This window comes from Tasmannia lanceolata, unplaced genomic scaffold (genome assembly GCF_043159265.1).
Source record: "Tasmannia lanceolata isolate RefF3 unplaced genomic scaffold, GAP_Taslan_0.1 ptg000008l, whole genome shotgun sequence".
NCBI lineage: Eukaryota > Viridiplantae > Streptophyta > Magnoliopsida > Canellales > Winteraceae > Tasmannia > Tasmannia lanceolata.
Genome location: NW_027518685.1, coordinates 56422467 through 56531574, shown reverse-complemented (window position 1 = coordinate 56531574; position 109108 = coordinate 56422467). Strand labels below are relative to the sequence as shown.

At 39.7% G+C, this 109108-nt stretch overlaps 5 protein-coding genes, 1 long non-coding RNA gene and 1 pseudogene across 8 annotated transcripts; 6 read left to right on the top strand and 1 right to left on the bottom strand.

Annotated features, from left to right (window-relative positions):
• Positions 1 to 9431: 9431 nt before the first annotated feature.
• On the top strand, positions 9432 to 22289 carry LOC143883658 (RNA-binding protein 2-like). Its single transcript, XM_077386990.1, has 7 exons — positions 9432 to 9711; positions 19078 to 19199; positions 19303 to 19543; positions 20515 to 20576; positions 20677 to 20758; positions 21739 to 21862; positions 21977 to 22289. Exons 1-6 carry the CDS (start codon positions 9627 to 9629, stop codon positions 21840 to 21842), a joined length of 696 nt encoding a protein of 231 aa, XP_077243105.1. The 5' UTR covers positions 9432 to 9626; the 3' UTR covers positions 21843 to 21862; positions 21977 to 22289.
• Positions 22290 to 24604: 2315 nt separating this feature from the next.
• On the top strand, positions 24605 to 28043 carry LOC143883656 (Pentatricopeptide repeat (PPR) superfamily protein). Its single transcript, XM_077386989.1, has 2 exons — positions 24605 to 25818; positions 26598 to 28043. Exons 1-2 carry the CDS (start codon positions 24895 to 24897, stop codon positions 27198 to 27200), a joined length of 1527 nt encoding a protein of 508 aa, XP_077243104.1. The 5' UTR covers positions 24605 to 24894; the 3' UTR covers positions 27201 to 28043.
• A 25127-nt stretch (positions 28044 to 53170) lies between these two features.
• On the top strand, positions 53171 to 54367 carry LOC143883655 (uncharacterized). Its single transcript, XM_077386988.1, has 5 exons — positions 53171 to 53263; positions 53342 to 53425; positions 53510 to 53752; positions 53837 to 53931; positions 54030 to 54367. The coding sequence occupies exons 1-5, from the start codon at positions 53186 to 53188 to the stop codon at positions 54151 to 54153; spliced, it is 624 nt and encodes a 207-aa protein (XP_077243103.1). The 5' UTR covers positions 53171 to 53185; the 3' UTR covers positions 54154 to 54367.
• Positions 54368 to 60798: 6431 nt separating this feature from the next.
• On the top strand, positions 60799 to 64180 carry LOC143883654 (uncharacterized). Its single transcript, XR_013252467.1, has 3 exons — positions 60799 to 61066; positions 63449 to 63893; positions 64001 to 64180. It is a non-coding gene; the product is annotated as an uncharacterized LOC143883654 (long non-coding RNA).
• A 2278-nt stretch (positions 64181 to 66458) lies between these two features.
• On the top strand, positions 66459 to 68956 carry LOC143883071 (secreted RxLR effector protein 161 pseudogene; annotated as a pseudogene).
• On the bottom strand, positions 68800 to 97425 carry LOC143885379 (U-box domain-containing protein 44-like). Of its 3 annotated transcripts, none has more exons than XM_077389525.1 (5): positions 97222 to 97425; positions 94608 to 96282; positions 93582 to 93885; positions 84565 to 85055; positions 68800 to 70579 (listed from the first exon to the last, which is right to left on the bottom strand). In XM_077389525.1, the coding sequence occupies exons 2-5, from the start codon at positions 95838 to 95840 to the stop codon at positions 69584 to 69586; spliced, it is 3024 nt and encodes a 1007-aa protein (XP_077245640.1). In that variant the 5' UTR covers positions 95841 to 96282; positions 97222 to 97425; the 3' UTR covers positions 68800 to 69583. The 3 variants fall into 3 exon arrangements, with proteins under 3 accessions (XP_077245640.1, XP_077245642.1, XP_077245641.1); XM_077389527.1 differs by having other exon boundaries at positions 84565 to 85049; XM_077389526.1 differs by having other exon boundaries at positions 94608 to 96274.
• Positions 97426 to 105400: 7975 nt separating this feature from the next.
• Positions 105401 to 105988, top strand: LOC143883070 (uncharacterized). Its single transcript, XM_077386435.1, has one exon. It carries the CDS (start codon positions 105401 to 105403, stop codon positions 105986 to 105988), a length of 588 nt encoding a protein of 195 aa, XP_077242550.1.
• The last annotated feature ends 3120 nt before the right edge of the window (positions 105989 to 109108 follow it).

Genomic DNA, 109108 nt, shown 5'->3' with positions numbered 1-109108 from the left:
ATATCCCACTCAAGGTTACTCGAAAGGTCATGCTATCCGGATTGTGTTCCTGGTATGAAACAATTTTATTTTTCACAAATCAAATGATCTTGTTTTTGCGCAAAATTTTGTACGCTGATTTGTTAGACCATATAAAAAGGTTTTATGAGGTTTCTAATTAAAATCAGAATAATTGTGTGTTAATCAAAATTAAATTAAGCTGGTTTTGTGCGAATTGATCGGTGGACAAAAAGGAGCTTGGACCTCAATTCGTGCATGAGATGCATGACCTTTTTATGGATATTATGATCTGATGTGATGATTTATTTCATGGTTTGTAATATTAAAGTCTGCAATGTAATTTAATTATTTCAGTTTTTAATTACTCCCTCTGGGCAGTTGGGCGGACGACTGGTTTTCCATGGAGATTGATTTTGATGTATAGATTACCTAGGCTAGGGTAGGACACTATGGTAGTTTATATTTGTTTGTCCAAGACCAATTGAAGATGAGATCATTCTCTTGGTTCTCAATCGATGGATGGTGGATATTGCGGCATGGTGATGCTCCAGATTGACTGGCAGATGGAGGCAGATTCGATCCAACCAAACAGGGACGAACTTGTTGATGTTGTTGATGTTATTTTGTTTCATATAGTGAGGCAAATCAGATCAAGGAAGCAGGATTCTTCCCTGGGAGCCTTCGATTCCCGCTTTCGATTACCGCTCTCGCAACCTTGAATCAGATTAACTCCTTTGGGAATTCGCTTTGAGGCCAACGAAGTTTCCCTCGTGCCGTTGCACAAAGTTGCCTATAATTCACCCTCAATTTGGCAAGATGTTGTTGTCGGGATCCCCTTATTCAAATAAGGTTAGTGGGAGAATCCCTATGATCCAAGATGCCAAATTGAGTTTCATGGATGGTGTGTTTTTTCCATAGTTTGATGGTTTGCTTTTCATGTGATGGATGGCATGGTTTGTTTGTTTGCTTTTCATGTGATGGATGGTATGGTTTGGTTTGAGATGTATGTTTTTCTTTTATGCAATGGATGCCTAATCAAACATACACAATGTTGATTGAAACTCTGACATTAAATAACCCTCTTAAAAATATTAAGTTGATAAACGGGGTTAAGTCAAAAGGACAAGACCTCGTGGCCTTCCATAGCCATCTAACCGTTGGCTAGTCTAGGAAATAGGATGGTCAGAAGTCGATCTTGTTTCTTGACTAGAGTAAACCGTTAGATTCCTCTAAGGATAAGGAGAATATGCATGATATATTGGTCACATGCCAAAGCAGAAGCCATTGTAGATTGCATAGTTTTTCCAGGCGGTGGGTATAACTTAACCAAGCAAAGGGTATTGACACCCAAAGGATATACATACTGCAATGCTTGGAGGCCGAACATAAATCGGATCTCATAGGATTAGATGAATTCACTTATTCAAAGTTGTTGAATAAGTTTTCGATGCTCATAGGAGAAATTATACATTTCTCTTGATTCACGAGGTTGAAGGGCCCGTGAATGAGACGTGCAATAGGCGGTTCCATCGTAGATCAAAAATCTCAGATCCGATGGATATGTCATGAAATTAACTAAAAAGGTAGTTTGGTTAATTATGCCTCTTTCCTTTGCGCGTAGATACCATGGCTTCATTTAACCCATAAGCTAAGATCCTAGACGAAAATAAGAAAAGTGCCTTCCTAGCAGAGGGTAATGGACCCTAAGCACCTAAGCCGAAAGGTACAGGAAAGGGAAGAGTAAAAGTCCAAGGCTCTAAGAAGAACATACTAGTAGTAAAGAACAAGAAGAACTTTAAAAAGAAGAAGTCAACCAAGGGCAACGACGGATGCTTCCATTGTGGAAAACCTGGACCACAATAGGACAAGCCTAGTTACCTTGGATGTAGGTTCACCTGCATTAGTCTAACGGATGTTTTGCACTTAGATAGGACCACATAACATCTTAGATGGAGTCCTAGGATAATAAAATCCACTCAACTTGAATTAAATAATCTCTTGAAAGCTGTTGGAATAATCCTTCCAGTCTAGATTGATGTCATAGATGTCTTAGGCATGTAGCTTAGTTCGGGCACCGAACTACGATCGACTCTTATTCCAGTGAGGCTTGGATAGGTAGGCAACTTTGGATGCTTTGAATGGCATACCAAGCACGAGTCGGCCCACCACAAATGGTGAGATTTTGTATATTAGTTTTTTTATAAATTCTTAACTAAATATATAGGATTTTCCTCAAATTAGAATTTTAGGAGAACATTCACTTAGATTGAATCCAAAAAATTAAGAAAATCAAGATACACATTAGGGAATACATTGAAATTAGATTTTAGGATGCATGTCATATAGTTCGCACATTAACATAGAGTTAAATGAGTCATTTAAAAGAAATTCAAGAGAGTTAACTTTTGAAATTGAAGACCGGATTATCGGGCAAGAATGGTGCATGTGGTGATAACTCCCCATACCTTCCATTCTCGTAATCGGGTAATGAATCTAGATTTCTGGTCACGTATGGGTCCTAGATCTCTCATCTAGGTGGCGACACTGACATTCTTTTTTGCGTGAATTCGGATTGCTTTAGTGATCCCAAGTTCACGAAAAAGATGAATTAAATCAAATAATAAAGGGCACATGCCAATCGCGTGGGTTCGAGGGACCAAGAGAGACGGAGGCGGGTCGCGCCGCCCCTCTCGCGGGATCGGGTCCCACATCGACCGACCCATGGCGGTCGTCCGCCAAGACCTTCCTGGATGGTTTCTGACTTTTCAGAAACTCCATCCGCGGTCGACCGGTCATATAAATTTTGAGATGTCCTGGAATTCCAGTTACCATCCTGCGGTCGCCCGGCCTAGCCCGGTAGACCGGCCCTGCTTTAAAAACTTAGTTTTAAATATTTTGTGCAAATGATCTTTGAGCTTTAAATATGTGTTTTCAAATACTTTTTGTGAGTTATAAAGATAGATCTAAATGAGTTTTGAAAATACTAACTCATGCAAACACTAAATGCCAAGAGGACTCCAATGCATTCTAAAAACTAAAGAACCTTGAGTCATCTCTTGCTTCGGTCTTCTTGATTGCTTGCATGGCTTTCTTCTTGTCTTGAGATAGTCTTCAAAATTGATCTTGCACTTGTGGTTCCCTTGAATCTTCGATAGACAATACCGCTAGAAGGATGACCACCAAGACTCGACTCTCTCCAAGACTAGCCCTTGTTCTTCTTGCTCCAAGTGTTGATATGAATGTAACCTGTCTAAATCACAACACTAGCAAGAACATTAGCATCATATAATCAATTTGAGTTTGTAGATCATCAAAACATAGGTAGGGTTGAACCCTTGGGCTTACAACATCCTTCCATTTGCGCCGTTGTTCTGTCGAATTTCGCAGAACTAGGAGCTACTTTTCAATAGTATCGTCATTGTTCTGCAGAAATTTTGACAACTTCGAAGCCTTCTCAACCGCATAACACTATTACGATTTCGGAGCCCCTGCTTTCAAATAGCGTCATTACGCCGCCGACTTCTCCGCAGATTCTGGTAGAATTAATTTTATTTTCCAGCTTTTTGTATTACCTTTTCCATTTGATTTCATTTTCAGCTTTCTGTCTGCAAAGCTAAAGATAGGAAGTGGTGTTATCTTGATTGTGGTCAGCTCACAGTTCTCTCAGAGACTCGTTTACAACATATGATAAGAATTAAGATCGCAATCGCCTCTTGTAATCTTTCTTTTCATTTTCTGTTATTCTTCAAAGTACTTTCCTTTAAAAAGTAAGGTACGAGGTAGTGACATCATAAGATCTCTGGCTCTATTTGCCCCCAGAACTTATGATATAAATCCCTCTACCTTTCTTTTAATTTTTACAATTTCCTTTACAAAGTAAGGTACGAGGTGGTGACATCATAAGATCTCCGGCTCTATTTTTCCCCAGAACTTATGATGTAAATCCTTCTACCTTTCTTTTACTTTCCGCATTGTCTTTTCCGTTAGATTTGTTAACCTGATTGGGATCAGTTGCAAGATCTTTCGGGACTCATTCTACAACATACAATCTCAATCAGGATAACTATCGCTTATTTTCGGTCTTTTTGTAAATTCACTTTATTTACATCCTGGAATTAAGTATAATCTAAATAAAGGATAAAAAGATAAGCTATCCTGTTTAAATTCTTCGAAAAATGCCAAATCAAGTCAAGAGACCGGATTAATCCGGACAAGAGGGGTGCATAATACCTCTCTGATTGTAACCATAACCCTTACCCAGATATCTGTAAAGACCATGCCATAAAGCAAACAGAGCAAAATATAAGATTCTAGGCCCAGACCAAAAGAACCCCTTTGGTTACTGTTCCTCCAATGAACTCAGGTAACACTCCCATTTTCATCGGAAGAACACGCACGTGTCCTAGGCCCTAACCTAGGCGGCGACTCTGAGTTTCTCCTTCTTGCGAAGTTAGGACCCCGGTCCCGAGTCCGCAAGAAATGCAGATCAAATAAACACTCCCTGAAAACCCGATATGGTGATCCCCTGCTGTCCTGCGCGCGAGGGAAAAAATTGGCTCCCACAAAGGTTTAATCTTCACCATAAGAAGATTGGGTTTATTAAAGCCATCAGCAAGAAAAACTTGGTGGAGTGGAGTCGGCCTCTTGGTGGAGGACCGAAGCTCTATAAATCTCGGTGTACGCTTTCCTCTCTCGTCTCTATCTTTATTTGCAATTGAGTCTATCTTATTTAAGCTTATTATTTAATTTTTCCATTGTTTTAAATTTTCAATTAACAAACGCAAAAGTTTTTATGAACCCAATTCACCCCCTCCTTGGGTTGCCTATTGGGATTTCAACATGGCAAAAAAGACAACCAAACACCCTTAAATGTCACAATTGGGTAGTTTTTTTTATGAGAATCTCATAGGGTGTCTTCCCAAGGAGGACTAGTTATGTCATTCAATTTAAGAGGTAGCAAGAAATTTCCACGCACTCACCCCAAAATTTGATGGGTAAGTTTGCTTAAAATCACAATGCTTCTGCATCATCTAAGAAGTGCCGGTGCTTGTGCTCAGCAGTGCCATTTTGTTAGGGTGTATGGATGCAATTTCATTGATGAACGACTCCATGGTCTGTGAACAAACTTTGAATAGCATTGGATAGAAATTCAGCACCATTATTGATTTGAATTCGACGAACTTCAGAATGAAATTGAGTTTTTACCATGTTGAAGAAATGAAACGAGAATTCGTAGGTTTCTGATTTGTAATTTATTAAATAAGTCCAAGTACACCGAGAACAATCATCAACAATGGTAAGAAAATAGTGTGCCCCTGAATGGAAAGCAATGTGATACGGGCCCTAAATGTCACAATGGATTAGATCAAAGGCAACATCACATTTATTTGGATTAGGATAAAAAGGGAAAACGCGACTGTTTGGCAACATTACAAACATCACAAAAAGGAACTAAACATGCAAGAGATTCAACATTATTCAACTAAAAATTGGATAATTTATTTCTGGAAAGGTGACCGATACTTTTATGCCAACGTGCAGCAATAGAAGATTTGGTCACAGTAGCAGTGGCAGGTTGATGTGCGAAGTGGTCAGTCCAGCACACATTTCCCACACTCCAATCAATCTCTCCGTGGTTAAGTCTTGAAAGACACACAGTGTTGGAAAAAATGATGGAACAATTGAAAGAGATAGTAAGTTTGCTCACATATAGTAAATTGAAAGAAAAACATGGCACGCGTAGGACATCTTCTAATATAATAGGAGGGGAGAGAGCACTTTTACCAACATGACTAACTTTTGTATTACTGCCATCAAGTAAACAAACTGGTTTGTTTTTTATGATTAGCAACAGGTGACATCAGAGGGGATACACGAGGTGTAAATGTGATGAGATGGACCTGAATCTATAACCCATGAAGTAGATGATGGGTGAGAAACTGGGAGATAAGATTGTTTAGCTACTAAGTTGGCATTGGAGGGCTGAGATTCAATTGTCAGCAATGGGAGAAGTTGCTGATATTGGTCCGTGGTGAGAGCTAGAAGGAAGGGTGTTCTTCCAGACGATGAAGCATTTTGAGATTCATTAGCATCAGAGTGGGAGGTCACATTATGTGCATGACTATTTCTTCATTGTGGCGATTAAAATTGATGTTGCAAGAGTGTTATGGATGTTCGTTGGGGTACCCATGAATGTCGTAGCAAGTCTATCTAGTGTGCCCATGCTTTTTGTAATGAAATTTTTAATCTCATATATCCTTGGTCTATTTACTTGAGAAAACCAATCCTCAATATCCAACCAAATGTCTTATGCACTCACTGCATAGACGACATTGTCCGCAAGGTCTTGTGTAAGACTATTATACAGCCATGACATGACCATGAGATTACATCTCTCCCATGCTCTAACTATAAATTGGAGCAGATGGTTTTGGAAGAGTTCCATCGACAAAACATAACTTATTTTTAGCTCCAAAAGCCGCCTTCACGTCAAGTTTCCAGGTGCCATAATTATTAGCAACAAGAGCTTGTGAGAGGAGGACATTACCTAGGTGTAAGTAATAATGGGATGATGTGTATGTGATGAAAGAGTTGTTGACATTTTTATTGTTGTTCTGCTCCTCGTGTGATCTAGACATGATGAGTGATCAGCAATATATATGGACGAACAATGACTTAGAAGGAAACAACAATGTACAGACAAGTTGAGGAATAGAGATGTGAATGGCAAGAGATAAAAAATTGACAGAGGATACCCTCAGAAACATGAAAAATGATACCATGTGAATAAACCAAGACTGGAGAACATAAATTCTATGAAAGCTTATCATGTTCCATTAAGATGATGTGTTAATAAATACAGATAGATAGTTTCAAAAAAACAGAGATCCATGATAAGAAGGGATCCTTATCCTTAACCTACACACTGTTATACAGTTACAACAAAAAGGAGTCTTTTAAATTTAATTCTTAAGATATGTTAGCTGGCCGGATAAAGTGAGATTGGAATTACTAAAAAAAAGGTGAAATTGGATTGAATATCCATACTAATGTTATAAGAGGATGGTACTTAGGCGACAAGTCAATGATGCTGAAAGCAATCAATGAAGTGTCGATAGATGGCTAAAAACTATAGTAATTGGTCGATGACCGGGTATGAAAGATAAACAAATTAAATTAGGCGTCCAAAATTAATTGCATGAAATGAAAGTGTGATTGAAAAGTAAATAGCAACAGTTGGAATGTCAATGATAAGTGGATTGTAAATTGTAGAAACACCCCTACTAATACTGATTTGTTTATAAAAAAAATATTAGTATTTTTGTCGCTTGAAATAAATAAATGGGATACTTTTTGGGAAATGATAAATTCACCCATTTTCTTTACATGGGACAGCCTTCTGTAGTGTACTTTTTGGGAAATGATAAATTCACCCATTTTCTTTACATAGGATAGCCTTCTGTAGTGTACGTGGCAATTAGGCCAGTTGAATCCTTCCCACCCGAAGTACATCAGCACCTCTGCAGTCATAAATACCGTTTTGCTTACGGGTGTTCATTATTCAGTTTTAACCGAATAACCGAACTGAATTGATTTGGTCGGTTCGGTTTGGTTTTTTGTTAATTCGATTCGGTTTCGGTTTTATTTTTGCTTAATTCGGTTATCTCGGGAAAAAAATTCGGTTAACCGAAAAACTGAAATTAACTAAAAATAAACATTATTTTTTCAAAAAATGGTGTATGGGCACTCCGTAGGATGATCCAAACCATCCATTTGATTGATCACAATTTCAATAGGTTGTGCCTAAAAAACCGTTTCGATAGATTGATCATAGCCCTCCGATCAAACCGTCCAAATAGATTTTTTTTGTTTTTTTCTATCACTATTCGGTTCGGTTTCGAAAAATTAGTTTCGGTTTCGGTTTCCGAAATTTGATAACCAAAGTTATTTCGGTTATCAAATTTCGGTTATTTCGGTTCGGTTATAACGGATCGAACACCCCTAGTTTTGCTGGCTGTCCCAAGTAAAAAAAGGGGCCTTCCTTATTTTTCTCACTAAAAGTTAGAGGATTGATAGAATGAAGGGCGCCCTTGCAAAAATAAGGGCCATCCCATTGGTCCTTTTCAACAAACGGCAGTTATGGTTCATTTAATTTTATATTTCTCATTGCCATTGCCATGATTTTTTGTGCCATTATAAATGCACTTTCTTGACATGGACCAATGAGGGACACAGCTTGTGTTCTAGTTTTTGCAAGGGCACCATTCAATCTATCATTCCTCTAAATTTTATGATAAATGCATACATGAGTAAGTGAAATTATAGGGAGGGCCTATTAGGATGCTCCCTCACACTGGCGCGTCTTCCTAGCAGCTCTCTCAAAAAAGAAGAAGAAGGGATATTTGCTGATTAGTCCCTACATGGCAAAATAATTGCTTAATAATCCCTAAGAAAAGCATATTATCCAAACAGTCCTACTTTTAGAGAATAATTTCTAAAAGGTCCCTAAAACTAACATACGTCAATTTTCTCCATTAAAATTTTTAAAATGGCCAATTTACCCCCCAACCCAGTTAATCGATTTTAGTCAATGTTGATTTCCTTTACAATATTTTTGGAAATAAATATGACATAGGCGAACAAAGGAAGAAGGATCTCCTCTAATATTTTCGACAAAAAACTTGTAAAATCCTAAAAGTTGTTAACATTTTAGCCAATTTTTTTTTAATAAAAAGGATCTCTTCCAATATTTTTGACTTTTTCCCTTTAATTAATCAGAATAATTCCCCCTTAAGTCATTAATGAAAAAAAAATCCTAAGAAATAATTTTCCATCAGAAATATTTTTCTTACAATCCAACCAAGATAGGAATTATCTGGAAAATTTTGAAAGGAAAAAACATTCTTAAAATTTCTTACTTTATTTACACATGAAGAAAAGATAACTCCAACCTACCCTATTTAATTTTTTTTTTGAGAGGGGTTTTCAATTTATTACAAAATTCATCTAAATTAACCTAAATCATATAATTTACTTTGCAATGAAAAACGTTAACAACTTGTCGAATGATTTTTTGTTGAAGGATTTTTATCGAAAATATTGGAAGAAATACTATTTTTTGCTTATTTCCTAATTTATTTCCGAAAATATTGGAAAGGAAATCAAAATAGGCTAAAACCGATTAAAGTTGTTGGGGGTAAAATTGCCATTTTAAAATTTTAAACGGAGAAAATTGACGCATGTTAGTTTTAAGGAGCTTTTAGCAATTATTTTGTAAAAGTAGGACTGATTGGATGCTATGGGATTTTTATTTTATCGGGATTTTTTTTTCCCACTATAGTCCGGTCAAGTAAACATGGGATTTTTATTTTACCGGAAAACTTCCAGGAATCTCCCAGGAAGTGTTTTGTTCCACAGGAGTCCCAAGAACCAAAATAATTCTGGCATCCAAACGGAGCTGGGACTTTTAAGAAATTATTCTGCCCTGTAGGGACTGATCAGCAAAAAAATCCCAAAAATAAATAAAAAGGAGCCTAGGGTTTTGTTCGATACACAAGTAGTGTGCGAGCCGAGACAGAAACGCTTTTCTTCTCTCTCACTCAATTCTCCATTCACTACTGTCCACAATGGCCGATGGTTACTGGCGGTACGGCGATGGTCGACAACAACTAATGGCTCCTCCGGGAGGAAAGCGCACTCGCTCCGACTACGGTACGCGCCCCTTGCGCACGTTATCATCCATCACCCCCTTTCGAATCCTTTCCCTTTTCTCCCTTTTTAATATTTTTTTGTTGAAATTCCCTATAGTTCCTCATTTATGCTTCTGCATTTCATTCACAATCAAATTAGGGTTTACAGTACAAAATTTTGAGAAGATAACCCATAAAATCTACTTCTTCTTTTTCAAGATTTTTTGCTAGGACTTGAGTGCAGGTTTCTAGGGTTTGTAAGTACGTTTATTTGTTTCTTATTTTCAGTTTGTTTGTCATTTCAGTTAATAACTAGGTTTGGAAGTTTTAACTTTTTTTTACTGATTTGGTTTGTTTCTTTTTTCCAATTAGGCCAAATGTCGATTTGTTTCTTCGTCAAGATTTTATTTGGGTCAGTTTGGTTGTGCATAGTTACCTCGTAGGTAGCGTTGAGTTAGAACTTAAGTAGTCAATATGTGCAATGGCAGTGATGAATTACAACTTAAGTAGTCAACATGTGTAATAGCAGTGAGGTAGTCTCCTCATTGAGTAGTGGTAAGTAGGTGTTTGGTTATCAACTAAACTAGTTTCCTGATGATGCAGAGTGTCATTACCAAAATAAGGAGCTGTCTTTCTTGTGCTAAGTTTACTGTGTTCTCCTGCCAGAGAGCGTTCCTTGGAAATAATTGCCCACACGTAATCGTCGACATCAAATACCACCTCTCGCATATAAAAATTAGCTGCTCTTTTATATTTTGCATTGCTCCTCTTGATTTGAAGTCATACTTGCTTGTGTATTGATTTGATATGACCAGCCATCTCCTTTGCTTTAGCATGTGTCTTTCCATATTAGGGATAGGAGCAAGATCGAGCACAATAGTTGGATTGACGTCATGCACTACGTCGAATGGGCTACAGTGTGTTGTGCGATTAGGCGAGTTATTTTACGCAAGCTTTGCCTGAGAAAGTACTTAATCCCAATGTTTTGGCTTGTCTCTCACTAAGTAATGTAACAATTTAGCTAGGCTTTGTTTGACTACCTCAGTTTGACCATCCGTTTGAGGATGATATGCACTACTGAAACACAAATTGGTTCCCATAAGTTTCAATAGTCCTCCAAAAGTGGCCAATAAACATGGAATCTCAATTTGAAGTGAGTGACTTGGGTACTCTATGGAGACAAATGACCTCTTTGAAATAAAAATTCGCCACGTTGGATGAATCCATGGTCTTGCGACACACAAGGAAATGTGCCATCTTTGAGAATCTATTGACCACGACCATGACCAACTCCCTTTTGTGTACGAGGGAGACCGAGAATGAAATCCATGCACGTCTAACCACGGAGCAGTAGGCACTGGGAGAGGAGTATACATGGCTGCATTGGTGGTTCCGCCTTTTGAATTCTGGTAAACATAACACCTTCCAACTTATTTGGTGACTTCATGTAGAAGCTTCGACTAAAAGACATGTGAGGCAAGCCATAGAGAGATTTTGTAAGCGACAAACTAAGGATGACCTCTCCCCCTAAGCAACATACCCAGGAGGTTGCTCCATTTATACCTCCTCAATGAGCTCACCATGAAGAAAGGCATTCTTCACATCGAGCTGATAGAGGGGCCAACCATGATTAACGGCCAAGGAAAACAACACGCTAACGGATGGAATTTTGGCGATAGGAGAGAAAGTCTCAGTATAGTCGACGCCAAAGGTCTGCATATACCCCTTTGCAACTCAGCGCACCTTGAGGTGCTCAACTGTCTCATCTGGCAAGTACTTGATCGAGAAAACCCCTCGACTAGGAAGCACGGGTACTCTCTCGGGGCTCCCGTAGTCGTACCTGACACGTATGGGGTGCAGGTACGCCCCGGGTACGTCCTGGGTACACCCCCATTTTTTTTTTTTTAAAAAACCCCAATTTTGGTTGCGGGGTGTGTGTCGGGTGTGTTTAGGGTGCGCACCCACGCGTACCCGACACCTCATGCTTCACTTATCTGGTGTAAATCCCTCCTATGCCTTTTGTCTTTCCTCTCCTGTACTTAGTATTTACATGTAAACCATTTAAGTAAATGTCTTTTCATTTACTTAAATAGTTTACATGTAAATAACGGAATACCCCCATTTGGATTTATTAAAAATAGTTTCAAGACCCAAATCTAAAAGGAAAAAAAAGTCAACTCTCCTGTTCTAGTAAAAAATCTGAAGAAAAAGGCTCGGGTCAAAATTTTAACTTTCAACTTCCAAACGGTGAGCTATTTTTAAAATTTTAAAAATTCATAAAATCTATCATGTCCAAACATTATTAAATCCCAAAAGTCCGGTATAAAAAATCTCATAATTTGGTCTCTAAAAATTAGTCATCTTGTCAGGCACTGGTTAACACACCAGTCAACACACTGGCGACAGACTTTTTTTCTAATGAATGATGTATTGATGCCTCATGTTATGAAAAATATGGAACTTAATCACTTAATGAAGAGTAATATTAGAATTTTCCATTTTTGTGATGTTATTGTTATTTGATTGCTCTCTAATTATTTTTTTTTAAATTTTTTTAAATATATAATAAAATATTAAAATATATTATTATATTCGGCGTACCCGCACCTGGTTTTTTTGGAAATCACGTAGCCACGTACCCATGTCGTGTCGTACCCGCACCTCGTACCTGTGCTTCATAGCCCATCGACACCCACAGGCTGAGCAACTGAAGGAAGAGAAACCAAATCCCAAGTCTGATTGGTTGTAATGGCATCCATCTTAGGTCCATAATGGCGCGCTAGCCAAGATGAGCAAGGACCTGTCACAGACTGGGGCAAAGAAACAGAAGACAAAGAAGGGGCATAGCTAGGAAAAACAGGAGTGAGATTCTCATAGGACAGAAAATGAGAAATAGGATGGGTAGTAGAACGAGAACGATTACGGGACAATAGGAGAGTCTAAAGGAACATCAAAAGAGGGAAGATGAGGTAACTGAGATGGAGGATCTGATTTCTCTAGCTAAAAAGACGTTGCCTCGGGTGTAGGGTGATGGACAACTAGCTGCAGACGCCGCTGATAGACTTTCACAGGAGCAGGAGGAGGAGCCGAAGTCACCTACAATGGAAAGGAGGTGGACTCAACAGGGTCAGGGAGAACATGAAGAGGAAGAGGAAGAGGAAGAGGAACCTGAGGGGCGGAAACACAGGGATTGCTTACAACAGGAGCAGTAAAGAAAGAGACGAACTCAAAGAAGGTAACATCGGATGCAACAAAGAGTCAGCAAAGCTGAGGACCATAACACCTATAATCTTTCTAGGTACAAGAGTAGCCAGAAAGACACAGTAATAGTGGAGGCTGACTGAAGGGGCTTAAACGAACTAAGGGAAGCAGAGTTACTCGTCATATGGTTAGAGGCCCCGGCAGAGGTAGTAAGAAGCAGAGTAGGTGAACCACTGAGCTGTGCAAAAGGTGTAGTAGGTGCTCGGCGATGCTCACGTAGGCAAAAAAAAACTCATCATAGTTCGCCCTGAAGATAAAGAAACAACCATCATGTGCTACTGGTCCAGCAGAGGAGAATATAGAGGCACCATGAAGGCTCACAGATGTGATGTGAGTAGAGCACTAGGAACAAAGTCCTGGATGTAAGGCATATCAAGTAGCCACGGCATGCCTTGCTACCTGACTGCAGTAAGCCTCCCATGCCCACCAGTGCCTTGCTACCTGACTGCAGTAAGCCTCCCATGCCCACCAGTGACACGGCCGCCTGTCGATTCACGGCCACAAACACGGCCTTGACCGCTCTGACCTCTGGCAAAGCGACCACTGCCACGACCACAATGGTCACCCACTAACATACGCACCAAGAATAGAAGTATAAATGGAAGGGACACTACACCTATGAGGCCGCATATAGCGTTGTGCTCGAGGAAGGACCCCTGTGAGGGATGGAATGGAACTCTTAAGTGGAACGAAAGACATCCGTGGGAAAGAAGCCTCCACAGATGGGGAATAACTAGTGAAGGTAGCCGAAGGTGGAGGAGTCGATCTGATAGTCTGATTCGAACTAACATGAGGATCCATAATGATAGAAATAGAGAGATACTCTCAACCACAACGACCTCAGAGGATAAATAATAGGGAGGTGAAGAATCACACGACGAGCCCGACCATTATAATACTGTGGCTCGGGTGAAGAGACATTATAGAACAAGACATAGGATCACTAGCCCGGAGGAGATTAGAGGCTAGTAGATGAAGATTAGCACCGATAAAGAGCTATAACAAAGGAGGTAGTAGAATTCTAGAGCAAATTGTATGCTTCTGATGAGTTCCTTCGCCCTGTCCCTGAAGGGGTGGATTTCAAAACTTTGGGGGATCTAGAGAGGAACATTCTTGAGATGCCTTTTACTGAAGAAGAGATAGAGAGGGGTGTCTTTTCTTTGGAAAGGGATAAGGCCCCTGGCCCGGATGGTTTCTACTTAGCCTTCTTTCAAAGTTGCTGGGAATATGTGAAGAAAGACTTGCTTCGTTTCTTCAGGGAATTCTATGAAGGAATGGAGTTGGACAGTGGAACAGGGGCAACTTTCATTGCTTTAATCCCCAAAATTAAAGGAGCCTCTTCTGTCACGGTATTCAGGCCTATAAGTTTGGTAGGGTGCTTATATAAAGTATTAGCTAAAGTACCTGCAGAAGATTATAGAAGGTCCTCCCATCCATCATATCTGATAGTCAGAGTGCCTTTGTAAGTGAGAGACAAATCCTTGATTGTTCTTTGGTAGCAAATGAAGTTGTGGATTATTGCCATACAGTGGGTCGAAGTGGGATAGTTTGTAAGTTGGATATGGAGAAAGCCTATGACAAGGTTGATTGGAATTGTTTGGACTACCAAATGGGTAGAATGGGTTTTGGTCTTAAATGGAGGTTGTGGATAGAGAGATGCGTATCATTGGCATGGTTCTCTATTCTATTCAATGGTGTTCCTAAATGGTTCTTCAAATCTTCTCGTGGTCTAAGACAAGGTGGCCCTTTATCCCCACTTCTCTTTGTTATAGTGGCAGAGACTTTGAGCAGGTTGATTGAAAAGGGCAAACTGTATGGTCTGGTGGAAGAATTAGGGGGGTGAAAGTCTCTCATCTACAGTTTGCCGATGACACCCTGATCTTTAGTTCACTGGAAGTTATGAAAGCTTTAAACTTGAAAGCTATTCTTCGATGCTACAAGGCAATTACGGGACAACGGCCAAATTTTTCTAAATCCAAAGTTTATGGTATCAATGTTGAGGAGGATTCTCTCCATGACCTAGCAACTGTCTTGGGTTGTGAGGTGGATGCTTTTCCTACTCCCTATCTTGGGTTGCCTCTGGCGGTTGGGAAAGTAAAAAAAGCATTGTTGGAATCACATAGTCGAAAGAGTGGGCGGACGACTTGATACCTGGAAGAGGAATCTTGTATCGAGGGGTTGTAGGCTTACTCTCATAAAAGCAGTGCTTGCAAACATCCCAATTTATCAGATGGCGATTTTCAAAAGTCCCATAAGTGTGGCCAATAGTAATGAACTTCAAAGATGGTTTTTGTGTGTATGTTGGAGGGGAGAGAGTTTGGGAGGGAGGAAAACCACCTATGGGTGAAAGTACTTGAAGCTTAGTACGGTGTATCCCTAGGTCACTGGGTGTTTGAGGACAGATTCAGAAGGCTAGGCAATACTTTATGGAGGGACATTTTAGCTTTGCAGCAGCGGTTTGAGGAGGGCATAAGATTCAGGGTGTACGAGGGGGCAAGATTCGGTTTTGGTTAGACAAGTGGTGCGGAGATCAACCCCTTAAAGACATGTTTCCGGAGTTGGTCTCTATGGCTCTGAAAACTGGCGGGGTTTTGAAAGATATTATGGAAAACAAGGAAGGCAGGGTGGTGTGGAAACACCTCTCTTTAGAAGGAATTTGTTTAATTGGGAAATCACATCTATGACTCGATTGTTCGAAGCCCTGGAAGAAGGTTATGTAAAGCAAGACAGGAAAGACAAGAGGGTTTGGATCTGGAACACATCGAGAGAGTTTATGGTAAAAACATTCTATTTCCATCTTATTGTATGCCCTGTGTCTGCAAAGGTTCCTAAATTATGGACAATCCAAGTCCCTCCTAGAGTGGGGGTCTTTGGATGGGCAGCGTGCCAAGGGCGGATTCAAACAATAGACTTCTTGAGAAAAAGGAGGATGATTATTGTTGATCATTGTGCATTATGTGTTGAGACTGAGGAATTAGCTAGTCATATGCTCCTACATTGTAGTGTGGCGAGGGTGGTATGAGGCAAGCTTCTGAGCCGATTCGGAATTCATTGGGTTTTCCTTGAATCAATTATGGATCTTTTACAATGTTGGTTCTTTGTTCTGTGGAAGAGGAAAAATTCTATGGAATGCTTCCCTTTTGGCTACTTTTTGGGTTTTATGGAAAGAAAAAAACGCAAGCGTATTCAATGGTCATGTGAGAAGTCTTGATCTTCTATTTGTTAAAGTAATTGCTCTCACGATTTCTTGGGTGAAATCTCTAATAGATTTCGCATTTTTATCGACGTATGACTTGTGGGAAGGATGGAAGGATGTGTTACATGTGTATGACCATGGAGAAGTCGCGAGTCCTATTGGGATAGCGGATGCTTCTGAGGCATACGTTCAAGCTGCCACCAAGGTATTAAATTATTAGCGGCAAATGGGTTGGATAATGTGGTTGTAGAAGGTAACTCCCTTAATGTCATCAAGTGGCTTCGAGGAGATCACAAAAACTCGTGGCGATTTGATAGATATTTTGATGAGGTGCAAGATTGCTCAAGGACCATGAATCTTTCTTTCATGCATGTTTGTAGAACGACAAATGAAGTGACTGATTGATTGGCAAGATTGGGGGTGTCAAAAGAGGATCTAGCCCTTTTCGATTCTCTCCCTCCATAATTTCTCTTTATATGCACTTCTACCTCTATGTATTTTGACCATCTCGGTCCTCTTTTTTTTTTCAATAAAATTTAGCAATCATTTATAAAAAAAAGAGGCTAGGAGATGAAATCGGAGGCACAACACCTCACTCGGACATTTTAGCAAACTCGTGGCGTGCACTGCGGCTCCTTAGAAGAGACATAGTGGAGGTAGACATATTACGATGAGGAGCCCGAGGGCCCTTGTTAGATTAGGGTTTGAGTTGAATTGAGGGTGGTCGGTTGGAGGAGAAGTGGCTTAGGTTTGGGGGAATATGGGGCGTGGAGATGGTGGAGAGTGGAGGTCGGGTTAGGGTTTACGGCAATGGTCGTGAAGATGGTGGAGAGTGGAGGTCGAGTTAGGGTTACTACAATGGTTGTGAAGATGGTGGAGAGTGGAGGTCGGGTTAGGGTTTACGGCAATGGAGGTGTGGAGGCGTAGAGGTGGAGAGAGAGAGAGAGGAGATGGTGGTGTTGGGTGCCGTGAAGATGGTGGATGTGTAGAGGTGAGTTGAGAGGTGTGGAGGTGAAACCTAGGGGCGTGGAAGCGTGGAGGTGGAGCCAGTAGAGATGGTGGAGGTGTGGAGGCATGGAGGAGGAGAAGGAAGCAAGGGATGAAGGATACGAAGAAGAGTGGGTCTCTTCCAATGGTGGTCCCTAGGGCTCTGATACCATTTTTCAAGAGAAGCTGAGGAGAGAGAATGAAAGGAATTAGTGTGTTGGAGAGAACTCCCCCTCACTTATGTATTTATATAAAGAGAGAAAAGTGCAAAGACCAAATTGCCCTTGGGCATATTACTCACTTCTAACAGGGAGAAAGGGCGAGGAGTAACGAAGTAGGAGAAGATGGGACGAGAAAATGAGAGGAAAGAAAACAAATGATTTTTTTTTTTGTTTTTGGCGGGGGTGTTGTTTTTGTACTGCTGTAAGGAGAGGGAAATCACACGTCGAATACTTCTTTAGGGCTTTTCCTTGGACTCTTTTATATGGGGGCTAAGGGGTCTTTTGCCAAGGTGGTTTTGTGCTAGCATCACACCTTTTGGTGGTTTTTTGCTTTTAGTTTGCCGGTAATGCCACGTCACTAGACGAGGAGACTGAGACAATCTAGGGTATTTTGCTGAAGTGGCAGCCAAAAACCACACAAAAACCTCTACAAAACCCATGATATTGTGCAACCAAACAGACCCTAAGGGTTAACAGTAGTTACAGTAAAGTGGCAGCCAAAAACCATACAAAAACCTCTACAAAACCCGCAATATTGTGCAACCAAACAGACCCTAAGGGTTAGCAGTAGTTACAGTACACACAAAAATTCACCTACATATGCCTGGCAAAATGACCATTTTTGTGGATATTTTCTAAAATCCATAAAGAAGGGAATGTGGGTTTATCTAGGGGGAATGTTTTGTTAGGTTTCGTGAAGAAACACATCCTTTGTTAGGTTTTGGTGATATCCCCACTCCCTTGCCTTAATAATGTCACTCATCTCCTCATTTTACCTTTATTTATTTAGCTGTTAAAAACTCTTTAATCCTAAAATAATTACTAACTGCCAATCCACAAAATGTTCATTAATGTGAGGGGTGCCATTATATATCCTTTCCCTATATACATACATGCATAGAGAATTGGTACCATACTACCATGTACCAGCACCCTTAAATTTAGGCATTTTGCATCATGTCAGCTGTCTTTTTTTTTTCTTTTGAATTGTACCAGCTTTTTCTTATTTGATTTGCTTTGCATTTTTTAACCTATATGACAAATAGTCATGGGTGCCATTCCTAATTTTAAAGTTGCCCATAGCTGCCCATATATATTTTTATATAATGGCAGAATACAATTCCTGTTTCAGTGTGATGCTACATGATTTGGGTGGTGTGATGTTATTATACTTGTATGATTTTCTTAGCCTTGGTGTGATTCTCAGATTAATGGTTAATGTGGTTAAAATTTGAGTGATAGCTTATTGATTGGAAGATATGACTGTTTTTTCTTTGGTTTTTGCTTCTAGTTTGGGTTTTATTTCTGGTTTGGATTTCCTCATTCAGTTAACTTGTACTTTATTTTGTTGTTGACCATATAATTCTATATTAGCCTGTTTTTATTTTTTTCTCTGACTATATTTTTTTTATCCTGAACTGTAGAGCAGCACAGGACAACTTTTGTTGTTTTAACTGATTTGTGCCTTAGGAAATAAATATCTTGAAGTCAGTCTATTTCCTTGTCTTTAAGATGGGAGTGCACTGATATATGTTTATTTGTTTGTTTTGTTGGTTTCTACTTATTCTTCTGAAGTCTATTTTCTAAACTTTTTAGATATGCCTGGTGGTCATGAGTTGGCTGGTTATTACCCTCGTGACAATGAAAGGGGTGGGCAAATGTTTATTGTTTGTTCTATCGGTTTCTACTTATTTTTCTGAACTCTATTTTCTAAACATTTTAGATATCCCTGGTGGTCATGAGTTGGCTGGTTATTACCCTCGTGACGATGAAAGGGGTGGGCAACGTATTGTTAGAGACACTGAGTCCATTGGAGCATCATATGATCGTTACCTTCACAATGGGGTATTGGCGTATTGCTTGCTAACTAATATTGGTCTTTGCTTTCCATTTCCTTTCATTTTGCATCTTGATATGATAGCTAAGATGTTTCTCCAATTTCATCCAGCAAATTTCTTCTTATAGTGCTGGAGATTCTGGTAGGCCTCTGGGTGGAGTAATGACTGGTAATCCTGTTGATGATTCACGTATGATGGGTCTTGGCGGCTTGGATCCGGGCATGGCCGGAAAGGGCCGAAACATGGGATTTGGAGGTGGAAGACCTGACCTGCCTCCTCTTCCTCCAGATGCATCAAACACGCTCTTTGTGGAGGGCCTTCCTGCAGATTGTACCCGCAGGGAAGCATCTCGTATCCTTCTGTCTGCAATCTAGTATTAAATCTCACTAGAGTTCTGGATTTTGAAGACTTTACAATTTCTTTTGAACTTCTCCATAATAGGTTTTTTTTTTTTGATAGAGGTGACTTTATTGATTTGAAGCAGACATACAGGTAGATGAAGGGGACAAGGTCTCCCCATCTGTAGATGAGATACACATATAAAATCTAAAGCAAATAACAAGACCCTCTTATGGATGCCTAAATGGCCTGAGATACAGTTGAGCTGCTCTACCACACAACTGCTGTGAACTCCAGCCTTCGCTAGTTCGTTGGCTTTTTTGTTAGCAGACCTATAGATATGAGAGAAACTCGGGCCAATGACCTTACAATTGTTCCGAATTTTCAAAATCATATTAGAGTTTCCAAGGGCCCGAGGCATCACCTCTCGCCCAATTGATGACGTTGGATGAATCTCCCTCCACTATTAAAGGGTCATGCAATTGAGATCTTGCTTCTGCCTCATTGGATTCGCATATTCCATCCGAGCCAGAGTATGAAAATATGGTATTGCCTCTGCTTCACAAATGAGTCCTCCAATTCCTGCGGGGCCCGGTTTACCTTTAGCACTTCCATCAAAATTAAGTTTAAGCCACTCAAACACGGGCGGCTGAATATGATGCCAAAAGACCGGTTGATTTTGTCCAAAATATAATGTCCAACTTAATCTCTGATATGAACCTGGAGATGTTTTCTTTTTCTACAGGATTCTCCTGTTTCCAACCAAATATGCCATATCATAGCATAGGGTGCCATACTCCAAAGGGATTGACCCGCCTCACTGAATGGGTTTGTGGGCCAAAATAGCAAGGGTTTTTCATAATAGTTAATTACTTTTTTTTAATCATTGAGTCAATTTCCAGATCTAGATCCAATTCTCTACCATTGTTTCTTAACTTGGCTTTTCTTTTTTTGAAATAGTATTCCTTAACTCGGTGTTGCAGATATCTTTCGTCCTTTTGTAGGTTTTAGAGAAGTGAGGCTTGTGAAAAAGGAATCTAGACATGTAAGTTTATCCATTTGCACTGAAAATAATGTAATTGTTTAGTGATTTGATCAATAAGTTACTTCTCATCTATGATTTCATCTTTGCTTAATTCCTGCAGTCCGGTGGAGAGCCACTTGTTCTCTGTTTTGTTGATTTCTCAACTCCTAACCATGCCGCTGTTGCAATGGATGCATTACAAGGTGAATCCAATGCACTCATTCCTCTATGTTCTGTATATGCATATCTCATTTGCTGCTTGACCTGCCCCTTTTTTTTAGGGGTTGGGATTTTATCCTTTTAGGGGGTGAAAATCGGGTCGGGTTCAGGTTCAGGTTGAGGAAATGGCTCCTCGGGTTGGCTCCTCTGAGAGCAATTATTTTGCCATGTAGGGACGACTAATCAGCAAAAATCCCTTATTAAATTCTATTAAGAGGGTTGCTTTCAAAATTTTAGTTCTGTCCCATGCCAATGGTTATAATAGGTAAGAAAATATGCTAGAAGCCATATAAACATTTAATTTTAGAAACAAACAGATACGATATATAATAATATATGGGCAAATGTAAAGCGATATTAAAACCAAACAGGTGAGTTTCACCGGTCGATATATCGGCCGATATAAAGCGATAATAAAACAAGAGAAATGGTTGTGTAACTTCCAGCTTTACGTTCACACGGTATAAGGACACGTGTGTCATTATAAAAAAGGTAAGAGGACGTACAGGTCATTCGAATCCTTTTCAGTCGTGTACGACCATCACTGCCGTGTCTGCTGTAAAGAAGGAGTCGTCTCGATTCTGACGAAATTACCCTGTTATTTTGGGGTTTTAAAATGTAGATGAATAAGCCGCCATTTATTGTCTCGGCAAGGGATAAAAATTAATGAATAAAAAAAGGTCTGGACAGAAAGATAGAGACTCGTTTTTAGGATCTCGGAAACAAGTCAGGAGATACTCGGAAACGAGTAAGTAACCCTCTCTCTCTCTCTCTCTCTCTCTCCTACGCCGACTTAAAAAAAACAAGTGTATTTGAATGCTTTATGCAAGTTTTGATATGGACCATTAAAAAAAAAAAACTGCAAGTTTGATATGGACTTTATTCGAGTTATATGATAATTTAGCGTCTCATCTTAACCATGGTCACTTAACGCAATGTAAAACCATCCGATTCGATTTTGCAGGTTATAAATTTGATGAGCATGATCGAGACTCAGCCTTTCTAAGGCTGCAATTTGCTCGTTTTCCTGGTCTGAAGTCAGGTGGGGGGCCTCGTGGCAGGCGTTGAATTCCGTGTTTTTTAACCAGGTGAGGAACATGACTCCATGCAAATTATGTGTTTTTTTTTCTTGGCCGTAAAATCTACTGTAGGCCAACACGAGTTACGCTGAAAGTATTATTTTGGTGGCACTGGTTTTGTAGGCTCAGTTGAATCCTTCTTTCAGATAGTGAGGGATCATTTGCTACGAACTTGGAAGGGAGTGGCGAATATAGCTTTTAATTTGTTCTGCCTGCGGTATCTGTTATGCATTTTGTTAGATTGATGCTCTATCTAATCCTGATTCTAGAACAACAAAGCATGGGAGGTTTCTGTTTTGAACTGAAACTTTAGATGAGTATTTATAGGTCTAGTCACAAAGAAGATATGTAATTTGGAACTCTGACGATCGCTTTTATCTGGCACAATGTTAGAAATTTTATTTTATCTGTGGCATGATTTTAGAAATTTTGTTTATTTTTTCTGCTGTGATTTTAGAATTTTTTTACTGAGGTTGTGTGTAGTCCCAGCATCATTAAAGTTTGTGGCGTGGCACATCTGGTGGGCCTGTTGTGGATGATCGATGGTCCAAATATCTTGTTGATGGTATGATCCTATGCACTAATAGTGGCGTATGATAGTTGGATTGCTTAACCAGTGATAAGTTTGGGCACTGGTTCATCCCATTGTAGGTCCCACAATATCTCTAATTCGATTTAGTCACTTCTCTTCAAGTAGGAACGTGTGCACACCCATTTTTTGAAGCTGGATGGAGGAATATCATCTGTGAAAGTTGGTCAAATAATCACTATGGATTTTGAATCTCATTTTTTTTTAAATGATAGCCACTAAAATTGAGAAAAGGGACCGAGATGGTCAAAATACAACAGAGAAATTCAACAACAGAAAACGAGAGAGCAACAAGAAGAGAAGCGCTCATTTATTTATTCATTTGCAACGTGGATTTTAATCTTATTTATATATGGGAAATGATAAATGCGCCCCTTTTAATTCACTCGGGACACCCAGCTGCATTGTACGTGGCAATCAGGTCACTTCATTCATTCAAATGTGAAGTACATCAGCCCCTTTTCAGTCATAGATACACTGTAGCCGGGTGTCCGAAGTGAGATAAGGTGCGCATTTATCATATACCTTATTTATTCATTTGCTTATTTAATGCATTATTAATTGAAGTCCTTCATTATCGTAGGAGCCTCCAATTGATCGAGTAGTTGAATCCAAGGTTTTAAATTTCGACCAAAATCCGAAATTTCGGGTGTCGGTCGATAGCGAAACTGAAACGGTAGGTCGAAATTTTATCCACCCAAAAATCTGGACTTTTGATAATTTTCTAATATTATCCTGAGATTTCAGCTGAAATTACCGAAATTTTGGCCGAAATAAATTAGGAGAAAAATTTGCCGTGGAATAGATTTTGAATGAAATTTCAAAATTTCGGTTTCGGTGAGGACTGAAACGCATTCCAAAACTGAAATTTGAAACCCTTGGTTGAATCTAGTAAGATAGCAATTATGCGGATACATACTCAAATTCATACCCGGTCCGGATGAAGTATCTGAGTTGGTGGAGGCACAACACCTCAATAAGGGGTGCAACTCGGGTCAATTTTTGGGAATTCGGATTGACCTTTTAGCTTAAAATCAGGTTGGGGTCGGGTTATTCCTATTCATTTTTTTTAGCAAAAGCTCAACCCGACCTTACCCAAGTTGCACCCCTCCTCAACTTCTCAATGCAGAGTGAGTAGCATGGTGAGCAGAGATGGGAGGCTAAATCGCATAAATAGATGGAGCTTATGTTTCTTGTGATCGTGGTTGCCTTTATCGATTGTTATTGACGATTAGGACTTTATAGATTGTTAATGACTTTATAGATCGTGGTTTCCTACATAGACAGCGCCATCCATTAAAGATTATCAACAATTGATACAGATTGAGTATAACTTATCGTCTCAAGTCCCATCTGCTGGAACGATTGAGAAATAGAAGGTGAAGCTGTGGATCATGCGTCTGTGTGCTTTGGGAGGCCTTAGAAGTGGTTGTGATCATAGTTAGCAAAACCCCGTTTTAAACGGTGTTTTTTCTTTTTTTGAAAAAAAAAAAACGCATTTTATTGGTGTGCGTTTTAAACTACGTTTTTTTTTTTAAGGCAAATGTTTTAAACACATTTTTTTTTGGCCAACTTTCCAATTTTACTCTCATCATATTTTGTAAATGAAAAAGTTCTAAACTCACTTTCTTGTATTTCGGTTTTTTTACTATGTTTTTTTGAACCAATGCCGTATTAAACCCGAATTTTTGCCGTCCCCTTTTTTTGCCGAATCACATTTTGCTAACTATGGTTCTGAATTTGCCGGCCTCAGGTCAATTAGCTCGTATTTCCAAAGTACAAAAAGAACAGAAAAAGCAAAGAAGAATAGGTATTTCCCCAAATTGAACTTGATTGCATTCAAAAGGAGCAGATTACTTGTATTTTTACCGACACTCTTCCCTTCGATGCAAAAAGGGTGTAAAACAAATTTTACGCCCATTTTTAAGTGGAAAATGGGTTTAAATTTGTTTTGCGCCCATTTAACGGGAAACAGAGCCAGATTATGTTCTAATTAAGTAGTGAAATGAAAATTAAACATCCCACAAGTCATCTTGTCTTTCCCTCAAGCAAATAAATCGGTTCTAATTTCCATTATATATTCTTAGGTGGAAAAATTACATAATTTTTACTTGCATGCATCCAAACTTGATGTAGTAGAGAAAATGACTCTCCCCAAACGAAGCTCTACTTTCATCTTTGTTGCACATGTGACACATGTATAGCCATCAAAAATTGTGCCCAATTGAAGACATGATTCATGTGTGACCATCGATTGATTATTTTCAGAAAAAGTTATTAAATTTCAATTAATCAACGGTTCACATTCAATTGGAATTGGGCCCCGCTTCATGGCCCCTTCCTGACACTGTAGTAAGAATTAAGAGAGAGAGAGAGAGAGCAGATACCAACTAACTGATCATCATAATTTGCTAGCGACAGCCAAAACAAAGATGTTGCTGTTGTTGTTGTTATGAACCAGGTGAAGCAAATCCACGCCCACACCCTTAGAAATGGCATAGACCAGACCAAATTCCTCATAGTAAAACTTCTCCAAATCCCAAACATCCCCTACGCTCGCTCTCTCTTCGACCTCCTCCCAAACCCCACCACATTCCTCTACAACAAACTCCTCCATGCCTACTCCTCACACAACCCTTCACAATGCCTCTCTCTCTACTCCCAAATGCGCCTCCAAAACTGCCCACCCAACCATTACTCCTTCACCTTCCTCTTCGCTGCCTGCGCTTCCCTCGCCGCATCCCACAATGGCCAAATGCTTCACACCCAATTCCTCAAACTGGGTTTTCACTTTGATCCCTTTGTCTTCACCTCTTTGTTAGATATGTATGCGAAATGCGGCCTAATCGTGTTTGCACGCCAACTGTTTGATGAAATGCCCCAAAGAGACATACCGGTTTGGAATTCGATAATTGCTGGTTACGCGAGGGGAGGGGAATTGGAGGAGGCTAGGGAATTGTTTGAGTTAATGCCTGAGAGGAATGTGGTTTCTTGGACTAGTTTGATATCTGGGTACTCGCAGAATGGGCTGTTTGAGGAGGCTCTAGAGATGTTTTTGAGGATGGGGGAGGAGGTGGGAGTGAGGCCGAATGAGGTGACGGTGGCGAGTGTTCTTCCGGCTTGTGCGAAGCTTGGGGCGTTGGAGTTGGGGGAGAGGATTGATGCGTATGCGAGGGAGAATGGGTTTATGAGGAATGTGTTTGTGTGCAATTCTTTGGTTGAGATGTATGCTAAATGCGGGCGGATAGACCGTGCGAGGAGGGTGTTCGAAGAGATTGGGAGGGAGAGGAATTTGTGTTCTTGGAATTCAATGATCATGGGCTTGGCTGTTCATGGGAGATGGGAGGAGGGCCTAGAGTTTTTCCATGAGATGCTGGTGAGTTCTTTGGCTGGGCTTTTTTTTTGGGTCTGCTGATATTTTGTTTATGTTGAATGACGCACCTCTTTCCATTCAAAAGAAAAAAAAGCCCTGCTTTGTTGCTGTTTCAATAAGTAATTCTATTAGGGCCCGTTTGGATACCTCATATATTGTATTTGGATTTGGAATTGCGTTTTGAATACAAAATGAATAAATCCGGCAGCTCATGTTGAGGAAGAGAGGGAGGGAAGGGGATACTTCCTAGTGGAGGGGAGAGGTTGAGGAGCAAAGAGGGTGAAGGAAACTGCCACATCTGTGGATTTCGAATTTCTTATTTGCACAGCATATATGGAAATCTGATTTTTTTTCACTGTCAATTGCTGAATTGGAAATCCAAGAATTTGATACGGATCCAAATTACAATGCAAAAAGGGGTGCAAATGTGAGAAATCCAAATCAAAATCTTCTCTGCATCCAAATGGACCCTTATATAAAAGTAGAATTACATGTGAGTTCTAGTATTCTATTATATAAAAAGTAGAGTTATATGTGAGTTCTAGTTAACTTTTTTTGTTTAGTTGGTGTTTTCTATTTCCCTAGAAAGCTTCCAATAGCCAAAGGTAAGCTTATTAGTTTCTGAAATTCAAATTCATCTAAAACCTATTAGCACCAAAATACAATTGGAGCAGATTCTATCCATTGTTTGATTCATTTACGTTGTTCATGTTAACTTGCTAATGTTTCTTTTTTACACGCTTTGTCACTCCTAAAACATTTGCATTTTATATAAACTCCAGGTGGGAGGAATTGCACCGGATGATATCACATTTGTTGGTGTTCTTATGGCGTGCACTCATGGAGGCCTGGTAGATGAAGGGTGGAATTTTTTTCAATCGATGGAGAAAAGTTTCTCCATTACTCCTAAGCTGGAACATTACGGCTGCATGGTTGATCTTTTGGGCCGTGCTGGACAGTTGGAGGAAGCTTACAGTCTCATAATAAACATGCCCATGAAGCCGGACTCGGTAGTATGGGGGGCTTTGCTCGGAGCTTGCAGTTTCTATGGCCATGTTGAACTGGCCGAAAGAGCCGCTGAGTTTCTCTTTCATCTCGAGCCATGGAATCCGGGGAATTATGTTATTCTTTCGAATGTTTATGCATTTTCTGGCCGGTGGGATGGCGTTGCAAAGGTGAGGATGTTGATGAAAGGCAATAGAGTTAAGAAAGGAGCGGGATATAGTTTTATCGAATTGCATGGCTTTGTTCATAAGTTTCTTGTTGAGGATAGATTGCATCCAAGATGTGATGAGATCTATGCACTGTTGGATGAAATTACAGGAAAGATGAAGCCTCTTGGATATGTTCCCAACATAGACTGTGAACTTCAGAATCATGAATAACAATAATTTGGTGTGGTTGCTTTTTAATCTAAGGTAAGCGCGAAGTGGAGGAAAGAAGTGAGCTTATATATCTTCCAAAAGTAACATGGAAAGCCTGCCAATGAAACTGAAACCATTGGGCATTGTTGGACTTAAAATGTAGTTTATTCAACACAAGATCCATGTGCTAGGGTTATAGAATGATGTTCTGGTTGAAGAAGACTTGGTCATTGGATGTGGGTGGGAGTTATGCACATCTGTTTTCGCATATTGCAGTTACACAATAAGGTTTTCACAATAGGTATTATTAACAAACAGATAGGGGAGGTCGGTTGGATTTCTTCAAATTATATGCTCACTTGGTTTGGATTTGCTGGTTTGGTATCATTCAACAATCTTATCATAGAAAAGTTTTAAGTTATAGTAAATTTATTTATGATTCATTGACAGATTTATTACTAATGAATGGATGTCTGGTCTAGTACCCAAATCTCTTGGTCAAAATGTGATTAGCCTCCCCATCTGCAAGTCTTTGTCACTAACTGATATTGGAAATGGAGGCTTTTTATTCTCTATGCAAGTATCTGAATCTTCACATGATCCATTGCAAAGCTCGTATGTTGTTATGAACTATAACTGGTGGAAGCTCATTTGGAAATCAGACTCTTTATTATATCATCCTCTGTGTCTTGGCATCCTTCATACGGCAAGGTAGGCTTGCTTTTCTTTTGCTATTACATTTTTTTAGTTTTGCTTACCTTGTCAAATGGTGTATTATTTGGACAATTCAATCCGATGTATTTTTTCTCAGGCCCTGTTGGGATTGTAAGAAAAACATTTTTGAGCGAAAAAACTTTCTCAAGATTTCTTTTCTCTTGCCAAATTAGAGGAAATAATATGATTATGATTAAATTAGAGGGATGTCATCATAAATTGAAGGTCCCTCTAAATAAAAATTGAATAGGGTTGGTTCATGTTATCATTTTTCCCGTGTAAAAAAAACTAGGAAATTTTAAAAATATTTTTCATTTCCATACGTTTGCAGAAAATTATTGGAATCTAAACATGGCCTTAGTGAAATCCTAACTACAAAGCTCAGTGTGAAGCCCCCTATGCCTTGTGGGTTTGGTTTTACCGATCTTTAGCCATTTAAAATCAAAATGACAAGTAATTCAAAAGAAAATCCGACTTTAGCAATAGCTTTTTGAGTTTTTCGGTGAGATTTACTGGCTTCTTCTTTGCTTCTTGCTTCGGTTCTTGAGCTCTGAGTGTGCTCAATATTGCCCTTGGTCTTCTCTTCCCTTGCTCCCTTGCACTGGCCTCGGATGATGGAATGACCACACTTGGACATGGAGACAACTCTCTTAATGGGATGTGTGCTTAAGGTGTGGGAAGAGGGACCTTGGCATGGTTTTTCGAAATGGAATGAGTTTTCATCAAGCCTATGCTTTCTTGAGAATAGCTGTTGCTATTAATCTCTCAAGTCTTAAACTTAGCTAATTACTAAGTGTAAAATCAGCAATTTTCCAACACCAAAAATGGCAATTTGCAAAGGGTCTAATTGGATCAGACACACATTGCTATTTCATGAGATCTGTAGGCTATGTAAGGCCACCAAGAAGTGAAACATTCTACCATGGTAGTGGCAGTGGCCCTTCGACTTCGAGACCACCGCCTGCCCCCAACCCCGCCCCTGAGCCGGAGCCTACGCCTACGCAACCCGCCCCTGTCTGCCTTGTTAGCATCACACAATTCTACTGAGACTCGAAAAGGATAATACTTCCATTAATATCACAGAAATGCCCCTGGCTTTCGAATCTGGCACAGGGGGTAAACTGGGATTGAACTCCTACGTCAAGGTTGAAGAACAACGCCTTAACCAATTGAGCCTAGGGCTCAACAACTTTGATTATGGATATTGATCCGACGAGCTAGGGATGGATGAAGCCCCATATCATTTAGATAGGGTACTAGGAAAATATTGAAAAGAAAAATGTTCTTCGACATAGAGAAGAGGGATGTGGGAAAAAAAAAAGAAAAACCCCAAGGAAAGGAAGTAGGGAGCTTAACGCTCTCAGGAAGTAAGGGTTAATTTCTGGAGGCTCCGTTCGGTCACAACTTTATTATGTTGTATAGTCTTTTCTGAGTTAGGATTGCTCACAATCTTCGGTTTGTTATTGACACTGGTGTTGTTCATGAAAAGTATTGTGGGTTTCAACTTTAACCCGGTGGCAGGCTTTCTGGAAGATCTTAGATGAAGATCGCATAAGGTGGAGGGAGGAGTAGTTGCTACTAATATCCTCCATGAAGATTTAAAAGACTGAAATCTAACAGGGGTGCTATACCTGACTTTTGTGGAGATCGGTATTTTGTACGCTTAGTATTTTGGAAAGGAAAATGTAATGGGATATGTAAGGGAGAAGTGAAAATTTATCTTCTAGGGCCCTGGAGTTCTCTCCTAGGCCACGATGCGATGGACCCCATGGGGGACTCATGGTCCCTTCTCATGTAACCTTCGTATGAATTATCAATACATCTTAGTCAATTTTCAAAAAATAAAATAAAAATAAAAATAAAAATCTTAACCATGTGATTAATGGTTTACGACTGTGAGGGTCGAAAAAACAGTGGGTAACAATAATCATCAGTCTGTATATCAGGGTGGGATGGAGTGCTTGGATCATAAGATGGGGTAAAAGAAAATATCAGTGAAAAGGGAAAGATTAAGGTTTATCAAAGTACTAAAACCATCTTCTTTTGCTTGTTTAGATCTGTTGGCTGTTAGGTTTCATTGGCAACTTTGGTGGACTGAACATTTTTTGGGGTTTGTCAAATTTTACAATCTAAGTTTTAGAAAGCAAGAGGAGGGTTGTGACATTTGTTTGGGCGCTTATTGTGAGCTTAATTAGGAAAAAAAGAGAGTCCCCCTTGATCGGCCAAATGCGGTTGGGAACACCTTGATTGGATGATCCTAAGTTCTTGATCCATCAAACCTCTTTTAGGGTTCCACCAACGAATCTAAATCATTGAGTTTTGTATACGAATGAGATCTCCGTTCTTGCTTGGGAGCAAGACCTTGTTGGTTGCCTCATGATCTTGATTGCACATACATGTTCTCATGTGGGTATGCGACCATTGATCCTTGGAGCCTCATTTAAGGTTTTGCCTAGAAAATATGCATGGTATGTGATGCAGTCCAAGAATCTGGACGCTCTTCGTGGCGCAGCAGTGGATGCAAAATTGATAAAATAAATGAAAAAGTGGCCCTTCGAATACCGTCGTGGGGAATATAATACTTCGATTATCGTCGAAGTCGAGCTTTTCAACGCGAAACTAGAAAATACTCCTACATGTGCTAATCCAAGCAACCAAAAGTTCTCAAAAGCCTAAAGGCAAATTTCATTCAATAAACAAAGTCCATTACATTACTTTCATAACCAAGGTTTAAATTTCGGTTTCGGTACCGGTTTCGGACCGTGAAATTTTGAAATTTCGACCGAAATTTTGAAATTTCGGTCGAAATCTCGTACTTCACCCGAAACTAATATTTTATTCAATATTAAATTTCGGTCGAAATTTTGGTGAAATATTAAATTAATATTAAAAAAACATATTTTTTGGGTCAAATTTCAGAAAAACCGAAATTTCGACTGAAATAAATGACCATTTCGGGTTTAATCGATTTTGGTGTCAGTGATTTCGGTCTGAAATTTCAGATTTCGGTCGAAATTTAAAACCATGTTCATAACATCTATTTATAATAAAAGAAACCCTAAAATCTAACTGTAAGCCCAAGGGTCCTCATGGGTTCCCTCAATCACCTTGTTTTGATGATTAACAAACACAAATTAATTAGTCCTTTATGGGCTAATTGTTTGCCTTGAGTGTTGTGCTATAGACAGGAAATTCAGAGGTCAATCCAGCAAGCACATACATCATTCCATGGCCTATGCTTGAAGATGAACCACATACAATGTCAAGGAGCTTGAACCAACTTGAAGGAGTGATCCATGCAAGAGACCAAGACTTGAAGATGAGCTTTAAAGTTGAAGATGTGAGTAATGAGTCTTGTGTTAGATTGTATAATTTAATCCCACTTAGGTATCCCATGTTGAGGCATAATCAAGTCACTAATAAGGTCCCAAATAATATTAGAATATAAGGAAAAGAGCCGTGGACCAAAGCCTTAGTGCCATAGATAGCTTAGAATTGCAAAAGATTCAAATCGGCACACTTTGCACTTGAATTTTGAGATCAGGGCATAAATCCTATCATAACTGATTCTAAATATTTTTAAATATTTTTAACAGAAAGATCTCATCGTTTTCGTTCAAATCGAGTATAAGAACGTTGAAATCTGATGAGAAACGAGTGAGATATGAATTTTACAAAACCGGGTCTGAAATCTGGAAAATGCCAAAAATGCCCTGAAATAGATCCGTTGGGAAGTTGCCCTGAATTACATAAATGCCCTTGTAACGGCTAGTTTTGAGTTTTCTCTATATATTTGGGTTTCCTAAGCATGTGAACTCATCTCTCTCATTCCTAAGCTTGTTGTAAACATATTAGAGAGTGGAAAACACCATTGTGCCTCAATTTAGAAATATCTAAAGGGATTAGACCTAGGCTTATCTTTGTAATTATCTTTGAAAGACTCTTGTGAGATTTACATTGTATCAAGCCTTCAAGAGGCTAAAGAGTGTGCTTCTATCTTCTTCTTCATTGTAAACTTGGCTACAAAGGGCGCCGTATTTAAGACCCTTGGAGCTTGGACGCTCAGATTATATAAGGCGAAAGGAACGCCATATTTAAGTTCCTTGGAAGATAGTGGATTCCTCAAGAAGACAAAACTTGAGAAGAGTGAAGTAGATCTTGGGGTTAAGACCGAACCACTATAAATCTTAGTGTCTCTTGTGTGGTATTTATCTCTCTCACCCTCACTCTTATTTGTGCTTGCATTTATACACTTAGAATTGAGTGAGTAGTTAACATTGGTAATTAACTTGCTTATCTAGTACCTTGCTAATTAGCCCATTTAATCTTGTTAATTAAGTTTGGATGAACCTTCCACCAAGTGTTTGATAAAAGGCCTAAAAGAAACCATTTATCTAATTCTTTTATCTTGTTGTGGAATTTACAATCTTTAATCAACCACCAAGTATTTCATAGAAAGATTAAAAATGAATTAATCAACTAGGATTTTCAAAAGCCATCTAACAAGTGTTTGACAAAAGGTCTAAGAGATGATATTCATTTAAGATTTTGAAACTAATCTTAAAAAGTTTTTAAAGAGGATAAATTTTTTTAAAGACACCCAATTCACCCCCTTCTTGGGTTGCCTAATGTGATTTCACTTGGTATCAGAGCTAAAGGCTCTTATATAGATTTTTGAACTTTCAAATTTCTTTAAAAGAAAAGATCTATATTGGCAACCTAATGGCTTCTAGACTTTCTTGTTTTGATGGAATCGACTATGGATCTTGGTCGGTCCGTATGAGGTCTTATCTTAAGAGTCTAGATAGTGAATTATTAAAAGTAATTGAAAATGATTTTGCACTAAACTCTAAATCTAGAAAAATTAGTGAATATGATAAAAGACTATATTGCTTGAACTCAAAAGCTATGAATGCCATATGTTGTGCCCTACCTTCTAATATGTTTGATAAAATAGCTAATTATAAAAATGCCAAAGAAATATGGACCTTACTTGAAAATATTTTATGGCATTAGAAAACAACAATAAAGAAGATAATGATAATTATGAGTCTCTTACAATTGATGAACTTCTTGATTGATGTGAGAAACTAAATGATGCCTTAAATCTTGAAGTCTCTAAGAATCAAAAACTTAAAAACTCTCTCAACTCAATTTCTAAGGAATTTAAAAACCTTGAAAATGACTATCAAAATTTGCTTAAAGAAGAAAGGAAGTTAATTGAAAACAACAAAAAATTAGAAAAGAAAATAGAGGAATTAAAAATAAAAGAAGAGAAACTATGGGTAAGACATCTCATGAACTAAATATTCTAAAATAAGAAATTGAAGTAATAAAATTAGAAAAAGAAAGACTAGAATTGGAAAACAAATCCCTACAAGAAATGAATGCTAAACATGTTCGTGTACCTATGCATTCTTGTAGTTGTTCATCTAGATCATCATCTACCTATTCTTATTATTCATGTGATTATTGTGGTAGATTAGGTTATCACAAATTTATGTGTTGACTTAGGTTTGTGAAATCTTGCAAGTATGAGTGGATTATAAAAGATGAGTTATTTCGTAGAACAAACTTGCATGGACCCTAGATGGTTTGGGTTTCAAAAACCCATATTTGATCTATTTATGACTTAGTAGATGTAGGGATGTGCTTCAATATTTATATTATATGCAAATGGTTGTTTTGATACAAAAATGTCTATCTTGCATGAATGCCATGTATCCATATTTTGTGCTTAAATGATTATCTTTTTGAAAATCCAAAGTCTATATGCTTAAAACTTGATTTGTATTAGACTTTGACACGTTGCACTAAATTGTTATATCTATTCGAAAAGGTTCCCTAGATATCTCACTTGATGTCTAGTTTATGTTTAAGCTAAAATTGTCAAATCCCACGGAATGTATACTTCTAGATACAATATGCTTGATTCCCATGTATCTAGTTAATCTTGAGCTTAAATGTCATATTCCTTGAGTTTATTTGGGTGCTAGATGTCACATTATTATTTTCTTGCATCTAACCTCACATGTGTTTTAAAGATCACATTTTTTTTTAAAGAAACAACTTATAGATACAATAGACTTATATTGTTTGATTCTTATGTATCTAATATACTACTCTAAGTGCACTCACTAAGACTTAGATCCTTTTGCACTTAGTAGTCATCTACAAGTAAAACCACAATAGAGCACTTAATGTGAAAATCATGATTGATCTTACATGAATATCAACCTCTTCATTGCCATGAGTTCAAGTTAAACCCATAAGAGTATATCTTTCATATTTGAACTCTAATTTGGATAAAAATGGCATTTGCTAGATTAGTAAATACTTGAATTGATTTATGTATTTCTTCTAGCAAAATTATGTGCTTAAATGTCATGTCTAGGAAAATTGTTTCAAATCCTTTCTTAGACAACTTTTTATGCCCTAGGTGAGAAAATGTATTTGAAAATCTCTGTGCACCTAGTTATCCTTTACACTATCACTAGACTTTCCTATTATACCTAAATGGTTATCATTATATGTAAAGTCTTTGATGAGTTGTAAGTATATGTATTTCCAAAGGTTTTAATTGGATATTTTTTCATGACTAATGTGAATCTTGCTCTTTACAAGTAATATAAATTATTCATATAGTCTTGAAAATCTTTTTTGGAATGGATGTGTCCAAGGTAGTTTGTTCACTTGATGTTTATCCTTAAAATCATTGGATCCATCCCTAGATTCTTATAGAATATATTTGTAGGAAAAATTGAAAATTGTCTAGATTCAATGTATTTAAGTAAAATTGAAAACATCTTGTTAATCTAGTATCTTATTTGGGCATATTTCACCTTGGTGGTTGATACCCTATACTTTGTGATGGGAACATGTATCTCCCACACATTTTGGTTTTCCTATAGGATATGCACTTTGTGCTTAATGCTTTGTCATTACATGGGTGGTTGTGGATGTAGGATGTAGATGTTTGGATCTTGCACATCATTTGTCATGATTATCTTGTCCAAACATTGTGGACTATCCATGGATGCTTTGATATGCATCATATCTCTCTCATAAGGTTTACTCTCACCTTCATGAGTCATGAATGTCTCTCTTAGACATTAGAACTTAGAGTCATGAATGTTTCTCTTAGACATTAGAACTTATAGTCCATCCTGTATGTCTAAGTTCTATAGAATTGAGTCTTATATATATATATATATATATATATATATATATATATATATTCTATAGTTATCACCCTTTTTTGTGTGGCACCCGCATGTATGAGATGTCAAACCTTAACCTTAAAAGCTACTCAATTGGTACCCTTAGCCTTCTTAGTTCTTAAGATGGAGACGGTACCTTCATCTAATTAAAACACTTAATCATATGGCCTTGTGCCATCATCTCAAACATGGATAGGTATATGTTGTTGTGTAATCTTCCTATCTAGTATATATGATATATACTTTAGGGAAGCAAAAAAATGAACTTATAGAAATAATATCACACTTAGGGGGAGCATGAGTGCTGTACTTGTTTATCATGATGAGCTAGACTATGACTATAATTTTATTCATGATAAACCCACACTTAGAGAGTAGAGTGTCTTTGTAGCCCAAGGATTTAGTTTAACTTGGTATCCTTTGGAAAATATATCCAAAATCTCTTGGAGTCTATATGTAAGGACAACCCTTTGGATTCATGCATTGCATGATTCTTTATCAAAGGGGGAGCTTTAAAGTTAATCTTGTCCTTTATGGCTTATCATATGAATTCTAATGTGTATATCATCTCTCATATGATAAGTTCACTCATTTGGAGCATGGTTGCTCCATATGGCATTGTCTTGTGCTTATATGTGTATTTTGAGTTTAAGACAAGTAAGCCCATAGCCTAGATTTTTAGGTCATATCCTATTATGCTTCATACTTACATTGGATCATCTATTTGATTTCATTTAGTATCATTTTGGTATCAATATGTGGTAATTGTCATTCCAAGGATAAGTTTTCATTCTAGTAGTCTACCTTGTGTATTCCCTAAAATCTCTTTCACAGGATCTTTCTTAGAGTTATTTATCTTATTTCTTATTATTAGATATCATTATCACGTGTTTCTAAAGTTTTTTAGTATATATAATCATGATAAGGTTCGTTGTTGGCCATGTATTCACTTTCATACCTTTGGCCTATTGTGTCATGTCATACCTTGCTTTATAGGTTTCAGTTAAAGCCAATGACAAAGACAAAAGGGGGGAGCTTACTAGTGTTATATTTAGAATCATATGGACCATAATGACTTGTATGCATTGTCTATTTTGATATTCCCAACATATTTGTGCTTTAACATGCATATTTTTAATAAAAAATGGGGGGGGTTTCATGATCAACTAATTTTATGCTAAAACCTTAATATCATTGTTGATCCTCATTCATAGAAGTATTTTACACTTGCCCATCCTAATTTCTTTGAAGTTGAGTAGTTATCATGTGTGTTTTTACTTTTTCACTCATATATATCCATGATATACCTCACTGTCATGTCATGAAATGTGCTAAAAGTTAACCATATGCATGACAATTAAAAATGGTGAGTTCTTAACTTTCATTATATCTATTCTTGCTTATCAAGATAGGTCTTACACTATATTAATTCATCACCTTATGATAAGATTCTATAAGGAATTCAAAAAAGGGAGGCTTATCATGCTAAACTTTAAACTTGCTTTATTTCGTTCATGATAAATATAATATGAGCTTTAAATTCTCATATTATTAATGTTTTATAGGTCATAAAGTTGATTTACATTAGGTTTATTCATATACACCTAAAATTGAATGACTCTTTGCTTTTTCTCCAACATAGACTTGATTTACATTTGGTATCTTGTTTCTATGTTGTTATGCTCTTATCATGCCATCTATACTTTGTTTATCTTGTATTCATGATAAAAAGTTAGGGGGAGCATCTATATTCATTGAATATCTATCATGCTTTGTATTGTGCTTAACTGTTAATCCTTCCTTTTTGCATATGACAAAAGGGGGAGAATTATGAAATTGATTAGATGTCCATGATTCATATGTGTTCTATAATATAATTTGGTAAATCTAACTCATGCATATATTGAGGGGGAGTAGTTATGCTAATATTGTTTATCTAATTCTCATAAGAGGTTCTTCCTACCTCTGTAATCAATTTGGTTTGTCATCATAAAAAAGGGGGAGATTGTAAGCCCAAGGGTCCTCATGGGTTCTCTCAATCACCTTGTTTTGATGATTAACAAACACAAATTAATTAGTCTTTTATTGGCTAATTGTTTGCCTTGAGTGTTATAGACAGGAAATTCAAAGGTCAATCCAGCAAGCACATACATCATTCCATGGCCTATACTTGAAGATGAACCACATACAATGTCAAGGAGCTTGAACCAACTTGAAGGAGTGATCCATGCAAGAGACCAAGACTTGAAGATGGGCTTTAAAGTTGAAGATGTGAGTAATGAGTCTTGTGTTAGATTGTATAATTTAATCCCACTTAGGTATCCCATGTTGAGGCATAATCAAGTCACTAATAAAGTCCCAAATAATATTAGAATATAAGGAAAAGAGCCGTGGACCAAAGCCCTAGTGCCATAAATAGGTTAGAATTGTAAAAGATTCAAATCGGCACACTTTGCACTTGAATTTTGAGATCATGGCATAAATCATATCATAACTGATCCTAAACATTTTTAAATATTTTTAAAAATATTTTTAACAGAAAGATCTCATCTTTTCGCTCAAATCGAGAATAAGAATGTCGAAATCTGACGAGATACGAGTGAGATATGAATTTTACAAAACCGGGTCTGAAATCTAAAAAATGCCAAAAATGCTCTGAAATGATCCGGTGGGAAGTTGCCCAGAATTACAGAAATACCCTTGGAACAGCTAGTTTTGGGTTTTCTCTATATATTTGGGTTCCCTAAGCATGTGAACTCATCTCTCTCATTCCTAAACTTGTTGTAAACATATTAGAGAGTGGAAAACACTCTTGTGCCTCAATTTCGAAATATCTAAAGGGATTAGACCTAGGCTTATCTTTGTAATTATCTTTGAGAGACTCTTGTGAGCTTTACATTGTATCAAGCCTTCAAGAGGCTAAAGAGTGTGCTTCCATCTTCTTCTTCATTGTAAACTTGGCAACAAATGGCGCCGTATTTAAGACCCTTGGAGCTTGGACGCTCGGATTATACAAGGCGAAAGGAACGCCATATTTAAGTTCCTTGGAAGATAGTGGATTCCTCAAGGAGACAAAACTTGAGAAGAGTAGAGTAGGTCTTGGGCTTAAGACCGAACCACTATAAATCTTAGTGTCTCTTGTGTGGTATTTATCTCTCTCACCCTCACTCTTATTTGTGCTTGCATATATACACTTAGAATTGAGTGAGTAGTTAGCATTGGTAATTAACTTGCTTATCTCGTACCTTGTTAATTAGCCCATTTAATCTTGTTAATTAAGTTTGGATGAACCTTCCACCAAGTGTTTGATAAAAGGCCTAAAAGAAACCATTCATCCAATTCCTTTATCTTATTATGGGATTTACAATCTTTAATCAACCACCAAGTATTTTCATAGAAAGATTAAAAAGGGAATAATCAACTAGGATTTTCAAAAGCCATCTAACAAGTGTTTGACAAAAGGTCTAAGAGAGGATAATCATTTAAGATTTTGAAATTAATCTTACAAAAGTTTTTAAAGAGGATAATTTTTTTTAAAGACACCCAATTCACCTCTCTCTTGGGCTGCCTAGTGGGATTTCACTAACTTAAGGCTTAAGCAACTAATCGTAGCCGTTCATCTAAAATAGACCCGGCAAAATGGGACCCGTACCCCCGGGTACACCCGGCCCGCAGGGGTACGGGTACCAATTTCAATTGCCGCAAAAAAAATACCCACACCCAACCCGTACCCGTGACCCGCGGGTGGGTCTGGGTCGGGCTTTGGTGCCCGCGGGTTACCCGCCATTCATTTTTCAACTTTTTATTCTTAAGGCCTAAACACTAAACACTAAAAAATAAACTATGTTGGTGGGCCAACAAAACAAGTCAAAGCAATCAAACCATGTAACCGGTATCTTTGGTTGTACCAAAACAAACATTTGTTAAAGTAGATGAAAAATTGTATGATGAATAGGCGTATAAACATGTATTCATCATCATATCCTTGATATTTGATCCAACAGCAGCTGACTTGTTAAGAAGCTGCTGTTGGATTAAATATCAAGGCTTGTACATCCATCGTACCACCTTTATGTGTTCATACACCCATTCATCATATAATTTCTTTTCGTAAATATATATATATATATATATATATATATATATAATTTCTTCTTTAAATTCGCCAAGTTACCCGCGGGTATACCCATACCCGCCCGGGTGGGTTCCGGGTTCATGAAAGGCTACCCGCACCCATGCCGGTATTTCTTACCCATACACGCCGGTACCCGTACCCGCACAGGTTGTACCCGTACCTGCCCGGGTTACCCGTTTGCCAGGTCTAATCTAAAATAACATAAATAAAATCTAAAACTTGACTAAAACTTACATAAAATAGTAATCCCGTAATAAACACTTATCATATCCTAAAACTGCCTATAACTTAGCCAAATCAAGTCCAAATTGCGTAAACTTGGGCTCTTTATATAGGTAATCAAAAAATCTTTCTAAAAATACCAAAATCATGCCAAAAGAACAAGATTTGTTGCCCTAAAAAATTACTACAAATAAAATGACAAAAATACAAATTAAAAGATAAGAAAATTGTTCCACGCCAACGAACCGAACTATTCTTGGTGATTTTCATCTGCGTCAGTATGTCCAATTCTGCATGGGATCAAGACCATGCGAGTTGCCTCATGGTGATCTACAAGATCAATGGTTTCGATTGTACATATGTCTACTGGTGGGACCCAAAAATTGATCCTTAGCATTAATTGTGCCCAGTCGTCCTCATCATAATGCATCGACGGCTTTTTTTTGAAAAAAAAATGTTTTATTGGTTTGCCAAATTGTGTTTTGCTAACTATGCTTGTGACTATTGTTTTAGTGGCATGGAGTTGGGAAAAAGGGTGTTGCGGCACTGATTAAGAGACACTGATTAAGAGAAAGGAAGGGGGTGTGGCACTGGTTAGGGTGGTGTAGCACTAGTTGGGGTTAGCACAGAGAGAGGGGGGGTTGGGGGGGCAGCAATGACTTTTAGGGTTAGGGTTTCTAGAGTTAGGGTCATAGGTTTAGGTTGTCTAGGGTTAGGGTTTTGAAGTATAATTCCTTTTTATGATGGAGAACTTGATCTTCAACATATCGCTGTGATACCATGTTGATCGAGTTGAGTTCTACGTTGGCTCTCTCTCTCTCTCTCTCTCTCACACACACACACACACGAAAATATATATTTATATCTGTGCGCGAGTGTGGATACATAGAAAGACATAGATACCCCTCTAAATGTGTATAACACAACCATTCTCAAGAAGTTGCTTGAAATGAGCCTTTTACTAAAAAATAATATTTTTAATCTCAGCCCTTCACGAAAGGGTGAATTTTTGGGGAACACAGTCACAACATAGGTGAAAGTCATTAACCACTATTCTCTGAGGTAATTCCAGGCAAATACAATGCTTGTTTCCTCCTTGTTGACTTGTTATTCCATGACTCAAAGAGACCCTTAAGGCACTGTTTCACCTTGGGGACAACAAAGTGCGTCACCTGAAATTAGCTTTTTATTTTGGAAAAATTGTCAACTGGTGACAGAAAAATAGGAAAATAGTGAATGGGTGACACCCTTTTGAAAGTTTGTGAACGGAGGTCGAAATACGTTTTCTGACATGCCATTTTACGTAAATACCCTTAAGAACGAAAAACCCATTGTACAAAGGGTTTTTTTTTTAACTGTAGAGAGGCTTTTTGTCTCTTCGTTTTTAACTGTAGAGAGGGTTTTTTTTTTTCACTTTTACTCCATTTTAACCACCTGAAACCCATCTTCTCCGGCGTGAGGTGTGACCGGCGTGAAGACTCTCATTTTTCTCTGGAGTGGTGCGGTTTCCTGCATTATTCCGAACCTCTCTCCTCTGTTATCAAGTTTATTCCAGCGAGGGGTTCATTTTTCTCCGACGAGGGGTTCATTTTTCCGGCGAGGGCTTCATTTTTCTGACGAGGGATTCATTTTTTTCGGCGTGGGCTTTATTTTTCCCCCATCCCCATCGTGCAGGTATATTAGGGTGTCGTATTTCATATTTTTTTACATTTTTTTTTTCGTTCTATTAAGCTACCTTTGTGCTTTGTGGTGTAACATTATCAGTATTTGGAAGTCTTTACATGTCTAGGGTTTAAATTTTTTTTTTGTTCCCTATTTTCTTTGATTTTGACTGTGCAGAACCCCCTTTTGATAATCTCTCATTCTCGGTGTTGAGAATCTCCTTTTGAGATTCATAATATCCCTTTTTCAGTGTTGAGAACCCATTTCCAGTGTTGGTACCCCCCTTTTCCAGTGTTGGGATGCTTTATATCCAGTGTTGGGACCCCCTTTTGAGGTTCATAATCCCTCAATTTAAGTGTTGAGGACCCCCTCCAGGTAGATTGATAATCCCCTCATTTCCAGTGTTAGTAACCCTCTCTAGGATGTTGATAATCCCCCATTGCCAGTGTTGAGAACCCCCTCTAGGTAGTTCATAATGTCCCATTTGCAGTGTTGGGAACCCCTTTTCAGGCTGATAATCCCCCACTTTCAGTGTTGAGAATCCTTTCTAGGTACATTGATAATCCCCATTCTCCACTGTTAAAAACCCCCTATTGAGGTTGATAATCCCCCATCTCCAGTGTTGAAAACCCCTGAAGGGAGGTTGATAATCCCTATTGCCAGTGTTGGGAACCCCCTGTTGAGGTTGATAATCCCCATTCTCGTGTGTTGAGAACCCCCTGTGGTTGATAATCCCCCTTCTCTTCTGTTGAGAACCCCCTGTTGAGGTTGATAATCCTCATTGTCCAGTGTTGATAACCCCCTCCTGAGGTTGATAATCCCCCTTCTCCAGTGTTGAAAACCCCCTCAAGGGAGGTTGATAATCCCCATTTCCTGTGTTGAGAACCCCCTGTTGAGGTTGATAATCCCCTACTCCAGTGTTAAAACTCCCTATTGAGGTTGATAATCCCCCTTCTCTAGTGTTGAAAACCCCCTCAGGGAGTTTATAATACCCATTTCCAGTGTTGTGAATCCCGGTTGAGGTTGATAATTAATATTTGTAGTGTTGAGAACTCCCTTTTGAGGTTAATAATCCCCCTTCTCCAGTGTTGAAAACCCCCTCAAGGGAGGTTGATAATCCCCATTTTCAGATTGTTGCCAATCCTCTTTTAGATCATTGTTCATATAGTAATTTTTGGTATGGTTTGTACACTTGAGAATCACATATTTGAGTTGTGAAATACTCAAGAGGGGGGGTGAATTGAATTTAACTCAATATTAGGCCTTTTGAAAATTATCTATAAACCCTAATTGGAATTTTTCTTCACTTAAATAAATATTTGGTTAGTGCAAATATAATTGAAAGAACAAAGTGAAATGCCAAACCAAAACAATAATGGAAATGCAAGAGTGAGAAATTGACACACCGATATATAGTGGTTCGGCCAACGGCCTACTCCACTCTACTCAAGGTCGCACTTGAGGGATTCCACTATAGGAGACCTCCACGATGCCCGGCTCCGAGGCGGTTACAAATCCAAGGGATATTAAACAAGGATGCCCTTACACCTTTACAAAGACTCTCCTTCTCCGCCGAGTTCTAAGCGGTTGCTCTCTAGGGAATTAAAAAGGGAATGCCCTAGCCACCTACACTAGATTTGAAAGAGAATAGCTTGGCTTCTTCTTGAAAGCTTGATGCTCTTTGTAGACCCTTGATTGCTCTTCAAAGATGGTGATTTGCAAGTGAAAGCACTACTATATCCAAACTCAAAAGATTCACAAGTGAAAGGCAAGTTTGGGATGAAAAACAAAAACTCAAGCTAAAATGGATTGCAAATGTTTTTGATGCTTAAGGATGTTTTTCAAAGATCAAGAGAGAGTGAAAAACTTCTCTACATGTTGTATATATAACCACACCAAAGAATATGACCGTTTGGGGGTGGTAATATCAAAAACCAAAGATTAATTTGAATCCCAACGGCTATTTTTTAGTCTGTCGCGAGGTTCTCGGAGTTCCGAGAACCATTCTCGGAGTTCCGAGAATTCTCGGAGTTCCGAGAAATATTCTCGGAGTTCCGAGACAACGGCCAGAAGAAATAAAATTTCTACTGGACCATTTCTCGGAGTTCCGAGAAATTGTCTCGGAGTTCCGAGAAAGTGTCCAGATGCTACTGGACCTTTTCTCGGAGTTCCGAGGGAACTCTCGGAGTTCCGAGCTCGGAGCTCCGAGAAAAGTTCTCGGAGTTCCGAGAAGCCTAAAAATCCGCACTTTTTGATTTTTATTGCAAATTTGATTTTTAGCTTTTGGAACTCAACTCCTATGGTTATTTTGGAATGTTTATGAGGGTCCCAACATGTTGGTCCACCACATAACCATTCACTAATCCATTTTAAGTTCTTAAGTGTTCTTTGAAAACCAAGTTGAAAGCACTTTGAAAATGTTTTGCCTTGACTTGAAAATCTAAAGAGAATGGATGTACAATGATACCTATGCAATCTTCAACTTCTCTTTAGTCTTGGTCTTCAATTGATCTTCCATCTTGTGTATGCTTTGCTTGAGAGATGAGGTGAGCTTCACTTAGCTCCTTTGACTCTTGTATGGGATATCTCCAAGCATGACCATGTTGTGTGTTGGTTTCTTCAATGATCAATCCTATCTTAAACACAACACTTCAAAGCAAATTGATTAGTATTCAAAAACACAATCAATTATGTTTAGAATCATCAAAACAAGATAGGAGAGTAGACCCTTGGGCTTACAATCTCCCCCTTTTTTATGATGACAAACAAAATTGATTATGAGGTGTGTGTGGAGTGACATAGTAGGCAAGTGAATACTAGAACTCCCCCTCAATATATGCACACATATAAATGATACAAGTTATAAGCAAGTGGTGCATATAGTCAATTGAATAGATAATCAATTTCAAACTTCTCCCCCTTTTGTCATCGACAGAAAGGGTGTAAAAAAAAATAGGAGTGGATAACTCCCCCTGAATCAATGCTTATGGTATAAAATTATATAACCAAGTAATGCACATATACCTGTTCATGATCGAGATGTTGACATATGTCAAGATGTTAGGTATTTTAATTAAAGTGAAGATACCTCTCCAACTTAGAAAAACTAAGAAGGCTAAGAATATCAATTGAGTGATTTTTAAGATTAAAAATTTGACATCTCATTCATGCAGATACTACCAAACAAAGATTATATATATAAATACTATATAGATAAGCTGGTTAAAGGCACAAAGTATTTATTTGGCAATTTCTTTGATTTGATCCGCACTCCATATGTTTAAGGCACTTCGGATATAGCAAATTCTATCATCACTAAGGGGTTTTGTAAAGATATCCGCTAATTGTTCTTCAGTGTTGATATATTTTAAGCAAATATCCCCTTTTTGTGAGTGATCTCTGATGAAGTGGTGCCTAATCTCAATGTGTTTTGTTCTTGAGTGTTGTATGGGGTTCTTTGTTAAGCTTATAGCACTAGTATTGTCACATTGGATGAGAATATTTTCCATTTTGATTGCATAGTCCATCAATGTGCTTTTCATCCATAGGACTTGAGCACAGCAAGCTCCAGCTGCCACATATTCTGCTTCTGTTGTGGACAGAGCTACTGAATTTTGCTTCTTGCTAAACCATGAAACAAGTGATTTACCCAAGAATTGGCAAGTCCCACTAGTGCTTTTCCTATCTACTCTACATCCAGCAAAGTCTGCATCTGAATATCCGATGAGAGTGAAGGAAGATGATCTTTCATACCACAGTCCTAGACTTTGGGTTCCTTTTAAGTACTTGAATATCTTCTTAACTGCCGATAGGTGAGATTCTTTTGGATCCGATTGAAATCGAGCACAGAGACAGACAGTAAACATAATGTCTGGTCTGCTGGCTGTCAAATAGAGCAAACTACCTATCATACCCCTATACAATTTCTGATCCACAGATTTGCCAAATTCATCTTTTTCTAGCTTAGCAGTAGTACTCATGGGAATTCTTGATGTCTTACTGCTATCCATGCCATACTTTTTTAATAACTCCTTTGTATATTTTTCTTGATTTAAAAATATTCCATTTTTGTATTGTTTAATTTGGAGTCCTAAGAAGTAGGTTAACTCTCCCATCATGCTCATTTCAAATTCATTTTTCATTAAGGTTGCAAATTCATCACACAATTTTTGATTAGTTGAGCCACAGATGGTATCATCCACATAGATTTGGACAAGGAGGATATCATGATTTTCTCTTTTGATAAATAAGGTTTTATCCACCTTTCCCATCTCAAATCCCTTTTCAACTAAGAAAGTGCAAAGCCTCTCATACCAAGCTCTAGGAGCTTGCTTTAATCCATATAAAGCTTTATCAAGCCTGAAGACATGATTTGGATGTTTGAAGTCTTCAAAACCTGGAGGTTGCTCAACATACACTTCCTCTTGGATATAGCCATTTAGGAAGGCACTTTTGACATCCATTTGATATAGTTTAAATCCTTTATGAGATGCATATGCCAAAAGTATCCTAATAGCCTCCATACGGGCAACAGGAGCAAATGTCTCATCATAATCTATCCCTTCCTCCTGATTGTACCCTTGAGCTACAAGCCTAGCTTTATTCCTAGTGATAATTCCATTTTCATCCAATTTATTTCTATACACCCATCTCGTGCCAATGACTGGATGATCACTAGGTCTAGGTACTAGCCTCCATACCTTGTTCCTTTCGAATTGACTCAACTCTTCTTGCATGGCCATCAACCAATATTCATCCTTTTCTGCTTCCTTGATGGATTTTGGTTCTAATTCGGATAGGAATGCCAAATTATTGCTCACACTACGATAGTATGATCTAGTTCTTACTGGCAATGTGGCATCACCTAAGATTTGGGATTCAGGATGATCAACCAATGTTCTCCTATCCCTAGGTAATGAGGCATCATCTTCATTTTCTACTTCCTCACTAGGTGGTGTATGACTAGTAGATGCATGAGGAGGAGCACTCAATTTTGGAAAAAGATGTTCAACGGGTTCATCCTCATCATGTGGCATTTCTTGAGGTGTTGGCTCTCTTTCATCAAATGTCACATGCATGGATTCTTCTACTACTAGGGTTCTCCTATTAAATACTCTATATGCTTTGCTATGAGAAGAATACCCTAAGAATATTCCATCATCCGACTTCTTATCAAATTTATGTAAATTATCTCTAATGTTCAAAATGAAGCATTTACATCCAAACACTCTAAAATAGCTTATATTTGGTTTCAAGTTTTTCCAAAGCTCATAAGGTGTTTTCTTAGAGATTGGCCTTAAGTATACCCTGTTTATGATATAGCAAGCGGTGCTAACCGCTTCCGCCCAAAAATATCTAGGGAGATCATTTTCATGCAACATTGTTCTAGCCATTTCTTGGAGAGTTCGATTCTTTCTTTCTACTACTCCATTTTGTTGAGGTGTTCTAGGTGCGGAAAAATTATGTTTAATGCCATGTTCATTACAGTAAGTGTCAAAGTGTACATTTTCAAATTCCGTTCCATGATCACTTCTAATGTGGGAGATGGCAACACCTTTTTCATTTTGAATTTGATTGCATAATGTTAGGAAGTTTTCATAAGTTTCATCTTTATGTCCTAGAAATATGACCCATGTGAATCGTGAGTAGTCATCAACAACTACAAACACGTACCTCTTTCCACCTAGGCTACTAGTCTTCATTGGTCCAAAAAGATCCATATGAAGTAGCTCCAAAGGGTAGGAAGTTGAAATCATATTTTTAGGTGCAAAAGAGCTTTTCAATTGTTTTCCTAATTGACAAGTTCTACAAATGTGATCCTTGATGAATTTGAACTTAGGCAATCCTCTAACACTTTCTTTTGAGGAGAGGGTCGAAATGAGATCCATTCCGGCATGACCCAACCTCCTATGCCATAGCCAAGAATCCTCACTAATGGCATTTAGACAAGTCACTTTTTGGAGTCTAAGATCATCTAGTCCAATTGTATAAATGTTATTGTCTCTAGACCCTATGAATTTTACTTCTCCATTTATCTTATTTTTAACAATGCATTTGTCGGGATTGAAGACAACTTCAAAACCATTATCACATAATTGACTAATGCTAATAAGATTATGGGACAAGCCATCAACAAAGAGTACATCATGTATGGGAGAGGTAGAGTTACCTATGGTGCCTTCACCTTTGACTTTTCCTTTCTTGTCATCTCCAAAGGTAACTTCTCCACCATCCTTGAGTGATAGGGATGCGAATTGAGTGAGATCTCCGGTCATGTGTCTAGAGCATCCACTATCAAGGTACCATGTGTTCCTCTTGTTGTGGCTTTTAAGGCATACCTACATAGGAATAGGCAAGTGAGATCCCTTAGGTACCCAAATCTTCCTAATCTTGCTATGTTCATTTGTTTTCACTTTAGAGTTCAATTTGATCTTATCTTGTTTAGCATGCAAGCAAGCAACTTTATAATGACCTAACAATCCACAATAAAAGCAAATTTTGGTACTACTAGAGGAGGTCTTTTCAAGTTTGCTTTTATAGTTAGATATTGTGGTATTCCATCTATGTCCAAGTCCACTTTTGTCACTTGACATTCTTTGAAGATTTACAAGTTTATCCAATTTTAATGAACTATTTTCAAATTTTTCAAAGAGTTTCTTTAGTTCATCATATTCAAAAGATAGTTTACCGTTTTCATGCTTTAGTTTGTTATTTTCAATAGAAAGATTTTGTCGATTTTCATTCAAAGTCTTAATGGTAGCATTTAGCTCATGAATCTCTACTTTGCATTTTTCATTTTCATTATCTAAGAATTCATGATCCTTTTTTAACCAACCAAATTCTTTTGTCATGTTAGCAAGAGAATTTTCAAGTGATGCAATTTTATCAAATTGAATTTCAAGTTCATCATTTGCACTTTGTAAGGAATCTAAAACTTCTTGTAAGATAATGACATCATTTAAAGTGTTTACCTCATTGTTGTCATTTGTTGAGGCCATGAAGCACACATTTCTTGCTAATAGGCAATCTTCCCCATCATTTTGTTCGCCTTCGCTTTCAATCTCCTCATCCCATGTGGCGGACATTCCTTTCTTGCCTTCTCTTCTCTTGAAGCGGTTGTTTGAAGTAGGTTCATTGTTGAGTGGACAATCCGGGCGAATGTGTCCAAGCTTCTTGCAACCGTAACATCGGGGTTGAGAAGATCCATCACCAACTTCTTCTTTCTTCTTGAATGGAGGATTGGTCCTTCTATTTCTCATGCCTCCCATGTTTCTTTGCAAGAACTTGATCCTTCTTGTTAGGAGAGCTACTTCATCCTCGATGTCTTCCTTTGCATCTTCACTTTCACCTACATTACAAGCAAAAGCAATTCCTTTTCCTTTTTCGATTTTAGTTTCGATTTCGGGTGCTTTTGTTTTGAAAATCATTTCATGTGTGATCAAGGACCCTATAAGTTCATCTAGGTTCAAAGTGTTCATGTCCTTGGCTTCGGTGATTGCGGAGGTTTTGGATTCCCAAGACAAAGGTAGGGACCTAAGAATTTTAGTTACTAAATCTCTATTGGAAAATTGTTTTCCAAGTCCCCTTAATCCATTTACAAGATTGGTGAATCTAGTGTACATGTCGGCAATTGTTTCATCGGGTGTCATTTGAAAAAGTTCGTATTGCCGAAAAAGATGGTTCATTTTAGATTCTTTAACTTGATTGGTTCCTTCATGGGTGACTTCTAGAGTGTCCCAAATTTCCTTAGCCGAATTCAAATTTGATACTCTATTGAATTCTCCGGGAGATAGAGCACAAATGAGAGAATTCATGGCTTTGGCATTATAATTCGAAGCTTGTTGTTCGGCTTCGGTCCAATCATTTAAATTTCTTGTGGGTAGGATATATTCATTATTAATTGCTCTCCACATTTGATAGTCTTGAGTCAAAAAGATTTTCATTTTAGTTTTCCAAAAACCATAATTTGTACCATCAAAATAGGGTGGCCTAGTGTTTGAATAACCTTCATGATGTTGAGGGTAGTTTGCCATTTTTGAATCTTTACTCTAAACCGGTTAGGGTTTTCAAAAAAATAGAGACGAGGCTCTGATACCAATTGAAATACTCAAGAGGGGGGGTGAATTGAATTTAACTCAATATTAGGCCTTTTGAAAATTATCTATAAACCCTAATTGGAATTTTTCTTCACTTAAATAAATATTTGGTTAGTGCAAATATAATTGAAAGAACAAAGTGAAATGCCAAACCAAAACAATAATGGAAATGCAAGAGTGAGAAATTGACACACCGATATATAGTGGTTCGGCCAACGGCCTACTCCACTCTACTCAAGGTCGCACTTGAGGGATTCCACTATAGGAGACCTCCACGATGCCCGGCTCCGAGGCGGTTACAAATCCAAGGGATATTAAACAAGGATGCCCTTACACCTTTACAAAGACTCTCCTTCTCCGCCGAGTTCTAAGCGGTTGCTCTCTAGGGAATTAAAAAGGGAATGCCCTAGCCACCTACACTAGATTTGAAAGAGAATAGCTTGGCTTCTTCTTGAAAGCTTGATGCTCTTTGTAGACCCTTGATTGCTCTTCAAAGATGGTGATTTGCAAGTGAAAGCACTACTATATCCAAACTCAAAAGATTCACAAGTGAAAGGCAAGTTTGGGATGAAAAACAAAAACTCAAGCTAAAATGGATTGCAAATGTTTTTGATGCTTAAGGATGTTTTTCAAAGATCAAGAGAGAGTGAAAAACTTCTCTACATGTTGTATATATAACCATACCAAAGAATATGACCGTTTGGGGGTGGTAATATCAAAAACCAAAGATTAATTTGAATCCCAACGGCTATTTTTTAGTCTGTCGCGAGGTTCTCGGAGTTCCGAGAACCATTCTCGGAGTTCCGAGAATTCTCGGAGTTCCGAGAAATATTCTCGGAGTTCCGAGACAACGGCCAGAAGAAATAAAATTTCTACTGGACCATTTCTCGGAGTTCCGAGAAATTGTCTCGGAGTTCCGAGAAAGTGTCCAGATGCTACTGGACCTTTTCTCGGAGTTCCGAGGGAACTCTCGGAGTTCCGAGCTCGGAGCTCCGAGAAAAATTCTCGGAGTTCCGAGAAGCCTAAAAATCCGCACTTTTTGATTTTTATTGCAAATTTGATTTTTAGCTTTTGGAACTCAACTCCTATGGTTATTTTGGAATGTTTATGAGGGTCCCAACATGTTGGTCCACCACATAACCATTCACTAATCCATTTTAAGTTCTTAAGTGTTCTTTGAAAACCAAGTTGAAAGCACTTTGAAAACGTTTTGCCTTGACTTGAAAATCTAAAGAGAAAGGATGTACAATGATACCTATGCAATCTTCAACTTCTCTTTAGTCTTGGTCTTCAATTGATCTTCCATCTTGTGTATGCTTTGCTTGAGAGATGAGGTGAGCTTCACTTAGCTCCTTTGACTCTTGTATGGGATATCTCCAAGCATGACCATGTTGTGTGTTGGTTTCTTCAATGATCAATCCTATCTTAAACACAACACTTCAAAGCAAATTGATTAGTATTCAAAAACACAATCAATTATGTTTAGAATCATCAAAACAAGATAGGAGAGTAGACCCTTGGGCTTACAAGTTGCGAACCCCATTTTAAGAAACAGGAACTTACATTACAATTGATTATGTTCTTTTTTTGTGACAGTTATATAGTTGGATTGGGAGAACGCAAAGTCTACAATGAAGACGCGTGTAAGTGTAGTCCTTTTTGTTCTCGTTTTAGATTGTTACTCAATAGAATGCTCTTTTATTCTCTAATTGTGTTAATAGGCAAATGAGAGCCGGAGTCGAAAGTGTAATAGGAAGCCCGGAATGGGTTTAAAGAATGAGGAGATTAAAATGAAAGGTGGTAAGGGGAAAATAAAATTGAAAGTTGGGAAGGCAAAAATGAAAAATAGAGGCCAGAAGAAGAAAGTTGAAGTGAAAGGTCAGAAGATGAAAACAAAAGTGAAAGGTCAGAAGATGAAAAGCAACGTGAAAGGTCAGAAGAGTGAAGTGAAGGCGAAACATGTAAGTGTATTTGATTTTTACAGTTTTAATCTAAGTTACTTGATAAAAGTTGAAGCTCTGATTATGTATGTTGTTTTACAGGATCCATATGTCCCTGCACGATGTTCTCCATCGTGCTTTATTAAGGAGATGCGGAGTACACAGTTCAGGCAGTCCCACTATGATGCTATAGGCAAGACCCCTTTCAAGGACTTCATCCGCCTAGAACAGAATCCACTAGAAGAGGCTGTCATGCATAAGCCTCTAATTAGAGCACTACACAGTAAGTGGGATCCGGCGACGAAGACATTCATGCTAGGAGGTATCGCAGTTCCATTTAGGGCTAGCGATGTTGCATTGGCTTTAGGCCTTCCCCTTAGAGGGAAAAAAATTAATTTGGCGAGGGTTCCGTGGACGGACAAGAGTAAACCCACTCCTTTACTGCCTGGGTGGCCATTTCGTAGAGGATCTGTTCTGGCATCTGACCTTTCTGTGCAAATCAAGGCCTTAGTTGGTCTAGAGGACCAACCCTCCATAGAGACTTGTGTGAAATATGCCGTGCTACACCTATTCGCTACTGTGTTATTCACTCAGGCTGCACATCGAGCCGACCAGCTGTTTTGGCCCTATATCGATGATTTAGAGAAGATGTGCGACTACAACTGGGGGGAAGCAGTATACAATTGGTTACTCGAGTATTTAAACGCATCCGTCGCAGGGGGAAAATATCTTGGAGGTTGCTCCCTGACATTGCAGGTATCATGGCCTCTGCAATAGTTTGCCTTTTTATTTATCTTCCTATTAATAAAATATTAACAAAGTCTGTCTTGTGTGTGCAGGTGTGGCTTTTCGAGCACACAAAGTTGTGGATACCAAAAAATCCAGATGCTTGTCCACGTATTCTGAAGTGGAAGTCGAAAGGAAATGAAGCGAATAAGTACTATATGATTGAGCAGGGGAAGATAGAGAAATTTGAGGTGAGACCCTATCTACTAGATACCATTTTAGATAGTCTGTAATATTTTCTGATCTAACAACTTTCTCAAATCGTTAGGTAGTGGTGACATTGACGCCACGAGAGGACGAACTGCAGTACATTCCTGAGCAGGTATCGCAATGGACCTCTTTTTATATTATGTTTTATTTAACCTGGTAATGTTTACAAATTTTGTGTGTTGTATCCCTTATTTGTATATTAGGAAGCCGAGGAAGAAGGAATCATTGGGCAGGGAGAACCGTTAGGGCAGTCACCTACTTTCCCAACATTGATCGCCACACCTGCGTTTGAAGGAAGGGATACTGTAGTTGAGGAGGGTGGTCAGGAGGGTGCTGAGGAGGCCAGTGAGGATAGGAGGATAAAAAGAGAGTGGGAGAAGATATGAGAGGCATGGGACAATATAAAAAAAGAGAGGGGACAGAATGAAGAGGAGAAGGAGAGGTTAAGAAGAGTCAGGGTGGAGATGGAGGCAGAGAAAGAGAATTTACGAATACAGATTGCAGCTGAGAGGAAAATTATACAGAAGGAGTGGGAAGCGATGAGAAGACAGGAGGGAGACAAAGCTGAAATGGAGAAGGAAGAATTGAGGAAAGATGGGGAAAAAAGAAGAGAGGAGGAAGATATGGAGGTCATAAATGTGATGAGTCAGGCTGAAGATGTTGGCTTCGTAAATGAAGCAGTTGTAACAGGAGCGTCAGATGTTGTTACCATTCTCGATAGCCCTGAGGGTAAAGCGAAGAGGAAGGGGACGGAAAAATTAGGGAGCATTGAGAGGAGAGTGAAAAATCAGAGAAGGGATAGGAAACCAAGCTACGCCAAGAGTAGCCCCTATACAGTACCCCCAGTGACAAAGAAAAAAAGTGAGAGGGCAATGAAGAAAGTAACACGGAGGCGAACTGATCTCATTGAGAAGTTGAAAAAACAAGAGCAAAGGCAAGTACACTTGTTTTCAATTAACCATTATTCAAAGTTAGATACTTGGTTCCTCTAACCTTTGTATATTTTTGCAGTCGTATTGTCATGACCGTTGACGGGGTAAAAGTCTTGGCCGAGGATCTCGAAACGTTGTGGAACCTTAAAGGAGTCCTCAGTGGCCAAGTAAGTGTCATTTTTTAAATTAAGTGTTGTCTTCAGTACCCATTGTTGAGGTAATTAAGAAATTTTTTTGAGTTGTAGGTGTTGGATGTATATGGGAAGTATTTGTGCGCCTCCAGCAATGCCTTGACTGGACGGATTGTATATATTCCTTCGTCAGTACATGTAAGAGGCTTTTTTGTAGCTATACATGTTACTTTACAACTTATCCATGATTTAGTTTTCCACAAAATTCATTTCATTGTACAGGGATATAAGACTTCATGGCGTGATTTAATGGATGACAAACATAAGTTGGAGTCCGATCGGTTGGCGAACGAGCTATTGCATCGTACAGTTGACCATATCCCGTCAGAAGATATTGGGATGATTTTAATCCCATGCTGTCAAGACTTTCATTGGGCTCTTGTGCTTGTTGATATGGTGAATAAAAAGATGGTCGAGTTCAACTCAATGGAAGGGGACTCATTTCAGGAGCGAGCATCTCCCACTGTAAGTAAATTAACATCTTCCGTAACATTTAAAGTTACTTCCATATGTACGACACTCAATATTCCTTCGTTGTCTTAAATTCAGGTAGCATTAATGAAGGAATATTTGAAGGGCCGGGGTTGCAACATTGATGACTTTCCATATTCACAGATGGATGGCTTCCGAAAGCAGAACAATGGGTGGGTTCAAACTTAAAACTTTTGAATTTTTGTTAGTATTCCTATCTCATTCGTAGTTAGCTTAAAAGTAACTCTATTCAATGGATGCTTTTATACAGGGTTGATTGCGGCGCTTTTGTCCTAAAAGCGATTGAGCATCTCTACCATGGTCAACCACTGAACTTTGGGCCGACAGACATTCCTGAATTTCGGCTACAACTCTGTGAGAGATTTTTACGATGAGAGTTTGGGGACTGCACACTTATATAGGAACACCTTCTAATGTTGATGGATGTTTATTTTTTCTGATGATCAAACTTTATTTTTTAATGGAGATTGGCAGGGGATTTGTTAAATGGCAAGGGAAGTTGGCAGGGGGTCTGTGTTTTTCTTTGTGAATGGGTGGAGAGGTTGTAAATTGAAATAGGTTTAATGGAAGTGTGTTTGTGTTTGTGAATGGGTGGAGAACTTGGTTGGTGAAACAGGGAATTGTGAACTTGTTTATAAATGTGGAGAAGTTGTAAATGTAAGCAGGTTTTATGGAAGTGTATTTGTGTTTGTGTTTCAATTTGAATGTTGGAACTTGTAAATTTAAACAGGTTTTAGACATGTGTGTTTCTGTTTCTGAATGAGTAGGGAAGTTATAAATTAAAGCATAATATGATGTGTGTTTGTGTTTGTGAACAAAATATTAAGTGTGTTTGTGTTTGTGTTTATACAGGTTTTAGACATTTTCAATTCCAGCAGCTTTACTTGGCTGGAAAAAAGGTTGCTGACCCATTTTCTGGGTTGGTAACCCACATTCCAAGGTTAATAACCCAAATTTTTCTGGGTTGGTAACCTTCAGTTCCAAGTCCAGCAGCTTCACTCGCTCGAAAAAAGGTTGGTGACCCATTTTCTGGGTTGATAACCCACATTCCAAGGTTGATAACCCAAAAAAAGGGACGTTGGTAACCTTAAGTTCCAATTCCAGCAGCTTTACTCGGCTGGAGAAATGGTTGGTGACCCTCTTTCTGGGTTGATAACCCACATTCGAAGGTTAATAACCCACAAAAGGGAGGTTGGTAACCTTAAGTTCCAATTCCAGCAGCTTTACTCGGCTGGAGAAATGGTTTGTGACCCTCTTTCTGGGTTGATAACCCACACTCGAAGGTTAATAACCCAAAAAAGGGAGGTTGGTAACCTTAAGTTCCAATTCCAGCAACTTTACTCGGCTGGAAAAATGGTTACCAACCTCCCTTTCTTGGGTTATTAACCTTCGAGTGTGGGTTATCAACCTAGAAAGAGGGTCACCAACCATTTCTCCAGCCGAGTAAAGCTGCTGGAATTGGAACTTAAGGTTACCAACCTCCCTTTTTTGGGTTATTAACCTTCGAATGTGGGTTATCAACCCAGAAAAAGGGTCACCGACCATTTTCCAGCCGAGTAAAGTGGTTGGTGACCCTCTTTCTGGGTTGATAACCCACATTCCAAGGTCAATGACCCAACAAATGGGAGGTTGGTAACCTTAATATTCAAGTCCAGCAGCTTCACTCGGACGGAAAAATGGTTGGTGACCCTTTTTCTAGGTTGGTAACCCACATTCCAAGGTCAATGACCCAAAAAATGGGAGGTTGGTAACCTTTATTTTCAAGTCCAGCAGCTTCACTCGGACGGAAAAATGGTTGGTGACCCTTTTTCTGGGTTGGTAACCCACATTCCAAGGTCAATGACCCAAAAAATGGGAGCTTGGTAACCTTAATTTTTCGGTCGATCACCCACTTTCGAATGTTGGTAACCTCGTTTTGAGGAAGTCGATAACCTGGATTTTGAATTCCAGTAGCTTTATCAACCAAGGGAATGGGTTGATGATCCAATTTTGAGTGTTGATAACCTCACTTCTGATTGGTTGATGACCTATTTTGGGGGACTCGATAACCTAGATTTTGGTTTATAACCTAGGGAATTGGTTGATAATCCTATTGATTGTGCCGGTAATCCAAATCTGACTGTTGATAAGTCCCTTTTCATGGTTTAGATGTAGGAGAGCAACAACTAAATAGAGAACAAATAGCATATCTATATCCAAAAAAATTGTTTATGTATTGATGTTCTAATTACAACCATTCTTTACAAAATAACAAAAAAGAAGTCATCACAATATCTGAGAACATTCAAAAAATTCAATTACACCCTTACACAAAGAAGGGAGCTTGACAAGGTACGCCCGACCTACTGAGTATGGGTGCAGAAGGCCCAATAGCAGTTTGGTCAACTTGTTGTCTTACCACGGGTGGTTCTTTGCAACTTCTTCTATTGTGGCCAAGTTGTCGACATCGGGTGCATTTGTAATGTAATCCACCTTTCAATTCGCGATCGGTTCTTCTCGTACGCGGCCTTCCCGGTGGTCGCTTTGCAATCGGCGGTAATATTGTCATCAAGGATTCGGGATTTAATTCCCATTGGGTCCTGTCTAGTGTCGGGTGCAAAACTTCAGCGTACGTATCCCGATATCTCTCTACATGAAACCATTTCTCGCAGTAATCGTATGCATCAAAATCTGTGATGCCAATGGCTGCCATGGCATGTCCACACGGGAGTCCAAATGTTTGGAATGCACGACAACTGCACGTGCGAAGTTCCAAGTTTACGCCATCTGTATGTTCAAGGAACCGTACTTCATATTCATGAACCCCAACTCGATAAGCTGTATACTGGCGGCTCTCTTCCCTCGCTAATGTTATACGTTCTTCTGCGTAATGAGTCAACTTTGTTTGCCAACTATGACCCAATTTCTGACGCTTTTGAATGAAGTCTGTAGTCTGATGTCTACTGTGCTCTACCAATGATGCAATCGGCAATCTTCTCGCATCCTTCAGGACAACATTGAAACACTCCGATCTATTTGTAGTCAATACATCATACATATTCCCCTTAAAATAAAAACTAGCCCAGTGTTCGTTCGCAATGTCACTTATCCACTTGTGTGCACGTTCATTCCTCACCTTAATCTTCTCCATTGTTTCTCTGAACACACTCTCTCTCAAAGTCCGTGCGGCTTTCCAAAACAATCTCTCAAGTAGAACATCTTTGAACTCGGATCGCAAATTGGCGACGAGGTGACGCATGCAATAACTATGATGAGAATTGGGAAATATATTAGGCACTGCCTGCAACAACCCCTTCTGTCTATCAGAGCATATGGTGAATATGTTCATCTCCGCTGCCAATACGTACTGCCTCAGCAACATAAAAAACCACCTCCAACTATCTTCGTTCTCCGTCTCAACAACCCCAAATGCTAATGGATATAAACCGTTGTTACCATCGACCCCGATTGCAATCAATAAGATTCCTAAATACTTCCCTCGCAGATGTGTCCCATCAACCAAAATTATAGGCCTGAGTGTTCGATGAAAAGACCGTATGCTAGGACCAAATGTCCAAAATAAGCGAACAAATCTATCATCTCCCCTAGGTCGTAAATCTCTGGCTCTGAAAACACGCATATAGCTGCCGGGATTTCTTCTCATCATCTGAACTGTAAGTGCAGGCAATATTCGATAAGAGTCCTCCACATTCCCACACTTAATCTCAAGTATGATGTTCATCGCGTTGTATGACTTCCAATAGCTTATAGTTATACCCCAATGCATCTTGATATATTCTCGTATGAACCTCGTCCTCACATCATCTGGGCAAGCAAATAAGCGTAAACATGTCTGAGCAACCCAAGCTGCTGTGACAAGAGGGTGATCATTGCCCCTTAATTTAGTTCTACACGTATGGTCGGGGACAAACGACTTCACTAACACATAGGTCATATGATTAGTACCCGTTATACGCCATTTGCAACCCTCTACCTTGCATCGAACGGCATACTTCTTCGGTGTTGACTTTGACCTCACGAACATAAACCTCTGCCAAATAGCGTACTCTTTGACAACCTTTTTGAAGTATTGCATATTAGAAAATATTGCCCCAACCGTTAACTGCTCAAACTGAAGATTATTAGTATCTACATCATGGGCTCCAACAAACATCCCATCTGCTTTCATTGGCCGACTACTGTTAGTCGGAACCGGTTGAGATCCCTCTTTGATAGGAGAACCTCCTTTGATAGGAGAATCTGCACTGAAAGGCTGAGCGCATGGACTAACACCGATATTTTCATAATCGTCATCATCATCATCCTCCTCCTCCTCCTCCACCTCATTATCATCATCATCACTACCATCGTCATTATCATCATCATTTCTTTCTTCTTCTAAATCTAAACCCCTCACACAGAAACCGTCTTCAATAACATTACTGAAGTCATCAATGCCTCCACTAACATGGTTGCCATACAAATCACTTGCCAATGTTTCATTTAAGTCAATTTTAGACCTGCATAGTTCGGCAATATATAATCAAGTTGGATCCATATGAATTATAAATTAAAATATGGAAGTATTCAAACATTGCCAAAGAACTACAATACCTTATGACAGGTTCTGCTGGAGCACCTCTAATATCTTCACTTACATATCTCCCATCAAATTCACTTTCGTAGTCTTTTTGCAAGTACACTTCAAAACGAAGACGTTTTTGGGACGGAATCGAAGTAGAAGGAATGCTACGATTAAGAGAGGGTCTCCTAGTGCAGAGTTTGTTTGGGGGAAGCATTGACGAATTTAAGGAATTAATACATTTGTCATTTATGCTCTTAGTTATGTATATCATCACAGAATTGAACATGTATCTGTCAAACATCCTTAACATTGTTTGGAGGACATCATCATCATCGACGTCGATTAAAGTGACTATATATGGATCCACAACATATCGACATTTTATCGATAGTAAAACATGTCTTTCTATAACACCAATCCTTCTTCGGATTGCAGCTTGAAATTCGTCGAAATTGATTCCGTGGTTGACAGATAACAATGTCTTCTTCCCTCCGACGTATTTCCAAGAAACATCATCCGTCAAATCTCCATCATAGTGTAAAAGAAGAGAAACCATTGTTTCGGACATTTTTATAAAATCCTAAATAGGGGTTCTAAACAGAGTTGTTGCTAAAATGAGATCTTCATATCTTCTTGAGGGGTATTCAAGTGTACACAATGGGTTACCAAGTTCATAAGTGGGGTTATGGACTCTAAAGGGGGTTTTGCTATCTCAATGAGGGTTTGAAAGTCAGTCCACAAGGTGTTCTAAGAGATTATCAGCTACCTAATGAGGGATTCAAGTCCGTACGGAGGCTTCTGTAAAGGGTAATCAAGTTGCAAATTAGGGGTTTTCAACTCTCTACACAAGGGGGTTTTCAAGTTTCTAAAGGGATTACCAAGTACATAAAAGGGGAGTTACCAACAATGTACAAGGGCTTTTCAACATTCTCCAAGGGGGTTACTAAGCCTCTCCGGGGGTGTACCAAGTGTTTATCTGGTAAATAAATGGGTTATAAAGCAGGGTTACAGAGATACTTGAAGCAGAAGCCCTAACTAACCATTTTGAAAGGGTTATAAGACAGGGTTATCAAGCAAAATAAATACAAGGTTATTACCCACAATAATGACATGGTTCAAACACATTAATACAACCACAAATCCTAAGAGAGTAGATAAGCTACTCACCTTTATTACCCTTCCTCAGTTTCAGACGTTAATGGAGAAACCTGGAAGAGGTTGACGGTCATTTTTGATAGGTGAAAAGTAAGAGAGAGAAATTTCTACTGTAAGTTGTTTTTTTTTGCCTTGAGGGTATTTATGTAAAAGGCCATGTCAGAAAAGGTAAAATGGCCTCTGTTCACAAAATATCAAAAGGGTGTCACCCATTCACTATTTTGGCATTTTTGTGTCACCAGTTGACAATTCTTCATTTTATTTTTTCGTGAAGTGCCGAGATTAATATTAGGGTGAATTGCAGTATACGCATGCGCCCCCTTACAACGTGATTTTGACATAAAATACGTTAAAGTTGCCGTTCACGTCATCCCCCGGCAGTACGCATGCTCCCCCTTATAACGTGGTTTGACATTAAAAAAAAAAGGTTAAAGTTGCCCACTGTTCGCTTCATTATAAGGGGCGCATACGTACTGCAGGGGAGAGGGGGAGAATATCATCTCCCTAATCGTATTAGGGCTCTTAGAACTTAGAAGTATAATAATGGCGCAGACAAAATATAAACGGAAAGGACCAATAAATGGACTTTGCTGAGATTGGTCAATGGGGACGCCTTTGGAGATGGGTTTTCGCACGGGCACCCTTCAGTTTATCATTCCTCAAGGTAAAAGCAATGTTTTTTTTTTGGAAAGCACTTTCAAAATGGATCTCGCTTGGAAAATAAGACAAAAGTGGAACTGAGTGCATCACTCAAAATCAGCCTTTTACTTCTTGTTTTTTTCTTTTGTGAAGTGCTTTGATTAAAAAATTGTTATTGAGTGTAGGGCGATTAATTTATTTTTTTAGGCTGATTTATGGGGGACACACTTAGTTTTAACCACGCGAAACAATCTCTTACATTAAAGCCTCTCTGTTTCTCCCGGCCACCATGCTCCTTCAGAACACTCTTCCATCTTCTTCCACTTGTAACTGGTGGCGGCGCCATAACTACATGCTTTTCGGTCTGGCCTTAAAGGTAGTGTTGCTGTATCTTTACCTGGGTTAATATTTGCCTCAGCATATGGGGAAATGACTTGGATGGGTGCCCCTTGGCTTCTTGTCCTTCTCCAAAAGGTATCGTAGTTCATGACTAACCATTTTTTCTGAAGCCCTAATAGTTGGAAATGTATTTCCATTTAGGTGGCCCATAATTGATACACCTAAGATTTAGGAATCTTAGACTTTTGTAAAGTGGGTTTTTGACTACTAAAGATAACTCTCATTAAGAATCCTAAATAAGAAAAAGTGTTAGTGTAATTGGGAAACCAAATCATTCCCTCAAGCATATATACGTGTGTTGCTTAATGGGAGCAACTATTCTATTCATTTAGAAACTTGGGTTATGGGTTTTCTCTGTCTGGTCTTGGATCTACCAAGGAACGGCCCATGATTCCATTGATCTGAGCATAAGGCTTGGATAGATTTGAAGACTAAGTCAGAACCGAATCTGTAGCGTTCGTCGTGGAGCGTCTTCAACTGTTAGATCTTGCGCATCATTAATCGCTTCTATCTGATCATCATGGCCGGAGGTAATGATCATTTTCTGCATAAAAGTTAATTAAATTTCTAACAGTTGGTATCAGAGCATATGCATCAATCGAAGCATGATGCTTTGGTTGGCATAGTTAATGTGTTGATTTCAGTTTTTTTGGATTTAATGTATTCTTGAAGTTGGATCATGATCATCGAGTAACAACAGCATATTCGATGCATCATGAACCAAACATCGATTCCAAATCATGGATTAACCATTAAAGTTTCTGATTTGGGGTTGGTTTAAGAATGCCTTGAATCTAGAAATCCTAAAGAAAAAAAATAAAGACGAGACAAATGGGTTTTTATTTGCCCCTTTGGGTCACTGCCGTTATTTGGCTTTTCCCGGCATGAGCGCGGCTTGGTGGCGACTCTGATTTCCCCTTTTTCGTGTCATCAATGTCGCCCCTTGAGATCTGTCGCCATCGCATTTCTTTTGGACGATTGGATCCTTGTCAAGCGTCGATTAGCCGTGATGAAGAGATCTCTGGCCGGCACCATGGCCGTGAAACCCCACCACATCTAATCCCGAATTTACAGAACGTAACGTTTCTGTTCTTGCTTACTTTGGGGAAGAGGGATATAAAAGTAAATATTCTAAGTTCTATGGGTGTAGAAGTAAAGTTACCCCTCTTGTGGCCTTTTGCATTAAATGCAATCAATGCATACGAGATTCCTTTTAAAGCAACGGGCTATTGATTTCAAGATTAATTTTAAAGTATATGATTTGATTTGTGATTTAAAGAATACATAGAGGCCAAATTGGTAATCTCACCCTCCACAACCCGGTTTAGCATTTAATGCCATCAAAGTACGGTTGCTAGGTAATTTGGTGAAACAGTAAGGGTAAAGTTGTAAGCTTGGCAATGGTTTAATTACAATTCTGCCATGTTTCCTAAGACCTTTATTGAAATGGATATTTATGACTGTTTGGGCTTGAATTTTGAGATTTGGGCCTACTATCCGGTCTCTAAGCCCAGTACCCTGTTTTAGATTCAGGGACCCGCTCAAGTAGACCATTAACTTGGGTCCTTAGATTTAGGCCATATAAAGTACTCCATTCGTCAACCAAGAGTTCAAGCTCAATGGTTAAGGTTTTATCATTATGGGCTTTGGTGTATAAAGTTGTTTCGGGACCTTAAGGTTTGCAAAGCATATGTTTTGCAAGGCCCACTTATGGATTATGTTTTATTTTGATGTGAATATGGATGTGCTTCTAAATGATTAGTATGGGATTATGGTTTGTTTTTTATTATTAATTCTTATGGAATTGTAATTCTGATATCCATACTCTACGGTTAGTACCTCCCCTAAGGGACCCTTGTGAACTGGAATCGACCCACTGGCATACGGTTTTGGGCCGATAAGTCGATTTCGGTTCTCTTTATGTCACATAAAGGAGGATGTCAAGACAACTTAAGAGTGGCCATAGCATCTTAACTTGTATTGGCATTCGGTGGTTAATTAAGACCGTTGGTTGCACTCAACCACATCAAGAGAATTCCATGCGAGTGAATCAACTAAGGATTTATTGATTCTAATCGATCTAAGGCAAGAACATCCAATTAACTTGGGAGTAGCCACACCATCCTGGGCCATGAGGAGGTTCTTGTAATGAAGTGCAACGGAAAAGTGCATTATGTCACATGGAGTTGATCGATTTGCATTGAATTAACTGACACAGGGCATTGCGATCAGGTAGTGAAACGTGACTGCTCGGCCCTACAGGGAAGCAATCATGGTTCACTGATTGATCGGTTGAGGTGATCAGTGGGAGATCAGTTTTGGGGATATTCTAGATGCCCACAGGTATAGGGATATCTCTGGGATTGGTTTTACAACTGGTTGACCCCATAAATAAGGATTCTGGCAAATTACTAGTGTGTTACAACCTTTGCCCACAGGAGGGTTGCAATGACACATTTTATTTGCAGCAAATGTCGTTAACGTGGGTTGATGACCTAATATAGTTAAATGGAATCTAGCACACATTTTATTAAAATGGCATTGTTTTATTTTACAGTTGCACATTCTGCTATGTTAAGAAATGAAGCTACTCATATTCCCTTTCTTAATGGGGAAGATTTCTCGGACTAGAAAGATAAGGTCTTGCTTACATTAGGGTGGATGGACCTTGATTTGGCTTTCCGTGTGAAAGAACCTTCTAAACCCGCGGAAACTAGTAAGCCAGAGGAAAATGATCTGTATGAGAGGTGGGAGAAATCCAACCGATTGAGTCTTCTACTCATGCAGAGCCACATAAGTAAGAGCATTAGGGGATCCATCCCCAAGTGCGATTAGGCCACGGAATTTCCGAGTTCTGTTGAAGAACAATATGTAAGTTCTGATAAGGCTCTGACTGGCATCCTAATGGGCAGGTTATCTTCTTTAAACACACTAGAGAGAGAAGGATCCGCGAACACATCATGGAGATGAGAGATATAGCCGCTCAACTCAACTCACTGAAGATTGAGATTTCTGAGTCTTTCCTCGTGCCTTTCATACTCAGTTCCCTTCCAAGTCACTATGGGCCATTTAAGATCTCTTATAACACACATAAGGCGAATTGGTCCATAAATGAATTGTTGACCATGTGTGTTCAAGAGGAAGGGAGGCTGAAGCAGGAGAAGTTAGAAAGTGCCCATCTAGCTACTCATGGAAATAAGCGAGGAAAGAAGGGTCCAGGTGTTCACAAGAAGAGGCATAAGAAATTGTCAGCTCGGTTTACTTGCGATAAGGATCAACGCCCCTGCTTCTTCTGCAGGAAGAAATGACACATCAAGAAAGACTGCCCCAAATATGCAAAGTGGCTTGAAAAGAAAGGTAATATCTATTCATGTGTTTGTTATGAATCTCATACTGTTGACGTCTTTCATGATTCATGGTGGATTGACTCTGGTTCCTCAATCTATGTTGCCAATACCATGCAGGGCTTAACCAACCACAAAACCCCAACTGAAGGTGAGCAATTCATCTATTCAGGAAACCGGATGAGCTCACGTGTGGAAGCAGTTGGGTCATATACACTTGTGCTTCAGTCTGGTTTTAATTTGCACATTGAGAGTCTTTTACATTCCATCGTTTTCTAGGAACTTAATTTCTGTTTCCAGACTTACAGCTTGTGGTTTCTCGTTTAATTTCTTTGACTCTACATATGAGCTATCTAAAAACCGTTCAATTGTTGGCTATGGTAATCTTGTTGATGGTTTGTATAAATCACACCTTAAATCTCCTTCTGATTACAACCTAATGGCCCTGCATGACAAAAGAGGCACTAAAAGACGTAGTATGGATAAGGACTCGTCTATCCTCTGGCATAGGAGATTAGGACATATCTCCATAGAGAGAATCAAAAGATTAGTGAATGACGGTATCTTAAAGACACTGGATTTCACTAACTTTGGTGATTGTGTGGACTGTATAAAGGAAAGCAGACCAACAAAATCAAGAAAGGTGCCAAGAGGAGTACTGAGACCTTAGAGATCATACATACAGATATATGCGGACCTTTCCCTACTCCATGTTTGGACGGTCAAAGATACTTTATCTTTTTTATCGATGATCATTCACGATACATGTATCTCTACCTTCTATTTGAGAAAAGTGAGGCACTAGATGCTTTCAAATCTTATAAGGCGGAGGTAGAGAGACAGAAGGAAAGGAAAATTAAAATTGTGAGGTTAGATAGAGGAGGAGAGTATTATGGTAGGTACACAGGAACAGGACAAAAGCATGGTCCATTTGTGAACTTCCTTAGGGAGGAGGGTATCATTGCCCAATACTCCATGCCGGCAACGCCACAACAAAATGGCGTGGCTGAAAGAAGGAATCGTACGCTAATGGATATGGTAAGAAGTATGCTCAGCAACTCCACTCTCACAATTTCTATGTGGAGTGACGCCCTTAAGACCGCTGTGTATATTCTAAACAGGATTCCCAGTAAGGCAGTTCCAAAGACTCCCTTTGAGCTTTGGAATGGTTGGAAACCCAGTTTAGGCCATGTGCACATATGGGGTTGTCCAGCTGAGGTAAGGGTGTACAATCCATATGAGAATAAGTTGGACCTAAAGACTATCAGTGGGTTCTTCATAGGATATCCTGATAGGTCCAAGGGATACGGTCCAAGGGATACAGATTCTATTGTCCTTCCCACTTGGCGAAAATAGTTGAGGCTAGGAATGCCAGATTTCTTGAGGATAGTGACATCAGTGGGAGCGAGCAACCTCGAAGTCTCGAACTCGAAGAAAATGCGGGTTCCAGATATTACACCTGCACTAGAGATGGTTGCACCCCTTGACATCCGACAGGACATCACGGTAGAGCAAAAACCAACCAATACAGTGCCGCCCCATGAGGAACTGATTGTCACTGACCCCGTTGCCTTAAGTCCACTTCCAGTAGACGAAGAGGTGACTTTAAGGAGATCACCAGGAGTAAGGAGATCGGCTATTCCACATGACTATGAGGTGTACTTGCAAGAGATTGACCATGAAGCTAATACAGATGGTGACCCAATCTCATTTTCACAAGCCATGAGTGGAGAAAATACCACGTCTTGGTATGATGCCATGAAGGATGAGATGGATTCCATGACCAAAAATCAAGTCTGAGATCTCGTTGAATTACCAGAAGGAATCAAACCCGTTGGATGCAAGTGGGTTTATAAGGTTAAAAGAGACTCATTTGGTAATATCGAACGGTATGAGGCAAAACTTGTGGCTAAGGGATTTTCTCAACGTAAAGGCGTGGATTACCATGAGACCTTCTCTCCAGTTTCTAAGGACTCATTAAGGGTAATCATGGCATTGGTGGCTCATTTTGATTTAGAGCTACACCAAATGGATGTGAAAACGGCATTCCTCAATGGGGATCTTGACGAGGAAGTTTATGGATTAGGCTGAAGGGTTCACATCAGATAAAGGAAAGCACCTGGTATGCAAATTAAAGAAGTCTGTGTATGGGCTAAAATAAGCATCCCGCCAATGGTATATTAAATTCCATGACGTGATATCCTCATTCCGATTCATAGAGAACGTCGTGGATCAATGTATATACCTTAAGGTTAGTGGGAGCAAATTTATATTCCTAGTCCTATATGTAGACGACATTTTGCTAGCTAGTAGTGATCTAGGGTTACTACATCAGGTTAAGCAGTTTCTTACTAAGAATTTTGATATGAAGGATATGGGTGAAGCCTCTTATGTTATTGGCATAGAGATTTATAGAGATAGGTCTCAAGGACTTTTGGGACTATCTCAGAAGGCCTACATTAACAAAATTCAAGAGAGATTTTGGATGCAAAACTGCTTGTCTAGTGTAGCCCCTATACTGAAGGGTGATAAGTTCTAAGAGGAACAATGTCCGAGGAATGAATTAGAAAGAAATGAGATGAGGAAAATTCTATATGCTTGTGCAGTCGGCAGTCTGATGTATGCTCAGGTCTGCACTAGACCAGACATCGGATTTACAGTTGGGATGTTAGGCAGATATCAGAGTGGTCTAGGGATGGAGCACTGGAAGGCAGCAAAGAAGGTTTTACGATATCTTCAAGGGACAAAGGATTACATACTGACTTACAGGCGATCTGATCATTTGGAAGTGATTGGACATTCGAATTCAGACTTTGCTGGGTGCTTCGATACTAGGAAGTCCGCTTCAGGATATGTCTTCTTACTTACGGGAGGTACCATTTCATGGAGGAGCGCAAAGCATAGTCTGACCGCTTCTTCCACTATGGAGGCAGAGTTCGTGGCGTGCTATGAGGCCACTTCACAGGCATTATGGTTGCAGAATTTTATCATAGGGCTTAGGATTGTTGACTCCATTTCTAGGCCGTTGGTGATTTACTGTGATAATTCCGCCGCAGTTTTCTTCTCAAAGAAAATAAGAGTGGCAGTGGTAACAAGCACATTGGCATTAAGTATCTTACTGTTCGAGAGAGGATTAAGAATCATCTAGTGGTGATAGAGCACATTCACACTGATATGATGATTGCAGATCCCATGATTAAGGGGCTTCCTCCCAGATTGTATAAGGGCCATGTGGAGCGCATGGGTCTAGTTGAACCATTTAGAGCTTGATTGTGATACAGTGACACCATTATTTTCATTTGAGTTGCAACTATGGTTTGATGATTCTTGCTATTGTTATTTTTATCTTTCAACTACAGTGTCTATATAAAGTTCCCATGAAAGATAAAGTTTGTCCATGAGGACAAAATAAAGTTGGACCAAAATGGGCATTAGTTAGCCTATTCAAAAAGGATTACACTAAATAAAGTGTTCAATAAAGCGAATCAGTAGCATTGTGATACATGGAAGGGAATGCTCGCTTTAGGGTACTACCGTCATGATTCATGCAGTTGAGACTCTTTATATGAACTAAGGAAAACTCTTTAAAGAATATGGATTGAGAGTTAGTTTTCGAAATGTATGGCCATACGTCAGGTTTTTAAAATGCCTAACAACCCAAGTGTTTTTTTAAAAAAAAAAAAACTTAGGCTTATCAATATGGACCAAGTGGGAGACTGTTGGAAATGTATTTCCATTTAGGTGGCCCATAATTGATACACCTAAGATTTGGCAATCTTAGACTTGTAAAAGTGGGTTTTTGGCTACTAAAGATAACTCTCATTAAGAATCCTAAATAAGAAAGAGTGTTAGTGTAACTGGAAAACCAAATCATTCCCTCAAGCATATATACGTGTGTTGCTTAATGGGAGCAACTATTATATTCCTTCATAAACTTGGGTTTAGGGTTTTCTCTGTCTGGTCCCAGATCTACCAAGGAACAGCCCATGATTCCATTTATCTGAGCATAAGGCTTAGATAGATCTGAAGACTAAGTCAGAACCGAGTCTGTTGCGTTTGTCATGAAGCGTCTTCAACCATTGGATCTTGCGCATCATTAATCGCTTCTATCTGATCATCATGGCCGGAGGTAATGATCATTTTCCGCATAAAGTTAATTAAATTTCTAACACTAATGAGCTGTACCTTGTAAGCATTGCTGAAAGAAGTGTACACCGCTGCTAAAATAATGAATCAATAACACTGGATAAGAAATATAGTTATATGTTGTTACGGTCCTGAGTGGGGCCTGTCTAGATATGGGACTAGGTGGGACCTAGCATGGTTTAAAGGGCCTTGCCTAACGTGTTCCATCAGCTCTAGACTTTTTGGCGTACTGGTAACGTACCTAACAAATATGATGGAACATGTTAGGCAAGGCTCTTTAAACCTGTCCCATACCAGACTGGGTCCCACCTAGTCCCATACCTAGGCAGCCCCCAATTAAGACCATAACATTCCACCACGCTTCCGCATCCCCCATCCTCGGCGGCCCACTCTGGCCTTTTTTTTTCAGGTAGCCCTTACCACAGGTTGCCCCTTCCACGGAGCCCACTCTGTGACATATTCACTCTGGTGGCTTTCACTTTGGCTTTTTACTAGGTAGTCCTCTCCACAGGACCACAGGTCACACCTTCCGTGACTCTAACACAGGACGTGATGATTGCTCTGATACCAAATGTTAGATATGTGCTCTGATACCAAATGTTAGGTAACTTACCAATACGCCGAAAGCTCCAGAGCTAATGGAATGCGTCAGGCAAGGCCCTTTAAACCTGTTCCATACCAAGCTGGGTCCCACCTAGTCTCATACCTGGGCGGCTCAGTAACATATGTGAAATCCATTTTATCTGATCAATAGCCTTTTCGGTGTAAATAACTGCAAGAATAAGGTTTAAATTTCTGATGAATTTCAAATGTTACATATAGAAGTGTACAATGAACATTGAGTTTGAACTGTCTCCATAGATGAGAGTTTCAGCTTTTATGTCTTTGCTTCAGGAAGCAGAAGAGGTTCAGAAAAACTTGAAATTTTGAGATGAAGGAGAAAAGGGAATGAAAAAAATAAAGAGAAGACCTTCAAATTGTCACTTCAATCTAAGTTGGAGAAATCCAAAGATCTATCCAAATTCTTTCAGCTTCAATTTCAATGTCAATGCCCGGAATAGCACAGAAATCAGTGATGCCATTGCCAAATTTGAGGATGAAAAGAATGCCCACATCGATAACCAGGAGAAGAACGACAATTTAATCCAAATAAATCATATTTTCATCCACTACAAATCAGAATCCACCCAAAATTTTCAGCTCAAATATTTGATGATTTCAGAGTCCTTGCATATTCGACCATGAACTCAATGCTACCTACCAGCACTTCACAGAACTTGATTTTTCCTTTAGAAATACATCATTAATTGGAACTTCCTGTTCTTTACAATGAACAAAGATGGCACATTAGTCTATCTTGTTTAGGACAGAAAATTCTGTTTTGCGGCCCTTGTCCTGCCCAGCAACATGGGTAAGGTATGAAAAGTGTCATTTGACTGAGACACTCAGATGGCCTTCCTAGGTTGAAGTAACATTCTGTTCCAAAACACAGCCTTCAATTTTCCCTTGGCAGATAATGTTAGGTACGACAAGTTTTCACTAAAATCATGGGTGGCATTAGAAATAAGACGATTGACTTGGAAGAACACTCAAGTGAGCAAGTACTCGTCCTGCCAGAGGCTTCATAGTACCAGTTCCCCTCACAGCTATGTCAACTAAAGGCATCTGGGCCGATGCTCCATACCTCCGCTTGTATTCCTCCAAACGAAATATCCTCTCTAAAATGTGCAAAGCCTTCTCCTGCAACTCGAAAGAATGGGAACTCAGTAATCTTATGATTGCTACAATGCCTTGAGCTTCCGAGATCACCTTACTCCCACTCTGCAACCTTTCGGCATCAATCAGTGTTGACAGTGCCAGTAAAGCAGCCTCACACGCCCCAACATCTGGGTCCCCAAGCACCCTCACCAGCGGGCCCACTGCCTCAGCTTCAATGAGGCAAAATGATGACTCCACTGAACACACACCAACGTGAACTGGACACCCGGGTTCAGGCGGTGGTGAGCAGCACAAGAAACCCTGATGGGTCTCTATTGGCCGGCACAAGATAATTGAATTTTGTGAAAATTGAGCAAGGGAAATGGCCACATGTTGCTTTGTTAAAGACGTGCCGGATCCCAATAAATTGACCAGAATTGGAATAATGCCAGCCTCAGCTGCTCTCCTCTGCCACACAATGTTTGTTGATACAGTAAAACGACATAAAGATCCAACAGCATTCTCTATTAGTTGATTCATAGATGACCCATTAGTGAGAAATTTGACAATGATGGAAAGTGTGTCGGCGTCGAGAAGCCACTGAGTGATCTGGTGGTTATCCTTTGGGAGTCTAGAGATGATACCCAGTGCCGCAGTTCTCTCTTGGTCATCGTCAGAATTTCTCATGATCCTGACTAGAGTTTCTAAGTACCTCTGACCCACATGTTCCACTAAAGTATCAGCATTTCCGTCTCCTGTCAAGCAAAAGAATAGCTTCACAGCATTTGCCCGAATGATGAGATTGTTGTGCTCATTGAGTTCACATAATTGAACCAAAACAGGAACGGCAGACCTCTGCAAACATGTACTAAAAACAATCAGAAATAGCAATATATTCTCAGAGAAACTGGTAAAACATAAGTCTTCTAGAATCATGAGGGATCGCTGAAGTTTTAGGGGCTGTTTGGATACCCGGATTTTAGAATCTTGGATTTCCACAAAATCAAAGATGGGAGATGAGAGGAGGAGACCGTCCGTTTCACTTCTCTTTAGAATCCTGGATTTTAAGTAAGAATTCGAGGTTTTAGAAGTCTCTCCCCCATCCTGAGATTTCTAAAACCTGGAAACATGGGATGATCTCCTACTCTCTTGCTGACGGAAAGAAGGGCGGGAAATCTGAAACGACGGCTGGTCTCCTCTCATCTCCCATCCAGGATTTTGAGGAAATCCAAGATTCTAAAATCCGAATATACAAACGACCCCTTTGGCCACGTTTGGATACCTTCGCTGCTCCTCGACCTTGCTGCTGCAGCAGCCAGACGTCTCTCTCTCTCTCTCTCTCTCTCTCTCTCTCTCTCTCTCTCTCTCACACACACACACACACACACACACATACACACACACACACACAACATGAGCATGAGGATGATTGATGTATTTTGCATCCAAAACTCAAATCCAAATCCAAATACAAAAACATGAGGTATCCAAACGTGACCTTACTGTATTCTAAAAATCTGGTGCGCTTTGATTCTAATGGTCCCCAGATCGTGGAAAGGAAAAACAACTTGAGATTGAGGGAGTTCAGCACATATGAATGAGGTGCAAAGGAAGTTCTAACAATCAAAGAACAGTGGAAGTGACTGCCAGCTTTTTATTTCCCTGCATGGCAGGCCATTCTGGTCAGCGAGTGGAAGGCTAAGCCCTTACCCTCTTGGGGTGAAAGTTAGCCGTAAGATTGGGATAAGCAATGTTTTATATGAAGCTTCTGCAATATGCAGAGGGTGAAGTGTATTTCCAGCCATTTGTCAAAAAATAGAAAATAAACATGATGCAAAGAAATATAAACAAAAAGAAAAGAAATAATAGAGAACACAAGAGAAAAAGGTTCTGAGCTTGAAATCTCTACTTTAAAAGGCAGTGCCTACAACTATGTTGTGAAAACTTTGATCTAGGCTTTGATGGAAATACAAATAAATGGAGAAAAAAAGAAAAAGAAATACACAAATCTGGAACACGAGACTTCCTTGGTTCGTCAGGTTTTGTGATTATGACCACAGGCGAAAGCTATCCAACAGCTTCCCCTATATATTCAGATTATAAGTACAATATACGGTCTATAATCAAGACCTTGTATAAAATCCAAACCCCAATCATAACACAACAGTGTCACCCAAACACAGAAACTGTGTGATTTGCACATGCAAAAATATCCCTATTTTGTGCTTCAGGGCCTCTATCTGAAGACTCCAACCAATGGCATACAAGCCCTTTTGGGCACATATAGTAGTCATAGATAGACATAGGAATATACATGGGGTATAATTCGAGACATAAATATAACAAATTTCAACCTTGGCTTGAATTCTATTAACCTACGAAAAGATGCTACGTGTATGCCTTCTCCAGTACAGGCATAGAGTGTCCAGATCAACTACGCCGCACGTTGATCGAGTCCAAGCAAAGCTTGAACTTCTCCACTAGAACAGGCTTTGTCATCTTGTTCACTAGATTTTCTGTAGTGTTTATCCTTTCTAAAGCAATGATGCCCTCACATGATTTTGCAGATGAAATCATCTCTGCTAGCGATATGATTGGTCTCCGCATGATACACTTTGGTTTTTCACCAAGTACATTGCACTTTGGCTATCACAATGCCTTAGGATCATATCTTGTTTCATGCCCAAGCCACCAACTAGCTATGTCAACCATATGACTTCTTTCACTCAATCAATGCCATTTACTCGGGAACAGATGTGTTGGTTCAATTGAGAAATGGCAGATCATGCTTTTTTGGGTAGAATGCTTAGGGCTTCAGATTTAAGCAGCTCATTGCTACATGATCTGTCAAGCTATGGTGTGTGTGTGTGTGTGTGTGTGTGTGTGTGTGTGTGTGTGTGAGAGAGAGAGAGAGAGAGAGGTGGGAGTCCTTCCAATCGAGCAAGCAATCAACCACTTCCGGATAGAGATGATGCAAATGTCGACTGCAAATTCGACCTCCAATGCACAGCACCATCTATAAGAATGAAGGCATAGTCTGAAGTAGATCTCCCCGTATCCAAATCCCCAGTATAATCAGGGTTCACAAATCCGAACATAGACTGTATATTCATAATCCCTACACACACACACACACACACACACACCTGCTAAACATGCCATCTCTCTCTTGTCCTTCCAATACAGAACATTAGACATGCCATCTCTCTTGCTATATATACCTGCTAAACATGCCCTCTCTCTCTCTCTCTCTTGTCCTTCCAATACAGAACATGAGACATGCCATCTCTCTCGCTATATATACCTGCTAAACATGCCCTCTCTCTCTCTCTTGTCCTTCCAATACAGAACATGAGACATGCCATCTCTCTCGCTATTTGCCCTCAATAGAGTAGCTAAAATCAGAAGTGGGCTGTGAGTGGAGTCCTCACTGGCTTAGAATCTTGCAGTCTAAGGGTGAGTTCTTTAACCATTCTTGTGATTCTCATTCTTGAAATCAGAATCATTTCTTATTTTTTGGAGTGTTTCCAATATTAAATCACGTTCTTTAACTCATTTGTAAGAACCATTTTTCTATTTTTTGGAATTGATTTATGTTTTCTTTTCATAAAAAATTGATGTGCATTGAAGGGGAGGTGTCGTTCTGAAAGTACCTAAACCCAATCTTCTTCTCTTATCTGTGACAGTCAAGCTTTCCATCTATCTTAGATGAAATGCATGCGGGTTTCTCTTCATCAAGGGATTCGATTTCAAGTTCAGATTACCCACTAGGATGGACCTTTAAGATTAATGGTCAAGCTCGAGAACTGGATTTCTTCCACCTTCCCAAGCTTCTAAGACAAGACACAAAACCCTAATTTCTACAATTTGGTAGGGTATAGAAAGGAGTGCTACGCATCTCTAAGATTGAAATTGCTGTGAAGAGAGTATCTCATGACTCGAGACAAGGAACCCTGATCTCTTCAGGTCTCAAGGCTGAAACCCTAATTTCAACCCTAATAAGGCTTGAAAGAGAAGATGAGATGGAAAGGGATGAGATGAGAAATCTTAGGAACCCTAATAAGGATTGAAAGAGAAGATGAGATGGAAAGGGATGAGATGGGAAATCTTAGGAATCAATTAATCTTAGGAATCAATGAAAAGAGAAGATGAGATGGGAAGCGATGAGAGGGAGAGGAAAATAGAAAATTTTATGGAGGGTTGAGAGTCGAGAGGAGACCCACGCACGCGCGATGAATTATTTCTTTTTCTTTGGAGCGACAAAAAGTCTCTCCAAAAAAATAGCCTAAAAAAACTGAATGAGTCTATCGGATAGGATAGAATAGCGGTTGAAGAACGGTATTCTCTCAAAAAGTGATTTCCGGGTGGAGAAAAATACGAAAACCGCTTCCCAAAAATAGTTAAACAACGCACCCTAAACTACACAAGAATTTGATATGAAAGATCTGGGACAAGTACACTCTGCACAACTTCCTATTTCTTTTTATTTTCATACCCAAGATCTTGTGTGCAAAACCAAAATCATTCATATCAAATTCCCTGCTTGGATGATCTTTCAACTTGTTCATTTCACATATGTTTTTCGCAACAATAAACATATCATCAATGTACAAAGGCAAATAGACAAAAGTACATTAAACGTTTTCTCAAATAAACACAATTATCATATTCACTTCTAGTGTAGGTTTATCGGATCATGAATACATAAACTGCTTGTATCATTGCCAAGGAGACTGTTTTAGGGCGTAAAGCGATTTCCTTAGCTTGCCAACATGATCCCCTTTGTGTTGAACCTTAGAACCTTTGTTGATACAAGTAAATCTTCTCCTCTAAGTTACAATATAAGAATGGTGTCTTAACATCAAGCTGCTTAAGTTAAGGACAACAAATGCAAGCATGGCTAGTAGTACCACATGGATGGTGTTGAATAACATGTATTAGGGGTAGTTTAGTCATTACTTGTTAGATAGAGGGTATTGTAGTCATTGTACATAGTTGCCCAATTTGGGCCTATATATATGCATCGCATGCATGAGGAGCTCCCTTAGTGGAGACTCTCCATCTCTCCATTCCTCTTCTTCTTCCTCTCTTCTAACCCTAACTTCATTTCTAACTTTGTATCAGAGCAAAGATCCTAGGGAAGGTGGAAAGAAGAAGAAAAGTTCCTCTATCATTCACGTACTCTCATTCTCACGCGTCTATTTCTCTCCCTCCTTTTAGTTTGGCTTTCTCGGCAAACCCTTCTCTTCTTTTGTCAAAACCCTAAAATCTCTCTAGCTCTCCCTCAAATATCTCCTTCAATCTCTCTCTCAAATTTCTTTTTGAGAAAATCTCTCCAACCTCCCTAAAATCTCTCCTCTCTCGATGATATCCCTCTCTCCCCGCTATTTTTTTTTTAAAAGATGACATTTTCCATAAATATTGAAAAAGCATTCAGGACCAGCAGTCCCAGCCTGCTTTTACAAAATATTAGTTGGATACCGGGCATTCCCGGGCTAGTACAAGAAGAAAAGAGTAAAATGTGTCCTTCCAAGGATCATACCTACACCACCCTTCCCTAATGAACAAGACTAATTACATATATGATACTACTTCGAAATCCTCCCTATTAGCTCCCACCTTAGCAATGCTGTTAGCCACCTCATTCATCGATCGTCTGCGGTGTTCAATTCTCGGCTTGACTACCCGCATCAGATCCAATATTTCTGCAACAACGTCCTGCATTTTCCAAGGACCCTTTGATGTTTCAGAAGCCCAAGCTACCGCATTTGAGGAGTCACCTTCCACTATCAGGGGACGTTGGTCGTGTTCGAAGGCCCACCGCAGGCCAAAAAGTAAAGCTCTAACTTCCGCCTCATTAGCATCACATATACCACACGGTCCCGAATACGTCATAATCATCGTCCCATAAGAGTTTCTAATGACCCCTCCAATCACGGCCTTTCCAGGATTACTCAAAGAACATCCGTCAAAGTTGAGTTTCAGCCACCCCGTTAGTGGACTCATCCATTTTGGTTTGGGCTTGGATCTGATGGTTCTGTCCCATATCACCGACCACCAGTTTCTTATCAGGTCTCCCGTCCCGTAAGGGGTTTGTTTCTTTGACTTTATCCAGGAGACCAGTTCCACTTTGATATCAGAGGTGACACGGGCAGCAGTTCTACTTTTTTCCTAAAAGATCCGTCTATTGCGCTCCTTCTAGACATTCCATACTATGGCATAGGGGATTGTTGCCCAGAGATTTCGACCCATGTCACCGAAAGGCCCTGAGCACCATCCGAGGAGAAGAGAGCTAATAGATTCGGGGCAAACCCAAGAAATCCCAAAAGCTCCAAATGCTCTTATCCATAAATAGTATGCGAATGGGCAATGCAGCATGAGATGATCCAAAGTCTCCTCATCTCGGTGGCAGAGAACGCACATACTCGTTAGACTGAAATGTCTTTTCTTTAAACGATCACAAGTGTTGATTTTCCAGTGTATCAGAGTCCACCAAAAGCCACCACGCTCGCGCGCGCGCGGGGGGGGGCTAGAAATTTCCAAATATGCCTCACCGGAGATTGTTGTCCCGCGTTTAAAAGCATAAAGAAAGATTTGGTGGTGAAATCCCCATTAGACGCCAGGATCCAGATTCGTTCATCTTCCTTGAATTGCAAACAATATGTCGATTCTATGACCGATAGGAGTCTCTGCAAATCATGGATCTCCTCATCCTTGAGATTCCGACGCAAACGGATATCCCAAAACCCTTTGCCTCCCTGACCTTCTCTTATTAGATAGTCTGCAACTGTAGCTTCAGGGGGAAGAGCAGTTCTGAATAACCTTGGGAATTCCAAGCATAGTAGTGATTGACCACACCATTGGTCCAGTCAAAATCTTACATTAGTTCCTTTTCCCACTTTGAAACGAATTGCTTGTTCGAAGTCTTCTTTAACGGAGCAGGATGGATTTCCAAGCTCCTAATCCCTTTCCTCCCGATGGCTTTTTGATGTTCCAATCCCCCCATTCGGATCCATATTTCAATCTTGTGACCCGATGCCATATAGCCGATTTCTCGATACCGTACCTCCAAAGCTGTTTTCCAAGTAACGATTTATTCCGCAATCTGATCTTGCCAATACCCAGGCCCCCATTCGGCTTAGACTACGTGACTTTCTCCCAGCTAATTAGATGCCTTACTTTCTTTGAATTACCATCTCCGTCCCATACAAAATTCCTCTACAATCTTTCGATTGCCAATGCTACATTGACCAGGATTTTGAACAAAGACATGAAGTATACCAGCATGTTCGATAGTGCCGCTTTTATTAATGTTATTCTCCCCCCAAGAGAGATGTATTTTTTCTTCCAAGTTGCTAGTTTCCTTTAAATTCTTTCTACTACCGGGTCCCATTGGGCAGCCGATGGAACACCGAAGCCTAAGGGAAGGCCCAGGTAGGAAACAGGAAACGTCCCAGCAAAACACCAAATCGACGTTGCCAATCTTTGCACCTCTGTCTTATCCAAATTAATTCCCAGAAGCATGCTTTTGTTGAAGTTGATTTTAAGGCCCGAAGTAGCCTCAAACCACTTGAATATATTCATAATATTAGGAATGGCCTGAGGGGTGTTTTGAAGGAAAACTAGTGTGTCATCCGCGAATTGAAGATGGGTTATTTCTTCACCTGAAGGTCCAGCTTGCAGTCCCCCAACCAGATCCATTCTGTTCGCTTTTGTCAACATCAGACTAAGGGCCTCAACCACCATTATGAATAGGTACGGGGCCAATGGGTCTCCCTGACAGATACCACTTGATGCTTTAAAGAAACCCTCCGTTGAGCCATTGATAATAATTGAGAAAGAGTTAGATGTTATAAGCGCTCTATCCCACTTCCTCCACTTTGGACCGAATCTCATCTTTTCTTGTATGAAGTCGAGAACATCCCAGTCTACATGATCATCAGCCTTTTCTATGTCAATTTTTAATACGAGACCCGAGCGCCCACTTCTTTTCACCGAGTCGATGAGTTCATTGGCAATTAGAACACCATCCAAGATTTGCCTTGATCCCACAAAGGTCCGCTGGAATTGTGATATAATATCCCCCATGAAAATTTTCACTCTTCTTGCAAGTAGCTTGGCCACGATTTTGGGGACACTATGCATAAGGCTGATTGGGCGGAAGTTCTTGATTCCAATGACCCCTTCCTTTTTTGGGATTAGAGCAATGAAAGTTGCCTTCGCAGCTTCGCTAATGATACCCCTCTGCTGGAACTCCTGGAAGAAAGCCATAATGTCCCCTTTAAGAGTGCTCCACAAACGCTGAAAAAAAGCCATGGGGAAGCCATCCGGGCCCGGAGCCTTATCCCCAGCCATTGAAAATATGGCTTGTTCAACTTTTTCCTCTGTGAAGTTTCGATCCAAATTGGCTCCCTGACTGAGTGAAATCCATTTGAATTGAACGCCCTCCACCTTCGGACGCCACTCCACAGATCTGGAATAGAGCTTCAAATAAAATTCCACAATTTTGGTTTCAATAAGATTTGGGTCTTTGATTATTAAATCCCCATACTTTCAGCAGTTAATCAAATTGATTCTCCTTCGAGAGTTGGCTATACGGCTTAGTTATTAATTCTGTTTCGTTCCGGCAGGAATTCCGGTTCCGGACCGAATTCCTGAACGGAATGGGTATATTTTCTGTTCAGGTCCGGATTCCGGTCGGTTCCGGCGGAAACCGGAATTCCGAGCGGAATGCCCTGTTCCGGCCAGAACGGTTTGGAAAGGCGGAAAAAATTTACTAAAATGCCATTAAGGCCGTTGGGGAGTGTATTTTACAGATTTGCCCTCGTTTTATGACCGTTTTATAGTTGTTGGGAGGGCATTTTTCGTATTTCTCCAAAAAAATTCGAAAAAAAATTAAAAAATCCAAAAAATTACATACATTCATTTATGGTTGTTGGGGAGTGTATTTTACACATTTGCCCTCATTTTGTGACAGTTTTATAGTTGTTAGGAGGGCATTTTTCGTCTTTTGCAAAAAAAATTAAAAAAAATAAAAAAAAATTCCAAAAATTACATAAATGCCATTATAGCTGTTGGAGACTGTTTTTTACACTTTTACCCTCATTTTATGACCGTTTTATAGCTGTTGGGAGGGCATTTTGCGTCATTTTTCACCCCAAAAGCTATAAATAGCCCTCTAACCATTGTTTTTTCACAACTCATTTCCTCTTCAAATCTTCTCCTACAACTACAACTCTTTTATCTCCTACACTACATACAACTACATCTACTTCTCCTACAACTACAAAGATCATCTCAAAGGCTTATATTATTCCAATTCCAATACAAGCTCAAGAAGATCAAAAGCTTTTTTTATCTCCTACAACAACAAGCTCTACTATACTAAAGACAAGGGCTTCGCTTCTAGAACCTAAGGCTTCAACTTATTCTCTCATCCAAAAGGCGTAAGGAAAGTTAAAGCTTTATTTGATTTAATTTCCTTTCATTCTTTATTCTCTTTCTCTCCATTTCAACTTAAAATATGAGTTCTTCTGGAGGAGCCTCATCTATTTGTTCCGGACCCGCTAGATCGGATGACCCGGCATGGGCTTATGGTCTAGTGATTTCGGATCAAAAAAATTGTGTTAAATGCACCTTTTGTGAAAAACTCATAAAGGGTGGAGGTATAACCCGGCTTAAAGAACATCTAGCGGGTGTTCCTGGCGATGTAGCAGCATGTAAAAAAGTCAATGCCGATGTAAAATGGAGAATGGCACAAATGTTAGGCGAAATGAGAAAAGAAAGGGCTAGGAAAAGTGTATCAAGGGCAGAGGTGGGTAGTTTTTTTTGTCACACCAGAAGAAGAAGATGTGGAGGAGGGGAAGGGGGATGAGAACGACGAACCGATGGGACCACCTCAGCCTAGGAATAAGGGGAAAGAAGTTGTTGTAGAACCGAGTGGGACAAAGAGGAAAAAGAAGGGTCTTGTAGAGGAGTTAAGAGATTTCTTTGCACCATGAACAACCCCTGGATCCCAGCCAAGCATTAAGAGTGCTTTGGCAATAAAAGAAACACTTAATCGGGCAAATATGGCAGTTGGCATGCTTTGCTATGATGCCAACCTGCCTTTCAATGTTGCTAATTCACCATATTGGCAGCCAATGTTTGATGCCATAAATGCAGTAGGCTCAGGTTATAAGGCGCCTTCTTTTCACGATTTACGGGGGGATATTGAAGAAAACTGTAGAAGATGTAAACAACTACTTGGAGGAAGTTAAGAATTCATGGAAAACTAGTTGCTGTGGCATTTTGGCCGATGGATGGACAGACACCAAACAACGTGCCTTAATTAACTTTTTGGTGTACTGTCCTAAAGGAGTAGTTTTCCTTAAATCTGTTAATGCATCTGGCGTAGTGAAGAATGATGAGGCATTGTTTGCAATTTTTGATGAGATTGTTTTGGAGGTAGGTCCGGAAAATGTGGTGCAGTTTATAACTGATAGTGAGCCAAGTTATAAAGCTGCTGAGAAGAAGTTAGAAATCAAATATGCCACATTCTTCTGGACTCCGTGTGCAGCCTATTGTTTAGACCTGATTTTACAGCACTTGGGCAAACCAGATGTGTTTCCTCTCATAGGAAGCACAATTGACAGGGCTCGAAAGATTACGATGTTTATCTACAACCACGCAACTCTATTGAACTTGATGAGACATAAATTCACGGGTGGGAGGGACTTGTGTCGTCCTGCATGGACTAGATTTGCTACCAATTTCATTAGTATACAAAGTCCGGTGCTTCACAGGAAAGCCCTACAACAGATGTTCATCTCTGATGAGTATGCTGCTGGTAGGTATATTCGACATGGATTGAGTGAAGAGATCGTGAGTACATTGTTGGATAAACAATTTTGGGACAACTGCAAGCATATTCTAAACATCAGCGAGCCATTGGTGAGGGTGCTGCGTTTGGTAGACTGGCAAGACAAACCGGCAATGGACTACATATATGAGGCCATGGATAGGGCCAAAGAAAACATCAAGGCTAGGCTAAAGAACAAGAAGTCGGATTATGCTCCCATTTGGAGGATTATTGACCAAAGATGAGACAAACAGCTTCACAGTCCCCTCCATGCAGCGGGATACTTTCTTAACCCTACTCTCTTTTTCAGTCCTACTTTCTCCAAGCATCATGAAGTCACCCGAGGTTTGATTGAATGTATTAATCGACTAGTCTCTGATGAAGTTACGCAGGACACCATCACCAGTCAGATTGAGAACTACCGTGAGTCCACGGGCATGTTTGCAATGAAGATGGCAATCCACAACTGAGGCAGATTGGGACCAGGTATATTGGTTTGTTCATTTAATTAAGTATATTTTATTTAAAATTTCCAAAAGTAAATGCTTAACTATTATTGTTTACTTTACAGTTGCATGGTAGAACCAATTTGGAAATGACGTCCCGGACTTATAGAGTTTCGCCGTCAGAATTCTCAGCCAAACCTGTAGTGCTACTAGATGTGAAAGGAACTGGAGCACTTTCGAGCACATCCACTCGGCAAAAAGAAACAGGTTGGAGCACCAGAGGTTGAATGACTTGGTATTTGTCCATTACAACCTCAAGTTTCAAGAAAGGTATGCTACTTAATTGAATTGGAATTAATTTTCTCATATTTCACCACGTGCCTTTAAATTTTAAGTATTACTTACTAATTTATGTTGGACATTCTTTTCAGGGACTTAAACAGAAGATCTTCTACCACTAGCGACCCACTGAGTATAGATCACCTAGATGTTATGATGGATTGGGTTGCGGAAGATGAAGATGTCATTCTGAAACCAGACGACATTGGATGGGAAAATATTGAAGCGCCTTCTAGAGTTGATGCGGCAGACGACGAGGACGAGGACGCAAACCTTGAGGACACTCCTCCAAAAGGTGGTGGTGACGGCGATGATGAGGGCTACCAGTCGGTTGAGTATGATGATCCTCAACCAGATTCACCACCATTTTTATTTAGATTTAGAGATGATATGAGATGTAGCTAGAACTATGTATTTGGCTTTTGTTTTTCTATATTCTACTTTTTTATGTCTTAGTTGTATTAAACTTTGGTTTTTAAGTAATAAAGATGTCTTTTAGTTCATTTAAGTGTTTCTTATATTTTTCTAACAATTTCTATTTTTTTGAATTTTTTTCATATTTTTAACTATTTTTTTCGACCGGAACGCCGAACGAAACGGCCGAAACACCAGAACTTTCCATTCCGGTCGCCAAAACGGAACGGCGACCGGAACGGAATTTATAACTAAGCTATATGGTGAAAAAACTTTGAGTTCATGTCCCCTGCCTTAAGCCACAGAGCACGTGATTTTTGTCTCCATCGAATTTCTTCTCTTCGCAGGATCATCTCGTTTTCATCCAATGAAAATGAGACAGAACAGTTGAGATTTTTAGTAAGTTGACTAACTGAGAATAAATTAAAGGGTGACTTAGGTACACATAGAACAGAGGATAATGTAAGTCCAACACGAGGAGAAATATCACCAACACCAGAGATAGGAGTGGAGCTCCCATCAGCCAGTGTGATGGACTGGTTAGAAAGGGGACGAAATGAACGAAGTGTGGAAGACGTACCTATCATATGATTGGAGGCTCAAGAATCAATGATCCAGGAGCTGGAGCTAGTAAGAAGAGATGCAGGGGAGCTACCTGGCTGAGCAAAAGTCACAATCGAGGGATGGATGGTAGACCTGAGATGCTGTAACTCATCATAGTCAGCACGAGACATAAAAACACCATCAACCTGAGGCCCAGTGCTGGGCGGAAAGGAAGCAGAGGAGGGCTCAGAAGAATCTTGAGCAGTGATGTGTGCGGAGCGGTCAAAACGAGTCTCAGAGGAAGGACGAAGCTCAGGGTGCAAAACATAGAAAGTCTCCATATAGTGTCCCTCACGACGACAATGCAAGCAATATGGACGTGGGCGGCCACCACGCCCTGCAGGAAGATCACGTCCACCGCCACGACCACCACGGCCAAAGTCACGGCCACGACCAAAGGTGCCTCCACCCCGAGTAGCACAGTCACCTACGCCATAGGCAGCAGTGGCAGTAATATCAACCGAAGGAACCGACACAGAGTCACCAATAGTACACTGCTGGGCACGCAAGTAAACCTCCTGAAGAGAGGGCATCGTGCCAGATCTAAATATCTGCTGACGGAGATGCATGTACTCAGGACCCAAAGTCTCGAGAAACTGAACGACAAGTATCTGATCACGTTGCGGCGCGGCCGTAGTCAAATCAGTGGTAAGAGGCATAAGAACATCTGACTGCTGGCAATGGGAAACAAACCGACCGTAGTAGGCCGAGAGAGGAGTGTCTCCGCGGCGAAGGTTCATCCACTGAGAATATGTGGAACAGATTCGAAAGAGGTTGCCTTTCCCGTAGGAGGTAGTAGCTGTATGATCTCAAACCTGGCGATCAGTGGGAAGGTGTATCATGGTCCCAAAAATCTCAGGGGACATACTCTGCCAGAGGAGAGTATGGAGAAGGGCATCATCCTACTCCCACTTATCACAAGTGGGATCACTGGAAGAAGGGGGGTCACGACGAAGAATAGAAATCTTCCCCCTAGCAATGAGATAGGTCACCACAACCACTTTCCAATTCAAGTAATTGAACCCATCAAGCCTGACTGTTGTCATGGGAGGAAAAGATCCATCCATCGAAGAAGACGAGGGAATATATGAGGAAGATGATGGGCGAGTCGAAGGAGCAGTAGCCACAGAGGGCTGCACGCAAGTAGGATCCTCAATCATTGAGCTATCCATGAGGAAAAAATCGAAGAGAGAAAAACAACGAATGAAAAAGAAAGGATGCCTTGGCATAGATCAGAGAAATCAATAATGGAGATCGCGGCTCCGGACAGAGAGAAATGATAAATAGGGCATGAGAGAAACCCTTGATGACATGAAGAAGACAACGGAGATAAAGATATGAGATCGGAGCCGCAAAGAGAAAATAAAGACATCGCATATACATACACTAACAACATCCATTTCTGTTGGACAATACCCCCTCTTTTGATTAGAAATGTCTCCCCCTTCAATTGTTAAAACCCTCCTCTCCTTCAGTCGGTCAACCTTCATAATGTCCGAAGACACAATTTGATAAGTAATTCCACCCATGGCGGCTTATGTTCCATTGGAGACCCACCCCCCCCCCCCCCCCCCCCTCTCTCCTCCTCACATGTTAGAACCCTAACATGTTCCAACCACCAACTACAATTAAAATAAAAGGAAAGAGTAGACTCCCACAACACATTAGAAACCTAATGTGTTCCAAGTTCCAACTACCAACTACAACTAACACAAAAGGAAAGAGAAGACTTCTAATGGGTATTCAATTCTTAACACCATTTCCTGTTGAATGATGAGGAAATTTTATTAGATAAAGGGACATTCCAAACACTATTTTTTCGAATTCAATAGGTGGATTCAGTTAGAAATATAGAGACTTTATTACCTTCAAGCATGAACCTCTCAACTTTATAAATTATTTTGTTTGGAACTACAAACCTCATAAAGAGCGATCAACTCCCAGTTCTAAAATTCTGAGACGTTCAAAAAAGTTGAACAAGAGCAGAATGAACAAGTGACATTGAGTTGAAACTTTCAACTGTCCCAACACCAACGTTTGAGAGTCCAAACTTGAATTGGGGATCAAATTAGTGCCTGATCATCTCCATTTAGGTCCGGCATGGGGAAATCACACATTCTCAAAACCATATAAACATGAAAACACGTGCATATTGCATTGTTTAAGGAAAAAAGCAGAGTCCCCACAAAGATATCTACCTGTATTAGCTTCGCCCTCATGTCCGTTGCAGAAGGGATTTTGCACATGGCATGGAAGGTTTGAAGAATACTTTGTTGTACATTGGATCCTGTCAAGGTAATTAATGAGAAGAGTCTGAATATATCTTCATCAGATTGCAGCAACGGCACCGGTATCCCATCGGCTTCTGGTGATGATGCGGATACTGCTAGGTTCATAATTGTTAATGCCGCCTCCTGTCCCAAAACCGGATATGATGCATTGTGATGGTAAAGAAAGCTAAGCAGTGGAACTAGTGCTCCGTCTCTAATCATTTGCAAACCATTCCTGGGTAAGCTTGAGAGGTTATGAAGAACTTTAACAGCCGCTTGTTGCACCTCTACATTGCCATGTGAGATCATATGAAGAAGTGGATCCAGCACCCCATCATCAAACAGAGAAGATTTGTTGTGCTCGGTTAATTCCATTTCAGCCAAAGCTATCACCATACTCATCTTCGATCCATCTGATCCTGCACCAACAACAGTCTGAGTGCTTGCAAATTGTGAAACAACCAATTACTCCAAAAGCTCAAGCCATTGGAGGTGGCGTTATTTAATCTTCTATACTTTAACACTCCCCCTCACGTGTGGAGGGTTGGCCTACACATGGCACATGTGACTCCTCTTTTTTTTTGGGTTGGTCATTACATGTGGATTTTTAATATCAAGGAGGTTTGAACCCAGGCAATTGCTCTGATACCATGTGAAACTACCAATTACTCCAAAATCTTGAGCCTTTGGAGATGGCGTTATTTAATCTTTTATACTTTAACACAAATAATGAATGGTGATAGCAGTTCTCCACTTAACAGTTCAGCAATTCACACTCGGAGCCATTATCTGTGCATAGAGATATCTTGTAAACATAATAAATGAGTCATTAGGTTTGTTTATAGCTGAAATAATTGGATATCAAGTTCCCCGACACATAATTGTAGCCTACACACCAGAATACAAAATAACAGGAAAGAGAAAACAAAAACAAAAAGTTATCACGAAAAAACATGATCAGATTTATTTAATTTTTTTCAATTGCCTCCAACTTAACATAACTATTCATGGGTTTACTCATTTAATAATGAAAATTTGCTTAATTTTATTGGAAAAAAGCATACTAAATTCATTCCAGTTTTATAGAATTTGTGGTAGAGGACTACTTAACATGAGTAATTGGATCAGAAGAAAAAAAAAGACTTGATCAAGTGTAAAGGATGAAAGAATGAATGAATTAACACAATTAAGATCGAAAAAAAAAATTTAAGATCCATAAAAGGCAAAAGATAAGACAAGGATGACCCAGCTTGCCATCTTATTGGTCTCTGATATTTTGTGCTCAAGATTACTGAAAAGCACTCGTGTTTGTGGGAGAAGGACTTGGGAAAATCCAGTAGCATTTTAGAATTGATGCTACTTTGATAACGAGACGATCTATATCTAGAACCTTGAGATGTGAGGAATTGATAAAGGGATGAGTTGTCAAGGTTCAATTTGCAGAACTGCTGGCCCACATTTATATTCCAACTCTATAAGGAGGACATTTGTGTCTGGATCAATGGTGTTTCCAGTAAAGTGTTTTTATAAAGATATTCACAGGGAAAAAGATGAGGTTCTATCCTGGTTGATGTGGAGGGATTCTGTAGTATTAGCTCAAGAACAACTAGGATGTCAGGTCATGATTGTATCTAAACTGTGCACGGTTAGTCATGAAAAGGTGGCCTGATTTAGACAATCACCACATCTATGGGGAATGGGGTGATTAAGCCCCATCTCTGGAATTACTCTCCACTATTGCAACATGTATGCTATTTCTTATATGGTATGTTTCCAGAATTTAGGTCCTGAAGATCATGGTGCCTGATCTTTTCATAGGAGACCAGATATTAGACATTAAAAAGAGGCCCTGGATGGGATGAGATCTCACATTTTAGCACAAATATTAATATAAAAAGTGTGGTCATATGATACTTCTGTTAATAAACACACATAGAATACATCTTGATAGAGTTGTTGTGAAGAAAATAGACACACTTATCTGGTTTGGGACTGACATGGATTGCCACTAGCAAGAATGGTAATAGCATTTGAGATACAAAACTACAAGTCTCGAATGACAGTGATTTTGCACTGAGGGAGTATATGTGCATTGGCTAAGTGGTGTGGTCCTTGGACCACTATTTTTCCGAATTATATGACGAAGAACTTAATCATACCTGAGTGTAGGGGTGCAACTTGGGCGGGCTCAACCTGAACCTGTCAAGTTCAACCCGGGAAAAAGTCGGGTTGGGTTGAGTTCGGGTCGGGTTGGGTTCGGGTTGAGTTTTCTCAACCCGGGTTGAGTTCGGGTCGGGGTCGGGTTGAGGGCTTGGGCAACCCGACCCGAGTTCAACCCGACATTTTTAATAACTTTTATATTTTTTAAGCTTAAAATCTCGGGTTGGGTCGGGTTGGCAAAAAGGGTTCCTCGGGTCGGGTCGGGTCGGGTCGGCCTCAACCCGACCAAACCCAACCCGAGTTGCACCCCTATCTGATTGTCCTGGCAGTTGTCATTGTTGAAGTGTATTATGGGTATTTAGATCATTAGTGTGTGTGTTGAGGGTATTGTGGTCATTTTACTTGGTTGCCCTAGTTTGGGCTTATATATACATCATTTTACATGGGAGCTCCCCAGTAGAGACTCTCCATCATCTCTACTCCTCTTCTTCCTCTCATCTAACCCTAGCTCCATTTCTAACATGGTATCAGAGCCAATGGCCTGATCCTTCAAGAAGGAAAGAAGAAGAGTCTATCCCCCTCCACGCCATTATCTCTTTCTCCCATAGCTCTCTCGTATCCCGTTTTCCTCTCTTTATCTCCCTATAGTTTCTCCTCAAATCTTCCCTACGATCTCTCTCCCTTACTGGCTCTCTTGTATTTCTCTGTTTTTGTTTCAAACCCCAAATCTCATTTCTAACATGGTATCAGAGCAAGATCCATGGCAAAGAATAAAGAAGAAGAGTTCTCTCCTATCCACGCCATTCCCTCACGTATCCTCTCTCTCCCATCTATCTTCTCTCTTTTTTTGGTTTGTCGAAACCCCAAAACTAACTCTCTTGCTACCCTCCACGCCAAATCCCTAAAATCTCTCCCCCAAAATCTAGAAAATCTCTCCCAAATCTCTCTCGCTGCCCTCTCTGTCCCCTTTTTTGTATTTGACCATAAGCAAACACCCCCCCCCCTTTTTTTCTCCTCCATACGGCTTTGCCATAACCAACTCTCCTTATCTTCTCTCCCAGTATTCTGCACAAACCAGTTTCTGACTCTCTCTCTTGTCTTTTGGCTTAAATCCCACCACCATCCTCCCCTTGACGTAACCCCTAATATTTCTATATTTTTTCTTCATCAGCGCATTTGCGCAATCTTCTTTTTAGAGTTTGTCGTAAACCCCTTCTCCTCTCTCTGTTTACATCTCATCCTCCCTTCAAACCCTTTTTAGCCAATCACAAATCTCCATTACAACTCCCAATCTTTACTTTCTTTCTCTTTTGAGTTCCTTATAAACCTATTTTTCTCTTTTCTATATTTTTTTTGGCCTCTTTGGGCTCTCAACTCAAACATCCCAATCTCAACTTATAATCCCAAATCCTTTTTAGACCATACTTTCTCACCACTATCCCATTTGGGGAAGCCAAATGGCTCCCAATACACCCAAACTCACTCCAAATCTCTTTATTTTCTCATCCTTTGGGTTGTTATCCATGGTGCACACCAAGTGTTCGATGAAATGTCTGAGAGAGGTATGGTGCCTTGGAAGTCTTCTTTTGTAGTGGTTGGTTATCTTCCTCTTCTTATCTTCAGGCGACGATGTTCATGCCGTCAACCTTGTCATCAGGCGATGGTGTCCCCATCTCTAGTTGGTTATCCTCTTCTTATCTTCTTATCTTTTCAGACGACGATGCTCATGCCGTCGACCTAGTCTCCAGATGATGATTTCCCCATCGTTGGTTGGTTATCCTTTTTCTCTCTATCCCTTCTCTTCAGGCGACGGTTTCCCCGTCGACCTTGTCTCCGATGGTTTCCCCATCGGTTGTTATCCTCTTCACTTGGTGTTGTGCTGCTTGGCCAATGTTCGTTGTGCGCACCTTTGGTGTGCCCCTTTTGCTTGCTGGATCGTAGCTGTTCCTACCATGGCGCCTCCATTGCTCGCGATATGCGGATCTATTCGTCGTGCTCTCATTCAGGGAGAGGCCCTGTTTGATCGCTCTCGTTGTTGTGCTACTTCAGGGGAGCTGCTCTTTTTTATGGCCATCGATCTCGATGCTATTTATTGTGGCCTCTGCTGTCCTTTTTAGTATTATGCTTTCAGTATGTATTTACCACACCAGCTTGAGGAGTGTTATACTAAGCTGGATGTGTGTATGGGCTTATTGTACTTTTTTGCTGTAGTCTACCTTGTAGCAAGCTGGAGTTCCTTAGTGTATACACTCCAGCTTGAGGGGGAGTGTTGAAGTGTATTATGGGTATTTAGATCATTAGTGTGTGTGTTGAAGGTATTGTGGTCATTGTACTTGGTTGCCCTAGTTTGGGCTTATATCTACATCATTTTACATGGGAGCTCCCTAGTAGAGACCCTCCATCATCTCTACTCCTCTTCTTCTTCCTCTCATCTAACCCTAGCTCCATTTCTAACCGTCATAAAGAAAGAGAAGCACCCAAAATACACAAGCATCACACAAAGGATCTAGGTTAGAGGTGAATTAGCGTGAGAGAAAGAAAATGTTGTAAGGAGAAATACTAGAAGGTTCGCGCAAAAGGAATCAAAATGGAGAAGCAGGAAATACGCCACCAGAGTATTGCAAAAGTACCCTTGTACGATATTAGTGAAAGCACAGCATTAGTAGCAGAATTATAATTTTGAACGGAAAAAATAGAATAAGTTATCTTCCAAAGTACCCTTGTATGATATTAGTGAAAACACGGCATTAGTAGCAGTATTGTAATTCTGTAAGGAAAAATGAGCATAAGTTGTTATCTCCCACAGTTTGCTGGTGTAGTTCCAAGTTCTTGAAATTATTAAAAAGGAGAAAACATTATGAAAAAAGATATTTAATTTAGGAAAAAGTAAACGCTCTACTTCTCCCTATTGGAAAGAAAGCAAATTAGAAAATTCGAGTGGAACTGAGAAAATGAGGGTGAATATACACAAAATGTAAGTGGGGGACCCATCCTTTGTTCAAACCTATCTCTTTCACCAATCCCATAGTTTGAGGGGGAGTATAAAAGAATTGTATTTCTAAATAGATTATTTTTTGTGTTTTTGTTGTAACTTGTAACCAAGAATTTAAATGTCAGTTTCGGTGTCGGTTTCGGCAGCAAACGAAACCGAATTTTTTCGGTTTCGGCTGAAATCATGTAAAATTCGGAAATTCAATTTCAGTATTTTATAAGATTTCGGAAATTTCGGTGGAAATCTGGAATTTCGAAATTTCAGATTTCGGTGAAATTTCACCAAAATTTCGGGTTTATGTACTTTTGGTGTCAGTCCCGGCCAAAATTTCAGTATTTTGGCCGAAATTTATAACCATGGTAGTAATAGTAGTAGTACTAGTACTAATAATAATAATAATAATAAATAATAATAATAATAATAATAAATTATTATTATTATTATTATTATTATTAGAGGAAATGGTTTGTGAGCAGTTGCTCAGATAAGCTTATCTGAGCAGAGCTCACAAACCATAGGGAGGCCCACATCTTGGGGGTGATCCTAAGCATTCATTTGGAAGACCCCATCATGGATGGGGTATGTACCAAAAATCAGCTCCATTGGATCATCTTTGGGTGTCCATTTGTGGAGGAAAAATGGACAGATACTGTTTGTCAACAAATCTGCCCATTTTTTCCCTCCACAAATGAAAGGGTTAGGATGATCCAATGGAGGTGATTTTTGGTACACACCCCATCCATGATGGGGTCTTCCAAATGAATGCTTAGGATCACCCCCAAAATGTGTGCCCCCCTATGGTTTGTGAGCTCTGCTCAGCTGCTCATAAACCATTTCCTCTTATGATTACTATTATTATTATTATTATTATTATATGTATAGTTATATATATAAGTAAAATATGAAAAATCTGAAATTAGGTAAGGCTGGGGGGCTGACGATATTCCTACTGAGACTTGGAGATGCTTGGGCGATGTGGGTTTGGTTTGGTTAACTAGATTATTTAACAATATTTTGAAGATCAAGAAGATGCCTGATGAGTGGAGGAAGAGTACATTAGTAGCTATTATAAGAATAAATGGGGTATTCAGAGTTGCACCAATTACCGGAGAATTAAGATAATGAGTCACACCATGAAGCTTTGGGAGAGGGTAATTGAGCATAGACTAAGAAAAGAGACTATGGTGTCAGAGAATCAGTTTGGCTTCATGCCCGGACGATCGACTATGAAAGCTATCTTCTTGATTAGGCGGTTAATGGAGATTTAAAGAAAATAAAAATGACCTTCATATGGTTTTCATTGATTTGGAGAAAGCGTATGATAGGGTTCACAGGAGTGTTATGTGGTGGGTTTTTGAAAGGAAAAAAGTGCCTACTAAATATGTTGATGTGATTAAGGATATGTATGATGGAGCAGTAACTAGTGTCAGAACCATGGATGCCACGTCTCGTGAGTTTCCAATTACAATAGGACTGCACCAAGGATCGGCTCTGAGGCCTTATCTTTTTACACTAGTTATGGATGAGCTTACGGAGGGTATCCAGGATGAGGTGTTGTGGTGTATGTTATTTGCAGATGACATAGTATTAATCGACGAAACCAAAGCAGGAGTAAATGCTAAATTAGAATTATGGAGAACTACTTTGGAATCCAAAGGTTTTAGACTGAGTAGGACTAAGGAGTATATGGAGTGCAACTTTAGTAACGTAAGGAGGCGGGACTAGGATGTAGTAAATATGACCAGACAGGAGGTACCTAAGAGGGATATCTTTCGCTATCTTTGTTCAATTCTACATAAGGAAGGAGAGATTGAAGAGGATGTTAACCATAGAATAAGAGCAGGTTGGTTGAAGTGGAAGCTTGCCTCAGGAGTTCTGTGCGACCGTAAAATCCCTACCAAGTTGAAGGGAAAGTTTTATAACACAGCTATGAGGCCAGCCATGCTGTACGGCTCAGAATGTTGGGCCACCAAGAAGATGCATGTGCATAAGATGAGGGTAGCAAAGATGCGAATGCTTAGATGGATGTGCGGCCACAGAAGGTTAGATAGAATTAAAAATGAAGACATTCGTAAAAAGATGGGGGTGGCACCAATTGAGGAGAAGATGAGAGAGCACCACTTAAGATGGTTTGGACATATCCAACGTAGGCCTTTGGATGCTCCGGTGAGAAGAGGCGACTCGTGCCAAATTGATGGAGTAAAAAGAGGTAGGGGCAAACTGAAAACAACTTCGGTAGAAACAGTGAGGAAAGACTTGATAGCTAGGAACATAACAGAGAACATGACCTTGGATAGAATAGAATGGAAGAAAATGATCCACATAGAAGAACCCAACTAGAGCTGGGATTAGAGCCGGATAGATTCCTTTCACCTTCATGAAATTTTTCTAAAGGATTCATTTAGCCGATCCCGATTAGTTTGGGGCAAAGGCTTTGTTGAGTTGAGTTGAGTATATATATATATATATATAAGTGATTAGCCCTAATTGGGCTAACATACCATTCTGGTAAAAGTTAAAACAACTTGGCCGGGGGTGGGGGTAGCGGGTAAAAGAGAATTGTAATTGTAAATAGGGTATTTTGGTGTTTGTGTTGTAACTAAATTGCATTATTATTATTATTTTCATTATATATATATATATATATATATAGAGAGAGAGAGAGAAAAAAAACATTTCCTACACACTTGTGTAGGTAAGTTACCTACGCACTACCTTAAAATACAGTGGGGGCCCACATTGTTTGGGTGATCCAAACAATTCATTTGAATGGTCCTCACATAGATAGGGTGTCCACAAAAAATCAGATCCATAGGATCATCCCAACCCTATGATTTGTGGAGGTAAAATGGACGTGTATAAACCTTCACAAATTAGTCCATTTTTTGCCTCCATAGTTTGAATGGTTAGGATGATCCTATGGATCTGATTTTTTGTGGACACCCTATCTATGTGAGGACCATTCAAATGAATTGTTTGGATCACCCAAACAATGTGGGCCCCCACTGTATTTTAAGGTAGTGCGTAGGTAACTTACCTACACAAGTGTGTAGGAAATGTTCTCTCATATATATATATAGAGGAATAAGATTGTACGCTCGACCGTACCTAAAGTTAGGTACGGTAGAGTGCCAAATCACAGGGTCCCACATTTTTGGTGAACATCTAAACCATTCATTTGCAAGGCCCCATCATAGATAGGGTGCATACCAAAAATCAGCTCCATAGGATCATCCTAACCCATCCATTTGTGGAGGCGAAAATGGACAGACAGTGTTTGTCCACAAATCTGCCCATTTTGGCCTCCAATTTTGGAGGGGTTAGGATGATTCAATGGTGCTGATTTTTGGTATGCACCCTATCTACGATAGGGCCTTGCAAATGAATGGTTTAGATGCCCACCAAAAATGGGGGACCCATGTGATTTGGCACTCTACCGTACCTAACTTTAGGTACGGTCGAGCGTACAATCCTTTTCCTCATATATATATATTATAGACATGTAAGTAGCCGACCCCAACTAGTTTGGGACAAAGGCTTAGTTGAGTTGTATTATATACATGTAAGTGATTAGCCCTAATTGGGCAAACACACCATTCTGGCAAAAGTTAAAATAACAATAGCATAGACATCATCCGCATGCCTTACAAACCTTCCTTTTAATCTCCTTTTCTCCTAGATTTAGTCATGGATAGGTTCTAATTCTTAATGTGTGATCACAAAAATCTCGTAGCAGAGTTCCACAAAAAAACGAATCAAAAATGCTGAAAATAATGGCATATTATAGAATGACCTGAAGAAAGCCGCTGCAACAAATGTTTAAAATAATTTGCCCTTGCCATCTGTACAACATTCTGGTCAAGGAAGGAAAGATTCTCCAAGAGCTCCCTTGCATCTATAGCAACTTGAGGATTTTCATTGTTTGAAAGTGTCACTACGAGAAGTATACTTCCCTGCACCTTCCCAATATGGTTACGAACCACATCATTTTTTGATAGTTCCAATAGCAAAGCCACTGCCAACTTACTTTCCCCAATACGCCGTCCAAGAGAACGAACAATAGATTCAATGGAATTATCCACTTCAGCAATTCTTTCCTGCAGGCACCGAATTCAATTTGGTCAACGGCATTGAAATAGGAGCATCTACCACTTTGCTGATTAAAGCATCTCCTTGTTGACGAGGCAAGACCTTGATGTACTCAACTCAACTCAACTCAACTCAACTAAGCCTTTGTCCCAAGCTAGGCAAGACCTTGATGCAATATATCAAAATAAGTAGGGTTAATTTATAGTTCAAAGAGCACAAAATAGCTGAAACTTTGGCTTGCAGATCATTTCCTACTGGTCAGGAAACAAGAAACTGATGTAACTTTCTCTATTAGGTGCTGTCAAATAATAACCTTACGCCTTTGGAGATGGCGTTATTATTATGTTTTTTTGAAAATAGGGAGTTTTGGTTGACTTTGTAGGGCAAAATGCGAACTGAGACAAGAACGCGGCCAAGACTAGTCATTGGAGATGGCGTTATTTAATCTTCTATAATTTAACACTCCCCCTCATGCGTGGCCCCTCTTTTTTAGGGTTGGCCTACATGTGACACATGTGGCCCCTCTTTTGGGTTGGTCATGTGGATTTTTAATATCAAGGAGTTTTGAACACGGGACCTTTGCTTTGATACCATGTCAAATAACCAATTACTCCAAAAGCTTAAGCCTTTGGAGATGGAATTATTTAATCTTTTATACTTTAACAGGTGCCAGTAACAGAAGCAAAGTGACAAACTAAAGTAATAAAGGTGAATTTTTTACAGAACATACCTTGACATCATCACTATCCTTTGCCAATATGTAAAGGATGGACAAAACAGGACTTCTTATCAGAGAATTGTTTCTGCCAAGAAACCCAACTAGAATTGGTATGTAATTCTCCAATACTACCCATTCTCGGTGTAAGTCTCTTTCTTCACAGAGTTCTTGGAGCTGGCTCAGACACTCAAGAATTTCTTCCTCCTCATCTGACGAGAGTTTAGACTTCATTGAACCAATCATGATCATCATGTTTCTATCCGTCCATTCTTCAATCGATTTCCGAAGTGTAATGTTAGGCCGAATAATTTCTCTGTTTAAGGGGGTCATAGTCATGGGGCAGGTGGTGTTCCCATCTTCAAACCACTTTTCTATCGCACTTCTCTCAAATGTTTGGCCAGACGAAGTTTGGATGGGGTCCACCATAACATCACGAGTAATCGGACAATAAAATGACTGGAGAGGTTCCAATGGTTGATGACCTAAAGAGTTTCGCTTACTGAAATATTTCCTCTCTCGTTCTTCAAGAGACAAAGTGGCATCTGCCCTTTCAAGCAATGCAATAATCTGATCCATTTGTATAGCCCCTTCCTGGTCCTTTCTCAGCTGTGCATCGTCTATTTCTCTTTTGAATTCTTCAAACTCCCTCTTCAATGTTGACCGCTCGGTTGAGATGCCAACAGCCTCTGCAATGAGAACAAGCAAATTATTTGCATAAGAACGATCAGCATTCCTTTCCTGGATTCCTGAGTCAATTCTTGCCAAGACCTCCTCCTCCACTATGGCCATCCTGAACTCAACATTCAGCATATTATCACATAGCTCATTAATTTCCTCATTTATATTTGACGAGAGATCCAATGAGGCCAAAGGGATAAGTCTCACTGCTCGGCTAATCTTTCTTGTTGTTTCCTGTAAGCGCTTAACAATACTCCTACAATTGATTAAGAGATAGACCTTGTTTCGTTTGCTACACTCCAAAGTTAGCTCCTTTGCGACTTTGACTTCCCTATTGAGGATCTCGATGACGACGTTTAAGCTCTCGAAATTGAGGACTTTCTTCTTGATCAATTCTCTTAGAACAGGAACAATCTTATCCAAGTAACTTGAGACTTCTGCAAAACTCTCCTTTTTAACAAGGACGTCCCGGGCAGCATTTGTGGTGGCTACCATCTCCTCTATAATTCGAGAAAGGGCTTCCGAAGCCGGAACAAAAGCAGCATCCATAATCATATTCATTGCCATCTCGAGGAAGAAACTAAGAAATAAACTCTTTCATGTCCATTGCCATCATTGCAGCAATGGTGGCCCGAATTCAAACCATAGTTTCAAAACTCCCCCCTATCATCGTTGACTCCCCCATGTCGACTCCCTTTTGTCTTGGCCGCGTTCTTGTCTGAGTCCGCATTTTGCCCTTCAAAGTCAACCAAAACTCCTTTAACTCTCCCAATTTATGACCGCGTCAAATAAGTATTCAGCCGATTCGGACCGAGTCGACTAGGATTTGCTTTGGTTGCATCTTGACCCGCATCCACATTTTGATATGGTGATTTCATTCAAACAACATGGAGGAAGCTTATCATAGCAAGATCCTTAACAAATTCAACACAAGCAAACAAAAGCAACCGTTCAAACGCTCCATCCAGATTCGTTAGAATTGACTACACCTGACTCCTTTCCTGCAGAACTGGAAGAAAAAAAATCACAGAACGATCTTGAATTTTTTAGGGCTGCAACTTGGCAGAAACCAAATTACACAAACTTAACAGTTTTGCCTAACAATCTACTCCAATTCAACGCAAATTACGTCAAACGCTTCAATTTTCAAGTCCTTCCGGATTCTTCAACTTTAAGCTAGAACCCTAGAAATGAATCATGAACAGATAACTACAGAATAACCAATTTTGAAAAAAATCTTCAAGAAGATGGAGTAAAGTAAACCGATTTCTCGCAGTTTCGACTCGTTTCGGTGAGAATTTCCAACAAATCATTCAATTCCGCTGAAATGCAAATGAAAATGTAGCGTTTTACGCCCTGTTTGTAGTGCAAGAAAACCATTTCATATGGAAAATGTTTTCTTGAAAATTTGTTTTTCTTTCCACAATTTAGAGGGAAATAGTATAATTAGGGTAAATTTAGAGGGATATCATCATAACTTAAAGCTTCCTCTAAATAAAAATTGAATGGGGTTGGTTCAAATTATCTTTTTCCATTGTAAGCAAAATGTACAAAATCCCAGAAATACTTTTCCTTTCTAAAAACAAGGCCTTAAGAACTTCAGGATTCCAATTTAACAGTTTCAGATATCTCCAACACCCAAACAATCTACTCCAATTCAACGCGAATTAGGTCAGACAGTTCAATTTTATAGTCCTAAATTCACAAAATTCTTCAACTTTTAGCAAGCAAGGGATTAAATAGAAGACACTGTACAGTTAGAACAAAACCTAGAAATGAATCATGAACAGGTAACTATAGAATAACCAATTTAAAACAGATCTTAGACAAGATGGATCAAAGTACAATGATTTCCCACAGTTTCCTCTCGTTTCTGTCAGAATTTCTATCAAATAAAATGCAAATGAAAATGTAGGGTTTTAAGAACTTTTCCCTAGATAAAATTCACCTGGTAGAGAGGAAAAAATGCGATAAGTCGCTGGAATTTGAGGAGAATACTTAGAATTTCCAGAGGAATTTCTTTTCCAAATCCTTTCCTTATGCTGAGGGTTTTCTTCTTTGCGGGGAGAATTCAAGCCGCCATGACTAGATGAAGAAAATGACTTAAGTGAGGAACGTCATCCCCCCCCCCCCCGGACGGCTGGCTAACGTTTTCCCACCATTTGACCGGTCTCTCTCTCTCCACACACACAACAGGAACAGTTGGTGGGCCCATCTTTGAACAACGTAGGCCCCGCCCATACCACACCATAGGATAATCCAAACCGTCCATATTGGGCCATAAACGGAAATAGGTTGCGTCCCAAAATATTATTTTCATAGGCTGATCCTAGCCCTCCGATCTAAATAGAAACTACATCTTATGCAACTTTTATAGATTGTAGGGTTGTGATCATCCTACGGAAATGATTTTTGGGGCACAACCTATTTACATTGTGGCCCATCAAATGGACGGCTCGGATCATCCTATGGTCTGGACGGTACACTTCATTTTCAAAAATATGGGTGGGGCCTAAATAGGTACGAACCACACCATAGGATGATCCAAACCACGGACGGCTTGGATCATCCTATGTTGTGGACGGTATGCTTCAATTTGAAAAATATCGGTGGGGCCTACAATTGGGCCTTAATATTAGTGTACGACCAACTCCATAGGATTATCCAAACCATGGACGGCTTGGATCATCCTATGTTGTGAACGGGCCTTAATGTTACTGTACGACCACAGGATGATCCAAACCATTCATTTGATGGGCCAACCCTTTTGGGGGCACAACCCATTTACGTTATGGCCCATCAAATGGACGGCTTGGATCATCCTATGGTCTCGACGGTGCACTTCATTTTCAAAAATATGGGTGGGGCCTAAATTGGGCCTTAATGTTACTGTACAAACCACACCATAGGATGATCCAAACCATGGACGGCTTGGATCATCCTATGTTGTGAACGGTATGCTTCAATTTGAAAAAATATCGGTGGGGCCTACGATTGGGCCTTAATGTTACTGTACGACCAACTCCATAGGATTATCCAAACCATGGATAGCTTGGATCGTCCTATGTTGTGGACGGGCCTTAATGTTACTTTACGACCAACTCCATAGAATGATCTAAAGCATTCATTTGATGGGCCATAACGTAAATAGGTTGTGCCCCAAAAATCATTTCCATAGGATGATCACAACATTGCATAAGATGTAGTTTCTATTTAGATCGGAGGGCTAGGATCAGCCTATGGAAATGATATTTTGGGATGCAACCTATTTACGTTTATGGCCCATCAAATGGACGGTTTGGATTATCCTATGGTGTGGGATGGGCGGGGCCTACGTTGTTCAAAGATGGGCCCACCATTCCACCAACGGTTTCTGTTGGGCCCACCACCTGTTCTGTTGTGTGTGTGTGGAGAGAGAGAGAGAGAGAGAGGTCAAATGGTGGGAAAGTGACATTTACGTTAAATCCTAATGTTTAACGTTAGCCAACCGTCACGGGGGGGAATATCAGCGCCCTATTTCTCTCTTTTGTCCCTTTTTTCCCGCCGTGTTAACTTTCTTCGTTGTAGTAAGACAAGTAATGTTTTAATAATTGCACGGTTCTAACTTGTCTTTTCTTTTTAAATGGTTTTTGGGAACTGTACGACCGCACTATAAGATGATCCAAATCGTCCATATGATAGGCCATAACATAAATAGGTTGTGCTGAAAAAATCATTTCCATAGGATTATCCTAGCCCTCCAATCTATAGAGGTTTCCATACTATGCAGTTCATCTGTAGATCGGAGGGTTGGGATCATCCTATGGAAATGATTTTTTGGGCACAACCTATTAACGTTATGGCCCATCATATGGATGGTTTGGATCATTGTATAGTGTGGTCCAAACAGTACTCTTTGAAAAATAAGGGACTATAAGGGCTTACACCATATAAATCTTGCTCTTTAGATACTAAAAGACAAGATTCATTAGTGCATATAACAAAACATTGAGGAGCGAGAGTTGCAAGGGCTCTCTCTACGAAGGGCCGGAGGAGGGTCATTTTTAAAGCCACTTGAGAAACATGGTTGCGCTCGCATCATTTCCCTTTTGGGTTTTGCTAAGAAAATTTCCACTCATATTTTCACATACTTTCAAACTTTGACACACGTTTTGAGATTTCTTTATTAAAACATGTGTAAATTTTCTTTCCCAATGCACCTTAACGGTTGTGCCCTAAGGGCATACGTTAACAAAACCCAACAAGCAATTTTACTCCAAAGCTTAAAAGCTGTTGGCACATGTGGCCCCTCTTTTGGGTTGTCCATTACATGTGGGTTTTTAATATCAAGGAGTTTTGAACCCAAGGATCCCAAAGCTTAAGATATTGGAGAAGGTATTTATTTAACCTTCTATACTTCAACATATCTGGCCAACACGAACAGGAATTGGAAAGGTTTTTTAAGAAAAGTCTACTGATATCGGCACTACCATGTCTTTATAATTGCACTAACTCACCTTGTCTTTTCTTTTTTAAAGCTTTTGAGAACTTGTTGGGGAATTCTTAAATAGTAAAAGACAAAGTGAGTTAGTGCAAATATCAAAAAATGGCAGTGCCAATATCAATAGCATAAGAAAATGATGAAATCAGGATTTATACAGTAAAAAAATTTAAGTACCCCTCATTTATACTCTTCTTATGAAGCTTGAACTATTCTTCTTAGACAACTGATTTTTGGCACTATCATGTTTTAATAATTGCAAAAGCTCAGCTTGTCTTTTCCTTTTTAATAGGCTAGTGAGAGCATTTTGGGAAATGTAATGACCTCTGGTCTTTAAATATTAAAATACAAGATGATTTACTGCAATTATCAAATCATGGTTGTGCTGATATCATTTCCTTCATTATTATTATTATTATCCCAATTTTAAGGCTTTTTAATTGTTTTCAGTTTTTTTTCTTTTTTGCCTAGTTTTACGAGTTTTTTGGTTTTTTTTCTTTTTCCTTTTTTCTTCTTCTTCTTCTTCCTCGAATTTATAGCTTTTCTCATATTTTCTTAATTTTTGTTCCTTCTTTTTTCTTCTTCTTGCTAAGATTTTTTTATTATTTTGTTTTCTTCATCTTGTTTGAATTTATGTCTTTTTCTTATGCCCCCCCCCCACCCCACCCCACCCCCATCATCTTCTTTAAACAAATTTTAACCCTAACAGAGTAAAATTCTATCAATATTTTTTTATTAGTATATATATATATATATATATATATATATATATATATATATATATATATATAGAGAGAGAGAGAGAGAGAGAGAGAGAGAGAGTAGTGTTCCTGCGTAGCTGCTTAGATAGCTTATCTGAGCAGGTGCTTCAAAAGCTCATGTGGCCCACATTTTTTGGGTGATCCAAAGCATTCATTTGAAAGGCCCTTCCATGGATAGAGTGTGTACCAAAAATCAGCCCTATAGGATCATCCTAACCCAATCAAAGGTGGAGGGGAAAACGGACAAACACTGTTTCTGACCATTTTTCCCTTCCACAAATGGCAGGGTTAGGGTGATCCTAAAGGGTTCATTTTGTGTACACACCCTATCGATGGAAGGGCCTTCCAAATGAATGCTTTGGATCACCCCAAAAATGTGGGGCCACATGAGTTTTTGAAGCAGCTGCTCAGATAAACAAAAGGTTGCTGCTAACGAGTGCATAAAACAAGGTCGGGCCCATATGTTTTGGGTGATCCTAAGCATTCATCTCAAAGGCCCCGTCATGGATGGGTTGTGTACCAAAAATCAACTCCATTGGATCATCTTAGGATGTCCATTTGTGGGTGGGGAAATGGACAGATATTGTTTGGCCACAAATTTGATCGTTTTTTCACCCCACAAATGAAAGGGTTAGGATGATCCAATAGAGCTGGTTTTTGGTACAAACTTCATCCATGATGGGACCTTTGAGATGAATGCTTAGGATCACCCAAAACATGTGGGCCCAACCTTGTTTTATGCACTCGTTAGCAGTTATCTTAGCTACTACGTTAGCAGCAACCCTTCTCTCTCTCTCTCTCTCTCTCTCTCTCTCTCTCTCTATATATATATATATATATATATATATATATATATATATATATATATATATATATATACTAGTAAAAAATGGCCGGCAAAGAACTGTACGAACCACGTCATAGGTTGATCCAAACCGTCCATGTGATGGAACACAACATAAATAGGTTGTGCCCCAAAAATCATTTCCATAGGCTGATCCTAGCCGTCCAATCTATAGAGGTTTCCATAATTCCCCTTAAATCGGATGGTTAAGATCACCCTATAGATTTTTTATTAAAAAACCATAAAGGAGGGGGGTAAGATTGAAATTATGTGGCTTTAATGGGTGCGTGCGATGCACGGGCCGACAAAGAACTGTACGGACCACGTCATAGGTTGATCCAAACCGTCCATGTGATGGAACACAACATAAATAGGTTGTGCCCCAAAAATCATTTCCGTAGGCTGATCCTAGCCCTCCAATCTATAGATGTTTCCATAATTCCTCTTAAATCGGATGGTTAAGATCACCCTATAGATTTTTTATTAAAAAATCATAAAGGAGGGGGGTAAGATTGAAATTATACGGCTTTAATGGGTGCCTTTATTAAAAGCATAAAGGAGGGGTAGGATTGAAATTATATGATTTAATGGGTGCCTTTGTTAAAAGCATAAAGGATGGGGGTAGGATTGCAATTATATGAGTTGAATGGGGGCATTTGTTCAAAAAAGTCAAAAAATGTGAGGTGTAATTCTCACGGATTTTTCAAAAAAATCGAAAAAACTCTCTCTTTTCATCCCGGCTTATTATAGTAGATATATATACACACACACACACACATAAAAATGTGAGTTTTTTTTTTTGGAATGGCTTCAGTTTTTAATATATAGATACAAAAAATTAAGTTTTTAATCCTATTGGAGCAAAAATAATCGGCATAAATTCCCAACGCCCTGTTTTCATTGCATTTCTAATGGAAAATTTGTTTGAAATCTTTTCCATGATTTAGAGGAAAAGGATAGTATTATGATTATGATTAACTTTCACGATGTGTCATCCTATATTTTTTATATGAGAAAAGTGTTCCTCCACGATCGTATGGATAAGTTATCTACTCCGTCGGCTTAAAATACAGTGGGGGCCCACAGTGTTTGGGTGATGCAAGCCATTCATTTGATGGGCCCTTTGCATGTGGAAAGTAACACACTGTAAAGAATTATTTTCTATTGGTTAGTTTTAGTGATGTGAAGCAGTTCATGGGCAAAGGTGGCACCTAAATGTGAAGATTTTCAAAGTGCTTAGACTTTCTCATACTACAACAACAACTACTACTGCTACTTATAATAATAATAATCATATTATTGTTATTATTATTAGGGCAGTGATAAATCGACTCCCATGTGTTTATCTCTCTCCTCTTTCTCTCTCTAACCTAGAGGAGAGAGAAAGACACATGGGGAATAGATTTATCAATTTGGGGAGTCGATTTATCACTCCCCTATTATTATCTATTTGCAATTTGTTTGATACCTTAAGTCAAATGACATTGGCACAACCATGTTTTGATAATATGACGAACTCACCTTGTCGCATGTGCTTTAACCAGCTGTCAAAGGCTGTTGGACAGCTTTTTGGGAATTGTATAACAGCTGGTTAAGCATATAGGACAAGATGAGTTGGCCATGAATTTGACAGTGATAGAGTGAAAAAGTCCTTGCATTATAAACTCCAACTAGCCAAATGAAGGGAAAAGACATCCTCACTTCCTTGTTTTGATAATGGCACACCACACTTAGTTAATCACTATTATAATTGTGGGTTGATATATTTTTGGGAATTTCAAAGGCTTTTATAAAAGCAAATAATTTGAAGTCCGTAAAATAAGGATAGGTGTGCCATTACCAAAAAAAGGGAGGGGGTTATTGTTTCTCCAAAATAAACCGACCATACCACGGGCTCCTATGCTTTCATGGAACCAGCTCTATACTAAGGCCATTTAATATAAGGGCAGTGCCATATTTTGATGAAGGCACTATCTTTTCATGGTTGTAACAATACTAAAGTCCTGTTTGTCTAAGATTATGGCAACCGATTGTGAGTGCTAAACTTATTATTGGACAGAAAATTAGCTTTAAATTTGAGTCTAATAATCAGTTTAGCGCTCACAATTGTTTTGTCATAATCTTAAACGAACAGGGCCTAAGATGCTGTCAACATCTAATTATTTGAAAAGTATAAACCAAAGTAAGTAAAAGAATAAACCAAAGTAAGTAGTGGTATTATCAAAATACTGTACCACGGACATTAGTCTCCTTAATATTCTAAATTATTATAATTTTATAAACAGGGGAGCGAATGCGTACTTTAGGGGGAGTGAAAATATCATTGCCCGTACTGTAGGGGGAGTGAAAATATATTGCCAACTACATTCCAGCTATTCTAGTGACCACGACCTTTGAACTCGTTTTCAAGCTTCAACGCGGATTGGGCTTTTGAATGCTTAGACCAGAGAATATCAAGAGACTTTGACGGTCTCTCTTTGATTGTTTCAACTCCATGAGCTAATGCTAAGAAATCCTACCATTTCCTTCCAAGTGCTTTTGCTCGTATAAAGAAGGTTGTGGGTCGTTGAGAAAAAAAATATTTTACTTGGGGATTTTCTAGGTACCATCGCATAAGGCAATTCACAGATGGTCTGTCACGTGTCAGGCCAGCCACAAAGGCTCACTTTTCAACAGATTTCGTCATCATTGCGACACGCAATATGAGAAATGCCTTCTGTGATAGTCCCTAACAGGGTGTAAAGACGGTGGAGCCATTAGATCCCGCCACGTGTCACCCTTATATCAGATGAATCTAATCATGATTAAGAAATATGGTAAAGCATGGCAATGCCACGTGATCTCGCCACGTGTCACCTCTCCGCCGTTAAAATCTTAAGCATGATTATCCATCATCACGATTATGGATGGATTTACACGACAAAGCCATGCGCGCCGCCGAGCCAGGAGGCAACCCAATCCAATAAAAGAATGCTTTCTCTCCAAAATGATGAGAGATGTCCACGTGGTATCCCGTAAAGGAAATCTTCATGCAGGAAAAAAGAATAAATAGGCAGCTAAGCTTCTGAGGGAAGTGGAGGATAGGACGAGGAGATAAAAAAACCCAATTTAACCTGGGGAATTAAGAACACATCCTTATACCAGACACCATTAAAGACCAACTTCAACCACCATTAAGAGGACTCGATCCTAAGTGAAACGGGAAGGGAAAAGGCGCTCGACGCCTGCTCGCTCACTCCTTCCTACTCTCCACCGTCAAACCTGATTGTTTCTCCGTTATTTCTTGCTGTATATTATACGGATGGTCCAAAATCTGACTTGGGTGTCGAAGTGGTCGTCTGGGGCCCACCCCGGACCCCTTCGTTTGTGGTCACTGATACCAACGGAGGCTCTCTACCTGCCACGCGATCGCAGACCCGGATTCCGGCATCATCATATTGGCGTCATCCGTGGGACTCGTTTGAGCTTGAATACTTCATGACGATGAGAAACCACACCCAACTGCAAGAAATAGAGGAAGTGACCAGAAGCCAGACCCAGCATGCACAAACTCACGTCTCTAACTCCCGAGAGCAGAACTCGCAGGCCTCGGGCCAGCACTTGCCTACCTCCAGCACCCCACAGATGGTTCCCACCATGGAAATGTTCAACGAACTTCGTCAGGAATTCCTTCTACGGCTGCCCCCACAACCAAAACCTCCAGTTCCGAAGTTCCCCCAGCCTCGAACGGATGGACTGAAATCTATGAAGAAGACAATAGGGAGTCACCCGAAGAATGTCATCATCGGCGGATGCGGGAGCCAGTTCGAGCCGCCTCTCCTTCTACAAACAGCCCTTTACCCCTGCCAGAGGGAGCTCCCCCAACTAAGGGATATCGACCAGACTCTGGAAGACAAGGTACTCAGAGCCACGCCAACCCAACCCGGACAACTCGATCCCAGGAGTTGCCCCCAGTGCGAGCAGAAGAGGTGGCTCCGCACAACTACTAGGCCTAGACCAACTAGCTGACCTGCAAAGGCAGATCCGGGAAGTTAAACGAGAAATGAAAAAACTGTATGCCAACGACATCATGGACGAATGGGAAAGAGAAACAATGTCCCCGTTCACCTCGGAGATTATGAAGGCCCCTGTAGAAACAGGGATAGATCTTTCTCGACTTGGTAGCTATGATGGGAGCACCGATCTGCTAGAGTTCCTCCAGACTTTCAGGAGAGTAATGGCGCTCCGAGGCGCGTCAGACAGATTCATGTGCAAGGCCTTCTCCTCCCTCCTAAGGAAAACCGCCAATGATTGGTATCTGCGCCTGGAGCCAGACTCCATTGGATCCTTCCACGAATTTGGAAGAAAGTTCACGGCACGGTTCGCTAATAACCGCCTCCATCATGACCCAGCGGACGCTCTCTTGGCCCTCCGACAGGGAAAGAACGAAACCTTGAGAGACTTCATGCTAAAGTTCAATGCTGAATTGTCCCAGCTTACCAACATCGACGTCCAGATAGCAGTTGCAGCCCTAAAGCACACAACCATTGACCAAAACCTCAAGGTACACCTCACTCTCAAGCCATTGCGGGATCTGCAAGAACTTGAATCCAAGACCAACAAGCTTATCCGAGCGGAGAAGCCTGCATAAGGGAACGGAGCCGAGCGGGCCTTGAGGAAAAAAAAAGAAGACATGAAGGGAGCAGGGAGATCTCGGGCCGAGGAGAGGCCGGAAAATAGGAACCCCATCCCCGTCTTTGAAAGGTTAGTAAATGCCCCCTTAAAAGTTCCGCTTTCCCATGTCCTGTTCGCCATTAGAGATCAGGGCCTCCTAACTACTCCTAAGAAAATAAGCACCGATCCAAAGAAGCGTCAAGCCGGAAAGTTTTGTGATTTTCATATGGACCACGACCATGAAACTGACCGTTGCTACCATCTTAGACTTCAGGTGGAAAACTGGCCAAAGAAGGCCACTTGAATCAATATCTAAAGAGCCCCGTGCAGATCGAACGTCCTCACCAACAGACAAATATATATATCGCTCTTCTCCTCCTGGCAGATCGAGAAGCCGACACCGGTCCAACAGCAGGCACCGGTCCCACAACAGGCACCAGTCCCGTAGCAGACGTCGATCCCTGGATTGTCACCACCACTCACGGTTCCATCGATCACCCAAGAGAGAACCCTCGTATCAAGCGCCCGCCCCCGAGCAACCTCCCACCATTGCTGGAAAGATCAACATCATAACGGGAGGGCCTGCAACAGGAGGACCGACAACAGCCAGCCGACGAGCATACGCGGAGCGAGTGTTCTCCCTGGAAATACCTTCAAAAAGGGTCCGGACAAATCCGCCCCAAGAAGACAAGGTCATCTTCTTCTCTAGTAAAGACTACAAGGGACTGCAAGTCCCGCACGATGACGCACTGGTTATGAGGCTGATCATCTCCAACTACGATGTAGGGAAGATCCTGGTAGACACAGGAAGCTCCGTCAATATGCTACATCTCGGGACCTTTGAAGAAATGAAACTCGGTGAAGGAAGGCTAGGACCGACAGAATATTCCATATTCCATATACGGATTTTCAAGTGCATCCGTGTAAGTTAGTGGTAAAATCGATCTACCTGTCACCTTTGGGACATACCCCCTCCAAAAGACCATTATGACAACCTTCCTGGTCGTAGATATACCGTTCACCTACAGCGCCATCATTGGACGACCAGCCCTGAGGGACCTGGGGGGGTGGTGAAATTCCAAGGGTGGTCCCGAATTGGCAACAAACGAGGAGGGAAGAATTAGGTTTCTAACAAGTTTTAATTCTTTTGAAAACTCAAACCCAATTTTGGAAATTAAGAGATCAACAATAAAATTCATGCACACAAGTCAAATCTAAAGTGCAAATGCAAATAAAGAGCAAGAGTAAGAGAGATTGCACCCGAGATTTTAAAGTGGTTCGGTCCTCCAAACGTGAGGCCTACTCCACTCCACCAACCAAACCCGTTGATGGCTTCACTATGTGATCTTCTTAACTTCGGCGAAGATCGGTGCCGATTACAAATTCCGATTACCTTTAACCTTGGTGGCAATCTTCACCACGGAGAGTGGGCTATGCTTCTCCGAACACTCGCCCAATACAAGTTCTTGATAAGAAAGAAAGAACAAAAACGATCCCTCACAAGGGTTTATAAAGTGTAGAAGATGTACAAATTTTGCCTATGATCCAAATCCTAATCTTTAGAGGATGAGAGGCATAATCAAGTTTGATTCGCTCTTTGGATGTTCAAATGAAGTTTTAGAGTGTTAGGATCCATGATTTGGAAGTTGGGAATACCCATATATATAGAAAAACCCAAATATGACCATTTGGTGGCATAGTGGTAATTCTGGAAAAAACACCAACGGATATAAATCTAACCGTTATTAGTGTTCTCGGAGTTCCGGGAATACAAATAGAAGTTGAAAAATGTCTACTAGACCATTTCTCGGAGCTCCGAGGAATCTCTCGGAGTTCCAAGCTCAGGGCTCCGAGAATTCTCTCGGAGTTCCGAGAAGCCTATGTTGAGCAGATTTTCACTTCATATTTTTGGGCTTCCAACTTTACACCAAGATGGGATTGCTATGAGGGTTCCAAGGTGTTGGAACACCACAAGGACAATCTCTTATACATTTAGGGTGTGTGAGATTAACTTAATTATGCCTTTCAAAATCCTAAACTAGGATTGGATCTTAATACAATCTAATATAACTTTGATCTTCAATGCGATTCTTCAAGTCTTCAATCGTCTTGGACTTCGATGTCTTTGGCCTTCATGATGTGGTCCAATGAGAGCTTTTTTTTGCCTTAATCCAAGCAATCTTGTCTTAGTACCAATGAGATCTACAACTTAGACAATCAAACACATTAGTGATCATAAATCACTTGTGTATTGGAATCATCAAAATAAGATGGGAATGCCAAGGTGGAAACCATTGGGCTTACAATCTCCCCCTTTTTGATGATGACAAGCACAAGAGATTTTCCAATAAAAGCATTCATATTTCCCTTACACTAGAATTATCTCCCCCTTTGGCATCAATAAAAAAGATTGGGGTAAAAGAGAAACAAAGGGATGAAATATTCAATTTAAAGCTCCCCATTTTTCAAGAAAAAAGACAAACCTAGAACTCCCCTTATTGGAAAAACAATTTCAATACAAGAGGGGATATTTAATTAACCATAAAAGATATTCAAAAATAAGCAAAAAGCCCCTAATCTAAGCACATATAAAGATGATCATATGGGGGCTTTGGGAACCCAAGATTTCTTGGTTCCACCATAATCCCTAATCTTAGATGCACATTGGAATTGGTAATGACCATTGATTCTACAATAATGGCATCTAACATGAGGGTTAGATAAACTAGTCCTATCATAATGTGCATGATTAGGTCTTTGACTAGTCTTCCTTAAGATTATGTCAATAATTTTGTCACCATTTAAGAATCCATGGAGACATAATCTTAACCTTTCATTTTCATTATGAAGATGGGTTATTTGATTTAGAAAATCATTAAATTCATCTTCATAAGATTTGGAAGAGCTTACCACATCTTGGAGTTTTACAATTTGGCAAGTTTTCTCATCCAAACAACCCTTAAGGGTTTCAATCTCAAGTTTAAAATTTTCAAGTTGTGCTTGAAATTTGGAAGAAGATTCATTTTTTTCAAAAAATTAAGTTTATTTTCTAATTTTGAAATGGATTTCTTTTGAACTTTATTTTTAGAAATTTGAG

What these genes read in the sequence shown, in the direction of transcription:
- LOC143883656 (XM_077386989.1), top strand. Translation starts at nt 24,895, where the DNA reads ATGAACCAGGTGAAGCAAATCCACGCCCACACCCTTAGAAATGGCATA. An exon ending in AGTTTTTCCATGAGATGCTG is followed by an intron (nt 25,819 to 26,597) that starts GTGAGTTCTTTG and finishes TATAAACTCCAG; the next exon opens with GTGGGAGGAATTGCACCGGA.
- LOC143883655 (XM_077386988.1), top strand. Translation starts at nt 53,186, where the DNA reads ATGACCGTTGACGGGGTAAAAGTCTTGGCCGAGGATCTCGAAACGTTG. An exon ending in AAGGAGTCCTCAGTGGCCAA is followed by an intron (nt 53,264 to 53,341) that starts GTAAGTGTCATT and finishes TTTGAGTTGTAG; the next exon opens with GTGTTGGATGTATATGGGAA. An exon ending in TTCCGAAAGCAGAACAATGG is followed by an intron (nt 53,932 to 54,029) that starts GTGGGTTCAAAC and finishes GCTTTTATACAG; the next exon opens with GGTTGATTGCGGCGCTTTTG.
- LOC143883658 (XM_077386990.1), top strand. Translation starts at nt 9,627, where the DNA reads ATGGCCGATGGTTACTGGCGGTACGGCGATGGTCGACAACAACTAATG. An exon ending in TACCCGCAGGGAAGCATCTC is followed by an intron (nt 19,544 to 20,514) that starts GTATCCTTCTGT and finishes TCGGTGTTGCAG; the next exon opens with ATATCTTTCGTCCTTTTGTA. An exon ending in TGCAATGGATGCATTACAAG is followed by an intron (nt 20,759 to 21,738) that starts GTGAATCCAATG and finishes TCGATTTTGCAG; the next exon opens with GTTATAAATTTGATGAGCAT.
- LOC143885379 (XM_077389525.1), bottom strand. Translation starts at nt 95,840, where the DNA reads ATGGCAATGAATATGATTATGGATGCTGCTTTTGTTCCGGCTTCGGAA. An exon ending in AGGATAGTGATGATGTCAAG is followed by an intron (nt 93,886 to 94,607) that starts GTATGTTCTGTA and finishes CGGTGCCTGCAG; the next exon opens with GAAAGAATTGCTGAAGTGGA. An exon ending in GTTGCAGCGGCTTTCTTCAG is followed by an intron (nt 85,056 to 93,581) that starts GTCATTCTATAA and finishes TTGTTGGTGCAG; the next exon opens with GATCAGATGGATCGAAGATG.
- LOC143883070 (XM_077386435.1), top strand. Translation starts at nt 105,401, where the DNA reads ATGAAAAAACTGTATGCCAACGACATCATGGACGAATGGGAAAGAGAA.